This window comes from Neophocaena asiaeorientalis, unplaced genomic scaffold (genome assembly GCF_003031525.2).
Source record: "Neophocaena asiaeorientalis asiaeorientalis breed wild unplaced genomic scaffold, Neophocaena_asiaeorientalis_V1.1 scaffold1058, whole genome shotgun sequence".
Classification (NCBI taxonomy): domain Eukaryota; kingdom Metazoa; phylum Chordata; class Mammalia; order Artiodactyla; family Phocoenidae; genus Neophocaena; species Neophocaena asiaeorientalis.
The window spans coordinates 271,316-390,009 of NW_020175496.1; the positions used below are offsets into that span (position 1 = coordinate 271,316).

The window sequence follows — 118,694 nt, forward strand, 5'->3', positions numbered from 1 at the left end:
ATTATCAGGATGTCACTAGGACTGAAAATGTGGTTGGACATTTCATGGGTGGACTGTGAATGTGACCAAGCTGGTGCTGAGAAATAGTAACCAAGCGATTGGCACATCTGAGTGAAACTGTATTGTGCATGGTGCTGAGAGTGTGGTGAGGCTCTTTAGTTAGTGTAATGAGCAACCTAGCTGGCTTTAGCACTAGGGATATTGCTGGGGTCTCTATGCTAATGGGAATATGGAATTAATTGTCCCTGTTTTGAGGGATGTGGCCATATTAGTGAAGACTTAGAGCAGTCCCTAAAGTGTCAGCATTTTAGATAGTTGGTGATACTGATATGTGTCTATCTGAGCTGTCCATTGCCCTGAAATTTTTAATTGTTAGGCATCTGATTGGAGCAACAGGGAAACTGGACATGTGAGTAAGCTATCCAGAGAAGAGACAGAATTTGAAGTAGCGATGCCACTGGGAAAGTGCAATAAGCTGTTTCTGGTGATGAAGGTGAGACCACATTATCCATGCTCCTGCCCAGTAGTCAGAGATTGAGCCTCAGCTATCTGGGACAACAGAAAAATATCACTGAGTTGTCTTTGAAGTTGAATAGTCCTGAGTTGTCCCTGGTGCTAAAGGAATGGGGCTATGGGAATCTTTCCTGAGTATAATTTACCTCCGAATGATTCAGAGATAATAGCTAGCTGATCTGTTGTCCAGGTATGGAGTACAACAAAAAGTATTTACAGTGTGGTGAAAACGACATACACCATCAGTCGTTGGTGAAAGAGCAAGGCAATGCCTAGTATGCCCTTGAGCTGTCCATGGTGCTGAACAAGAACTGTGGGGATGGGTGAGAGAATTGAGTGGGAATGGCTTTCTACCAGGCTTGGTGAGTAACTGCTGTAGGGCTCAATGAGTGTGTCAGGCTATAGTGCTGAGAATAATCAAATTTCTGTGGGAGATAAAGTGGAAGAAAGGAGTAATTCAAGGAAGAAAGAAATGTGAAAGTTTGGGAGAAAGTGCCTAACAAGGATTTAATCAAAACATCTCTGCCCAACAGAACAGAGATCCAAATGAAGCTGAAGAGGAGAAAAATATTCTTTTCTTCAGGGTCTTTGTCTCACAACCCCAACCCATTGAAAACAGAATCAGAATGAAGGAAAATATTTTTGTCAGTAAGGAAGAAATCAAGTTCCTCATCACCTGATCTGGAGTGTTATGGACCCAGAAACTCAGGATGGTGGACTGAGTCAGTTCTAGAGACTTCAAGTTATAATTAGTCAAACAAAAACAAAACAGGGAGGTAGTGTGGTTTTGTTAAAATAGCACTGGAATTGGAGGGAGGAAGCTTGGGTTCTGACACTAGCTAGGTTTTTTTGAATTGTCTTACCCTCATTTCTATGATTTGTGAACTGGAGATGCTAATATCTGCCCTGCTAATCTGACACTGTTGTTGGGAGAATCGAGTAATGTATGTGAAAGCATTTTGTAAGCTAAATGTGGTGCAAAGGCACAATGTAACTTTAAAATTTCCCATTATACGTGTGATAAAATAGCCAATAGCCATTTAGCCTATTTCAATTCCATACCACTAGTTCTCAGCATACAAACTAAATAAACATTTGAGATCATTTATAATTAAACACAATATTAAAACCTCATAATGTTTCCACTTTATTTCTCCATCCCCCACCTTTAGTGTATGAATACTTTTTTTTTTTTTTTTTTTTTGCGGTACGCAGGCCTCTCACTGTTGTGGCCTCTCCCGTTGCAGGGCACAGGCTCTGGACGCGCAGGCTCAGCGGCCATGGCTCACGGGCCCAGCTGCTCCGCGGCATGTGGGATCTTCCTGGACCAGGGCACGAACCTGTGTCCCCTGCATCGGCAGGCGGACTCTCAACCACTGCGCCACCAGGGAAGCCCCTGAATACTTTTTAATATGGTTCAGCTGCCCCAAATAAAAGTGTTTATTTAATGAGATAATACAAATTACAGTATACTCAAAATGTGAAGGGAATTCATGCTGTGGATAAGAGTTTTTATTAAAAACATACAGAATCTTTCTTCTTTCTCCTACTTCTATTACCCTCCCCAACAGAATTCCTATCCTCTTCAACAGGTTCCTATCAGAGTATATCATTAACAGACCTTCAGAATTCTTCGGTGAGGGAGGCTGAGAAGCGCTGTGAGTTCTTATAGTTTTTAAAACATGACCAGGTATATTTAAGTAAGCTAGAGATTTCATGAGTGCTGGTGTCTTATGAATCTGGAAGTAATGCGATGGCTTTGACTCATTTTGAGGGTGATCTTGTGAGGAAACTAAGGTTTTGTCTAGTTAAGGACAGATTGACTTTGCAGTAGGAAACATCAGGATTGGGCTTGATCATGTACCTGGTAGAACTATTTCTCCCTGACATGATTGATGTGTTCAGTTTCCTTCTGGATGCAACTCCTGGAGGAATAAGAGGATTGCCTTTCATATTTATTTTGCTTCTTGACTCTCTAGGGAATGAGGCAACAGATCTGTGTTCTCTTGGCTACAGTCAAATATGAACATGGCCTTGTGCCTTTAAGGTTCAGAGGTTCTCTTCAAACTGCCATAGCGTGGAAGTGTTCAGCTGAGCTGCTAGATGTTGCAGGGTGAGTCAGGAAGACTTACCTCTTTCTCATTTTGTCAAATATTCAGAAATTCATCCATTCTCAGTAATTGCTAAAGGCTTAATGTGCATTTAGCTCTTTGAGGTGTTGTGGAAGATGAGGTGGTGCAGAGGAAAGAGCACTGGGCCAAAAGTTAGAAGACTGGAACCGCAGCCACAGGTCTATAATAAACCCTGCTCAGTCATTGTGTATTATCTTTCTCTGGATTTCAGTTTTCTCATCTGTACAATGAGGGAATTGGTCTAGGTATACACTGAGGCCCTTCCATCTTGACAAAAAGCCATGTTTCTTGCTCTGGGGGCCTTTCAGACTTCTCAGGGAGAAAAGAATCCTAACAATTAGGAAATAATTGGAAAAAAATAAGGGCTAAATTATGTGGTTCTGACCATGGAGTTTTTAAGCCATAAAGACAAGTGCCTGAAGGTTTTGAAGAAGAGCAGGACCAACCTAGATGAGAGAAACTGGTGAAGGCTTACTGTTTTTAGAATGTTTTTATGACTGTATGTATCGTAATATGAATGTCACATACTCTAGCTGGGAGAGGCACAAGTGCACTGTGGGCTAAGAGACCCTAAAGAATATGCAAATTCACACCCAGGCTGATGGCTCCCACTGGAGTATTTTCTCTCTCTGTCTGGCCTTGGCTGAACACCTCCTGAAAGCAGTGGCACCTATATGAGGCCTCTTTCCATGAGGCAATTCTATGGCTGTTAATCTTCTTCTTAAACATTAATTATTTTAGAGTCAAACATGCTTCTCATGAATAATAATCCCCCTTTTTCTTTGCTAGGTCTCTAAAGAAAATATATGCAAATTCTGACAGGTAGAAATGGGTTTTGGAAAAGTTTCTAAGGCAAGAGCACTGTGAATATTATGTAAATGCCAACCAATATAATGTAGCCCATCAGTTTATTCCAGGGAAGCAAAAGGTACTCAGAAAGTCTGGTGCTGCTGCGTGGCTCTTGGCATTGAAGGAATCTTTTTTCCACAAATCACATTCTGACTTGGTCCTCAAATCCTGCTTTCAATTGGCAAATTCTGACAAAAATAGTGTGTCTCCTTTTAGGCCACTGAGTAAATGTCCCTTCCTCAGGGAGGCCTTCCTTGATCTTGCCTTTCTAAATTAGGTACCTTCAAGATGATGTCCCAAAGAATCCTTTCCTTTCCTGACACTTATCACAGTTTATAATTAAATTTATTTGTGTGTTTGTTTAATACCTGTCTGCCTCAGTCAATTGTAAGTCCTGTGAGGGCAGAAACAAATTTATTCTGTCCACAGCTCTGTGGCCCCCAGTGCCTGGCACAGTGTAAAGCATGAAGGACTGTCCCTGGGTAAAAATGGGGTCTCAGTGAAATGGTCACATTTTAAAACCTATATGGTGCATACTTAGTGTTTCAGATCTTTAAAATGCACTATGTGGTTTCATCTAATATTTGATTTCTCTAAAATTTTTTAACACATTTTTACCTCTCCCTCAGTATAATGAAATATTTTCCATTGGTTAAGAAACCGGTATGTAGAGAGGCAACGTGTAATGGCTAAGTTCTTGGATTCTGGAGCCAGACTATCTGGGTTTAAATCCTTACTCTACAAAATTACTAACTGTGGGAGCTTGGGAAGTTTACTTAACTCCTCTGTCCTCAGTTTTCTCATCTATAAAGCAGGAATAATAAGAGCACTAAGAGATTATCACGAGAATTAAATAAGTGCTTAGAACAACACTTATCTATAGTGCTTAGAGCAATGACTAGAACATATATTATGTTTGCTGTTAACATTAGTATTCCCCAAGGGAACATAATTATTAAGTAGTTGACCCAGAACTGCTACATAATCCATCTGATTTCACATCAAAACATATAATCTCCCTGAAGGACAACTGTCTCTAGATGACAGGTAAAGACTCTGAGACCCAGGTGGATAATGGATCTTGCCCAAGTCCTCCAACTAGAAAGAGGAAGAGCTGGGACAACAACCCAGCTATCCATCAATCATGCTGTCAGTTTCCCCAGGATTCCCTTTATCCTGCCCTCATACTGATGTTCCACAGAGCCAGGACTGGAATAGATGGGAGCAGGAGATATAGTGCAGTGTCTGGATGAGCACTGAACCAGTGGGCCAACCAGGACATTCCAAGCTGACCCCATTATTAACCCACTTCTACAGATAAGGCAGTAAAGCCTTGAGGCTGACATAGCCAAGGTCAGAGCCTATTGGTGACTTAAGTCATTATTCTTATCTGTTCTGTCCAGAAGGTGAAGAATAAAAATATTAACACTGATTCTTTGGGGGGATTATTTTTGGTGATTTCTTTAAAATGGAGGGGTAATATATACATACACAAAGTAAATAAGAGGCACTCATTTTAACTCTACAGTTTGATGCTTTTTTTTTAACATATGCAAACACCTGTGTAACTAGTACCAAGACCAAGATATAGCACATTTCCTGCACCCCAGAAGACTCCCTCGTGTAACCACTACTCTGACTTTTGTCAACAGAGTTGGCACTTTCTAGGTTTCTCTGATTCTTTGCCTATGTCTCCTCACTGTACCCCTCCCTCCTCTGTGCACAGTAAACCCCCCTTCTCCATCTATCTAAAGCCCACCCACTATACAAGGCCTTCCTCTGCCTGAAGCATCCCTAATTTGTCCTGCCTGTCAGCTCTGTGAGCTCCTCAAACAATAATAATAGTAATAATAATAATAATAATGCCATGACTCACTCCATCTCCTTTTGCCTAGGACTGTGTCTAATGCAAGGTCAAGCTCACATCTGCTGTTGCATACATGCTGGGCTTTGAGTGCCTTGGCCCTTCCCTACAGAATGTGAACAAAGCATCTCCAAGAGGGCTCCCCTCTTGTCACCTCGAAGCCAGTCAGTGCCACGTGGCAGGGGGAATACCTCACAACATGGGTCCCTGCTTCTTGTGCCAGTAACCAGCTATGTGACCTTAAATAATGGGTGGGCTTTAAGAATAAGTCACTAAAACTGAAATTCCAGGTCTCAGTTTCTTTATAAAATGAGGGCATTGGACTAAATAATAATAGGAATAGTAGCTAATAGGCTGGGCTAAGTCCTTTATACATACCACTGTTTAAAATTTGCAATCATCTTGTGAAATAGGTATTATTATGGCCATTTCACAGTTGAGGAAACAAAAGGAAGGGGAAGAGTTGCCTGATGTGCTAATAAACAGCAAAGCTGGGACACTACCCAAGGTCCAGCTCCGTCTGTAGGCCTGTGCTCTTAGTCACTGTTCTCTCTACCCGCCTGTGGTCACTGTGACCTCTTCCTGCTCTTCTGATCCAGTTCACGAAACACGACTCTAGTCCTCTCTGGAGCACCAGGGGAAAGCACGATAATGAATAGCAAGGAAAGAAGAGTGACCACGGGGGTCTAACGAGCAAGATGGACCACAGTGACATCTTCCCCAAGGACAAAGAGTTCTAAGCTCCCAGAATTAATACCAGCAGGCAAGGGAGAGAACACATTTGCTTGAAGCAGGAAGGTGAGAAAAGGTGCTACTGTACTTGAATCTTCTTCCCATATGATCAGAACCCCAAGCCATGATTTTTATTCAGGAAGCACTTACTGAGCTGTTAGTGTGTACAAAGTTGTGATGGGGGTATACAAATCAAGGATGCTGAGATCCTGCCATTCAGAAACTCACACTCTGGTGGGAGCTGTAATAGGGGACATACACCATACAAAGAAACATAAATGAAACAGGGAGGCAGAAGCAGAGAAGAGGAAAGAGGGCCTTAGGGGAGAAAGAGGTCTATCCAGGACTTTGAAGGACAGGTAAGATCTGGGCAGGAAGTGATTATGCAGAAAGGGCAAGCCCTCTAATGAGCAATGTACCAGAAAGGGCACAGCAATTGCAGAGGAGGAAGGGAGATTGTTTCTTTCATGGGCCCAGGAGGCATGGACTCCAAGCTCATGGTATTGGTTTGTATGTGGGACCCAGGACAGGTCTGTTCTGGGGTGGAGCGGGTGCTAATGGGAACCATGGGGCTGCTGCTCATAAGAAAGCTGGTGTCTCAGGAGTCTTTTTGCGTGACTGGGCTCTGACACAAGGGAATGCACACCCAGAGTCAGTGATCAGTGTTTCTTCTCCTCCTAGAACAGCATTTCTTTGGCAATATTTGTTTGTGAAAGACTCTTTATCCACCATTTACCATTACAGACCCTTCTCCTTTTCCATTTCCTTCTGATGACGATTTTCTTAAAACCATCCTTGCAAAGATCCACTTTTATGCCTGGGGCAAAAAAAATTGCTGATGTTTCACATTAAATGCTTGTTCGTTACTATTATTATTATCATTATTATTATTATCACCATTATTTGATTGCTAAGTGAGTGGACAGGGAACCCGTAAATTACTTTTTAAGACCACTCTAAAATCCTCCTAACATTTGAAACCAACTTTCTGCTATTTCAAAACAAATTCTTCCATCAAACTGAAAGCAATTCATTTCGCACCATCATTTTCTCCTTCCTCCCATGTCATGTGGCTGGAAAGCTCAACCTTTAGGCTGCTGTTACTCAGGATACACACGTGGGATTGCTTCTGCCTGCTGCATTTTGCAAGTCCAGGAAAGCCAACTCAAACTACATTTTAAAATCATAGCAGACTTTTCTCTCTTTTTCTGGTACTGATCCAATCAGGTAATCTCGAAGAGCAAATCATGATCAAGAATCAAATGTACACTAAGTGCCCTTGAACTATGGGAGGAAAAAAAGCCAAAGAAAGCCAGAACCACAGAAACTTCTGAATGGGTCATTCTTCTGGATTGCAGATTCGGGGCTAAAAACGAAGTAGAGGTGGCTTTGGTTCGACCTGTTGTCAGCTTTCTGAACATGTATGAATTCTCCCTGAAGCTTGGAAAACACCCTTGGTCACCTGGGTTTGTCTTTTTTCACCACAATCTTAAAACAAGCATTCCTCAACCTTGTTGCCCATCAGAATGTTCTGGAGAGCATTGAAAAAATTATAGATTCTTAGCAGTCACTCCTAGACCTTCAGATTCAGTAGGCCTCGAGTGGGTCCCAGGAGTCTGCTTCTAAAAAGTTCTCCCGGTTATTCTGATTTGTGACCAAGAGTGGAAACCACTGCTTTTAACCTTACTCGTATTTCTCTAACAAGAGGACTTGTTGCCTAAAGTTTGAGGCAAAGCTTATCTCTGAAGGAGTGTATCACCTCCTACCCAAAGACCATGCATTCTCTGCTTTCTATGTCCATTCTTATTTAAAGTTTCATCAATACTACTAGGATATTTGTCCTCTGTTACCACAGCTTTGGTAAAATTTCTGAAATTACACTGGCTAATAAAATATCTCTTTATATCAATGTGACTCTTTGAAGAGCATAAGCTTGACATTAATGTGGCATATATATTTGATAGTTTTTGGATTTAGCCATATTTCTTCCCTGATTCTTCAGAGGAAGGGAAGCAGCCAGAGTCTTCTACACAAACAGATTAATTGTAACTATTTTCTAAGAACTATGGGTGTTTGCGGAAGGTCATGTATTCAAACAGCCTACAAAACATGCTTCATTTTTGGATCATGGACAAAGCCTATAATTCTTCCCATAACACCCCAAACAAATCTTTACACCATTAGCCATAGACAGGCCCCCGAGTCCCACAGTCATACCTTTGCTGCTCAATCTTGATTGTCTTCTAGATGAGAGGTCACCTCTTCTACCCCAGATCGCCTCCACTGGAAACCATGAGCTCCTGGAACATACGTTCAGCTTAACATCAAGCATGGTAAGACACTGACCGACGTCTGCTCTGCCAGGACGCTATGAGCGACTCTGGGAGGGGAGGCAAGTCCAGGACCCCCAGTTTTGCGAAGACTTACACTTGTTTGTCCTCAGGGAGGTGGTTCAGCCTGTCTGCTGGGAACCTCACCGTCGTTCAACTGGAAGTGCAAGGAATCCTGCTTTCTTGGGTGTCATTCCCTTTTCCCGTCACGAGATCCACCCTGGCTGCTGGTGCTCCAGAAAGTGTTCTCCTTGGATGGAAGCAGGGCGTGGGGAGGGGGTGGAGAAGCTTATGTGTGATTAGATGGTAAAGTAACAAATGTGATTTTAAATGATCTCATGGGAAATGCTGAAACCTGAGGAAGCAAAGAAGCTGCACTTTAGATCACAGTGCCTCTGGCGTCCACAATAGCCGCCCAGGCTGGAGCAAGGCTGCCTCGAATAGCCGGACAGGCAACTCCCCACCATTGACCCCAGAGAGCAGGGCTGCACGGATTCACAGGGTGTCTTCCTTGTCTCTACATTCTGCCTCCAGAACAAACACTCACATTTATTAAAATATTTTTGTTCCCGTTTCCCCAATTAAAACTTTAAAATTTTATTTTTTGTATTCTGAAAATATTTAACTGAAAAATGTATTTGAGTAATTTTCCTATTCTTCATGTATACTTAGAAATAGATCAGGTCTTATGAAAGAACAGTTTCAAATGAAATTACCAAAAAGGCCTAAGACCTCAGATTTGGTAAAAGAAAAGAGCAGGAGAAAGCAACCTGTCCACGTGGCCATGGACCAAGAGGGAGAGGGGAGTGAAGCCGAGGGGTCCCAGCCCATCTTGACTACTCTGAGGCTGCCTGGTTCACCCTGGGCTGGCGTGGGAGTCATTCCTCAAGGCCAGTTTATACCGCAAGAAACTGGCTGGATGTTTTATTGCATTATAACTTCATTTACACAAAATTTCCCAAATCAAACAAAAAACAGCTTTTTCAGGTCAGGATTCAGTTCTTATGAAATGCTGGTCTCCCCGTGCAGGAACCAAAACTTTCAAAGGGACAGGCCAAGAAGGGCCAACACCCCTGCTCTAAGGCATAGCTCGTAGAAAGGCTGGAGGCTAGAGGGTTTGGGCATCACAACAGCTCTGTGGGTGTAGGGAAGGAGGATGGCACTTCTTCTGCCCCTGGCAACCTCTTAAAGATGCTTCGCCTGTGGTCCACCCAGGCAATGGCATCTGAACTGCCTGAACTGCCTCAAAAGATGAAACTTCCAAAGTATTTATGGGTCGAATGACATGATGTCATTCGACCCATAAATGTCTGGGATTTACTGCAAAATAACTCAAGAGGGGAAGGGTGAAGATGAAACAAGATTGACCATGCGTAGATAACTGTGGAATTGGGGTAGGTAAGGATTTATTATACTATTCTCTCCAGTTTGGTGTATGCTTGAACCTCTGTGACAAAAAGTTTTTAAGAAGCAGACTCAAAGATATAGAGTAGCTACCAGTGGGAAGAGGGAAGGAGAGAGGGGCAATATAGGGGTAAGGGATTAGAAGTACAAACTATTTGTATAAAATAAGTTACAAGGATATAATGTACAACACAGGGAATATAGCCAACATTTTATAATAACTATAAATGGAGTATAACTTTAAAAATTGTGAGTCACTATAGTGTACATCAACTATACCTCAGTAAAAATTTTTTTTACATTTTAAAACATGTTCATACAAAGGCATTAACAACAGGCTGTTATATTTTATGAAAATATAAAACTATTCTAGCTATCTGCAGAGAATAATGTCTGGGAGGTAAGACACCAAAAGTTTATGTGTTTGTATGAATATTGTAGAATTATGAGTAATTTTTCTTTTTTCCTTTTTTTTTTTTAAACTCTCTTCGTATTAAAATTTTTTTTCTACAACAAACACGGTACTTTAAGACAATATTTGAGGACCATGGTTAGGGCTCCATCTCCCAGGATCTCTGTTTTGCAGGTCCTGGTCTGGTGAGTAAGAGGGAGTAGCTGGGAGTGCTGGCTGGGAGCAGGGAGTGCTGGCTGGGAGCAGGGAGTCCTTTCATTCAGGACTGAGTGCCATTATCACCACGTGACAGAATCTGCACAGCAAGAAAAGGGCTGCTCTCTGCTTTTAGAAATCACCCTTTTCCCACTTTCTTTCCTCCTCCCAGCTGATAGCCCAGGCTTCAGAATTCTCAGAAGCGGCATCGTCTGGGGAAACAGCTCTGGGTTGATATCAGGGAAGGTGGGCTCTGCTGCTGGTACGTTTGTGTCCTTGGGCAAGTCATCCAATTTCTCTGAACCTCGTTTTTCCCACTGCCACTCCACACAACACCTGGGATGTTCTTTATAATAGAATCTGATCAGAAAACACCTCTGCCGAAAACCCCTTGTCTGCCCATCGTTGTTACAAGGAAGTCCCAGATCCTAGAAGTAGCTCGTGAGCTCTCATGATCTCTTAGCCTCAGGGTGACAATCCCCCACCTCACCCCCATTTCCATGCCCCAGTGATACTGGGCCACTTAACAGATGCTTGAACACACCACACTGTCTTCCAACTCGGAGACTCTACAGATGTTCTTTCTTATTTTCTTATACATTTCTTCCCCTTCCCTTCACTTACTCATTTCTAGTGACTCTTCTTCCTCAGACTGAATATTACTCCCTTGAGAATAGATTCCCTGACTCTCCAAACCAAACTCATGTTATACCCTCATATAAAGTTTTCCATTCACTCAACACATATTTATTGAGTACCAACTAAGTGCCAAGGGCGCACAGTCTAATCGGGAGACAGACATCGAACAAATAATTCTGAAAATGACCACGATAATGTGCCTTGTGAGGAGGTATCCCATGAAAATACAAATTCAGACAGACAGCGATCAGTGATTGGCTCCCCTCCTTGGCGCCTGGCTTATCCTGGTCACTTGGTGAGACGTGATAATGCAACACACATTCTACATGACTGAACATTTTGGGACTCACTTAAGGCCTGATGACAGGATTTTACCCTGTGACCAATTTACATCACTGAGAATGTAAAGCATTTCTTCAAGTCATTTGTTCAATACCTATCTGCCCTCATCCTGTATTTACTTATTTCACTAGTGCTTCAAAAGAAACTATGATGTGTCTTTGTTGAGTGCTAAGCTTATAGAAATGAAAAGATGAAGTTCCGTTCCCATGGAGCTTACATTCTAAATTGGGGGGAGGGGGGCACAGAAAATAAGAAGCTAAGAAATTAGTGAATGCATTATGTGATGTGATTTTAAGATTTTTTAAATTGAAGTATAGTTAATTTACAATGTTGTGTTAGTTTCAAGTGCACAGAAAAGTGATTCCATTATACATATCTATTCTTTTTCAGATTCTTTTCCATTTTAGGTTATTACAAGATATTGAGTACAGTCCCCTGTGCTACACAGTAGGTCCTTGTTGTTTACCTATTTCATATATGGTAGTGTGTATACGTTATTCCCAAATTCCTAGTTTCTCCCCCCCCCCACCTTTCCCCTTTGGTAACCATAAGTTTGTTTTCTATGCCTGTGAGTCTGTTTCTGTTTTGCAAATAAGTTCATTTGTGTCATTTTTTTAGATTCCACATATAAGTGATATCATACGGTATTTGTTTTTCTCTGTCTGACTTACTTCACTTAATAGTTGCATCCATGTTGCTGCAAATAGAATTATTTCCTTCTTTTTTATGGCTAATATTCCATAGTATATATACATCATGTCTTTATCCATTCATCTGCCGATGGACATTTAGGTGGTTTCCATGTCTTGGCTATTGTAAACAGTGCTGCTTTGAACATTGTGGTGCATGTATGTGATGTGATTTATAATAGAAATATATATTTGATCTTCATCTCCCTGTTTCTGGCACAGAGCTCCTGAAACCCTTGAAATTTCCTAAGTGATGAGAGCCACAAAGGTGTCTCTTGCTATGTTAATGAGGTGACTTTTGGAGTGTACCTAAGGATGCGGCTGGTTGCAGGGAGAACCATCTATGTATGAGAGGATTGGAACTTTTGATCTCACCCCTTAACCTCTGGGGAGGGAAGCAGGCTGGAGATTGAATCAGTCCCCAGTGGCCAATGACTTAATCAATAGTGCCTCTGTAATGAAGCCTCCATAAAAATCCAAAAGGATGGGGTGAGTTTGGGGAGCTTCTTTGTTGGTGAACACATGGAGATTTGGGAGAGTGGGTCTGGGAGAGGGCATGGAATCTCCGTGCCCCTTCCCCATACCCTGCCTTGGGTATCTCTTCCATCTGGCTGTTCCTGAGTTATATTCTTCCATAATAAACCTGTGGTCTCATGAGCAAATGGCTTCCCTGAGTTCTGTGAGCCATTCTAGCAAATTAATCCAACCCAAGGAGAGGGTGGTGGGAACCCCTGCTCTATAGCCAGTTGGTCAGAAGGGCAAGTAACAACCTGGGCTTGCAATCGGCATCTAAAGGGGAGGGCAGTCTTGCAGGTCTGAGCCCTTAGCATGTGGAATCTGATGCTATCTCTGCATAGATGGTGTCAGAATTGAGTTGAACTGTAAGACACCCAGCTTGTTGGGTGTCAAACCAGATTTGCTTGTTGATGTGAGGGAAACCTATACACACACATGCTGGACCTGGGTGCTCACTTTTAGTGTATTAAAGGAGAATTATTTTCCAGAAAGTAACATATTTTGCAAAGATTTCTTTTGCTCTAGACAACCAGAGAATTATTTTTCACCCCCTCTAACTCAATCTCCATTTCATCCCAGGAACCTTCCTTTCCTCAGTAGACACCCAAGGAGGTCTTCTTCCCCAGTAAGTTACTACTTTCCTTCTGTGTTTCATATATCTTCTGTTCATCGCCCTAAGAAGTTTTATTTGTGCTCCTTGAGAAAAGTGTGGCTGTCTCTTCTGGCATGCTTCACAGTGCTGGCCACAAAGTAGGTCAACACAAACCCTTTCTGTGAGCCTGGGAGGCCCTCCAGGTCAGGGTCCAGGACTTATCCTGGGTCTCCAGCCCCTGGCACCACGCCTGTCTGGATAGAGAGGTACTAAGCTCAGGCTAATCGAAGGAATAAAGGAATTGTTCCTTTTAGTCCATTAGCGAGTTGTCATGCTTTCATTTATCTAATTGTTTTGAATACAGATGACGTTTTTAGCCTGCTATTGCACCAATTCCTTACATGGTTGAGGGCTTTGTAGCTTATACTATACTTTCAATAATGATACTTGATGGACATCTGGTGGATCAAATGGCCCTTGTTTTACATGTGGGGAGACTGGGCATGGAGAGGTTGACCCCCAGCTCTGAACACATGAGGACAAGGATGAGAACACAAGGTCTCCCACTCTAAGGCTCTTGACACCACAGGTTCCCCAGATGTGATTCTTGCCTCCTTTTGTTACTGCTCCTTGGACAAGCCAACTCTTTCAGGCAGTAACCATCCCCAGGAATCATGGCAGTGGGAGAGAGTCATTGCCACTTTCTTGGTCCCTCTGCTCTCCGTGCTCCTCCGAGCCCCAGCCTGTGATGTGCCCTGGACACAGACTGAGAGGGTGAGGAGGAGCCCAGGGGTGAGGGCGCTCTGTGGAGTCTGGCCTTCCTGTCAGAACTCCAAGTACCAGGGAAAGAAGAGCAGCTTGGTTTCCATGGCGACCTGCCCACCCGGTCCCTACAGCTGCAGCCCCTCTCTGGCCCCCTGAGGTGAGGGCTGCGGGTGACCCGAGCCAGTCCTGTGCCCATGTCGGCTCCCGCCAGGTTCAGGCCCGAGGCACGCTGTTCATTCTGAGCTGGAGCTTTGCCTGACACGGTTCCCATGGGGACGGCGGTGGGCACACGCTGCCTGCAGTCAGATCCCCAGATCAGAACTGCCCTGCAATTCAGGCAGCTCCTCTCGAGTTCACAGACTTTGGAAGAAAGATTGAGTTTCAGATGCCTTAGTCCTTTAACCCACCCCTCAGCCGAAGGTGGATTTAAGAACTTGGCCCGGTGGGGCTGTGTCATGTACAGGGCATTCCCTCTGTGCCAGGGCCTGGGGACACCAAGATGACTTGAGGCACAGTCCCCACCCTTAAGGGGAGCGAGCAAGACAGTCCGTCAAGCTAGCAATGACAGTGCATCGGGGCCAGCAATGTGGGACTAAGAACAAGAAGCCGGAGGGATGCTCAATTCTGGGAAACATTTCAGAAGGGGAGCAGGAGGCATTCCAAACAGAGGGAGGGGCTCCTGCAATAATGTAAGAGGAAAGAATATGCTGTATGAAATACCAAAGTTCCAGGTGTTGGGGAAAGAGCTCAGAGGAGGCTGCATGGCTGGGGTATGGGCAGGAGCCCGGCACTGAGCTCGGCACTGAGCCCAGCTCGGGCTGTATCTTACAGGGAAAGAGGAGTCATTTTACACAGGAAAGCAACAGGGCTGGACTTAGAAAGGTCACCAAGGATGCTGTGAAGGGACCGATTTAAGGAGGAGGAGATTAGCAGTGGGGAGGACAGTGAGGTGGCTGCAGAAATTCTGGTGAGGTCACGGAGGCTGTGACTAATCTTTCAGAGTCAGGGGCCTCCTACCCACCCGGTATGGCCAAAGGCGTCGATTCTGTACCTTTGCGTGGAGATGGCAGGAACCAGGAGCCGGGAGACATGGCCGTCCGCTGACAGATGCCTTGCCCACCTCCTGCCACAGGTCAGGAAGACTCTCAGGGAGGGAGGTCAGCCTACAGAGGAAAGCCCTGGGTCAGCACCTGTGAGGAAGGGGCGGTGGCAGGATTAGGCAGGAGGAAAGGTCAGCTGTGATCGACCCATGGGCAGCTCTGGAACTCAGATGCACGTCAGAGGCGTCCTACATCAGGCAGGTGGCCAGGTTTTTACACCCCCCCTTAGTGGGTCGCTAGAGGTGGGCCATCCCCAGAAGAGCAGGACCTGGAGGCAGCTGCCTGCCGCTGAGGTTGTCCCAAGAGGTGGGAGCTGCCTCTGCCTCCAGCACTGCCAGAGCTGGGCGGCGGGTCCTCAGTGCAGGGGACTTGTGCACAGTTCATACCTCACCCACATCTACAACTTCGTCCTGGGCAGCTCTCGCAGTTGGAAAATTGATGGGTCTGGAGTAAGAGGTCTGGAAAGCCCGCTCAGGCTTGGTGCCTCCCGAGTCAGGGAGATGATAATAACAGCAAAAAGAACTATCATTACTGAGTGCCTAGGACATGTGTGCAGACTCCAGACCTTCACACTCTACTTATATCATCTCGTTTCATCCTATGAGATAGGCACACCTATTATCCCACTTTGAAGAGGAGGTTGCAAACGTCAGAGAGGTGAAGCAAATGACCAGGTCCCCAGCACCTAAGTGGCAGAGTCTGGTCCCTGTGCAGAATGTCTCACCTCCAGGTGGAATGGCCTCCTTCTTCACTGCAGCTCCCACAACTGCGCTGGAAGATTGAGGGACGACGATGTGACAGTCATGCAAGGGCAGGCCCGTCCACGAGGTGTCGCTACCTGCCAGGAGCCCCAGGTACCAGGGTGAGGCTTACAGCACGCCTTCCCCAGCCACCTACTGCCTACTCAAGCATCCATGGCTAGGGCCTGGGACTGTCCTTGGGGTCTAGGGAGTGGAGCAGTGACACATAAAAGAAAAGATACCCTCACTGAGAAATGCACTTGTCGGGTTTATAAGCAGAATTCCATTCAGTCAAAGTGGAGGAGGAGTGGGGAGCCAAGCACTGAGGACCTGAAATGTAACTCACTTGGTAATCTTCCTCCAGTGCCTGCATCCCCTTCTCTTCCCTTGTAAGCACCATCTGTGAGGTGGACTCTGTTCTTCCTTCTCCACCTCCTGACAGCTAATTCTTTAGCAAGATGCTCACCCCCGTTTACTGAGCGGCCAGTACAGGCGAGGGCTTATGCCCGGACATCATCTCACTCTCACAACAGCCCTGGGAGACAGAGGCTGTCGCCTCCATTTCATAGAGCGGTAAATAGAGCCCCAAATGCATTAAGTCACTCGCCTGAGTCACACAGCCATTGCGGGACAGGACTTGAATCTAACTAGTCTGTCTGATCGACCGTGGTGTTGAGGGGATTGAGAGAGGGTTCAGGTAAAGGGGCCAGGATTAGAGAAGGATGTAGTCTTGTGGGCTTCAGCAGGAAGGAGAGGAAAGTCATGCAGAGCTACTGGGATGTGGGGCCTGGTTGTTCCGGAAGCCACGGCAAGACGAGCTTCGGAAGCAGAATCTTGAGAGGGGGAGTTTGAGTTGTGGGCAAAGGGCAGTTTAGATGAGCTGGCTTGGTGACCATTACAGGGGGTCTAAGAGCAGGTTTAGAAGGCAGTGCTGAATGGCACCCCACTGGGGACTACTCGGGACACCTGGTCTCCTGTGGCTGAGTCTCGGTGTTCCTTGGTGTAAAATGGCCAAGGAGGTGGCAGTAGGGGAAAGATGAGATGGGATGGTTTACAGCGTGTTTCTCAAATCTCAGTGTACATTAGAATCACTTGGAGGGCATGTTCAACTAGATTCCTGGGCTCCACCCCAGCGGTTCTGACTCTGGTGGGGAGGTCGGGGGTGGGTCATGTTCTCCGTTCCTAAAAAGCAGCAGGTCCTGGCCCTGCTGTGAGGAGCACTGGTTTGGTGGTTTCCACGGGCCCCTCCTCCCCAGCAACCGGCTTTCTGAGACTCTGAGATCGGCTTCCCAAGCAGGGCCCCTCTCCCAAGGCTGGCCGCTGTTGACTCAGGCAGGAGAGAAATGACCCTCTTACTCCAGGAGCTATGACTGGGAGTGGCTGCCATTTTCAATATGCTTTCTGTGCAGACTTTACAGATAATAAGCCTGGTATCAGAGAGGTAGTCCCAGAGTTTACACAGCTAAAAAGTGCTAAAGGCAAGATTAAATCCTGGAGCTTAGCTGAGACCCAAGGGGATAAGGCATAGGCACTAAGGACGCCCTTCAGGACCTGGAGTGCCCATTGCTCTATGGGAAGGTATAACAGGATATTTGTTTGGGAGGTTTGGGGTTCTGCAGGCCTGAGATTCATTGAACCACATCCCACCAAAACTCCTGATATAGGAAGGTGCCTGGGATGAAAGAGGGACAATTTGCATAGGGTCTAGGAGTCATCTGGGAGGAAATGGATTGATACCATGACTTTTCCCCTGGGGTTCCAAGTTGGCTGGATGAACTAAGTACAGTGAACTCACCATTGAGATTCTTGAAGTTTGCATGAGCCAGTGGCACTGGGGAAGAAAGACCCCCTCAAAGGGAACAGAACAGAGCTTGGAGTTACATGAATTTGAATACTAAAGGAGGTGTGATTTTATTTTGTACCCTGAGTTCCTTGCTACAATAGGATTGGATGGGGGCGGTGCTGGCAGGAGAAGTGCACTGTTGCTCACATTATCTCTGAAATAGATGCACATTCATTAAAATGACAATTGTTTTAGAGTCATAATTGATAACTACTTTCATAATTTCAAAGTAAGAGAAAAAAAATAGGTAGAAGAAAAGATGCCTAAATCAGCGATGGCAGTGAAATCAGAAAGCACCAGCCTGAGACAATGGCATTTCACTTTACAAAACACTGTTCAGAGGAGAATGCATTGCCTGATATGGATTCAGTAGAAGTTGGCCAAAGAAATTCTTATAAGAAGAGAAGACATTTGGGATCTCAAACCTCTTAAGCCCTCGGCTGGAGGAAAAACTCAGAGCTGGGCTGGAAGAAGCAGGGTGTGCTCTAAGAGCTATGCCAGGCCCTGGAGAATCGGGAGCTCTGAATATAACTTAATCTAAATGGACAAAGGAAATACAGAATGGATGTTAATGGATATTTCAATCCAAGATGAAATACGAGTCCAAGGAGCATTTCAGTATAATATATATTTAATTGAAATAAACTACATATCTTAAATCAAAAATGATGTTAGTGATTCCGTGCAGAAAGAGAATTGCTCTGTGACCTTCATTTTCTCCCTCTCTAATGCTTATTTGGGGAAAGAACTGTTAGCTCAAGTATTTGCTGAATGAATGATTGAACAAATGAAGTTGCATTGGTAGAGGAGGTTTCTGAAAATGTACTTTTAACAATGCAGTTAATTTCCTGTGCTTTCCAGGTTTTCTACGGTGAAAAGAAATTACTTCAATAGTCAGAATAAGATTAGAATTGGGTCGGGGACAGTTTCCTGTGAGGGGCAGTGAGATACCTACTCTCCCAGGCCAGAGATGGTGCCCTTCTGACCTGTGACCCAACCACTGGGAGAAAGATGAAGACAGGTGCTGGTCAGCAAGGCTGGGGTGGTGAACCAGCTGGGACTGAGTCTCTCTGTATCAGGAGTTGTGCATGGAGCTGGCATTCCAGGGGAGGCACTCAGATGACCTCTCCCTCAACAAACTCACAGTTTTGGCTGTGAAGGTTCATGCACTTGTCACATGTAACTCTAGAACAACCTGTCTGCATCTGTGGCCAATAAAACAGCAGAGCTGGAGCTGAGCTGAAGAAGGGCAGCTGGCAGATGGGTGGGAACTGTGTCTGTTGAGAAACAGCTGTTAATGCAAAGGAGAAAGGTGTACCCTGGCCCACAACCCCTCTCACTGGTCAGAAATGACTGGAACATGACAAACCATCTCAGATCTCCCTAGGGTATGCTTCCTGGCACTCAGAGCAGAAAATTCATTGAAGGATTTCACTGGAGTGGGGGTCACGGCAGGCTGGACAGGCTGGAGCTTTCCTGGAAGGGGCAGGGCTGTATCTGGGCTCCTCTGGATGGGGAGGGTAGAGAGCGAGGATGGATGGAGACCCAGCAATGGACCAGCAGAGGGGCAGCCAAATGTCATTCACAGGAGTATCCTGTCCAGCAGCCCCTGTCAAAATTGCCAGGGGTGATCCTAAAATGTATAGTCCAGAGCCCTATTTCTAGGGATTTCTTCTTCTTCTTTTTTTTTGTTTTAGGTTTGCAGTTGATTCCAAGAAACTGCATTTTTCACAAGTGCATCTCACTCTGGATGATTCTGATGCAGCGTGTCAAGCATTAGACTTTGGATACTGTATTAGCGTGGGCTGTCATGACAAAATACCACAGGCTGGGTGGCTTAAACAACAGAAGTTTATTTTCTCACAGTTCTGGAGGTTGGGAAGTTCCAGATCAAGCCTGGCAGGGTTGCGTTTCTGGTGAGAGCTCGCCTGCTGGCTGTCGACAGCCACCTTCCCACAGTGTTCTCACCCGGCCTTTCTTCTGTGCACTTGTGATCTCTGGTGTTTCTTCTTCTTCTTATAAGAAGTCCAGCACTCTCAGGTTAGGGCCTCATCCTTATGACCTCCTGTAACTTTGGTTATCTTCTTAATTATCTTCTATCTCCAAATACAGCCACATTGGGAGTTAGGGTTTCAAACTATGAATTTCGGGGGACACAAACCAGTCCACAGTGGGTGCCACTCCTGTGGAAGGGAACTGGGGCCTGGATACCTGGCCGAGGATGGTGGAGGATGTTCAGTGAGATGGACCAAGACTGGCAAAGGATCTTCTGCAGGGAGAGGACTGATGTCGGTTCTGCCTCCTGTTTCAGACCATTTGAGGATCAGCATGTAGTAAGCAGGGGTTTTACTGCACTATAACTCAAGTAATGCTATATGACTTTATTTTTCTAACATTAAATGACATATGTCCATCCGTCCGAGGAATGAGAACTTCATCTCAGTCATCCCTGGGGTGCTTCCTCTCTCTACCTCCTCCCAGGAGCGAGTGATCTCTCCAGGCCTTCCTTACAAGGTCTGGAGCATCTGGGAAGGTGCCCTGGCCTTGCACCTGCACCAGTCACCATGGTCATGCTCATTGTTTAAACCTGCATGGTCTCTTGAAGGTGGCAACTGACTGCTTGGTGCCCTGCTTGGTAAGACATCTTTTGCCAGGGCTGGGACACCTAGGGCCTGGAACGCAACTTCCCTTGAACATCACAAGGGTATTTTGCTCTGGTTCTGCCCTGACCCCTGAACACCCTCATTACCCCTAGCTCAAAATTTCTCCCCAGCCGAACTGAAGAGAGTGCACAAAGTACCGAGGTCTCTATCGTTCAAGAAAATTCCCTTCCTAGTTCCAGGGAATGTTCACTTCATTCTTAGACCCAGGCCATTGATCCTGCACCACTCCATGCCTTCTGCTCTGGGAGGGGAGGTCTTCCGTGATCTGTGCCCAGCAGGCCTGTGATGGGACGCTGCTGTGCCTCCTCCTTGGGTAGGGGCTTGGGAGGAACAGGTGAAAGCTGGTGATTTGGTGGAAGCTTTGAGTTTGTACTGCAGAGTTTAATGGTCTATCCCTACCAGCTCCCTTGGAGTATTTAGGTCTCTGGAACCTGAGGCACAATATGCAGGGTCACCCAGCCTTGGAAGGCAAGAAAGAGCCAGGGAGCATATTTCCTAACTGTCTGAAAAGTAACGGGACCAAAAGAGATCCAGAGTGTCTCCACCAGAATGAGAGGATCATAGAATGTCAACGCTAGAGAGAACCAAGAGCTTATCTAATCAGTTTCCTTGTTTCACAGATGAGGAAACAGAGGCCCAGAGAGGGGAAGGTACTTGCCCAAGGTCACACAGCAGGCAGGTTCCAGGGCAGGAACAGATCCCCCACACCCATGACTCCCACACTGGCCCTGCTCTTTTCATTCTCATCTGATGTGGGCCTGGTTCCTCTGTTCCAACTATATCTTATAATTTACTTGGTTCTACTAACCATAAAATTACCATGTACTTCATCAGAAAATGTGTGGTAGATCTGGAAGCCCTAGGGAAACATACGTACACACACATACATATGTGCACACATTCTCAGACACTGAGGTAACCCCTGTCAGCATTGGGAGGCCTGTTCTCCCTGGACATCGGGTAAAAAGCCCAGCCCAGAGCTCTGGTGCCTGGCCAGTGGGCAGCTTCACACGTCCTCCCCCCTCTAATGATAAGCGTGGACCACAGCATCCAGCTTTCACTATCAAGCTCAGAATGGGAATGGGTGGCCACCAGAGGCAGTGTCGGGGGAGAAGATCCAGAGACCGCTCCCTCAGCAGCATTAAAACTACAGTGCTTGACTGAGATTTATCCATGAGCCATTAGGAAAGTGGGGAGTGCTTTCCTGCATTTCTTTGAGACCCGGCAGCTGTGCACCCTGCCCTGGGCAGGGACATGGTCAGCACTGACTTGTCCAGTGAGCTGTTCTGACCCAAGGAGGAAGGCTGAGGCCATGACAGACGGTGAAAGCAGGGAGAATAGCACCAACACTAACAGTGATCCAGCCGACACTGCTTATTACATGCCAAGAGGCTTACATGGTTATTGCACTTAATTCCCAGAACGAAATGAGGACAAAGGTGGTGGAGCTGCGAGTGAGAAGGGAGCTGCCGAGTGACATCCGAGGGGCTGGGATGGCCAGGAGGACCAAGAGTGGCTCCCGGCTTCCTCTGATGAAATGTTCTAAGCAAGTTCTGGGTCGTCCCCTGAACTCACCCCCAAAACCCTTCAGCCATCACCTGGGAGCCTCCCTGGTTGGGAAAAGCAAGTGTGTGTATGTGTCCTTCTGGCCATGGCTAAACAACCAGGGTAGAGGGAGAGCACGGAAAGGAAGCTGGTCCTGGCCCCCAAACCATGCTCTCCCTCCTTCCCGTACCTGGGGGGCTCTTCCTGACCTGGCTGGTGCCGGGACAGCCCCAACCAGGCATTGGAGCAGAACGAGGCAGCTCTTGGAAAAGAGGGAAGGAAAGGTTCCCTTATGCAGGTATTTCTCTGGGGAGCAGTGCTGGGGTGGGCACAGATGGGCCTCAGACTGTCAGACATCAGAGGCAGCGCTGCCCTGACTGCCTTGCCAGGGAGTGACCCATTTACTTGGGTAAGTGTCAGTTTGCTGCAGTTATTCATGTGACTCCCCCTTCTTCCTGTTCCTCTAGGCCCAGCACCATGGGGGCTACTGCATTTCTCCATGACCAACCTTCTGGGCAGCTGCAGGGGGGCCTGGCAGGTGGACCCTCAGCCAGAGAGATGCAGACGAGGGCTGCATGGGGCCAGGACCCACAGGCAGACTCACCAGAAGGAGGACGGACACTGACTGTCCCCAGGTGATGGGCAGCACACCCAATCTCTCACCTACAAGCCTCTTTGAGCTCTCACAGCAGCCCTGAGTCACTAGTGGTTTTATCTTTCTCATTCTAATGCCAAGGAAACTGACTTAGGGACAAACTTTTCTAAGACAAAATGGAAAGGCCAGGCAAGACACTGAGGTGACCAGTTTCTTAAAGACCTCTGCACTGTCCAGAACACTAGAGAAACCCGTTCAGAACTCACCTTGCAGAGTCCCTAGGGACCCTGGGAAATGGACTCTCAGGAGAATGTCCATCCAGATGCTTGTGGGGCTGGGTCCCAGGATGCAGAGCTGTTTCTTTGGCAGCATCCAAATGATTTCCTAACAATCAAAGACAGGCAACAAGAGTCAAGGAATGAAGACTAAAGGAATGAGACTGGAGATTCCTTGGGGGAACCGGACTACTCTTTTGTCATCTTTGTATCCCCATCAAATCCCTTTGAAATCTAACAATATACATCAATAAATACTTAACACATAGTAATGTTAATACTAATTGAGCCATATCTCACTTAAGGATCATAACTGCCTCATGAAATAGGTATGGTCATTATTGTCTTCATTTTTAAAATGATTAAAGCTCAGAGAGACTGAGGACTGGGTCCAAGGTCACCCTGCTACTATTGGGTAGCGTGGATGTGAGACCCATGCAGCTGCCATTGTCTGCCATGTTTTTGGCCCAGAGACAGCAGCAGAGTCCTTGCAATAAGGATGGCACAGGGCTGGGAGAAGACTGCACTCACAGACCCAGCGGCACCCTCTCTGGTTCAAATTTATCTATTTCTGGTCATTTTAAATTCAATTTAAATTCTATTATTTCATTCTGGGAATGGAATACATAGGAAATGTTGTGTCACCCTTCAAAGTTGATGACAGAACCATTGTATCAGTTAGAAATTCCCCACAATCACTTGAAACAGAGACTCACTAAAGATTGGCTTAAAGAATCTGCATCTCTTTTTCTCTAACGTAATGTGATGTGCAGAAGTAGGTGGTTCAGAGCTAGTGCAGCAGAGCCATGATCCCCTCAGGTCTCACACTCTTTCTTTCTCCTCTGCCATCCTGAGGATGTGGCTTCTATTCTTTAGTTCGCCTCATGGTCACAATATGACTATTGAAGCCCCACCATCACATCTGTATTCCAGGCAGGTAGGAGGAGGAGGTGGTAAAGGATAAAAAGGCATATATCAACTGATTTAGCCCCCTCTTTTAAGGAGCTTATCTAGAAGCCTCATTCAGCAATGTCCCAATAACTCATTGGCCAGGACTTAGAGCAAGTCTACTCCTAGGTTCAAGGTAGAATTAAAACTGTGTTTTTTTAAGGTGGGCACTTAAAACCGTATTTTTTTTTTTTTTTTTTGTGGTATGCAGGCCTCTCACCACTGTGGCCTCTCTCGCTGTGGAGCACAGGCTCCGGACACACAGGCTCAGCGCCCACGGCCCACGGGACCAGCCGCTTCACGGCATGTGGGATCCTCCCGGACCGGGGCACGAACACGCGTCCCCTGCATCGGCAGGCAGACTCTCAACCACTGCGCCACCAGGGAAGCCCTAAAACCGTATTTTTTTTAAGGTAGGCACTTTGACACCTCTAATAAAATCAGATTTCTTTTACTAACGAAAGAGGAGAGTGGATATTGGGTAAGCCCCTCACCACCTCTGCCACAACTTTACTTTGCCTTGGCTACTTCAGTCCCAGTAGTTAAGGGTAGCCCTGGGGAACACTTTCATAGAGACTAAGCTGTAAGTGGCTTGACCATCAGAAACCTGAGGTGAGCCTGGCCCTGCTCTTAAACTCTTTCCAGCAGCAGCCTCAGTAGCACAGCCCGTCTCTGGGCTGGCCTCAGGTAGGAAAGCACCTATATTGAGGGAGAATAAATACCTTTGGCTCGACCATGTCCCATGGCTGCTGTGAGCCTCAGAGGAGCTAATGCGTGTAACAGCACTTCATAAAGTATGATGTCCATGGCCTCACCACTAAGAACCAGCAGCACTGGCATACCTGGGAGCTTGCTAGAAATGAAAATTCTCAGTCCCCCTGCAGCCTTACTGAATCTTTATTTTAACCAGGCCGCAGGTGATTCAGGTGCATTAAAGTTTCAGATGCACTTCCCTCTAGAGCCATGAGATTGAATCACAAGGCAGGCCAGGTGACAGGAGACAGGTGTGCTCACCTGAGACCCTTCCTCCAGCCTGATGAAGTATCTTGGGAAAGTCACTCTCCCCCTGTGGCCTCGGTCTTCCCAACCGTTTATAGGAAGGGTTTGCACCAGATCCTTGCTCCACAAAGTATGGTCTTGATCAACAGCATCAGCATCACCCTGGAAGAAATGCAGAAACTCAGCAGTCCCCCCAAACCCAGAGTGACTGAAGAAGAGTCTGCATTTTGGCAACCTCCCCAGGTGAGGCATCTGTATGCTAAAGTTTGAGAAACCCTGCACTAGACGCTCTGTGTGCTCTGAAATGAGAAATCAAAGTCATTTAGGCAACTGGTCCCAGGTCCCCAGCCTGTGATGTGGATGATGGGAGACCACTGATTCCTGGAGTTTCTTGGGTTGGGCTGAGTGGACATAAACTCCCTTTGAAAGCTCAGTGACTGGCAGAACACAGGGTGGTGAGCCACGCGGCTGGTACTGTGGGTGCCTGGGCTAGGTCTGGAGCCGGGATCAGACTTGGGGCTTCCTCATCAGGCACTTCTCTGGAGCTGGATGGGTACCTGGAGCCAGAAGCGCGGCTGCAGGCAGCGCTCCGGTGATGGCTCTGGACCACCCCTCCTTCCTGCCCTTCTCCCTCTCCAGGGCAGAGGTGGGCACACCTGAGATGCACAGGTGAACAGCAAATGCATCACGGAGTCAATGCTGCCGGCTTTCAGCTGAAGAAGGCGGCGGAGCCTACCTCACTAGTCTTCTTGCCCCTGAGCACTTCGTTATTTAAAAGAATCCTTTAAGACTGTTTGATGTTTTGGACTAAACAAAGCTGTGCTCCCACTCTGATTGAGCTTATAATGGAGTCTAATTTTATAAAGAAGCCAATTAATGGCTTTGTAAATATAAAAGAAAGTATCCCTGCTTCTTTTTTTGACAAAAAGGCCCCAGAAGTTAGTCCTGTAAAAATGTCAAATCTTGCTTTAAAGAATGGCAGGACTTCTCTGAGGAGAATAACAGGAAATGACTCACAGAGGGCACCCCGAGGCTGCTCAGCTGTACAAAGCGGGGGCCCCCAGGGATGGGGGGGCACCCGGGGGCCCACCCCCACCCCCACCCCCGCGCAGTAATATGAGGCTGCCGGCTGACTGCAGGGAGGAAGGTGCCCCGCCCACGGAGGGGACGCTGTCTTCTCTAGGCTGGAGCTCTCTGAGGGGCCCATGCTGGCTTGCAGAGACAGACATCACGGTGAGGCTGAGAGTCCAACACTGTCAGGATTGAGCGCCTTGAAGAAAACTCACCTAGAAATGCTAAATTAACCACACATAATTGCCAGTCCAGGGACTCTTACCTGTACTGGACTCTCTCTGGCTCTCATCTTGATCCCATTTGATGAGCCGGTGGAGACCGGGAAGATGTCTTCCTGGGTTCTTGTGGACTGACTCAGACCTGAATCTTCTATTCTGCCACTGAGCTCCCTATCTGTCTGCCTTTCACTTCCTTTCTCTCCCTTCCCGCCCCCCGCCGCCTTCCTCCGCTCCCCTGGCCCTATTCCCTCCTCAATCCATAGGCTCTCCCTGTCCAAGGCCCTCACTAAGGACAGCAGCTCTGCCCCAGAAGCCCAGATCTGATGAATGGGTCAGAAGATATTCATATGGAGCACATCAGTACAGCCACAGCAGCCAAGTCCTAGAGCAAATAAAGGTCCCATGTTATTTTTTTGTTCTTGGGGAGAAAAGCCATCAGATATGGAATATTTTCCATGCCAGTTGTGGAGTAGCTGCTGCCTTGAGCCCTTGTACTAGTCAGAAAGCAGAATCCACCTCAGGTGGTTCAGGAAACTTGAATGAAGGACTATTTACAGACTGTGGATGCAGTTGCTTTAGTTACCCATTGCTGTGTTACAGATTACCCCAACATTTTGCAACTTAATATACATTTATGATTTCACATAGTTTCCCCAGGATGAGAATCTGGGGGTGCCTTAGCTGGGTGCTTCTGACTCTCATGAGGTTGTCACCAAGCTGTTCATAGGGGCCACAGTCACCTCAAGACTTGGCTGGGGCTGCAGGGTGCACTTCAGAGCCCATTCAGGGTATCTTGGGCATTTCTGCTCCTGACCATTCCCCTTCAGGCCTCCAATCTTGATGTGTCCTCCTGTTCTTGCTCTTCTCACCCAGAGATGAGGGGCTGCAAGGGTGAGCAAGTTGAGCATACCCTCTCAGCTTCCTTTTTGTTAGTGTCAAAGTGAGGTCCAGAGAGGGCATGGGCGTTGCTCAAGGTCACACAGCAAGTTGGTGGCAAAGCAGAGCACAGGCCCCCGCTGCACTGTGAGGAAGGGCAGGGAAGTTTTCTCAGCATCTCATCAAGGGAGCAGGAAGGCAGCTACAGGCCCCAGTGGCTCTGAGAAAAGAGCCACTGAGCTGTGGGGCTCAGCAGAGCATTCTTAAGTGTAATTGACTTTAGGCATTAAACTTTTACCAGAATGAGCTCACAAGATCTGTAGGGAGAAGGAAAGTGCCTGGCATTTCCTGCCTCTTGGGGCAGCGTCTGGGGTGCAGAAAAGCCCATCTTCCAGGCTGCAGGATGGAGCCCTCCCCTGGGAGGCAAAGAAGGGTGAGGCCCTGGGAGAGACTGCGTGTCAGGATACTGAGTGTTCAGTGGCCACCTGGTTCTCACTAATTCTCGGGGGTGGGGAACGGGAGCTAAGACCACCCACTCAAAGGCATGATGGCCCTTGAGCAGTCACGACTATGCAATGAGTAACTACTGTGGGGGTGGGGAGAAGGACAGAGGGACTTAGTCCCTGCTCATAGGATGCAGCCCCCCAACCCCTGGCCATGTCCACTCATCTTTTTGTCCTTAAACCTGCCCTACTATCAATCATGGACCTGGTATAAATCACAACCAATCTCTGGGCATCAGTTTTCTTATCTGTATAATGAGGAGCTATACAAGATGATGTCTTGAAACGTTTTGAGCTTTGTCTTTCCCTAATGAAGGAGTTATCCCAATTCTTATCCCAAGGTTTCTTTCCAAATATTGAGGCAGCCACTCTACACATCCAGGCAAGATATCACCTTTGTTTGATGTGTCTCCCCAGCAGCCTCTCCCTTCAGATTTAGTGCTAAAATAAGAGCTCCAAGAGGCATATTGAGACTTCCATTTAGATTCAAAAAACTCAAGGGCTTTTTTTTAAAACAGGCTTATTGAAGTATAATTGACATACCACAAACTGCACATATTTGAAGAGTACAGTTTGATAAATTTTGGCATATATATATATATATATATATATTTGGCCATACCACACGGCATGCAGGATTTTAGTTCCCCAACCAGGGATTGAACCCGTGCCCCCTGCATTGGAAGCGCAGAGTCTTAACCACTGGACCACCAGGGAAGTCCCTAGACATATATTTTTCACTTGTAAAACTTGATGGTTTTACAAACGAAAACCACCACGATCAAGATAGTAAACAAATCCACCATCCCCCAAAGTTTCTTCATGTCCCTTTATCTGCCCTTTTTACCAACCCTTCCCCTATCCCCAGGTTACCATTGATTTACTTTCTGTCACTATAGTTTAGTTTACATGTTCTTCTTTCTAAAGGAAAAGGCAACCTACAGAATGGAAGAAAATATTTGCAAACCATGTATCAGATAAGGTGATAATATCCAAAATACGTAAAGAACTCATGCAACTTAATAGCAAAAACACAAACAACCCAATTAAAAAATGGACAAAGGACCTGAGTAGACATTTTTCCAAAGAAAACATATGTATGACCAACAGGTACCTGAAAAGGTGCTCGACATCACTAATCATCAGGGAAATGCAAATCAAAACCAAAATAAGATATCACCTCACACCTATTTGAATGACTATTGTAAAAAAGACAAGACATAACAAGTGTTGCTGAGGGTATGGAGCAAAGAGAACATTTGTACACTGTTGGTGGGAAGGTAAAATGGTACAGCTAATATGGAAACCTTTATGGAGGTTCCTCAAAAAATTCAAAACAGACAACCATGTGATCCAGCAAACCCTCTACTCAATATATATCCAAAGGAAATGAAATCACAATCTCGAAGAGATGTCTTCACTCCAGTGTTCACTGCAGCATTATGCACAATTGCCAAAGCAACGAAACAACCTAAATGTCCATAAATGGATGAATAAAGAAAATGTCCTGTATATATGTACAATAGAATATCATTTAGCCATGAAAAAGAAGGAAATCCTGCCATTTGCAATAACTTGAATGAACCTGGAGGACATTATGCTAAGTGAAATAAGCCAGACACAGAAAGATATATGCTGCATGATCTCACTTATATGTGGAATCTAAAAAAGTCAAACTCATAGAACCAGGGAGTATAACAGTGGTTACCAGGAGCTGGGGGTAGGGGGTGGGGAGGGAAAATTAGGGAAATGTTGGTCAAGGGGTACAACCTTTCAGTTATAAGATGAATAAGTTCTGTGGAGTCTAACACACACTAGAGTGACTGTAGGTAATGATATTGTATTGCATACTAGAAATTTGCTAAGAGAGTAGATCTTAAGTTTTCTCAGTATACCAAAAGGAAAAAAAGGGTAACTATGTGAGGTGATTGATGTGAGAATTAACTTGACCGTGGGAATCATTTCACAGTGTATACGTATTTCAAACCATCATGCTGTACACCTTAAATATATACAATTTTCATTTGTCAATTACACCTCAATAGAGCTGGGGGGAAAAGAAAAAGAGTATAAGCCATCATTGTATTTTGGCTCCAAAAGTGATATTAAAATATAGAAAGAGCTTAGAGTATGGGATGGAGGTAAGGAGACTTGAAGCTGTAATGGCACAGAGGATACAATGCTTTTAGTTAGACTGTATGCTCGTTCAGGGTGGCTTGGGTTGGGGGACTGATGGAGATTAAGGAAGACTAAATCAGCACCCTCACTGTCACCTCTTGATACCACCACTGTCTGACTAGCACACTTGAAGTCTACATTAATAGGGATATATTGTCCAAAGGGAGGGGATAGTCCCTCTCTTGCCCCCTGGGTGCCAGATGCTAGAGGATATAGATTAACCAGAGTTTGCCTAGAGAAGAAGGGAGAAAATGATAAAAGGATTGAAGCTACATCAAAGTATTAGAGAACAGAGTACATAGAATTGAGGCTGTTAAATTTAGAGAGGAAACATAGCACCTCCCACGTAGAGGATGTTTCCACAATGTAAGAACTTTGAAGACATGCATTGTCTCCAGAGGAGAAGAAATGGATAGTAAAAGATCTGTGGACATAACGAGAAAAACTCTGTACCTTCCCTTCAACTTGAATCACACCGTTTCTGTGCGCTACAGTGGTGATATAGCTTAAGCACTGGAGCCAGACTGCTTGGGTTTGAATTCTGTCAGGGCCACTTATTGGTTACGTCGCCTTGAACAAGCTTCTTATTCACTCTACATGCCTCAGTTTTCTCATCAGAATAATGAAGATTCAAAATAGTTTATCCCTACTAGAGCTGTTGTGAAGATTAAACAAGGTAATACTGGAAAGTGGCTACTAAGTCCAGAATAAGTGCTCAATAAATGTTTTTTTATTGCACTTGTCTTCTCACCGCCTCTTTGATGACTCCTGGGCAGTGAGGGACAGGATTGCCCACTGAATGACCCTGGAGGTTCCATCTGGGTTGTCAGGCAACAACCATCTGGGACCAGTGGCTCCCTCTCCTTGAGCAGGAGGAGCTGTACAGGATTGCAGCCTCTCTAAGGACACTGGGTGCTAGTAGCTGACATTCCAAGAGAGCTCTCCTGAACAGCTGGCTCCTGAGTCTGGATTATTTATAAGGCAAACTCTCACGCTTGCTCCATAAAAGCGTAGGGATCCCTTCCTGGAACACCACCGCGCTGTGCCCTGGCTTCTTGAATGCTTCTTGGGGGAAGGGATGAAAAGGTGGGATCATGTATCTCATCTTGTTGGCTATGACTTTCTTGTGAAGCCTGCTCTGTGCCCACGATGTGTGTTGTGGTGTTACCTTCACCTACCTCCCCACACCCTTCTCTGAACCGTCTCCTCACCTTTATTCTCTGAGAGCATGGCCCCCAGGGTGAGTCCTCTGGTATGCTCACCCCTCCACGATTTAGTCTGCTCCCGGGGTTTCAAATGTCACCCTTGTGCTGAGGACTCTTGTCCAAGCCATGTCCTCAAGTTCCAGGCCTAGCTGAACATTGTCACTTGGACCTGGCATCTTAAACCTTCAGAATGTTCAAAACTGAATTGATTTTTAGATTTTCTTCTTCCTTCATGAAAACAAACAAAAATAAATGAAAAAAACCTTATCCCTCCTAGGCTCATTAATTTGGTAACTTGTGCTGCCATTTATCTTGTCACCCTGGCCCTTAAGGTTCCTCCCTAGACACCTCCCCCATGGACAGGCATTTGGCACAGGTATCTGAGTCACACCGCATTGCCCCCTGCCTTCGTCCTCACTCAGTGCCTCTTCCACACCAGGATCCGCATTCTGATCTCTTTCTCCTCCATTCCACCTGAATACTCTGTCCAGTTAATTTCCTCCCCTGCTCAAACACCGACAATGCCTCCTTATTACCTAAATATGTTAGCACCCTTCGCTCTGGCATTCGAGGCTCTCCACAAAACTGTCCATTTCTAGATTCAGCTGCTGCTGCTCCACTGTCTATACTCTGAGCCCAGTCAGTTGAGGAGCTCGTGCTTCCTTCCACTGTTTACACTCCTTACACTCCAGGGTGCTGCCTATACGGTCTCCTCCCCTTCAAACACCCTCCCGAACCACCTCCATCCGTCACAATCCCACACATTACCCAGCTCATCTCAGATGCCCCTCTCTCTCTTGTGAAGCCTTCCTGTGAGCCTGTCTCCACTCACTTTGAGAGCAGAGCTGTGTCCTGGTTCATGCACTTGTTATTTTGCATTGTATTGTCATCACACAAACACCTGTCTAAATCTCCTACCAATTAGCATATATACTCTTGAGGTCAAGAGCCATTGGTTAGAAGCAGTTTGCACAAGGTGGTATTGCATTGGCCCTCCGCAACTTGTCTATTGACTGAATTGAGCAGGGGCTGATTTGCCTGGAGAAAAGAAGGCTCAGAAGACAGGGGACTGGCTTCATGTGCCTGTAGGGCTGTCTATGGTTGACATTCAGCACGGCCCCAGGAGGACAGAGCTCAGACCAACATCTCTGCCTCTTGGGGGTATCCTGGCTCCTTGCACAGTGAGAGCTGTCTCTGGGGAGTGTGAGTTCTCTAGCACCCATCCAAGGTAATTGAACACTTCCTTGCCTTGACTCTCTTCTCCCCCTTTAGCCCTCTGGCTCTTTGAGCTCTAGGCTCATATAGAGAGATGCTGTGCAGCTTTCAGAAAAGAACATGTTGGGCATTTGCTGCCATCTAGTGAAGGAAGCATGGCTCAGCCTCTTGCAGAAGCCAGAGGGAGGGATCCTGTGCTCTCCCCAGAAGCTGGCTCCAGGAATCCAGCACTGGCGAAATGGGACCATGTGGGGGTGGACAGGTGTGTGTGAGAAGGGCAGAAGCTATTGCACAGAACAGATTATATTCAAGCCCCTAAATTGTAATCTGGAATAGACAAGACCATGTCCTTCCAGATCCTCCCTTACCTCCAGCCAGGGGATATCCCTAGTAGAATCAGGGCCAGCCATCTTTTCCAGAAAACTTGGTAGGGATCCGTAAAACACCCAGAGTTCATAATTGGAGGCATCTTTTAGGGAAGACACAGGTAATCCCCAGGGCCTCAAGCAGAACTGGCCATGACTTTAGAACTGGTGATTTCCACAAGGCTCCTGCAGCCCTATATGGGAGCCCTGTGGCCCTGTCTCAAAAGTGCCCTTGTTCTGGCCACTCCCCTGCCTCAGCATGGCACAGAGGCTCAGGCTCCACCTGCTGAGTGACAGCACACTCACCGGGCTATTGTGAGGTACAGATGAGATTATGCGTGGCAAACACTTAGCCAGTGCCTGACACACAGCAAATGCTAAGTAAAAATTAGATATTGATAATAATTAGATAATGATATTACTACTTTTTGCCAATGCTCCAGAGCACAAGCCTGCCTACAAAACTCAGGCCCTGGACATGAATACATTGAGTCAGGGTTAGATCTTGTGCACATTGTAAATAAGCACCCCCTCCGTGCACCACAGTATCTGGCATTGGCCTTACCTCCACTGGACAGTGAAGGGCAGGGCAGAGGCTCAGGCCTCAGACTCCAGGCTGCTTACAGACACATCAGCTCCTCCAGTCTGTCTGAGATACAGGATTCCAGGACTATTTCTGTAGGGTTCTCCTCCAAGCCTAGATTATCACAGTGTAGTTCTTTGTCCCCAGTCCAGCTAATGTCTTGTTTGGCCTCTGGGCATCTCCAGGTTTTAGGGAGGTCCTGGGCTACTCCTGGGGCCAGGCCCTTCTGATCGACCTGGTTGTTCTCTGGGCTGTGTTTGATGCAGACATTCAGCCAGAACTGAATGTAGGGCTCATCAAATGCCTGAGGTCACCGGCTAACCAGTATGTCTTATGGCTCCCCCGCCCTGGGGTCCAGGTGTTGTTAAGGGGTTGCTCTCTCCATCCAAGTTGCGCATTGCAGATATTTTAACCAGAGGTAAGTGAGACTGTCTTACTGGTTCCAGCCAGTGGTGTGCTGAGCCAGCTCCGGGCAGCTCGCGAGAACTGATTGTGGACGTCTCTTCCCAGCTCTACGTTCAGAAACATGTTGGTAGCTTGAAATCAGTCATGCTGGGAGTATTCACCACAGAAATCAGTAAATGCTACAAATCGTGGCTTTTTTTTTCCTGAAGAGCAATTGTTATACACTTATCAGCACACCACTGGCTCCTGCCTTTAATTCCAAGCAAAGTACCACATTTAAACCACTACTCACACAACCACCAAACAAGAGGATTTTTAGTGTAGTGTCTGAATGAAATGCAAACTGAAAGTCTCATTTATTTATTTTTCCCTGGAAATATATAACAGAGATTACAGCTGGTGAAAGATACGGTGGTAACTGACAAGTCATGACCATGCTTTTAGGTTTGAAATAAACCCCAAAAGTTTAATGCTGGTTAAAAAAAAAATCTGCAATAAGTATTTATTGGCAGGTTTTGAATTTTCACTTAGCATGCAGAAGAGTTATGTGTGATAAGCCATATATTTTATAGGGGAAAACATCAAACAAAGGTATTGGATACTGTACTTAAGAACATTTGGAAAAACACAATTTAAAATGTTAATGTTTTCTGTTTCTTATTAGTTTCTTTTGATATAATTTGAACTGTGCTTCAATCCTCACATTAGTGTCCCCTACAGCAGCGGTCCCCAACCTTTCTGGCACCAGGGACCAATTTTGCAGAAGACAGTATTTCCACAGACTGGGGTGCGGAGGGGTGGTTTGGGTGGAATGCGAGTGATGTGGAGCGGCAGATGAAATCTTGCTGGCTCGCCCTCTGCTCACCTCTTGCTGTGCGGCCCAGTTTCTGACAGGCCACGGACCGGTAGTGTGGTCTGCAGCCCGGGGGTTGGAGACCCCTGCTCTACAGCCCATTCTGGTGTCTTTTTCCTGGTTAAAACAGTACCGGTGGTTATAGTCGGGCAGCCTTATCTTATATCTCTGTAAGAACCATTTGAAGTGAACTCAGAAACACCATTTCTTTTAGCAAGAAAAAGAAAAATGGAATGGCTAGTTCAGTGAGTCCACTGCTTGTTTGCACACTGAGCTGTGGACCCCTTGGAGCTCAGAGGCTGGAGGCAAGGCTCTGAGGCTGTGAGGTAGGGGTGGAGGTGAGGGGCTCAGTCATAGTGGACCTTGCACTCGGCCACCCCAGAGCCGGACAAGTCTCCATTGCAGAGTGTCTGGAGGGGTGAATGAGGCCTGTCTTCCAAGGTACACTTGGTCTTCGTCATGTACTTTCGAAAGGCCTTTTGAATAACAGCAGCACATCTTTCCTCTTCCTTCCTCTTGGTGGTGGTGACTATGGGTTCATATAACTTCTTGAAAGGGTTGGCTTCCATGAACTTCTCCTCCATCACTGCTTTCATGCTATCCAGGCCACTGGACTCACCAAGTACCCTAGCGGTGAAAGCGAACAGAATATCCAGGCAATGAAGGCGATCTCCGCTCACCATGGGCAAGTCCATGACTAAAAATTGGTATTTATTTGGCTTTGCCACACGCAGAGGCTCAGGAAGGGCATCAGCAAAGTCAGAAAGAGCAGAATATTCGATAAATTGTGTTGCTTCCGGGTCAAACTTTTCCCAGACTTCGTAGAATATTTCAAAGTCGTCTTCACCCAAAGGGTCCTCACTTTCTTCAGTGGCTATATTGAAGTTTTCTAAAATCACAGCAATATACATGTTGACCACGATGAGAAAGGAGATGATGATATAACTGACGAAGTAGGCTATGGCTATGGCAGAGAGGTGACAGTTCTCTGACTTGGGGTTACATGAGTCTTTTGATTGCAACATGGGGCTGAGGAGGGCATCCCAGCCTGCTGACGTGGTTATCTGGAAGAGGCAGAGCATGCTGCCTTTGAAAGTTTTGAAGTTGAATATGTCATCAATTCCAGACTCTTCCTTCACTTTGCAAAAACAGTTCATACCAAAAATGGCATAAATAAACATAACCAGAAAGAGTAGAAGACCAATGTTGAATAGAGAGGGAAGAGACATCATTAGCGCGAAAAGGAGAGTTCTGATTCCTCGTGCTGCCCGAACAAGTCTCAGGATTCGGCCAATCCGAGCCAAGCGGACAATTCTGAAGAATGTTGGAGGGAAAGGAATGTGTGCCTGGGTTTTCAAGGCAGAAACAACTGTACCTTAAGAGAAGGAGAAGGGTCAATCAATTTCCAGCAGGCAGACTGACATAGCCTCTCTCTGCTGCCTTGAATCTGAGTGGGAGCAACTTTCTATCATTACTTCTTAATTTATGTACAAAATTAAGACTTTTTTACCTATATCAGGGAAAATATATATCTGTGCCTTAAGTTGGAGAATAATTTCCAAGGTTCGTACAGTTTTAGATGGGACTTTAGATGGGATAGGACATCTAAAATACTGAAGACCCCCAAGGAAAAGAAATAAAATGCTGTTTATGACAGGTTATTTTATTAGTTATCGTATGCACTAGAAGTACCTTATCCATGTTGGGCATTTAAAGTTATTCATGGGGTAACAAATATAAGTTTTCCATATTTATTGTATATATAGAATGGAAAACTACGGATGGAGTTTAGATTAGAATGCAACGAGAAATTTCTGCTACTGAAGGTCAGCTTGAGCCTAAGTTATCAGTGGAAGTTGTACGATCCCAGCCCAAAACTTCTTAAACAAACAGGTTCTTATCATAGAGGAATTTGAACACAGCCTGCTACAGGCGAGGACAGGGCTGGAGAGAGAGGGTGGTGTTGGGATGTTCATTTTTGGGCTAAAGCTGCCATGGATCTTTCATCTTTTCAGTATGCTCATTCCAAGTTCTTCTGGAAGACCTAATTCAAAAAGCTTAAGGGACTAAATTGGAGACAGTTTCTCTGATGTTGTAGATACACCAGAAATGGCATCTCAAGCAAAGGTTTCTGCAGACTGCTAAATATTTGGCCTAAAATGTCACCCTGTTTTCTCATTGCCTGCTCTGCAATCAAGTGATACAAGAATTTAAAACAACTCACATTTTGGCCCAAATATTATAGAATGGCTGGAACATGCTTGCCTTGTATAAGACATGGCCTGGTTCTTGCTCTGGGGATCCTCTAAGGTCATTAGGGATGATGGGTGGCCAACACTACCTGCCATCGCCTAATGATTAAAGAGAACTAGTTGGTGATATACTTCACTGACTGTCTGATTGTATCAAGGAAGTTTAATTCATATGCTAATTGGGCAGGCAACTCTGGTGAGATGTGAAATTGACTACAAACCAATTCAGCAGCAACTGGAGGAGGTCCCTCCTTTAAGGCCCACCTCCTCCATGAATATTTCTTTGAGTAATCAAGCCCAGAGTAATCTGTCTTTTCTCTGAGCTCAGTTCTTTTGTGTACCATGTGATTTGGGGTTCAATCAATTTCTCTTTTTCTGATCCCTTAAGGTGGTAGGTCTTAATACCTCAATTGGATTGTAAACCCCATAGAGAGAATAACTTTGACTCACACTCATTTTGTATCTCTCTAAAAGCTCAGGGGAGAGCATGAGAAAATGTAGAGGCTAAGGATTGGATGGCAGATCAACTGGCAAAAACATAGAAAATACTGCCCACATTGGTGAGTAGGACTTGGTTCAATGTGTGGACCTTCTCATCCATTGGAACAAGATGCTATACAGTGCTATGCAGTGTAGCTGCAATCGCTTAGCAGTTGTTCATAGGACAGAAGTCAGAGATATTTCCATGAACTCTACAGTGCCTGGCACTGCCTGCAGAAGGTCAGTAAAGAGTGAAATGAATGAGCTGCTCTCTGCATATTGGAGGAAGAGCCCTTTAAGTGCTCACAGGGCTGCCCCAGACTCATCCTGTCATCATTTTCTAACTTTACTGCTGCTGTCGATTTCACCAGGAAATGACTAATAATGCTTGGAATTGACTAATAATGATTAACAGTCTATGTAACCGTAACCATGTGGAAAGATCTATTACTAAACCTTATCTACATAAACTTTATGGCTTAGAAACCAGAACAGACTATGAACTATGCCATTCATTTTCTTGGTCTCTGAAACATCTGCATTGCTGCTGTGGTGATAGGAACCAAAATATTTTGATCCAGCATATCTGTTTAATGCATCCTTTCTGAGATAGCACAAAAACTTCCACTTGTGAAATCAGTTTTCATTGTCTTCATTGCTCTTTGAACTATGAGAAGAGCCCCTGGGCAGTTTTACACAATTATAAAAAGTCAAATTATCAGTTTAGTTAAAATCAGACTTCAAAAACCCAGAGTGAAATCTTATAGCTTAGTCATGAAGAATTTAATTTCAAAGTTGATGTGTGTGTGTGTGTGTGTGTGTGTATGTTTTATAAAAAGGTATATGGCAATAACCCTCTTTTTTCCCTATTCTTCTTCCATAAATCTTATAGTTAATTTCTGCCTGTGGTTAAGAAAAATATGCTGATTATAGAGTGAGGCTGGTTGGTGAATGGGATCTAAGCAGTTGAGACAAGTGTAGTTCCCACTGTGGTTTAAGTTAACATGAGATACAGAATAAAGATAAAGCATTACTTGTCCTTATGACACACTCTTGCAAACCCCATCTAGGCTGGGCCATGGAGGCCCTGTATAAGGAGGAGGTACAGGAAGGCCTGGCAATGTCACGGGTGCACAGTAATTGTGATCTGACATCAACACGGATTTTGAACTAGGGAAAAACATGGAAACTAAATGCCACATCCTTAAAACAAGAAATGCTCTTTAGTTGCACAAGAAAGGTAGAACTTTGACTCAACTCCCTGGATAAAGCAGGTAGCCCCACAAAAACTTTGAAGTCATCTTAATTTTGCCTACCTCCGTTGAATAAATTATCCACATAATTATTTAACTCTATTTCAATTGTGTAGATAGTGAAGGGAATGGAAATTACTCTGTATCTCCTAGCAACTCCCCAAAGAGAATGGCATTAGTTCATCTATTTTTTCAGAAATCACATTAAGCTTAATTTTCTGCTTTGTGGACGCTCTGGACATAATTCCAAATGATAAGATTTATAAGTTTACTTCTGGCTCTTAGATTAAAGCCCCTCTGGCTGCCAATTTTACTTACTAACAATAGAAATGACCACGATCACACAATCAAATAAATTCCAGCCACTGGTGAAGTAGTATTGCCTCAAAGCAAAGATTTTGATGAGACACTCAGTTGTAAAGACGACCACAAAGGCCAGGTTGAGACGCTCAAGGAAGAGTTCCATGGCTTTGGACTGGCCATATGATTCAGCCATCATGCTAACCATGTTGAGGAAAATGAGGATGATGATGACGATGTCAAAGACCTGGTGTGTAACTAGGTCAAAAACAAAACCCTGGCATTTGTTCTGAGGAAAAAAAAAAAAAAGGAATCATAGATCATTTTGAGTTGTAGGAATGAAATCACATACATTAAAAGGCACATACAGCAGCATTTGTCCTCTCTTACAATTAAAGCAGTTTCTTGGAAAATGCACAGACCTTTTTTAAAGGGCAAGAAATTCTTCTATAGATATTTTTTCATTTAATTTCATTAAATTTAATTAGATAACTGATTTTAAGTTGTAGGCTTATAGCTTTAATTCCATTTTGAAACCAAATAAGTAAATTAATTAAATTTTTAGTAACAACATAACTTTGATGTGGTGGATGATTTGTTTTTGCTGAAATAAGATAGCTCATGTTGGATTTAATCATAAAAAATGAAGTTCGGTCTCTGTATTTCACCTGCTTCTGTATTTTGACTTCAATAATACTAATGCAGAGAATACCTGCTCACAAAATTATGTTGGACAAAAGAGAATTAACATCTCCAAGCCTCCATTTGTCAGTTCAGAATAATCAGATCTTATACTTAACCAAAACTCTGTATTCAAGCAATTCTTGAATGCCAATTTTTTAATTCTTGTTCACTTAAAGATAAGGCTAGATAAATGGGATTCTGATCCAACGATTACTAAAAATGGAAACAGAAAAACTGATTATTTCACGTTATTACTGATGGTGAACTTGCATATTGGTTTGTACATGGATGGCCTGCTCCAAAGTAAAAATGTGCTGATTGCTCTGGTACAGGTTCTAACTCAAGTTTGCATGTCTAATCTACCATGCGCAGTGAAATGACTCAATTATTCCACTATTTTCTTTAATTTAACATCTATAACGTACCACTTTGTTCTTTACTTAAGTGGAAACTTTTCTTAAACACAAACTCAGACACTGATATTGTATGGCATACTTGGCTATACACTGGTTGTTTTACATTATATGTATATATTAGATTATTTCATATTACATATCATCTAATCAAAGTACACATATAGTATTCTATTTAGAAACCTCATAGACCCCCTAAGAATTCATCTTTATAACCCCTGGCATCTGTTAAGGTAATCCAGGCAAGAGATGATGTTGGTCTGTGGTGGTAACAGTGGAGAAAGACATGAGCATTTAGGTTTAAAAACTAATATGGAAGTAGAAGCAGCAGGAGTCAGAGAATGTTTGAATGGAGTAGGTTATGGGAAAGTTAAGGCTGAGGCTATAATTTCTGCTTGGTGGAGCATTCAAACAACCAGAGAACAGGGGATGAGGAGTTCTGGGGGGAGATGATGAATGTGTCCTGAGCACATGGAGTTTGAGGTGCCAGTGGGGCATCCGAGGGACATGGGCAGGTAGAGGTATTGGTCTGGAGCTCAGGCAGAGAGCTGGAATGCAGATGTGGAGTACAACAGCACCAGTACTGATATGAACTAAAACCAAGAGAATGAATGATATCACTCAGGGAGAGCAAGGGCAATGAAAAGAAAGAGGGTCGGGACGGCAGTGGTAAGATACTACCTGTAAGTTTGTGTCTTTCAAACTTTGCTCCAGGAGCCCTAAAGCTCTTATCAAGGAGTCTGGAGAAGAAACTTGAATGTCAAATGCATTTCCTATGTGAGAATGCATCCGGGAAGTCAGAAAGGACCTGGAGAAAATATACTTTTAAGGGTGCTCTCCAGGGAAGCAGAACGAAGGCTGAGAATAAATGTAAGGAACGGTAAGCATTGGCCTTACAGTTCAACCCTAATATTTAGAAAATGGAGATTAAAAGTATAAGCTACCAAACGTGGTAGATGATCAAAACACATTCTATGTCATTTTAAGATGTACAGGGACTCCTATACCTCAGGATAATTTTTAACCCCACTAATGAAGCTACCTTGTGGGGGTACTACCTCAGGTAGAATCAGAAATGATTCCAGATTTCTTGCTCTTACTGCTAGAAAGAATATCCATCACTCCTCAGGTTAAAACAGCTGTATTTCCCCCTCTATGCAATTGCTATTCCTTTGTTCCAAAGGCCAAAAGATAATATGTAGACTTTAGAGATTTTAAAAAAATCCGTGGGGAGGTAAAGTTGTGAGTTAAGGGCTAACAGCTGATTTGAAGTCTTAGCTCAAACTCAGGGACACCAGGGGATATGCTTTTGGGTTTATCTCATGCAAAACTGCTCTGTGGAATACAGAGGTTAAGATAAACGTTCAGCATTAACTGGTGAGTTGTACGTGGCTGTCGGAATCACTCATTGTGAAATCTTGATTGGTGAGCCATGCAGGAAGGGCTTTGGGATAGCACCTACTCCCCGATAAGCCATGCAACAAACAAGCTATAAAAGATGGTTAAGGATGGAGATGGCAGCTTCCCTTCGTTAAAGCCGTCCATGCCCACTTCAAGCTCATCTCTCGCATCCTAGCATGTCCAGTGCAGTGGAGAGGCCTAGAAGCTGCATCCACGCCACTGCAAGTTCTGTTCGGCTGTGTGCTGCACTGCTGGCTTCATATCCTTCATGAAGTAAACTGGTAAATATGTGTCTCAAGAGTCTTTTAGTTAATTCCAAATCTGGGACCAACTGGTACTGAATCGGTTGTTGCACAGCGTGCACATGTAAATAAAAATTGTCTGTCTTTTTTGTTGGCTCAAGTTCAAATAAGAACTTCAAAGTGAAATTAGTACTAGAAAGTGAGTTTGGTACTTAAAAGCTAGATCTGACTTAGGTAAAATGAAGTTCCACATACTGTCATCAGATGAAAATTTCCCAAATATATTGATAATTTTATCATTAACCCTTTTGTAAAAATTCTTCATTGTATAAATTCTAAACACTTGGCCCTGACATTTGTAGACATTTTTAGTGCAACACAAATGTTTAATTCTAGCGGAATGGATTTTGTGTATGCCTGAAAACATGCTCTTTTATTCAACAAATAACTACTGAGAACACACTTTACTCTGTTCTGATTGCTGGGAATAGCAGGAAGTTAAACACACCTTTGATAATTTGTGGTCTCATGTTTGAATGAAAATCTCCAAATCCTCTACATGTATCAGATATCAAGCCCCTCTTCCATACTGCTTTCCCAGACTTCTCGGCCCCACTGACCCTCCCTGTCTTGAAAGCCGTCAAACTCACTTGTCAGAGCTACCAACTGTGCCTGTTGTATTACTTTATAATCTAATGCTCTCAAATTCCAGCTCCTCAATTAGACTGTAAGCACAGAGCAGTCCTGTTAGTATCTCGTAAGGCAGGATTCAGCAAAATATGGCCCACAGGCCAAATATGGCCCATCACTTCTTTTAGTGTAGCCCGTGAGCTCAGAATGGGTTTTACTCAGGATGACTTTTGGGAGAAAAACACAAAAGAATAAAATTTTGACACACGAAAATTATATGAAATTCAAATATTGGTGTTTATAAATCAAGTTATACTGGAACACAGCCAAGCACATTTGTTCTGTATCGCCGACGGCTGCTTTTGTGCTACAACATCAAAGCTGAGTAGTAGCAGCAGAGACCACATGGCCTGCAAAGCTTAAAATATTTACTGTCTGACCTTTTACAGAAAAGGTGTGCACGTTCCTGACATAGAAAGTTTATCATAAGTATTTGTGAAGTGGAAGTGAGTGTGCATGACCCCAACTTCATACCAGAAAAAGTTGGTAAAAGATATTATAAATACATTTTCAATTGGCCAAGAGTAAATTAAAACTAACTGCTAAATTCACATCATTGCAATGAGTATATACTAAGCAGCTATTGTGTGCTCACTAAAAGGTAAATTAAAGTTGTTGCCCAAGCTCTTACTATTGAATTTGAATGTTTAATCTTCCGAAGGACTTGAGCCGTACATCAGTGGTACCTGGGTTCATACTGACTTCTTAGGTAAAGTCTATACATTTAAAAATTAAAGGAGAATGGCACTACAGATATGAGTTCCTCATAACCACTTAATGCATCTATGTGTTTAGAATCAATCAACTGCTCTCACCAGAGGCCTTGGGATGGGCCTTTGAGGTTTTTTGGATCCTAATTTTTTCATTGCATTATAGTATTTCTTCTGTTCTTCTGTCAGAAAGATGTCTTGGCCACCTAAGTATATGGAGAAGATGAGAGCTAATTATCATTAATGGATTTTTGGAAACAAGTTCTGAATTTTCAGAAATAGTTTTAAAGTTATATTACATTTCCATCAACAATTCCTAAAATTCCAATGGGAAGCAGAAAGAGACTCTGGGGGAGGGCTGAAAGGAAATAGGGTTTATTAAATTAAGGAAGAAGGGAAAAATGTTACTTTTATCAGTTACATTTCTCTTTTTATAATATAAACAAAGATTACAAATTCTTTGCAAACAACCACAGAATCTTTACAAAAACTGAATATATTTCAAGTTGTATAAATCAAACCACAATGAAACAAAAATAGAAATTAGTAACAAAAATTTAAACAAAAAATCCTAAAAAGTGACAATTAAAATTCTCCTAAATATGTGAATGCATATATCACTACTAGTAAAATTTCAAAAAAATCTGTCCAGAGCCATTCTCAGAAAAAGAAAAAAAAAATTAGAGAGCTTTAAATGTTTTTACTTCTGGGGAAGAAAGAATAGAAAAATGAAGTCAGATTTTCATTTCTGGAAATTGGGGTTGGGGGAGTCGTAAAACATCTAGAAATGTGGGATAAAATGGAACAGAATTCCTTTAAAAGACATAGCTGACATAAAATGAAACGAAATTCAGTTATCTGTAGTGAGGTGGATGGACCTAGAGTCTGTCATACAGAGTGAAGTAAGTCAGAAAGAGAAAAACAAATACCGTATGCTAACACATACATATATGGAATCTAAAAAAAAAAAAAAAACAGTTCTGAAGAACTGAGGGGCAGGACAGGAATAAAGACGCAGACAAATAGAATGGACTTGAGGACACGAGGAGGGGGAAGGGTAAGCTGGGACGAAGTGAGAGAGTGGCATGGACATATATACACTACCAAATGGAAAACAGATAGCTAGTGGGAAACAGCCACATAGCACAGGGAGATCAGGTGCTTTGTGACCACCTAGAGGGGTGGGATAGGGAGGGTGCGAGGGAGACGCAAGAGGGAGGGGATATGGGTATAGATGTATATGTACAGCTGATTCACTTTGTTATACAGCAGAAGCTAACACAACAATGTAAAGCAATTATACTCCATTAAAGATGTTAAAAAAAAGAGAAATAGCTGAACTTGCACAAAAGTAAGGTACATCTCCATCGTCTGAAAATCAAGAGAGATCAAAAAGAAAGAGTAGTAAATTAGTCCTGAAGCCATGGCTGGCCTAACGGCATTTGCTAATCTCTGTAAAAACAGGAATCTTGGGATTTAATAACTACAAGGGGGTCATGGGGAGAAGGCAGTGGGGTTAGGCCAAGGACCCTGTGTGAATCTGGAGCTCTCCAAGTGCTGCCATTAAAGGGTGAAGAAGAAAACCAAACCTGTCTGTTGGCAATGGAAGACAACCAGAACACTGTCTCAGTCTGTACTATGGGTAAAAACCCAGTCTTCCCTGATAATTTGTGAATCCAAGCCTGCCTTGATGAGGGTGTGTGGTTTGAATTTACACCACCAGTATGGACCAAAAATATACAGCCCTAGGACAGTCTTTTCAACAAATGGTGCTAGGCAAACTGGATATCAACATGCAAAGGAATGAAGCTGAATCAGTGCCTAGCATCATATAAAAAAATTAACTCAAAATGGATCAAAGACATAAATGTAAGATCTAGAATAATAAAACTCTCAGAAGAAAACATAGAACAAAAGCTTCACAACACTGGATTTGGCAGTGATCTCTTGGATATGACACAAAGGCAAAAGGAAAAATAGACAAATTGGACTTCATAATAACTTAAAAATTTTGTGCATCCAAGACACTATCAATGAAGTAAAAAGGCAACCCACACAATGGGGAAAATACTTGCAAATCATGTATCTGATAAAAAATTAATATCCAGAATATATAGAGGACACCAAAAATATAACAACAGAAAGACAAACAACCTGATTCAAAAACAAGGGCTTGAACAGACGGTTCTCTAAAGAAGATATATGAATGGCCAGTAAGCACATGAAAAAAATGTTCAGTGTCACTAATCATTAGGGAAACGCAAATCAAAACCAAAATGAGATACCACCTCACATCTATTAGAATGGCCACTATCGAAAAAACAGAAACAAGTACTGGTGAGGATGTAGAGAAATTAGAACCTTTGTATACTGTACATATTACCATATGATCCAGCAATTCCACTTCTAGGTATAGACCTAAAAGAATCAAAAGTAGGGTCTCAAAGAGATGTTTGCACACCTATGTTCATAAGAGCTTTATTCACAATAGCTAAAATGTGGAAGCAACCCAACTGTTCATCAAAAGAAGGCTGAAAGAGCAAAACATGGTATATACATAGCCTTAAATAGGAAGGAAATTCTGCAATATGTTACAACACGCACGAACCTTAAGGACATTATGCTAAATGAAGTAAGCCAGTCACGAAAAGACAAACACTATACGATTCCACTTACATGAGATACTGAGAATGGTCAAAATCACGGAGACAGAAAGTAGAATGGTAGCCACCAGGGGCTGGGGGCGAGCATGGGGAGTTACTGTTTAATGCATGTAGAGTTTCAGTTTTACAAATGAAGAGTTATGGAGATGGACGGTGATGATGGTTGTACAACATTATGAATGTAACTAATACCACTGAACGTACCTAAAACTGGATAAGATGATAAATGTTATGTTATGAGTATTTTGCACAGTAAAAAAAAAAAAAAATTGAAAAAAAGAACAGCCCTAGAAGTTAACCAGGTTTTTTCAGGATGCCTGGCAGACACAAGTATCTTCAATAATCTTATGCATCATGATAGTATTAATACTATTATTATGAGACTGTCCTATGTGTGTGTTGTGAGATAAATAAAATGAGTAGTTATGGAAAATTTTAAGGTATCATCTTTTGTACCCATGAGAACCAGTTTTCTCAGTGCGGAAAAGAGGAGATATAGATGTACTGGTTAAGCGAAAACCTTGTAGTCATGAACTTGAATGATGAGTATTCATATTTCCACATATATATTTCCTTGTGGTCCTAAATATGAAGTAGCTCTGCCCACTGAAAAAGCCTCAAAATAATCACAATAAGCATTCCAGACTGTCTTGGAACACCACCTCCCAGCACAACTTAGAGAAATGGCTGATTCCAGATCTGGGGCAGGAAGGGTACAAACAAGGCCTAGAACATATTGTCATTCCAGAGAGCAAGGAACTCATCCAATGGGAGGACCTTATTTGAATCCTAATTTGAAAAGAAACAAACTTTAATATCAGTCAGTCAATCAATGAAAGAATGAACACAGATTTTGAGAAAATAAAAGACTGGAGGAAATTTGAACACTGACTGGGTTTTTGACGAGTTTAAAGAGCTCATATTAAACTTTTTAGATTTGATAATGGAATTGTAGTTATATTTTAAAAGAGATATGTTCTGAAATATCAGTGAATGAAATAATATGATATCTGTGATTTGCTCTATAAAAAATCCGGTGGAAGGATCGGGTAAGGGCATGGATGGCATAAGGATGTTCTTAAATCAATAAATGTTGTGCCGGGTGATGGATATTTTAGGTTCACTCTACCATACTCTTGTGCATGTTTGAAATTTTCTGTAATAAAAAGTAAAACAAAAAAGAACAAAAACGCTATGGACTGATCAAAACAGTGATTTCAAATGTAAACTTAAATCTAAAATCACAAGGCCTGACATTCAAATTGTAGGTGCATATTACAGAGATGACACCACATAGTACACTCCTGAATAACAGCAGCCATATAGTTGCCTGGGACCGTGAACGATTCTCCCAGCAGACACAAAGAAAGCTCAACAGTATCAGGATACACTGTGGATGAATTTAAAAAGTTCAACAGAAAAATAAAAGTGAGCCACAAAACAATTAGGAAAACCAAAGGTGAATATTTAGTTACCTGATTTTAGGACTGAGAAATGCCTTCAGTATATAAATGCAAGAAAAGAAGCCAAAAAGGACAAGATTGAGAGTTTGACTTCATAAATATGCTAAATGTCTATAAGTTAAAACTGTCATCACAAAAATGTAAGAAGCAAGTCACAAATTGGAGTTACTATATAAAAACATAAGAAAAAGATGATAATGTCAATTTTAAGAAGAGACAAAGACAGTAAACAGATAACTCAAGGAAGAAATACTTATGGCCATCAACCTGTGAAAAAGTGTATAACTTCATATATGGTCAAATGAATGAATGTAAAACTATGAGATAACACTTTTACCCATCGAGCTGGAAAAGATAATTAAAAATTACAAAAGTCAGAATGATTAGAACAGAGTAAACAGGCATCTTCATATCTTGCAAAAGGATGGGACCCAGAACAGCATTTCTGAAAGGTAATTTGACAATATATCTTTAATGCCTTAAATTCTAGGAACTTATCCTGAGGAAATAATCAGAGATACACAGACAGAATTTTAAGAATGTTCATGATTATTTTAGAAGAGCAAGAAATTTGGAAATGACCCTAAATGTCCTTAAAAAGGGGAGTGGGGGGAATGATTAGAACAAATTATGATCTATCCATAATATGGGATGAAATTCAGCCCTGAAAATTCTTATAACAAAGATGATCTCATGACATGAACTCATAACTAATGGAGAGGATAGTTAAAAGTATTACATAATTTCAATGGTGTAAAAGAAATATTTAGTTAAAAAGTAACAGGAAAAGATGGTACCAAAATGATGAGGCTTAATCTAAAATGGTTATTATTTGGCGGTCATCTTATGGGTGATTTAAATATTCTTTTTCTCTTCCTTTTTTTCCACATTTACTACAGTGCTCCTATAGATTGTAGAATCAAAAAAATAAATATCTGTTGTTACAATGCATGGGGAAAAAAACTCCCTAAAACAACCTGTCTCTTCCCCAACCATCTTCTTTCCAAGTAAGTTCAGTAAATCTGCTGAGATTTGGGTGTTGAGAGGCAAGACACAAGTTTACTGAAAAAGCGTTTACAGATTTTCCTCTACTTACAATGGTGTTACATCCTGATAAACCCATTGTAAGCTGAAAATATTGTAAGTTGAAATGCATTTAATACACTTAACCTACTGAACATCATAGCTTAGCCTTGCCTACCTTAAACATGTTCAGAACACTTACTTTAGCTTATAGTTGGGCAAAATCACGTAACACAAGCCCTGTTTTATAATAAAGTGTTGAATATCTCATGTAATTTATTGAATACTGTACTGAAAGTGAAAAACAGAATGGTTGTATGGGTACAGAATGTTGTAAGTATATATCGATTGTTCACCCTCAGTGAGTGCGTGGCTGACTGGGAGCTGTGGCTGCTGCTACCCAGTGTCACAAGAGAGTATTGTACTGCATATCTCTAGCCCAGGAAAAGATCACCATTCAAAATCTGAAGTAAAGTTTCTACTCAGTTGAGTACCACTTTTGCATCATCATAAAGCTAAAGTTGTGTAAATTGAACCATCCTCAGTCGGGAATCATTTGTACTCTTTTTATCCTGGATAACAAGGTACGCTTGAAAGGTTACTAAAATATGACATAAATACTAATCCTGGTAATTATTTTTCTATTAGAGTTCCTTTGTTTAAGAGGGTAGAGTGGAGAATAAAAACAATGATTTAATAAAACCCAGCTGTTTTAGTTCCTTTCCAGCCATATCCTCAAGACTCTTCTCCAGGAGGCTCCCTCTTTGTTCTCATGCAGATGATAAAGGCTACTTTGCACAACAATTTAGAACAGATTTATGCTCCATTCAAGCTCTTTGGAGAAGACAGGTAAAAACACCAAATCAGGACAACCCCCATACTTATCTTTTTCTGCTGTTGGTTGAAGTTGTCAATAATAACACCAATAAAGAGATTCAGAGTGAAGAATGAGCCAAAGATGATAAAAACTACGAAGTAAACATACATTAATGAGTTCTCCTCAAACCTTGGCTGTTGTCCTTCCTGTTAGGGATTTTTTAAATGAGAGAAGAAAACAATTACTGGAGAAAAACATGAGCCATCTTAACTGCCTGGTAGCAGCTGCATTAACCACTCAGCCTCCTCCAGTCAGCCGTGGCCCTGCAAGGAGCCCCTCTCTCCTCTTTCAGCTTCCCCCAGCACAGCTTGAGTGGTACCATACAGTGGGGAGGGGGTGTGGTGGAGGATTAGGCTTTTCCTTCTAAGCAAAGGAGAATCATTGAAGGGTTGTGAGGGAGGAGAGTGGCATGATCATATGTGTCCTTTGAAAAGGTCTCTAGGATGTCCATATGGACACATAATTGGAGGGAGCCAGATTGGAGATATCCACCAGAGAAGGGACATGTTCACTTCAGGAGATTGACTACCAACCCTTGTTGAAAGGCTGTATCCTTCAAACAGGGCTCACTACTGTATTTAGCCTGTGCTTGCATCCTGTCACTCTTGAATTCCTAGTGCCTGGCACAGCTTGTGACATGTAGGTTCTCCACACACATTGAATGAGTGGATGAATGATCAAGCTCTAGAATGGACAAGAATGGACTATAATCAAGCTCCCCTAGCTTAAGGCATGACCAAAAGCGTCCAAGATCTTCACATGGTCATTGGTATTATTTTGGGGATAGGTGGCAGGAGCATCTCTGTTTTCTTTCCCCTGATCACATTCAAACACAGAGATGAATGTTGATAGCTCTGTTATGTGTTGAATGTACTCATGATACTTGCTTTTCAAAACCCACCATACAGACTAGTGTATTAGAGGTAAATATTTGAAACAATTATTTTTCTCTTTTGCCTTGAAGAGTACCTGACCTTAGTCCCAGTTGGCTGGAAGCATCTACTTGTTTGAATTAAGGATAGGCATTAGTCTAGAAACAATGTAATGGAAAGAAGCATTAATATTCAGTATCTGACATTGAAAACAAGATTATGCAGCAGGCTAATCATCTTGCAGAGGGAGGTTCGGACAGAAAGAGGAACACGGAAAGGATCACCTCACTTGTACCCAGGGAACTGTCAGAAGGAGAAACAGAGAGAGAGAGAACATCAGAGCTGTGAGATGTGTGTCCTGATTTTCCCTTCTTTGGGTTTGGAGAGGGGGCTTGGGGCCCAGTAAATCGAGGGGAACATGGAGAGCAAAGAATGTGTGTTCTGGCTCAACTTTGGTATTTTTCAAAGGGAAAACTACTGCTGGGAAGGCCTGGGATACGTTGGGCAGGCAGGATGACTTAAGAGACTGGAGTAGCATAATTGGGCAGACAGCGGTCTCTTGAACCTTCTTTAGTTCTCGTGGCTTGGACGTGGGGTTGACAGCCATATGCCTGCCATTGTGGGCTTCATAGTAAGGGATGGGAGTAGACTGCTGAGCCAGGAGACCGTATGAAGGATATGGCAGAGAGTCAGTGTTTGAGGCTAGGAGGAGTTGAAGGAGGAGAAAGGCCCATGGTTTCACCAGTTGCAGCTTCAATATTTGAGAACAGTAGGATGCTCTGTGACTACACAGACAAAGGTCATTATACTAGCACACACCAGTTAGGATATCCCAGGACCACATCAGGACAGGCACACCTCCACACACCTCCACCCACCCATCATTCACTCAATTCACTTCTTCTGTCATACATAAGATCTCCTCCCTATCCCCTAGCTCCACCTCAAGGCAGATGGATGTCTAAGGTAAACTGAGGTGAAGTTCATATATTCATATAGACAAAAAAATAAGCACATTAATATTTTTAAATATTTCCTTTGTTATAAATTGCCTCTACTACTACTATAACACTATTCGTATCACCTCTACTGCTACTACCAGCTGTACTGAACATCTACTATGTGCCAGGCATCAACTCTGTATACTCTCAAACAATAACACATATGTGTGTGATGGTAGGAAAAAATAAACAATGCTGATTCCATTCTTGATTCAACCATCTGCTCTCACTATGACTTTGGGCAACACTCTTCCTTTCTATTCCTCAATTTTCCCAACTGGGAAATAGAAATGGACTATTTTGCTGAGTACTCTTCTAACCTTGGGAATCCATGATCACTTTTTATTTAACTATAATTTGACAGTTGGCAATTACTAGAAATCCCCTTATTCTCTGGGGAACCTGGAGCCATTGAAGGGTCTCTTGCTCAGACCTAGTCCAATCTTAAGGTTCTCTCTCCCACAGTCAAGAGCAGGTACCCTTTGAAATTTGGCTTCTGCCTTTCCACTCACTTGAAGAGGAGGTGAGAGAGGAAAATCAAGGCATCCTGTGATTCTGTTGCTTCTGGCTCCACCTCCTACATGAGTGGTCAGTATGGAGAAAGAGGACTTGACTTTGTAGCATGCTAGGATGTAATACTCATAGGAGGATGAATAAGAATCCTTTTAATCCCTGTTTCATAGTGTTTGTCCTAATGAAAACAAGGCAAAGAATCCTGGCCACTGGAATTATGATGCAGGAAGTTCTGGGCTGTCCATGTAGTCATGATATTCCTGATTTGATCCTAGCACTCTAGAACATGGTAGAACACAAGCTCACCCCTCTGGAATCAACAGCTGCATACATAATATCCATCCAGCCCTTAAATGTTGCCTGCAATGAAAGCAGAGAAACATGAACGTAATTATAGACTTGCCATCAACAGACAAGTGCCATACAAAAGCCAGCAAGTCCAGTGGGCAGATGTACCTAAGACAATGTCCCACCCTTCCAGGACAGAATGTCCGCATAAAAGAACAGCAGAAGGAAATTCAAGGATAGATGTCTTGGATTTTTTTTCTTCATTTTCACAAGACAAAAAGTTTAAAAACAAGAGAACATTTCTGCCTTAAAAATTGCTAAACAAGCTATGAACCAACTGCTGCAAAGAGCCTGATTAAGGCTCTTTCCTGATTCCACATCTGTTTGCACTATCTGTCCAAAACCTTGCAACCACGATTTAACCTGGGACTGACTTCCCACAGGGAATTGTTACTAATGGAGTGGCTTAGCATCTGAGGCTCTACGCCTCTCTGGCTGGAGCTCAGGAGAGCAAGGCACCATTTAGGACAGAGTGAGAGGTCCAGACCCTTATGGGATATCGCCTGGAGGTTGAGGCTCAGTAGAAAATAAGGTTGGAGGTGCTCGGTGCGGAACAATTCCAGAGGGCATTAGCTCCCATGTGAGAAACTGGGATTTGATTCTCTTATCTCAATAGAGTCTCTGTATTTTTATTAGCTGAGAAATGGTTTATGATTCTTTTAAGGTTTCTTTCCCCAGAGTGAAAAACAAACCCACAGCGCTTACCACTTGCAGCAGCGCGAGGTAAGCCATTCCCACATTGTCAAAGTTGACTTTCAGGGTGAACCAGGAGAAATTTCCACTTTCACATTGACTCCGGTTTGCAACAATGTTGTAATTTATAACTGAGTTTCCATCTGTTACGTTAACGCATCTTCCAAATTTTCCAGAAAACAAACTTACTCCCAGGATACAAAATATGAGCCAGAAAATGAGGCAGACAAGCAAAACATTCAGGATGGCAGGTATGGCACCTATGAGAGCGTTAACTACCACCTTAAGGAAGCAAAACAGAAGAAAAATATAATAGACGTGTGAGACTCAACAAGCTCTTGATCTTCCCAGGATGAGCCTAACGTGTGGGGCTGGATTTCTTGGAGCCCCGTCTTTACATTCCAGCCCCGAACCCACACCCCACAGCAAGCCCTGCTCTTAGCTCCATACATAATGGGTCCTTTCTGTTGCCACAGGATCACTTGAGAAGTGTCCTCTGATGATGGTGTTACGAGACTTATGGGACACCTACCCTAGGATTGAAGGGAAGCCAGAGCCCATCTCGGCTGTCACAGAAGCACTTCTAGGTGAAGACTGTATCTTAGACTTTTCTCCATCTCTGAAATTCTAAGCAGTGGGCTGGATGGGAAGGAGTCCAGGAAAAGCTTGGCAACTTAAGGGAAGCCCAGCCCAAGAAGAGCAGTTGGCTTCTCTGCCTTTCCCTGCTAGCTGACTTTCCTCCCATCCATCTAAAGAACATACCTTCATTCCTTCAAACTGGGACAGCGCTCGCAGAGGCCTCAGCGCTCGCAGAATCCGGAAGGACTTCAAGACCTTTAAGTCGATGAGACTGGTCACAGAGACCTCGTGGGAAAAGAAGCCACAGGTAGTGCACCTGACTTGGTGCCCAGAGAACCCAGTGGGGATTAAGAGCTGTCTTTCTGAGAGGCAAACTCATTGCGCCCACAGTGGATTATCCAGACACAGAAACCAGCCAGACCCTGCTGGAAGGGGAGGGCAGGTGAGAGGCTATTTTCCTCCTTGCCTGGCAAAGCTACAGCCCATATGGGTGAGAACAATGCACTTACATGATCTGCTTGATGAAAGACAAAGAAAAGCTGAGACATTGTTGTGAATTAAAGGAAACCAAAGAGACATGACAATGATAAGTCATGTGAGGTCCTGAGTTTGATCCTGGATTACAGTGCGGGGAAAGGTGATGGTGTGTGGGTAGGGTGAATTAGCCATAAAGAACCTTGTGACAATTGAGAAAATTTGAAAATGGATGTGGGTTTTAGTATTGGATCATGTTAAATTCCTAACCTTGATAACTGTATTGTGACTGTGTGAGATAATATCCTTGTTCTTAGGAAATACACACTGAAATGTTGAGGGCTAGTGGAGTGTGATGCCTGCAACTTAATCTCAAGCAGTTTAGGGGGAAAAAAATAGAAAAAATGATAAGGCAGATGGGCTGCAATGCTAACAACTGGTGAATCTGGGGGAAGAGTGTAAGGGATTCTTTACACTACTTCTTGCAATTTTTCCATATGTTTGAAATGATATCAAAATCAAGTTATGAAGAAATAATTCTTTGTTTGCTAATATTTCCCTCCATTCAAATAGCTCCCTTTTGGAGAATTAAATCCAATTTTCTCTCCTAACGTACTTCTTCCCAATGGGAGAGGACTGAGGATTGGAAAACTCCGTAAATACACTAACTTAAAACTCAACAAACCTGCTGAGCTTAAGTTGAAGGCCACTATTTGCAGATCTTCAGCCATTCTTATTGATTATGCAGACCCTTCAGAGGCTCAGCTTAGAAGGGGAGTGGCTCAGCATGACAGGAAGTGAATTATCCTGTCAATCACATTGTAAAAGTAAAATATTTGCAAATTGAGAGAAATTGAGTGAATATGACAGAATAACCAGATTTTAAAATTTGTAACCAACTTTAAAAAATCACCACCAATTCAAAATGTGTTTATTTATAATGGTTTTTTCAAGTAGGTGTTTTTGTTCTTTTGTTTGTGACAGCATTGCCTGTTGGGAGACCTATTTAATCAGCTTTTCCACAAATACACCTACTTTGTTCCTAGCCAGAGGGAAAAGGATGGCAAAGCTTAGCAGTTCTGGCTTTACTAAATGACTGTTACCATGGGTGGGGAAGATGTTCCTAGAGGGGCATTGTACACCCTTTCGCCTGGAACTTCACCCCCGGTCTCTGTTCCACCAATTGGGAGACATTGATGAGACACGCAAACATAAAAACATCCACATTCTTTCCCACTCTATGGCATTCTTCCAGGGGGGAAGTCTTCACTAGTTTTATTTTATTTCTACCTAATTTGCATTTATCACTCCACACTATGTTTTTGAGATTCCTATCATGTTGATATATATTCTCATGGTTTGCTCCTTTTAACTGTTATGAAATATTACAGCATATAAATATTCATATTTTATTAACTCATTCCCTCTTGGTGAATATATAAATTATTTCCATTTCTTTGCTACTATGAACAATAGCAAACTGGAGAGACGTGCATTTTTCCTGGGTACATACACAAAAGTTTTCCTTAAATGTATAACTAGAAGTGGTATTTCTGGGTTTGTAAATTGGGCTCATTTGTAATTTTACTTAAGAGTGCAAAATTTTCCACAAACTGACTGTACGATAGTTAGCAGTGACTAAAAATTCCATTTTCCTAAATTTTTCTCATATTAGATATTATCCAACTTAAAAACTTTTGTCTATCTGATGAGTAAAAAGAAGTGTCTCATTTTAATATGCACTTCTGTGCTAACTGGTGATATGACTAGTGTGTATTTCTTTATACATTTATTAGCAATTTGAGCTCCTTCTGTGAATTGCCTATTTTCATCCTTCTCCCATTCTTACACTGGGTTGTCTTTTTCTTGTTGATCTGTAGGGAGTATTTACATACTGTAGACAATAACTATCTGTTATGTATATGGCAAATACTGTCTCCAGGGTCTAGCCTGTCTTTAACTATAATTATGGTATTGTTGAACAAAAAAAAAAAGAAAGTTTTACATTTTGAAATAGGTAAACTTATGTCTATATGTATGTACGTATGTATTTGTGGTTGTGTTTGCATTTTCTTACTCCACAATTATAAAGATCATTTTATATAATCTTGAGTAACAAGCAACATAAAAGGAGTATTCACATACACTCTCTCTCATTTAATCCGCATGACAATGCCCTGAATTAGGCAGTGTTGTACATCACTACCATGTTACAGATAAGGAAGCCTGAAGCTCAGAGGATCAGCAACTTGTTTCACGTGGAATTGGGTCTGTATGATGCTAAGGCTGATAATAGTAATAGTGGACCACACTTATTGTTTTTTTGTTTTTGTTTTTGTTTTGTTTTGTTTTGTTTTTTGCGGTACGCGGGCCTCTCACTGTTGTGGCCTCTCCCGTTGCGGATCGCAGGCTCTGGACGCGCAGGCTCAGCGGCCATGGCTCACGGGCCCAGCCGCTCTGCGGCATGTGGGATCTTCCCGGACCGGGGCACGAACCCGTGTCCCCTGCATCGGCAGGCAGACTCTCAACCACTGCGCCACCAGGGAAGCCCCAGACCACACTTATTGAGTGCTTTCTCTGGGATTTATAGAGATATATATTTACAGGATTATTTCTTTTCTTGCTCTACTCATTTCTGTTCCATTCATTTCATTGTCAACTTTATGCTTGTCTCATTAAATAAGTTTGTGAGCCTCCCCTCTTTTTCTGTTCTTTGTAACAATTTAAACAAGGTTGGAGTTAACTGCTCGCCTTAGTCAGTTCAGGCTGCTATAACAGAATACCATACAATAGCCTGGATGTATAAACAATAGAAATTTCTCACAGTCTGGAGGCTGGGAAGTCCAAGATTAAGATGCTGGCAGTCAGTGTCTGGTTGAGGGCCCATTTCCTGGTTCATAGACAGCCATCTTCTCCCTGTCTTCACATGGCAGAAGGAGTGAGAAAACCCTGTGGGGGTCTCTTTTATAAGATCACTAATCCCACTCATGAGGGTTCAGGAATAAATGTCCTAGTCACCTCCCAAACACCAAAACACTGGAGATTAGGTTTCAACATACAAATTTGGAGTAGGGGTGGGACACAAACATTCAGTCTATAGCCACTGCTCCTTGGAAGTTTGCTAAACTTGTTTTCAAAACCACCTGGGCCTAATATCCTTTTTGAAAGTGTGGCATTCAACTACTGTTTTGATATTTAAATGGTTATTGTTAGATTTATGTTTTCAATTTTGTATCTGGTCAAATTTGGGCAATTTAGCATCTACACTCTCATTTTTACCCATATGAAAATTTATGTCAAAACTTCAAGCACTTTGCTTGAGGTTACACAGAAAGAGAGTAAACAAAGAAGATTTAGAATCAGTCTCCTAAGTTTAGGCCAGTAAACCACAGGTCCTAGATCAGAAATACCAATAATCTTTCCATTGTCTTACGCATTTTTCACTATAATCTAATAAGATAATGGGTATAGAGTGATTAGCATTCTGGAAACTCATAGGGATCGACATGATGATCATGGGGTTGCTTGTGTTGGAGCTCCAACGGCACTGATGCTTTTCTGAAATTCCTGAACCACACAGCTTATTTGTGCCCACCAACAAAACTATGGCTCTCCAGTGTGGTGTGCTGACCACACAGCTTATGCTATGCATTTGTCATATCTACTTCCTTAGATAGCAGGGACAAAGTCTAACAAATTAGGTCATGGTAGCAAGGATATAGATAGATGTTAAAATCAAGGGCTTTGGAGTGAGGCTTACTAGGTTTGAGTCTCACCTCTGTCACTTCTAGCTGGGCAACCTTGAACATGTTTCTTAGCCTCTCTATGACTTAGTTTACTCCTTTGTATCTGGGAAAAATAACAATAACCACACGGAAAGGCTGTGATAACTAAAAGATAGAATGCATATGAGGCATATGGCAAAATACTGCTTTCTCTGGTACAGAGAAAGCAGTGGAAAAATGTGATCTACTATTACTACTACTGGCCTTAGCATCATACAGACCAAAGTGTGAATTCCAATTTCACCTGAAACAAATTGCTAACCCTCTGAGCTTCAGGTTTCCTTGTCTGTAATGTGGTAGGTGATATATAGGTCTGCTTAACTTGGAACATTGTTGTTCAGATTAAATGAAAAAATGTATGTGAATAATCCTCTTTGTTGCTTGACAATCAAGATGGAGACCAGTCTAATCTGCTCGCTGCTGACCTGCTTTGAGAAGTTTTGAAAAGAAATGAAAAGTTGGAAGGAGAAATAAAAGTAGAGAATATGCAAAGTTATCCTAGATTTACATCAGACATAAGCAGTGCTTATGGAGAGAAGTGAATGAGTACTATCATGGAAAGGGTTGAGGTGGTGAGCGTATGAGATGCAGCGTATGAGGAATGGGAACAAGGAAAGGCTGGACTGCTGATGGATGAATGTGAAGAAAAATATTTTGGAGAGGCACTCATACAAGGCACACAGGAAAAGCAGCACCCACGTGATCCCCTCCTCCACCCCTACCCATCCACCCCTCAACCCCCACCTGCATGGGACACAGAGATGGTAAACTTACAATCACAATGATGAAATCGAGCCAGCACCAGGCACTGGTGAAATACTTCCTAAATCCAAAGGCCACCCATTTCAGACCCATCTCCAAGATAAAAATGTATGTGAAAATACTGTCAGTACAATTAAGTATTGTTTGGATTTTGGGTTGTGTACCAAGGTAAATATCTTCAAATACCTGAAATGATAAAGCACATCCATAGGCCAAGTTGAACACTTTGCTGACTGTACCTTTTATTTTTCTTCCTTATTTGAATAAACTAGTACCTCTCTTGGTGACAAGGTTTTGTACAAAAGGTATTAAGGCTGAACTTTTCCAATAGAAAAAATTCCTTGAGTAAGTAAAACCAGAAGAAGGAAAATCCTATTTCTAGATTTCTGTTGCCACTATAGTTCCCCAGGCTCTCATCACTGGCTCCTGGAATATTTTTTTTTAAAATCTTAAAAAAAAAAAAATATTCATCACATTATTTCCTGGTCTTCCTAATCCTTTCAACTCTTGCCAACAATATCTTGCCAACTTTTCCAGAACCTCCCAGTGGCATACACCATCTCTCTCATCCCCCTAGTTACCTGGATGGCTCTATTTCAGTGGCTCTTTGTTGCTTATAACATCAAGTCCAAATACCTTAGCCCACACTCTGGATCCTGCCAACCCTGAGGCTCGTCATCTTCCACCACAAACAGCATCAGCCGTTACGCCAGTGTTCCCTACAGATGTGATCATTTTGTATGTGAACCATGATTTGCAAAAGTTTGGGAAGCAGTGGGCTAGAGCTCCCAATGTAAATTACTTTGAATATTAAATTTCATTAAGTGTGATTTATGAAAATTAGATATCCAAGCTTTTGGAGAGACGCTTTTCCATGCTACATCCAAACTTCCTTCACCTGAAGTATGTGTGCGTGTGACTCTTCAGGGTCTATATTACTAGGGTATAAGCTGTCCTTTTGGTCTTTACAGTGTTAATGAGGATGAAAGAAAAGGGAGAAGAGGTACTAAACCTGCCAAGTTATTTGGCAGGCAATGCCAAATGAAGGCAAGAAAGAAATCAGCCCTGCTGTCAGGGACTAAGGTAATCCCACAGTCCCACAACCCTAGGGAAAAAGAATAAAGAATAAAACAGTCTCACTTCCAACCCCCAAGTGGGCTTTTGACTGAAGAAGGCCCTTCATCTCCTCCTCTGCCCCACTGGCTCCTGGTCAGCATTTAAGATCTCAGCTTAGCTTATATCTTCTATAGGAAACTGTCCTTCTTCCAAAGGAATAGGTTAGGTGCCATCCTACATGGCCCCATGTCACCCACTGCTTCTCTGACTGTATCACTATGGCCCTGGTCTATAATTTTCTGGACTCCATCTGTCTTCGCTACTAGCCTCCAAGCTCCTGAAGGTCAGGGATTGTCTGTTTGCCTCTTGAGGAGAGACATATCTGAGTGGTGTTGGAAGCTCATTTCCTCTCTCATTTTGAAAACTTAGCAACAAGCTGGCTCAGCAGGTCTGAGTTTGCCCAATGGAAGAGCAGGCCGATATCAGCAACTGAGCTTTAGAAGCTCCCATAATATAACTAGGCCATTTCCTAATCCAGGAAGCTCCCATTATTAAGTAGTTGCCCAAATCAGAGCTTCTCAAACTCTAATGAGCCCCAAATCACTTAGATTCTGATTCAGCCGGTCTGGGGTGGGCCCAAGACTCTGCATTTTTAATAAGCTGCCAGGTGATATGAGGCTGCTGGTTCATATGCCACATACGGTGGTGAGGGACTAGATGTTTCTTGTCTCCATTTCTCTATAAATACGTGTAGTTAAACAGGGCCTGGGTCCCTCTCCTGGAACCCTCTGCATTGTGTGCTCAGTATCACTCTGCCCAGCCTACGTTTGCCTCATCTGAAGGCAGATGAGAACTAGGAGGACTGTGTGCCCTCTGCTACTTTTCTGATTATAAGTTTTCTCACACGGTGCATGGGGTGTGTGTCTGTGACCTTGTGACAACACCACTGCTTTTCTACTGACTAACACAGGGCGTGGCAGACAACAATGACCATTTGTGGAATAAATGCAAGAATGCTGTCTTTTGGAAGTGTAGACAGCTGGTGAGATGTAATCACCAGAAGATTACAGGGAACCCTACAGGGTGAGCGATAAAAATTAATCAAGGGAGTTCTCTGGGATGGTCTTAGGGAAATTTTCTTTTTTGTTTCAGGGACAATTTATATTGCAGTAAGCAGGTAAATGGGGACGTCTGTTGATCACAGGCTCTGGTGGGCCCCCATGTGTGCTCTTCTCCTTTCACCTAGAGATTACACAGGTGTAAAGCGCTAACCAGGAAGGCAGGAGTGTAGGAACAAGACATGTCCTTGTCCCTCCTAGCAACTTGTGAAATGTTCTGTGACTCTAAATCCATAAGGGATAGCTCAGTACTCCATTCACTTGACATGACAAATAATAAGAGAATTTAGTTTTATATTATGGCCATTTTAAGAGGAGACACAGAACACAATGGGAGGGAAAGAGAGAAACATGTAGGTGATAAGAGAGAGCATACTGTTGCCCAAGGTGAGGATATATGTGCAGAGGAGGAAAGATGGACTACAAGGTGAGAAGAGAGAGCAGAAAGGAATTTATGACTATATGGCTAGGGAGGCTGATGGATTTAGTTATTCCCAAACCTCACTGGAAATCACACCATACCTCAATTTAGAAGGATAAAGTGGTATCTCTTTGTCTCTCCTCTCAAGGGATCATGAGTGGTGAAAAATACCAAGGTAACTTATATCCTAATCTGGTCCCTGTTGACTTCTCCTCCTAATGTTTTACCTTTTAGAAAGCAGCACTATGGTCTTCAGAAAAAAAGAGAATAGGAGCATTGCCGTCTAGAGGAGGAAACGTGTAGGATACAGTGAAAATGTCTAGAAATCCACCATGAATGATGGACAGACTTGGAGCCAAGAGTAAGACTCCAATAGCCACTTTAAAGTGCCTATTTGGGGACTTCCCTGACGGTCCAATGGTTAAGACTACACACTTCCATTGCAGGGTGCACGGGTTCAATCCCTGGTAGGAAAGGGGGGGCGAAGGAAGGAAGGAAGGAAGGAAAGGAGGGAGGGAGGGAGGGAGGAAGGAAGGAAGGAAGGAAGAAAAAGAAAAAGTGCCAATTTGGGTCATCCTTCCCACAGGTAAAGCATCTTCGGCTTGGGGATTTCCCAGTTGTAGCATTCCTCCAGAACCTGTTGTGCAAAACCCTGTCCCCTAAGGGGATACAACAGCAGAGATCCCACTTCTTCTTGGCCTCCCCACATTCACAGCCCCATGAGGGGCCAAGTCAGAATGAAGCCACCCAGCTGCCTTGATCCCCAATGTCCCCAACAAGACCATGATAATTTACCAGTGCCCCACTGCTCAGCAGAATCACAAAGATAATAAAGCTCTCAAACCAGCTGTGTTTCACTATTTGGTAGCAGGTTTTCCGCAGGTTCCACCAAATGATCCAGGGGGACTTCCTCTTGTCCATAGTACAGCATGGAGAACAGTAATTCAGGCCTGCAAGGAATTAGCATCACTATCATTAGTGTCTATAATACATGTGCATTAATAGCCCAACTCTTCACCCCTCCTTGTACACACCATGTGACTTTGAAAATCCTCCAACTAAAGAGGTGGAGTCTTTTTCCAACCCCTTGAATCTGGGCTCAGCCATGTGACAACATTTGGCCAACAGAGCAGAAAAGGAGTCATAATGTGCCAGTTCTGACTCAGTGAGAAATTCAACAAAGATACAGAACTATAGGAAATATAAAAAGGAACCAATCAGAACTGAAGAATACAATAACTAAAATGAAAAATGCACTGGAGGGAATTAACAGATTAGAGGATGCAGAAGAATGAAATCAGTGATCCGGAAGACAGGGGAGTGGAAATCACCCAATCAGAACAGCAAAAAGAAGAATTTTTTTAAATGTGAAGAGTTTAAGGGATCCCTGAGACAACATCAAGCATACTAACATTAGCATTATAGGGGCCTCAGAAGGAGAAAAGGGACAAAAGTCTTATTTGAAGAAATAATGGCTGAAAACTTCCCTAACCTGGGGAAGGAAACAGACATCCAAGTTTGGAGATTGGGAACACAGAGGTTCCCAAACAAGATGAACCCAAAGAGATCCATGCCAAGATACATTATAATGAAAATGTCAAAAAATTAAAGATAAAGAGAGACTCTTAAAAGCAGCAAGAGAAAAAGAACTAGCTTTACACAAGAGAACCTCCATAAGACTGTCAGATGATTTTTCAGCAGAAACTTTACAGAGCAAAGGGAATGGCACAATAGATTCAAATTTTTGACATTTTAATTATAATGTGTCTTGGTGTAGATTGTATTATTATTGTATTATTCAATTCTTTCCTACATTTTCTAAGTCTTCGTTGAAGTTCTTACTGGGATGAAGTTCATTTTCCTCCCTAGTTTGGTCAGAATTCTTATGATCATCTCTTTGAATTCTTTATTAGGTCAATTACTTACCTCTGTTTCTTTAGGGTTTTTCCTGGGGCTCTATTTTGCTCTTTCATTTGGAATACATTTCTCTATCTCCTCATTACGACTTTCAGTTTTTGTTTCTATGAACTAGGTTAAACAGCTACCTATCTTGGTCTCGAAGGAGTGGACTCGTGTGTGAGTATCCTGTGTAGATGGCTTGCACCTGGCAGCTTTAGCAGGGCAACTGGGGCTGGAGCTTGCCAGGGGCAATCTCTGGGGAGCACTCCTCCTAAGTCCACCCAGGCGGGGCAGCTGGGGTTAGAGAGGGCTTGGGCTGGAGTCAGTCCCTGGGGAGTGCTGAGGCCAAGGCTGTCTTGGTCGGGTAGCTAGAGCTGGAGTGAGTGAGGGCTAGGGGGAGTTCTAGGGGTAACTCAAAGGCCCTCTCTGGTGCCTCTGACCCCACAGAGGGCTCCAGTACTTCCCTGCTCATTTGGGAGAAGCTCTAGGGTTAGTACATGGATTTCCTTCCAGTATAGTCTAGATGCCCTTTAAACTGCTGTTTTCTTGCTGCATCCCAAGGTAGGTGAGTCTGTGCTCTGGCCCCGTAGCCATATTCCTTCCTACTGTAGGTCACTAAGTTGGGGTGGGATTCCCATGGATACCATGTCTCCGTCTTTCCTACCTGTTTCTATGTGGTCTTTCTATGTGCAGTAGCTGTTCAATCAACCCTCAGGTCTTTTTCAGGAGGAACTGCTCTATAAGTAGGTGTACAGTTGGTGTGTCCATGGAAGGAGGTGAGCTCAGGGACTTCCTACGCCACTATCTTGGACCCTTGCTCCCAGAGAAAAATCTTGAGAGATGAGTTGAGGGCCTGTCAAGGGCTCTAGTCAACCCCAGACTTATGGTCAAGTTCTCTTGGTCTATGACCTCTAGTACATCCTGACAATTGATGTACTGGGAACTCTACCAAGTGGCAAAAATACCGGCCCAGTGGGCTTTCTGGGAAAGTTTTCTAGATTTTCTGCCCTGGTACTTGGGCTGTACAAGTTGACCCCACCTAAATCAAGAATTTCCTGAGAGCTTCCCTGGTGGCGCAGTGGTTGAGAGTCCGCTTGCCGATGCAGGGGACACGGGTTCGTGCCCTGGTCCGGGAAGATCCCACATGCCGCGGAGCGTCTAGGCCCGTGAGCCATGGTCGCTGAGCCTGCGCGTCTGGAGCCTGTGCTCCACAACGAGAGAGGCCACAACGGTGAGAGGCCCGCGTGGCGCAAAAAAAAAAAAAAAAAAAAAAAAAAAAATTTCCTGAAATGGTCCCAAGAATCCAGGGAAGACGCCTCACTTTTGTCTCCAGTAGAAGCAGAAAGAAGGCATCTATCAAAACCATAGATCTTCAAAAAATAACAGAATCCCATCCAAAAATTCCATGAACTGAATGTAGGAATACTGCCACTTACCTTTGGGCAAACATCTCTCTGGTTCCTTTTTGGGAACCATTTCAAGTACCCGCCTAAAGGGATCCTGTGGACCAGTGGTGCTACATTCTGAGAGCACACTCGTAGCATCAGACTTCTGTACATCAGAACAAAGAAAGGGGGAATCACTTTCCAACACCCTCTGTCACCATGGTTAATACCTAATACCTTATTTTATGACTTTTTATGCATGAAATTAGCTAGGCAAAGGTATGAGGGGTGTCTAGAAAGTATACCTCTTGTTGTGTTCTTTCCTAAATGTTCTGACCAGCCCTGACTTCAGGAAAGAATTCTCTAACTGCTCTCCCTTGGTTGATGAAAGATAAGGCACATGAAGACACAGTGCCTCAACCTTTTCCTCCCTCCAAATCTTACCTGATCTGCTGACTAACCCCAAATATGGAAGCCAGGTGATGAGAAGGATGCTACTTTACTGAGACTGAAACTGTCAGCTACCTCAACTCCCAGAATAATAGGCCTAGAACAGTGTTGCTCGTTGATTTTACCCTCCAGTAGACATTTTGGCAATGTCATTGATTTTACCCTTTAGGAGACATTTTGTCAATGTCTAAAGACATTTTTTATTTTTACAATGGGGGGATGCTATGGGCATCTAGTGGGTAGAGGCCAGAGTACTGCTGAACACCCTACAATACACAGAATAGTCCACATAACACAGAATTATCCTGTCCCAAATGTCATAGTGGAGAGGTTGAGAAACCCTGGCCTAGACCTTTGCTTAAGATCTAATTCTGGCAGTTTGCCTTGTACTAATCTTGATATTTTTCCACAGCGGCTATCTTGGAGAAGGTGTATGGATGAGCCATGTTTCTTCTGGGAACACCCTGGGAAAATTACCTTTCGGGGATTCTGTACCGACAGATAAGGATCACCTTCAGAGAATATGTCCATTTCCACAATCTGAGCTCCTGGACTGGTGGGCTCCTTGGTCTTCTGATGGAGTTCACTGGCCTGACACTGAGAAACCCCAAGTAGAATTAATATTCCTCCTGGACATCTCACTTGAGATGAAACAAGTTTGAATTCTATTTGGTTTTCTGTTTGTCATGAAAATTATTACATTATTAACATTTTTCGCTTTACTTTTGAAAACTGATCCTGGAAAAAGTCAACATAAAATAATTCTGGAACACTACTATAGGAAACAGATAACAAAACTTACTCATAAGTAATGTAATCAAAACAATATGGTCTGGATACAAAATTCACCAAATAATTAAGAGGTGAAACTTACTGTAGCCTTTCAATTCAATGGCAAAATAATAAATTGTTTAATAAATGGTACTGGCATAATTAGTTATGCCTGAAAAAATATTACAATGTCAGAATATAGTAAAAATTAAAATCCATAATCATCTGATATTCTGATGTAAAAATAGATGTATAAAATATTAGAAGAATAACTTGGAAAATAATATTTTACTCTGTTGGGTACAGAGGGTTGGCTTAGCTAAATAGGTAACTGAAAGGCATAAAGAAAATATGAAAATATATCACAACATAAAAATAAAAACTAAATTTTGTCTTATGACCTGCAGCTAAATCCAAGAAGGATATATGCAAAGTCACACCTTAAGTGAAGGTTTCATCCTAAAATCTATGTGAGGGTTCCTGTGAATCTGACACTGTAAGGTCATGATTTAAGAACACTTTTCCCCTTTGAACATATACACACAATAAACAGGTACACATTATCTATGGACCAGACACAGAACAAAAATATAAAGTAATAACAATTTAAAGCATGTAGCAGGTAATGGTGAATAAAAGTGCCCCGTGTGAGGAAGGAAACCACAGTTATGTCCAAAGCTTGAAACTATGGGCTGGGTTGAAGTTCTTGCACTTAAGAGAGAAAGTCAAAAGAAGCTGTGGTTTTGTGACCACCTAGAGGGGTGGGATAAGGAGGGTGGGAGAGAGGGAGACGCAAGAGGGAAGAGATATGGGGATATATGTATATGTATAGCTGATTCACTTTGTTATAAAGCAGAAACTAACACACCATTGTAAAGTAATTATACTCCAATAAAGATGTTAAAAATAAATAAATAAATAAAAGAAGCTGTGGCCAATGCTTGGGATTACAATTATACAAAGCTGCAAACCTAGAGAGGAAGGAGGAAGCACAGCCTCAGAAACAAGACCCGGGCAAAGGGAGCCACTGGTTCAGTGACTGGATCTGCAAAATGCCTAGTATCACTATTAGACAAGAATCCCAAGTTGGCAATACAAGACTTAGTTCTGAAATGGATCCTCTAGGAGGGTCGATTAAAGATACCACAGAACTTAGACTGCAAAAAGGGGGACAGATCCGCCCACAAAGATGAGTTTTCAAATTCACACTCCAAAATGTATGAGACAAACATAAAACCAGTATCCCTCAAAAATTAGCTACAAGGAGGTGAATTTATTTGAGAAAAAAGTGAAATTAGTATAGTAATCTGAAAGCATCATTAAAATTAACAAGTTTAGAATTTAATTTAAAAAAGATATACAGAATTTCGCTTCCTGGATAGTAAAGTAAGAAGCTCTGCAGACATGCTCCACAGGAAAATTAACATAAGTGGTGGAAAATATTCATAAAAAATCATTTAAGTTTCTGGAAATTGTCCTAAGGGCATACAGCAAATGAAGAAATATTTACTAAAAAAAGTACACATTTCAGTAATAACAGCAGGAGTCTATGTCACTTGAGCCATGATCTGCTCTCTTCCTTCCCACCCCCAGCTCAGTTTGACAGAAGCTCCACTCTAGGCAGATGTGACCAAGAAGATGGGGCTCCCTTTACCCTCAGCTCCCAATCAAGAGATATGTATCTCACCAGAAGGTGCAGGTTACCAACTTTTCTCATCTCCTCCAACTCTGAGTTGAAGAGGCTAAATTTCTGGTGAATGTGGCCAAGAAGTTGGATTTCCTTTTTCAATTCAGTTTCTACTCATAGGACACAGACTCTATTCCAGGTTCAAAAGTTTGAGAATACTGGGGCCCTTATCACCCTTACTCCAGCTAGTTTGCAGGGCAGAGGTTCCATGAAGGAAGAGGGAGGCTGAGAGATGAGAGACTACTGCCCCTCCGAGTACCAGGGGTAGCGGCTATGGCTAAGTGATCCTTCCCAGGGTGGTAGGCAATACATAAGAAACAAAGTCTCCTTTTGTGCTATTCACTTCACCTTCCACACTCCCTTTCTCACCTTTCAGCCAATTCAAAGTCTATACTTCTTTTAGGGCTAAACCAAAGGCACTTGATTCCCCTGTTGCCCCAGCCCACTCTGATCGTGTTCCCCTCTGAACTCCTCTGACACCACCCACCTGTGCCACATGTGCAGGACCATGATCAGAACCAGTCCCGGATGTGCAGCTGCCACATTTTATACCCTTATCATCTCTGCATAGTGCTCAGAACAGGGCAGGCAACCAGTGCCCTATGGCAACTCTAGCTTTGTACAACCTCTAAGTCTACGTGTGAACCTTCATACCTGTTTTCCAGGCTCAGGTTGTGTGATAGGCTGTGCCTTATCTTCACCAGGGGATTCAGCATCATCTTCTTCCTCTGCTAGTGGGGCCAACCAAGTCCGATCATGCCCGACACTCAAGGTCTTTGGTGCGGAAGTCAGTACACCAAACTCCTCCCAGGTCTCTGGGCCCTTTCTCATCTCTATGACCAGGGGAATGACACCTTTGCTCTCTGCCTCAGGGCCTTCTGTCACCTCTTTTTCCTTTGGTAAATGTTGTCTCCTGCACCACTTGGTACAAAAATGCTCAAGAGTATATATGACAAAACAAAACGCCCGGCAGAACCGGTCCAGGGCTAACTGGACTTTGGTTTTCCTGACCTCTCCTTCCAAGTGTCCATCTCTCTCCTCATTGCTGAAGGAATTGAGCAGCAAGGCAATGAAGAGGTTGAGTACCTGGGAAGGGGCAAAGGGAGGGGGGACATAAGGAGAATGAAAAATTTAGCAAAGGAAAGAATACAGTAGGTTTCCACAACAACTTTTCCCCAAGACCCAAAACAAAATCAAATGAGAGTTCTATGTCCTTCTGCCTCCCAAGAAAGTTCATCTGTAAAATAAATAAAAGGAGAGAAGATTGACGAAGTAATAGGGGCATCAAGATAAGACCAAAGAAAAACTGAAGTTAAAGGGTGCAGACAGACATATCCAGTCCGTCTGTGTGTAAGCAGCACGTATTGTAGACCCTGGCCAGGGTAAGGCTGAATGGTGAAACCGTGTGGCAAAATCAAACGTGGATATTCCTTGGGGATCAGCCAGAATCATGAGGTTGGACTTTTTCTGGAACTGCCCACAGGGATATGGGTCTGATGTCTAAGACTGCTGTGCTAGGAGGTCCTCTCCTGTCTGTGCAATTTGAGAGATGGTATACTTGTGCAGGCTTTTTAAAATCTCTTTTGTTTGTGGCTCTCGCCAGCTCAAACATATACAGCTCTCTGGGAGAAGTGTCTTGTGGGTGTTAACGGGTCTAGTCACTCTTCCTCAGCTTCACCAGGAGAATTCCCAGGTCCGAATCTTTGCTCAAGCTCTCCTCTATTTGCTAAGTCCTCTTTGCCTCTTAAGTGCCCTTCTCAAGTACTGTGTCTCCCACAAAGCCTTTCTTAGTGCTCCCTTCCCACTCCCTTGGGTGATACCCTGCCCTTCTGATCTTTCGTATCTCTTACTGTCTATCAACATCACTTATTTGGTATTTAGGAGAGTTAATTTTATTTCTATGCGGATTGTTAATTATATTTGCATGATAGCCCCAACTCAGTTCTGAAGAACTTATGCTCAGGTATCCCTGTCTGTCTCCTGTCTCTTCATACCCTCACTGGTATACACCTAATTAGCCTCTCCATAAATAGCCATGTTTCCAGCTGCAAGTAACAGACTCAGGGCAGCTTACACAGTAAGAAAATGTCACATGACAAGATATTTGAAACGTTTTAAACAGGGGACCAATTATGACTCGACAATAGGTTTGTCCCACCTTCCCTTTATCTTCCTCAGTGCTTACTTTGTCTTAGTTTAGTTCTTCTCATGGTTGTATAATGTTTGCAGTTCTACCAAGAGTCACGGTCATAAAAGGTCCAGAGGAAGAAAAAGGACTACTTTTTTTTCCTCATCCCTCCTTCCTCCTCCCCCTCCTCTTCCTTCTCCTCCTTCTTCTTCTTTTAAACAACAAGAAACCTTCCTCAGTGGACATCTCTTTGCATCTATTGAACAAATTAAGTCAAAAACCCCTACCTCGGCCAATCAATGGCGATCTGAATAACCACCTGGAGTAGGATAGACATTGGGACATCTTTATGAGCACTACGTGACAAGGTTTTCTTTCATGCTTACCGTACTGTCTTCAAACAAAATTCAAATGCAGATTTTAAAATATTGTATAACATTACATTTATAATACTATACTTAGAGTAACAATTTTCACTAGTGAAGTGTTACAAAAGAAGCCAATGCATTTGTTTAGTCCATGTATTTAATACAATGACAACAACAACAAAACTAAGACACTCACCACGAGTTTTCCTATCACCATGATCAACAGAAACACAATAACGCACAGTGCTTGGTTAGCTTCTTGCATACATTCCCACATGTTTTCGATCCATTCCCCACAGAGGATGCGGAATACCACCAGAAAGGAGTGGTAGAAATCCCCCATGTGCCAGCGTCGTAAACATGGGACTGCAGGGTCATGGGACTTTGAATTACTCTTTATGCAATTGAATTTAGAGCCAAAAAGCTGCATGCCAACTACTGAGAAAATAAAGACCACAACGGCCAAGACCACAGTCAGGTTTCCAAGGGCTCCAACGGAATGGCCAATTATCTTAAGCAGTGTGTTTAAAGTTGGCCAGGATTTGGCTAACTTGAAGACCCTCAGCTGTAAAAACAGACAATAAACAAAAACGGAAGAAAAGCCAGTTAAGAACAAATTCCATCTGCTCAGCTATAATTTAAATGGCATGTTCCCAAACCACAGCATTTATAACTTTCAAAAATCTTTTCAAAGCCAGATCCATCCTAAACATGGTCACCAACTCCATGTCCCAATCTAATATTCACCTGTATCTACTTTTTGTTTTAAAAATGGAATATTTTGGTCTAAGATTTTAAATGATAAAGACTTTGGGATCATGATGGTGGAATTGAGCATACATGCTTATTAAATATAATGAATGTATTGGAACCCTATATAATATACCAAGGGTCAAAAACTTTGGCCCCAGGGCCAAATCCATCCCATTGCCTGCTTTTATATGGCCTGAGAGGTAAGAATGTTTTTTTATATCTTTAAATGGTTGGAAATAATTTTTTAAAATATTTCATTACACATGAAAATTGCATGAAGTTCAAATTTCCATGTCCATAAATAAAGTTTTATCGGAACACAGCCACACACATGCGTTCTCTACTGTCTACAGCTACTTTTGTACTACGATAGCAAAGCTGAGTGGTTTCGACAGAAACCATGTGGCCTGTAAGGCTGAAAATATTTACCATCTGGCCTTTTACAGATAAAGTTTGCTAACTCCTGTATTATATATTTGAGGTCACAAGTTTGAATCTAAACGTCATAAGGATGACAAGAGTAACATGATGTTTTGTACCTAGGAGAGAAAAGGCAATCAGCCAGTCAAGACACACTCTCTTTTTCCACGAGAAATTTTCTCCATGGAAACTTACAGACCTTATAGGAGACAATAACCTTAGAAAAAACACAGCAACTAGTTTCATAGATTATTTCTTATATTAACTTTCAATGTAAACCAGTGGTTTCACTCCAAAGTACAATCCTGTTAAGTATCAACTATTTGGGGGGTTGGGCGATACTGCAGATCAGTAAGACTTATATCACAAGAGAAGGACCACAACTGTCTACTTAGAGGGGAGCTGAGGGCATCTCAGGGAGAAACTGTGGTTCTGTTCTTATCCACAGGCAATGCCACAGAGCTCCTTGCCTCATAGCATGGCTGTAATAAGCCTAAACAATAGTAAAGCAAATGTAATTTTGCTCACCCAAGCACCAATAAAACTTTAGGGAGCAGCCTAATAACGCCTGACTTTAAGCAGTGTGATTTTCTAACATATGCCAAGTATAAAATGTATGCTTAAGTAACTGAATCAAATGTCTGATTCTACAGGCTTAGAAATCCTATCCATGCCAAAAAGAAAAGTAAATCTCTGAAAGTGGACAAGAGGTCACCTTTTGTGGTTTCCCTATTACCCTCCCACATGTGATTTCTCTGTGATTTCTGTCCATACCTCTTGTGGGGTCTGTCACACTCCACTTTACCTCATGGTCATTTCTGGGCCTGTCTTGTATTTTCCCTAGACTGCAAACTCCTTGTAGGCAGTGTTTTCCTCACCTTTGAACCTTCCCTCATGTACATATCAGATGCTTGGCAAAGGGTGCCAGGATGCCTCCAATGGTTCGTGAATGGAGGGCAAAGACTACAGAAAAGGAATGTGGTACTGGCAGCAATGAGGAGGGACCCTGTGAGATAACACCTGCAGGCAGCACCCGACCCCCGTCCTGGGCTATGTAGTCTACACCCACTTGGTGAGCCCAGCTGTGAGGATGCCTGGCTCAGAGCTCTGTGGGGGAAGAGATCATTGGAGGGGTTGTACACGAAGCAAGGAGCAGAGTCCTGATACCAGAAGACACAATTTTGCATCTGGTTGCCTGAAGGATCATCTTGTGGAGGGAGACGGAGGAAAGTAGGGGTTCACCTGAGAGAAGACGCCTTGGGACTCACAAAGGTATTAAAGACCTGGGTGGGAGGAGGAGTGCAGTTTTGGTTCTCAGGTTAAGGTAAGATGGTAAAGTTTAATCCAAACTAGCTACTGAACTCACTCAAGACTCTTCAATTCTGTCAGATAAGTTATTCAGTATAGGGCTTCCCTGGTGGAGCAGTGGATAAGACTCTGCGCTCCCAATGCAGGGGGCCCAGGTTCGATCCCTGGTCAGGGAACTAGATCCCACATACATGCCACAACTAAGGAGCCTGCCTGCTGCAACTAAGGAGCCCGTCTGCCACAGCTAAGACCCGGTGCAACCAAATAAATAAATAAAGAGCTGGTTAAATTGGATTATCATCCTGACAGCCCCTTCAAAAAAAAAAGAAGGAAAGAAAGTGCCTTACCACTCTTAAGGAACGAAGTGACATACAACTTTGTTTTCCTGGACACATACTGTTTATTATCACCTCTGCAAAACTCAGAAGAGCAACAATGCTGTCAAAAATGTTCCAGCCTCCACGAAAGTAGTGGTAGGGATCCAGCGCAATGATTTTTAGGCACATTTCAGCCATGAAAATGCCAGTGAAAACCTACAGCGAGACAAAGAAAAATGAGAAAAGGAAGCTACCTCTTCTTGGAGATACACTTTTAAGAATGGTCCAAGGGAATTACAGAGGTTACAAAGAACTAAAATGTATTTTCATGCTTGATACAATATGCCCTGCAATCCACAAAAAAAGAAAACATTTACCACTGTAGTGTGAACCTCACTCTACCTTTGCCCCTCTCTCTGCCCTCCTCCATGGCCTCCACTCCAGTGTCACCAAGCTAAGAGACATCAGGATGGAGAATAAATATCATTTTCCATTCTGTTAAAAAATAAAGCAAAATTGACTTCTTGGTAGATGGCAGAGTAATAGGAAGTGTCAAGCAATTCCTCCTCTGAATTCTCTTTAAGATATTCATAACTCCGAAGTGGGGGGAGTACACAACAGCTCTGAAAACTAAAGATAAATATCGTTCATAAACCAGAATGCAGGAGGAGTTCACCTAACCATTCAATCTCAACACCTTGATCAGAAAAAAAAAAAAAAAAAAAAATTAAAAGGGCCCAGAGCAGAGAACTGAAAAATACTACCAGGCACAGAAAAATGTCTTTGAGCAACCTGATATAGAGGATAAACCCTAGATTGGTTATGGTTGAAAGGAAGATTAGTGAGTCAGAATATAATCCTAAAGACTCACTAGAATGCAGGGTGCATCATTCCAGAACAAAATATCAAAGAATTAAAAGGAGGGGCAAGAGCTTAAAAAGCACTAAACTATGTCTTTTCCGAGGGGAAAATAATTCTCTGTCTTTAACAATTAGATAATACAGGCTTAAGAAATTTGCAAAATGTAGCCTAGTAGCCAAACTCAAAACTAAATCTATCTTCTATTCTTTGCAGAAGATAAAGCAAAGCATTCCTTCACAGCAAATAGCACTTTCTCTATCACACACACACACACATTAAATAGAAATGAGAAAAACAAGAGTATGAAAATAATACAGTAAAATGAAAATGGTTAAAGTCTTTTAAAATGTCCTTTTTGTTGTTGTTGTTGTTGTTTTGTTTTGTTTTGTTTTTTGCGGTTCGCGGGCCTCTCACTGTTGTGGCCTCTCCCACTGCAGAGCACAGGCTCCGGACGCGCAGGCTCAGTGGCCATGGCTCACGGGTCCAGCCGCTCTGCGGCATGTGGGATCTTCCCGGACCGGGGCACGAACCCGTGTCCCCTGCATCGGCAGGCGGACTCTCAACCACTGCACCACCAGGGAAGCCCCTAAAATGTCCGTATTAACAGAGGTCCCCAACCTCCGGGCCGCAGACCAGTACTGGTCTGTGGCCTGTTAGGAACCAGGCAGGAGGTGAGCGGCAGGCGAGCGAGCGAAGCTTCATCTACCGCTCCCCATCGCTCGCACTACCACCTGAACCATCTCTCCGCTCCACAGTCTGTGGAAAACCTGTCTTCCACGAAACCGGTCCCTGGTGCCAAAAAGGTTGGGGACCGCTGGGGCTTCCCTGGTGGCACAGTGGTTGAGAATCTGCCTGCTAATGCAGGGAACACGGGTTCGAGTCCTGGTCTGGGAGGATCCCACATGCCGCGGAGCAACGAGGCCCGTGAGCCACAACTACTGAGCCTGCACGTCTGGAGCCTGTGCTCCACAACAAGAGAGGCCGCGATAGTGAGAGGCCCGTGCATTGCGATGAAGAGTGGCCCCCGCTTGCCACAACTAGTGAAAGCCCTCGCACAGAAACGAAGACCCAACACAGCAAAAATAAATTAATTAATTAATAAACTCCTATCTCCAACATCTTAAAAAAAAAAAAAAGGTTGGGGGCCGCTGTGTTATAAGACTCTCCTCTTTAGTTCTGGAAACAGCAAAAACAACCCCTAAATGATTAAATTTCCTTATTAAAAAGTACAACGTGATCTATTTTTATAAATAATTCAATGACTTACTATTTATAAAATCCATCCCTAAGATAAAAAGACACAAGTTAAAATAAAAGGATAGGCATAAATAAACACAGAATAGACAAATAAAAAGAAATCAAGGGTGGCAAAGAAAAATCAAAGTTTATACCTATCTTCTCCCTTTAAACATTGCTGCCTGTTCCTGCCCAGTGCCATAACCAGCGCCTAAAAGCAGGCAGTGTTGCGCATTCCGGTTAATTGTGCTGGACTAATCTCCATCCCCTTTTGACCCACTCTTCCTCCTCCTGTCTCCTTCAGGCTTTAGGTGTCTGAGCCCAACAGCATGCATCGGCAGGCGGACTCTCAACCACTGCACCACCAGGGAAGCCCCTAAAATGTCCGTATTAACAGAGGTCCCCAACCTCCGGGCCGCAGACCAGTACTGGTCTGTGGCCTGTTAGGAACCAGGCAGGAGGTGAGCGGCAGGCGAGCGAGCGAAGCTTCATCTACCGCTCCCCATCGCTCGCACTACCACCTGAACCATCTCTCCGCTCCACAGTCTGTGGAAAACCTGTCTTCCACGAAACCGGTCCCTGGTGCCAAAAAGGTTGGGGACCGCTGGGGCTTCCCTGGTGGCACAGTGGTTGAGAATCTGCCTGCTAATGCAGGGAACACGGGTTCGAGTCCTGGTCTGGGAGGATCCCACATGCCGCGGAGCAACGAGGCCCGTGAGCCACAACTACTGAGCCTGCACGTCTGGAGCCTGTGCTCCACAACAAGAGAGGCCGCGATAGTGAGAGGCCCGTGCATTGCGATGAAGAGTGGCCCCCGCTTGCCACAACTAGTGAAAGCCCTCGCACAGAAACGAAGACCCAACACAGCAAAAATAAATTAATTAATTAATAAACTCCTATCTCCAACATCTTAAAAAAAAAAAAAGGTTGGGGGCCGCTGTGTTATAAGACTCTCCTCTTTAGTTCTGGAAACAGCAAAAACAACCCCTAAATGATTAAATTTCCTTATTAAAAAGTACAACGTGATCTATTTTTATAAATAATTCAATGACTTACTATTTATAAAATCCATCCCTAAGATAAAAAGACACAAGTTAAAATAAAAGGATAGGCATAAATAAACACAGAATAGACAAATAAAAAGAAATCAATGTGGCAAAGAAAAATCAAAGTTTATACCTATCTTCTCCCTTTAAACATTGCTGCCTGTTCCTGCCCAGTGCCATAACCAGCGCCTAAAAGCAGGCAGTGTTGCGCATTCCGGTTAATTGTGCTGGACTAATCTCCATCCCCTTTTGACCCACTCTTCCTCCTCCTGTCTCCTTCAGGCTTTAGGTGTCTGAGCCCAACAGCGTCCCTAGATGCTTTGGGACCATTGGTTTTGCAATCCAATTCAATTGCTAGTTATGACTTCTTGGGAGCTCAATGTACTCGCTTGATTCAAGCAATTCTGAAGCCTAGAGAGTCCATTTCTAAGTCTAGTCCACAGAGAACTCCACAGGCCAGCTTAATCCTGGTCCATCCATCAGACAGGAGAGGTCTGAATGTGTTCTTTCAAGCTCAGGGCTCCAAGGCCTCCCTGCACCACCATCACGAGGGCACAAGAGGTGAGGTGGCTGCCCCTTTTTTTGCATGTCTAGGGAATGGGGCACATGGAATAGATGCACAGGCTACAAAACCAGCTCTGCATGTTTCTCTTCCATTTTCAGGATCCAGGGTCCAGCTGCTGCCTGTGTTCTCAGACACCAACAATGTCCCTGTGTTCTTTTTGCCTCTGGAGAGAGTGAAGAAGAATGTCACTTAATTTGCCAGCTTCCAACTGTAAAATGTAACTTCACCTCAGCACCCAGGATACCTGGTCAGTGGGAAATGTGAGAGGCGGGCTTTGGCTATTTCCCACAGTTGGACCAGCAGATGAAGTGATGGACAGACCACCTTTGCAACTGAGAAGCCCTGTCCAAGGGGATGACTCTGGGTTCTTTGAGTATTCTCTGGAATTTATCCAATAACTCCATCTACCAGGAGATGCTGAAAGATGGGTCCTGCTAACTCTGTCGAGGTAGGGACTGTGGCCCTGAGGGCACAGCATTCTGCCTCCAAGTGAAACTAAACCGTCGGGCCATTCTGGGACACCTCAACAGGAGAGAGCTAAACACCCTGGCCTGGAGCCCAGAAGATGCCAGCCTGTTAGAAGGTATTGTGTGTGTTAGCTTTATTGTGCAACATGGAATCTAATCTGACCTATGCACACCCACAGGGCACTTCTTCACAAAGGCGGTATGGGAAAAGGAACTTAAATGCAGACTGTCTGTAAGGAGATCCACCTGCTCTTATACTGCAGTTCCCTACTCTTCCTGCATGCGATGTGGAACCAAGGGTAACAGGCACCTGTCTACAGTTCTACACCATCCTAAACCTGATGCATGGAAGCAGCTCTGTGGACCAACTCCTGATTCAATACGTACTGTGGGTTCTTGTCAAAGTAAAAAAAAAGGAAAATTTAAAAATACCTACATACATACATACTGCCTGGAAATACTCTGCAATGCTAAAAATGATCATCTTTGCTACTAAGACCATAGGAAATGAGTTTCTTCTTTGTATTTCCCTTCTTTGTATTGTTACTTATTTTTAAAATTTAAAAAAACATACATTGCTTTTTAAATTAGAAAAATAACATAAAACTGTAAGAAGAAAAGGCTAGACATTCTGGTAAGATTTTTAGCTAATTAACTCATTAGCAAATTAGGGTAGAACATTCACTAGGTACTTACTTATTATTTCTGATATTTGGGAAACTAATTTTCCCTTGGGCCTTCTGCAGGAGCTATGAATTAAAGTGAACAGTTCTTGAAAAATCTGCTCCCCTATCTTAATGTTCCAAATTTAACTGAGAGTAGCTTCATCCAATAACAAACACACTGAAACAAGCTCAAGTCTGGAACCCCACACCCACCCCACCCCACAAGCCTCTCACACCTACTCCTAGGAAAGAACCTCCTACAGCTTCCACGCTCTGACTCACCTTTCCAGGGAAAATAACACTTAGTAATGGCAGTCACACTGTTTTGTGACAAATGATGTCATCAATATCACTGGGGACCATGGTACTCATTACCATGGATCTCTGGATGTGGTTAATGTTTTCTTGATTATCCAAAATAGTTGACCGTTTAAGATGTCTCCTTGCTTCTGTCTTACCACTGAATGACCCTTTAGTCATCCATTAGATGACTAAAGAAACACCTCAACGTACTAGAGAGCAAACAGGGGCCCATGGAAAATTACTGAAATGGGTAAAAATAAAATCCTAACGGTCACCTTTTCCCTCTACTCCACCTAGGAGGACCAAAGACCTACGTTAGGTTAGGCCACTCACAAAATGTTTAGACTTTGAAAGAGTTATAATTCAAAGTTTGAAATATGTTTTATATTTTAAAAAGCCTAGAGTTACCAAATTCCCTGTGTACAACATGTTCTCAAAACTCTGGTCCATTTTGTAATGCTCCATGGCCAAGAAGAGAGTGTTGATTATGATGCAGATGGTGATGGCCAGCTCAGTAAAGGGGTCAGTCATCATGGTTCTCAGGGCCTTCTTAATGCACAGCCACCGGGGGCTACAGTCCCACACGAGGTATTTGGATGCCAGGTTTTCCCCACATGGGAGGCAAGGTTCCTGTGATTTTTCTTGTTCTGGAGAAGGAGAATTGAAAGAGCACTTGAGGAGTTAGGTCTGAGCCAGTCTGGCTGTTCTTTGCCTGGGTGCATTCCTTCCTCCCTCTTCCCTAGCATCTCCTGTGCTACAACATGATCAGTCAAGAAAGGTACTGACGCATAGCTAGGAAGGTTTCCCACACTCAACTTCCGTGTGGTATAGTCAAGCACTTCAATCAAGTCTTTATACTTATATTGAGAATCTGGGAGCAGGGCCACACTGTGGGAGATACAGATGGGGAAGTCAACACTGACTGGCTATGAACCCATGAGAGAGAAAGACACAAGCCCAAGTTATGTTCACTCAAGGAAGACCATGGTGACGGCTGTACCAGAGCACAGGAAGCTACCAGGGCTCAGGGGAAGGGGAGATGTTCAAGCAGGGACATCTATAAGCACTGAAACAAAAGGCATGCTATCAGTTGGTTGAAATCAGACCAGAAAGCTGCTGCACCCTGATTTCCACACAATTTCAAGGCCTCATGAGATGATGCAATAGGCTCAAAAGTGCTAAGAACCCATTTGATCCCATTCTTGCTGGGACTTGAGTCCTGCCCTTGAACACGAACCCCTCAGTTTGGTCCCTGTTGCCTCCTGTTAATCAGGTCCATCAGATGGTTCCAGCCTGCATACGCAAGTCTTCTATTATTCGTGTCAGATCCCTATTCTAACTTCAATGACAACTGTAACCTCCTGGAAACTTCTATGTCTTCTCTTCTTTGGCTGGCTATCATTTTCACTGAAACTTCCTGTGACTGCCTGGCCTGAACGAGAAGTCCCGTTGGTGCGCTTGGTCCCACCACTACCCAAGTGGCAGCTCAGGGTGGGCCCAAAAGGAAGGCCTGCTTCTTCCAAACCATTTTGCTCACATGCTCCAAAGAAGCATGGGGAGTCACTCTGCAGGAAGTACAGTGGGTTGCAAAGGGCTTCTGGGGGGCTGGAGAGAGGGAGAAGGGAAGGGCATCCTTGAAGTTAGGCTCCCCCTTGGTCTTGGAACAGAACTTACCGTGCACGGTGATGGTGAGGATGCTCACAGCGCTCAGCGCTCTCTGCCTTTGGAAGGGGTCTCTGTGCTCATCACAGTGGTCCACTGACAGATTCTGGGACAGTCGTTTGGTTTGTTCAAGTAGGTGTGGCTATAAGAGAAGGCATGGTGGACTGTCTAAGGGAAGGGGCGACCTCTCCTCAAAACTTGACAAACTGGTTCAATGCCACATGCAGCGAAGATGCTCAACTCACTTCAACTTCATGGCATGCCAAAGGTGCAGTTTTCTTAATTCACATTTAATAGATAAGAGAAATATGGTTTGAACGTTCATACTTCTTACGTATGCCCATTTCTAGAGTCTAGAGTTGTACCTACAGAAACATTTCTTTCTCTGTGTTTTATTCATTGTCAACAAAGAGCAAAAAATATTTTACGAAAACGAATGCGCAATGGTTCAGGGTATGAAAACAATAAAAAGTGCGATTTAGAAACAATGTTTGCGAGGGGCAGAAGTGGTGTATAAATTTAGAAAGGTGGATTGAGGCCACATAGTGAAGTGCCTTGACTGGCTGCCTAAATAGATTTTGAAATAGTCAGTAACTAAAAAGAACAGTCAAATTCAATATCACAAAATCCATATACTAAACTTCAAGCACTCAGGCTATGTCTAAGAGCTTATTGATTCTCACCTTATCTACAACTCTAAAGTATCTAGAGATTAAAGGACATAAACCTTCAGCTATCCAGAAAACTCAGGTATCCGTAATTACTTATTCCCCCAAAGTTCTGACCAACCATGGCCCCAGAGGGAACTATCCCTTTCTGAAAAGCTATTCTAAAGGGAGCCTGTAGTCTTTCTATAGCTATTTCCTATTCTAGCTAAAGGGAAAAGACACTTTATGTTAGGTGTCTGGGTCTTTGTCTATTGCTTTGTGAAATGAGGAAAAACTTGAAAAATATTAAAAAATATATGCAGTCTCTTGAATATGCTGTGATCTGACAGCAAAGAAGCCTCTAAATCATGAGATCTTGCCCTGTCACTCCATCAGAGAACTGCTCAGAGCAGTGGGTGAGGTCCGTGCATCTACTTCTACAAAGGCCCTTGAACTCCCTTTCCCCACCCCGGGCTCAAGCACACACACCCACCTCTTGCCTGCTTCATCCTCCCCCTACCTCAGTAAAGAGGCTCTAGCCATTATTCCCTGGCCTGTATCACCAACATCTTCCTCTCTTTTGACTTCTCTTCTCCAGAATTAAAACATGTTCAAAGATTCCCCCACCTTAAATGATAAGAATAAGCTTTCTTTTTCTACAGTACATCCTCCCGTAGCTTCTTTTCTGCATATCCTGCTGCCTACTCAATAGCCTGACTTGAATGCCCCATAGGCACCTCAAAATTGGCACATGCAAAACTTAGCTTGCTATCTTCCCCGCCCCCAGAACATGCTCTTTGCCCATCTCAGTAGATTACCCACCAACAAGTCAGCTACCCAAGCCATAAACCCCACCCTCTACATCTAGTCAATTGCCAAATCCTTTCCTCTGCAGATCACTGTAACCTGTTCATCTCTCTTTATCCTCACTGCCCTAACCATAGTTTAAGCCATTGTCACCTCTTACTTGGATCACTGCAACAACTTCTTAATTGGCTGCCTCCAGTCTCGCACTCCTCCAATCCCCTCTCTTCAATGCATCCAGGATTTCCACAATGTAAATCTACTCATATCACTCTTCTGCTTAAAACCTTTCCATACTGCTTACCACTTGCTCTCAGTGTAAAGAATGAACTCCTTAGCTTGGCTTCAAGGCCTTTTATTATGGTCCATATCTTACCACTAAAGCCTCTTGCCACCCCCCCAACCTCATCTCACACACACACACGCGTGCGCACACACACTTGCACATTTTCTACTGGGTCATGTTCTGCTCTCCTTTGTTTCCAGGCCTATGCGTGTGCTGTTCTCTCTATGTGTAGTGCTTCATTCTTCCTTTTACCCGGTTAATTCATCCTTTCAGCTTACACACTGATTCCTCTGGGAACTCTTTTCTGATCCACTGCTCTTTTCCCAGCCCCCACCAAGTCTGGGGTTGGTTGTCTGAAGCAGACACTATTGTTGGCCCCATCCATATGTCCTCAGGCTTCCTTTGGCAACCCAAACACTTTTGCCCTAACACATAACACGTCAGAAATACAGAAAAATTATTGTTTCCTGACCACAGAAGTCTTGAACCAATGATGGACCAAAGCTGATGTATAAATACTCTAGTGCCCTCACTCCAGGGAGATTAAACTGGTTTAATAATGCACATTAATTGGCCACCTTCTCTTCCATGTATCACTTCTCCCCTCCCCTCTTAGTGCTTCCTGAGATCACTTCCCAAATAGTCTACTTGCACTCTAACGTCTCAGGGTTTGCCTTGCAGGGAACAAACATTGCCCCTAAGACGATGCTCCTGCTCTGCTCTCCCTCAGTGATCATCGTGTCGGTCATCACACTGAACAGTAACTGCCTCTTTGTCAGTGTGCCTTCACCATTACCTGCCTGTGTTATATATCCCACGTATCCCCAGTGCCTACCCCAGTGCCAAATAAACACTGTCAACATTTTAAATAGACATCTGTAAATAAATGGATAATTGAATAGACACATGGATGCAGGGAAGTATGTGCAAATGGATGAATGGATAAATGACTGAGTGAATGAATGAGTCCTTTCAATTAGATTGACAACTTGACCTGTCCTCCTGAAGAGTGCTAAAGTATCATCAATCCCTTGGCCCAAACTTGCCTTTTTTGAAGAATCTTCATCAGAATCTAATCCTGGAACCTGGTCTTTCCCAGACTTTCTCAAAAAGAAGGATTTTCCTTTCTTATTACCAAATAGCTTTCTCTTCTTCAGGGAAAAAGATGATGCTTCAAGGGAATTAAGTGAACTTCTGTCAATACCCATGGCAACCAGAGCCTTAGAGAGTGAAAAAAAGCAATTAATGACCAGATCACACTCCCCACAGAACACTGTAAATGACTTCGACCTCAGTAAGCATTCTCTCCTCTCTTCTGGTAGCACTGGACCATTTTGATTCCTCATTGCCCAACTGTAATATGCTAGCTTTGTCATTGTTTATGTGGGGAACATGTCCTGTTTGTCCACAAGATTGCAGCCCTCGAAGGCAGGGTTAACTCTTAGATACCTCTGTGTCACTAACCCTTAGCACAGTGCCCTGTATGTGCTAAGCATTCAGTAAATGTTTGCGCTTAATGCTGCAGACATCAAGCACTTAAGATGGGCTTCCTCCTGACAAATCTCTGTGGAGGATGAGAAAAAGCATAAAACATGGCCCTGCTCTGAAATCTTAGAATCGAATCTTAGAATCTTAGAGCTGAAAAAATGTAAAGATGTCACGGAAACAATAAGAATGGTCTGTAAATATAACAAGGATTATAAGAAAGGATCATGACTGCTATCTCTACAGCCACCATGACTGATTTTCCAAACTCTCGCAAGCAAAGTCCCTGGACACAAACATCTCCAGCTTCCCACAAGAAAGCCTGGAGCAGAGCCTTAATTTACATACACATACATTTTATCCTCTAGCCAGCAATTTGGGATCTATCTTTGAAGGCTCAGGTTTCAGAAGGTCAAAGATCATCAAAACCAAGGGTTCCCTTCCTCAAGAGCCCTGCGCCTGGACATCTTAGTGGGAGACTGTAGCAGAGCCAGCTGCAAAGGGCTTAAAAATTCTCAGAAAAGCACCAGTTAGGAAAGCACTGAGACTAGGCCTTATACAGAAACCTTGAGTGTCAGACCCCACAGCCTCTGGGGTCCTCCCAAGCAGACCCCACTGTCTCACACCACGTGCCCCTACCTCCTTCTCCTCCTTTAACAGCTGCTGGGCTTCCTGGAACATCTTCTCCTTGGCTTCTGTCTCAGCAGCTACATTCTTGTTCTGTTCCTCGTAAGCCATGGTGACAACAGCCAGGGTTAAGTTAATCAAGTAGAAAGAGCCCAGGAAGATGACCACCACAAAGAAGAAGACTGAGTAGAGCCCTGAGGTGCGCAAAGTCTGCAAGGGACACAGCACATGCTGGCGTCTGAATCCTTCCTCCGCAGAGGGGTGACTTGACCTCGAGTGGAGATTACACTGTAGCAATTGGTCTCTCCCCAGCCCTGGTTGGCTCAGCTACCTGCAGCATCATCTACTGCCTCCCCCATCACCTAGAGCTCCTGATGCCCTATCTCTCAGCAAGGAAATGCCATCTGTACATTCACACAGAAGTCAGAGTGACTTTACTGTGACTTTCTCAAGGGTATTTGCATTTTTTAAATTAAAAAGGCAAGAGAGAGAGCAATGCTGCATGAAAGCTGAAGCACTAGTGGTGGAACTTCTGTCAGTGGGGAATCTGGAGAGGGGTGATATTTCTAGGAAGAGGAGTTTTTTTGTACTCTTCTTCCAAATGTCACATTTATAGTCTTTTTTTTGATGTTTCTAATAGAATTTCTAAAACACAATTTAACAGTACAACTGTTAAGGATAAGAAATAGATGACAAAGGTGAAGGAGAGATGGTAGGTTATAAATAAATGATGAAGAGATAGATAAGTGATGGAAAGGGAGAGAGGAGGCAAGGAGGCAGAGGGGCAGGGAAGAGAGGGGGAGAGAGAGAGAGGGAAATAAAGAGAGAATGAATAAATAGATAACCTGTTGATAAAGCTTCTCCCAGGAATCTTGGGTCATAAGCCGGAACACGGCAAGAAAAGACCAGCCAAAGCTGTCAAAATTCGTGTAATTATAGTCAGGATTTTTATTGGTATGTTTGCATTCAAATTGTTCAGAACAAGCCCTAGATATTGGAAACAAAGGAACAGAGAAAGAATTACATACCCTGTAGCCCACCTCCCCTCGACACCCTGCCCAGGGCACTGATTCTTCCAGGAACCATGGGCTCACACTCAAAAGTCCTAGGTGAAGAGAATATTTATAGAGTTGGCCATCCTCCACCTTCCAAGCCTCCCATTCTGTATCTAAACATGGGCACTCATAGACTTTTCTCAAATGGATTGATTAGGAAGTTCATACCGGCAGTTTTTCATTGAAAAATTAAGTGCAGTGACATAGTGAACACTTTACAGTAAAAAAAGGACATACAAAGAATATGATGTCTCCCTCTCTCCCCACTCAGCCCCACTTCCTAGAGGCACAGTTTAACAGTTACTTTAGTAAATTTCCAGAAGTCCTCTATGAATATAAAAGCACATATTATCAATATACATTTTCTATAATATATGGATGGGAGCATTCTTTGAACACTCTCTTGCACTTTGCTTTTTTCATGGAATGGTATTGATTGGAGGTCTTTTCCACCAGCATACAAGGAAATATCTCATTTCTTTTCATGTCCTACAGTTCTGGGATTTATATAAGTGCTTTGCTAATGCTAAATATTTAGATATCAATTGTTATCAGTCCTCTATTCTTACAAACATTTGGGTTTTACTTTAAAAACAGTAGATATCTTGCATATAGGTCTTTGTCCACATCACCAAAAACACATCATTGAGTGCATCTATCGAATATACTATGAGTATGTACTTTCTTAATTTGTAATAAACATAGTATTTTTATCAAAGTAACACATGCATGTGGTTTAAAAAAAGTCACATGGCACCAAAAGGCTTGTAATGAAAACCATTCCATCATTCTTCATCTGTCATTTATACACCCCAAATTCAACAACTTCTAGCTCTTTTAGGTCTGTTATCTCTAAATATAGTGCTTTTACTGGGAGAAGGTCAAGGTGGCGGAGTAGGAGGATGCTGAGCTCACCTCCCCCAATGAATACACCAAAAATACATCTACATGGGACTTCCCTGGTAGCGCAGTGGTTAAGAATGGGCCTGCCAATGCAGGGGACACGGGTTTGAACCCTGGTCCAGGAAGATCCCACATGCCATGGAGCAACTAAGCCCATGCGCCACAACTACTGAGCCTGCGCTCTAGAGCCCATGAGCCACAACTACTGAGCCTGAGTGCCACAACTACTGAAGACCACACGCCTAGAGCCCATGCTCCACAACAAGAGAAGCCACTGAAATGAGAAGCCCATGCACCACAACTAGAGAAAGCCCGCGCACAGCAACAAAGACCCAATGCAGCCAGAAATAAAGAAACAAATAAATTTATATTAAAAAAAACATCTACATGTGGAGCAATTCTCAATGAAAACAAACTGGACACAAGACTGTAAAGAAAGATCCACACAGAGTCAGAAAGGAAGGAAGGAGAAGCAATCAGGTTGGGACTCCCTAGTTAGGGGCACAGAAGAGAGGGATATCATGGGCTTGGAGATCCTCCCTGGGGAGTGAGGGGTTTGAATCACATATTGGGCACCCCAGTCCTGGGGTCCAACACCAGGAAGACAAGTTCTCTTAGCTGGTTTGAAAACCAGTGGGACTTACAGGAGGGCTGTAACAAACTGAGACTCTGCTCATGAAGAACATATGCACATGCTTGCTTAATCTCAGGAATAAGGTGGATGCCCACTCTCACCACTTCTATTTAACATAGCATTGGAAGTCTTAGCCACAGCAATCAGCCAACAAAAAAAAACCTAAAGTCATCCAAATTGGAAGGGAAGAAGTAAAACTATCACTATTTGCAAATGACATGATACTACAGATAGAAAACTAAAGTCTCCATCAAAAAAACTATTTGAGCTAATAAATGCATTCAGTAAAATTTCAGGATACAAGATTAATATTCAGAAATCTGTTGCTTTTTATATACTAATAATAAACTATCAGAAAGAGAAAGCAAGAAGACAATCCCATATAAAATTACATTGAAAAGAATAAAATACCTAGGAATAAACTTAACCAAGGAGGTAAAAGACCTATACTCTGAAAACTATAAAACACTGATGAAGGAAACTGAAAATGATATAAAGAAATGGAAAGATATACTGTGTTCATGGATTGGAAGAATTAATGTTGTTAAAATGTCCATCCTACCGCAAAGCAATCTGCAGATTTAATGCAATCCCTATCAAAATAACCATGACATTTTTCATAGAACTAGAACAAATAATCCTAAAATTTATATGGAACCACAAAAGACCCTGAAGAGCAAAAGCAATCTTGAGAAAAAAGAACAAAGCTGGGAATATCATGTTCCCTGACCTCAGACTACACTACAAAGCTACAGTAACCAAAACAGCATGGTATTGGCACAAAAATAGACACAGATCAATGGAATAGAATACAGAGCTCAGAAATAAACTCACGTACTTATGGTCAATTAATCTACAATAAAGGAGGAAAGAATATACAATGGGAAAAGGACAGTCTCTTCAATAAATGTGATGGGAAAACTGGACAGCTACATGGAAAAGAATGAAATTAAAACATTTTCTCAAACCATATACAAAATTAAACTCAAAACAGATTAAAGACCTAAATGTAAGACCAGAAACCATAAAACTCCTAGAAGAAAACATAGGCAGAACACTCTTTGACATAAATCATAGCAATATTTTTTTGATCTTTCTTCTAAGGCATAGGAAGCAAAAGCAAAAATAAACAAACTAATTAATCTTAAAAAGTTTTGCACAGCAAAGGAAATCACTGACAAAATGAAAAGACAACCTACTAGATGAGTGAAAATATTTGCAAATGATATGACCGATAAGGGGTTAATATCCAAAATATATAAACAGCTCACACAACTCTATCAAAAAAAACAAACAACCTGATTAAAAAATGGCAGAAGACCTGAATAGACATTTTTCAAAGAAGACATACAGATGGCTAACGGGCACATGGAAAGATGCAGAACAATGCTGTTAGAGAAATGCAAATCAAAACCACAATGAGATACGACCTCAAACCTGTCAGAATGGCTACGATCAAAAAGTCTACAAATAACAAATGTTGGCAGGAATGTGGAGAAAAAGGAAGACTCGTACACTGTTGGTGGGAATGTAAATTAGTGCAGCCACTGTGGAAAACAATATGGGGTTCCTCAAAAAATTAAAAATAGGGCTTCCCTGGTGGCGCAGTGGTTCAGAGTCCGCCTGCCGATGCAGGGGACACAGGTTCATGCCCCGGTCTGGGAAGATCCCACATGCCGCAGAGCGGCTGGGCCCGTGAGACATGGCCGCTGAGCCTGCACATCTGGAGTGCTCCGCAACAGGAGAGGCCACAACAGTGAGAGGCCCGCGTATCACACAAAAAAAATAGAATTACCATATGATCCAGCAATTCCACTGCTGGGTATATAGCTGAAGAAAATGAAAACACTATTCAAAAAGATACATGCACCCTAATGTTCATAGAAGCATTATTAACAATAGCCAAGATATGGATGCAACCAAAGTGTCCACCAACAGATGAATGGATAAAAAAGATGTGGTATAAAAAAGAATGAAATAATGTCATTTGCAGCAACATGGATGGACCTAGAGATTATCATACTAAGTGAAATAAGTCAGACAGAGTAAGACAAATATCGTATGATATCACTTATGTGGAATCTAAAAAAATGATACAAATGAACTTATTTACAAAACAGAAACAGACTCACAGACTTAGAAAACAAACATGGCTACCAAAGGGGAAGAGGTCGGGGGGAGGGATAAGTTAGGAGGTTGGGATTAACATATACACACTACCGTACATAAAATAGATATTCAAAAAGGACCTGCTGTAGAGCACAGGGAACTATACTCAATACTCTTTAATAACCTATATGGGAAAAGAAACTGAAAAAGATTAGATGTATGAATATGTATAATTAAATCACTTTGCTTTACACCTGAAACTAACACAACATTGTGAATAAACTATACTCCTATATAAAAAATAGAAAAGATGTGGTGTATATACATACAATGGAATATTACTCAGCCATAAAAAAGAATGAAATTTTGCCATTTGCAACAGTGTGGATGGACCTAGAGGGTGTTATGCTAAGTGAAATAAGTCAAACAGAGAAAGACATATACTGAATGTTATCACTTATGCATGGAATCTAAAAAATGAAACAAATGAATATAACAAAACAGAAACAGAATTAAATATATAGAGAATAAACTAGTGGTTTCCAGTAGGGAAGGGGGGAGGAGCAAAATAGAGGTAGGGGATTAAGAGGTACAAACTACTATGTATAGAATAAATAGGGGACTTCCCTGGTGGCGCAGTGGTTGAGAGTCCGCCTGCCGATGCAGTGGACACGGGTTCGTGCCCTGGTCCAGGAGGATCCCACGTGCCGCAGAGCGGCTGGGCCCGTGAGCCATGGCCGCTGAGCCTGCGCGTCCGGAGCCTGTGCTCCACAACGGGAGAGGCCACAACAGTGAGAGGCCCGCGTACCACAAAAAATAATAATAAATAAATAAATAGGCTACAAGGATATATTACACAGCACAGGAATATAGCCAATATTTTACAATAACTTTAGAGTATAATTTATGAAAATATTGAATCACCATATTGTACACCTGAAACTAATATGATATTGAGATTCAACTATACTATAATTTTTTAAAATGCTTATCCTGGTATTTGATTTATCAGTTTTAGTCTTTGTTGACTAGCTTTCTGCTGTGGTAGATAAGGGTTTTCCAACATCCCACCCTACCTCACCACTACTTATATCACTCTTCATGGAAAATATCATGGCCTGTGTCATTGGGTCTCCTGCGTCAGATACATTTTTTCTTGGCTCTTTCGTATTGCTCTTTCTAAGTTTTACTCCCTCATTTTTCTGGACCAAACCTCAAGTAGCTTTTTAGGAAGACTGGGTGATCTTTGCACATATGGGTATATCTTTACTCTGCCTTCACAGGAGAGTTACAGTTTGACCAGAAATAGAATTTGGGGTTGAACATAGTTTTTCTTCAGAAACATAAAATCACTGCTCAGCTATTAACCCTATGTTGTTGTTGAGGATTCTGATACTGTTCCTTTGTGGGTAACCTTTTTCTCTTTGGTTTTCAGATCTTTTTCCCCAAAGGTTCTGAAATGCCATGATAATGCACCTGAGATGGTCCTTTTTCATTCATTGTGTTGGCTACTTTATGGGCCACTGAGGTATTTGCATCTTTAATCCCAGGGAAATTCTCTGTATTATCTTTGCTAATTTCCTCCCTTTTGCTTTTTCTGTGCTCCATTTCTGGAATTCCTACTTAGTCAAAAGCTGAAACTTCTGGATTGATATTTATTCTCATATTTTCTGTCTCTTTCATTGCTTTATCTTTTAATTCTATATTGATTTTTTTCTATTCTCCCCTTTGCACTTCTCACCACTATCCTACACGTGCATTTGCACAGACATATACATGCCAACACCCCTCTTCAATCCACAAGTCTTGTTCTTTCTGTCTCCTAAACGTCTTTGGGATTCATCCATCCATTTCTCTTCATCTCCACTGAACAGCTTCGTGACTCTCATCTGTATTAACATAGCCTCCTAAGTGGCTGCTTCATCTACTCTATCCATCCATTCTCCATGTAGCAGACATAAGTGAGTTTTAAAAGTATCTAATCTGATCAGGTCTTGTTTCCTTTGTGATTGAGGTCAAAATCCTCAGCAGTGATGGGCTACCAGGTCCTGCATGGTTGGCTCCTGTCTCCTGCCACTCTGCCTAACAAGCTTCTGGGCTTCTTACTATCCCCGCATGTCCTCATGTCCTGAGGCTTTCATCCTTGCTATTTGTACCATCAGGAATCGTTTGCTCTATCTTCTCATCCACCAGAACTTCCCACTCATGCTTCAGATCCATGTTGTAGTCACCACTCAGTCAGTCCTCAGAGGAGGCAGTGAGTAAAGGCTGAAAACCAGGCCTGGGCCCTGAACAGAGGCCTGTCTGGGAAGGTGACCTCAGATCTGCCATCTCCTTGGAAACTACCACGTTATGATCAGTGTCGAAGGTCATGTACTAGGAGTTCGCTTACTGTAAAACTCCTGAGCTTTGAGACTATACCTAGACTGAGAGAGCTGTGACTGGCACACAGTTGGAAACTAAGGCTTCTGCATCTGTATGTTTAGATGGCCCACCCCACCTTGGATTTTGCTTATAGTTACCATACCTGCCCTGCATGGATGATGGATCAAAGAAGCACTGTTGTGACAGCTGTTGGGCTCCTCATTGAATGAAAACGATGTAGGTGCAGTATGTCCTGCCGAGGATCATTCTAGAGAGCTCAATAAACCCTGTATTAAAACCTAATAAGTCTGTGAGTTTGACCTAATCAGAATCTGTGACCACCACGAGAAGACGTCCTTAATTTTACAGGCAGGGTTACATCTCTGTTATCTCTCTCAGCATCTACAGGTCTTTCTTACAACATTCATCACACTTTCAAGAATTTACTGTACATCTCTGTTGCCTGAAAGATGTCAATTTCAAGAGGGCAGCACTCCTTTGTTTGTACTTGGATTCCTAGGGCCTAACACAGAGCTTGGCACAACGTTGGCCCTTGATACCTATTTGTTATTGGGAGATAAATGTCGTCTATTTCATCAAAGTGCCTAGCATATTATCTTAATTTGAAATACACTCAATAAACCTTCACTGAATGAATCTCTCACCACAGAGAGTACTAATATCCTGGAAGAAGGAACAGTATCCCCAAAGGGTCAGAGGGCTACTAACTGTTGAAGTGAATGTGTATGAACACACATACAACAGTGTGTGCAATTAGAGGCAGTGGGGGTCACAGATCAACAAACAGAAGACGTGTGCTGAGATGTCTTCCATCAGGGCCATGTCATTGAACAGGAAATACGTCTAGATGGGGCTTTCAGTCACAACATCCTTTCTTACCTTTGATGGCCTTGAATATCCGCTCCATAATGTCAAAATATCCCTATGTTTTCAGTAGGTTTCTCATCAGATACAAATTCAATATAATTTAGGAGAGAGAACTGCTTTAAACACTTGGAAATAATTTTTAATTTAGTAATGCACATCTAAACCTGTTTAGAGGGACTTCTCTGGTGGCGCAGTGGATAAAACTCTGTGCTCCCAGTGCAGGGGCCTCGGGTTCATTCTCTGATCGGGGAACCAATCCCACATGCATGCCGCAACTAAGATTTCGCACGCCACAACTAAGGAGCCCACGTGCTGCGACTAACGAGCTAGAGAGCCACAACTAAGGAGCCCGCCTGCTGCAACTAAGACCCAGCACAACCAAATAAATAAATATGTTAAAAAAACCAAATAAAATAAACTTTCTTAGACACATGAAATAGTAGTGTTTGAGAACTACCACCACTGCTTCTACAAGTCATTAGATAAAGACTGTCTGCCACATCACTTCAAGAAGATAGAATGAAGAGTATAAACATCTTACCCGCTCTCCATCCATGTGCCACATATTCTGAATTCAGTGGAATCTTTCTTTTCAAAGCAATCGTCTGAGAAGGAAATAATTATAAATTCAGATTTGAAAAAACAACATTGAAAGGAAAAAGAATAGCAAATATGCCAGATTATGCTTGAAACAGATGGTTCAGAATCCTCCAAAATGACCAAAGTGATCAAAGTGATCTCAATGAAATGATCCAGAGAGGAACTAGCGCCTAAGCCCTCAGGAAGATGCAAGAGAAAAAGAGGGAAAAGGAGAAGGAAGGAGAAATAAGAGGAGTAAGCAGTAACACCACCACCACTTTGCCTCTCAGTACATAGAACTGAACCAGAGACCACCCCTAGGAGAAGCTGGACACAGGGTCAGCCCATGAGAAGCTCATAAACCAGGACAGTCATGGAGAAAGTATGGCCACATAAAATTCAGGACACATGAAATTGATATAGGGTTGACCTCAGAGTGGAGAGGGTGCAACATAAAAGGAGCAATATCATTGAAGAAAATACTTGGGTGGGGGCAGGCATTGTGGGAAGTTGCTGGTCCCCTTTGGCCAAAGCCAGGCACTCTGAAGACTTCTGCAAAACATGACAAGGAAGTGGGCAGAGATGGAAGATGACACCACTCCTGTAGATGTGGCTTCAGGATTTTACTTCTTCATGGAAACCCAAAGAATGAGTCAGTTCTCTAAGAAATGCATCTGCCCACTTGAGAACCCTAGAGGGACAAGTCATCCCTTGATCCTAAGACACTCTGTAATGCAGATCAGCAGACATATGAGTGGGGATAAATAAAAGCTAACCATGCACAAACCAAGGAGTGAAAGGTGGGGTGTTTACCTTTATAGTCAGAGCCACAGTCTTTCCTCACACATTTCTGGTTCAGATTTCCCATGAAGAGCTGCTGACCTACCAGGGTGAAGATGCTGAGGCAAAAGAGAGTCAGGATCATCACATCGACAAGCCTCTTCACAGAGCGCAGCAAGGCCCCAACAATGACCTTCAGACCTGAGGAAGCGTACAGATGTGGGGAGAAGCCCCCCACTCACACACACACACCAGACACAGGCAAGGAACAGAGAGGGAGCAACAAGGCCTCAAAAGTTGTCTGACTGCATGCTGGTATCAGAAACTGGCCTGACCTAGGATTCTGAGGCCATAACGCTGTGCCTTAGAAGCTATGGGTCATCAGAGTGGTCCACTGGTCTAGGACTCGGCCTCTTTATCCTGCTCTACAGATGCCACAGGGTTGCTCTGAAGGGCAAGTGAGAAGACTTTGAGCAGAAACATGCCACAGAGACACAAGACATAACTTGAGGACAGTTGTGCAGGCACCTCCACGGCTGGGGGTCACAGGCAGCATTAAGGCCAAAGTGAGGCCTCCTGAGAGAAGGAGCAGAGCTGTGTTTCACATTTGGTAGCTATTACCTACTATAAGGTACAGGAGGTGCCATGAGATATAGCTAAATTGGGGGGTCAGGGAGCTGGAAGAAGGAGCTTTGTCTGGACCCAAATAATAAGGATGTCTTAGGAAAAGAAACTCAGATTACTACTTATTATAAGGGTTTTAAAAAATTCATTCAAGAAATATATTTACCAAGCACGTACTATGTCCATGGTACACTGTCAGGCTGCCAAAGTTACAAAATAAAAAGGACATAGTCTTGCAGTCTGTTGGTAAATGTTTAAAATCAGCTCTTGCGGGGAGGGGAGACAGAGAAAGTCTTCATGTGCAGCATTTACAGATGTCCTTGTTTGCTGAATTCCGGAGTGTAGATCCCTCTTCTCCCTCCATACACCCTTCTCCCCCAGCTGTTTTCAAGCTACCAACATGACGTCCCTGGATGCAGAGTTGGAAAAAGATGTGCACAGTCTGCTGGGGAGTTGGAACAAGTCAGTCCCAGCACAACACTGAGTCACAGGCTCTGCTCTCAGCACAGCTGGAGAGATAAACCAGCAGATGGCATCGGTAATGTGTGGGATGACACTAAGTGACAAAGTTTCGGTTGATCAGCATAAACCATGAATGGCAGACTTGAGAACACAAAGCAGCATCTGATGGGAGGCCAAGCCCACAGCAGATGACCTTCCACCAAGGATGATGCCACATGAGGAGGAGACTTCAGGCCAAGCTGGGACATCCACTGGATTCACCAGTGCACTTATGTTCACGCCAAGATCACGTTTCCCCTGCATGGTCAGGGGCACCAAACACGAAAATAGTGTAACCTCATCTACGCCTGATTTTTCATCTGTAACAAGAGGCTCGAGTCTTCTCCAAAGCAAGATGATTTGGATGAAAGATAGCTGTGATTCCTGAATTATTCTTACATAGTCCCATAAAAGATTGTATCTCATACTCTTCCTTCCAAAAAGCATCCAGGGATCTCACGCGTTTCATGAGTCAAAATGGAGAGTATGTTCACCTGCTTAGAGATGAGGAAGGGAATATGAAAGCTGCTAAGTGTCTCCCTGAATGTATATTTTACCCAAGCGAAGTATGAGGGACTCAGCTCAGGCATAAAGCCCCTAAATCTACCTGGGAAACCAAGGTCCACCTTGCAAAAGAGGAAGAGAAAGAGTGGCATGTTCTACGTAAAGTGTCCTCTGACTGCCAGCTGCTTATCACTATGCAGTTGTTCTTCTGGAGTTTCCAAAAATAACCCACTGCCTCTGTATGAAAAAGATCCAAATTGCCTGGAGTTTTGATAGAAGAGACTAGAAGAAGAAGGGAAGAAGAAGGGGGGAAGGAAGGAGTCCAGAGGGAGAATATTTTTTAATAAAGTTTTTTTTGGTAAAGGAAAGAGAGGAAAGGGGAAGGAGAAGACTGTGCCATAATAACCTCATTTCTGATAAACTGGAATTCATATTTACAACACCGTCCTTGGCTTCATCCTGATCCACAGAGCTCCTTCCTTGCCTCGCTTCCAAGAGACCACTTTTGCTCTCTTTCCTCCTTTACTGGTGGCTCTTGCTCATCTCCTTTGCTGGTTTCTCCTCTCTCCCCTCCCCTTTAAGGTCTACAGTGCCTGGGACTCAGTCCTTTGTCCTCTTCTACTTTCCGTCTATGCTCATTTTCTTGGTAATCTCATCAGATTCCATGGCTCTAAATATCATCTACAGGCTCATAATCTCCAAAATTATATCTGTGGCCCTGGAACTCCAGCCTCACATATCTAATTGCCTACTTGGTACTTTGACTTGGATGTCTCACAGCCATCTCAAACAGAACACATGCAAAGCTGATTCCTAATCTGACCCCCAAGGCCTGCTTCTCTCACAGACTTCCTTTTCTCATTCAGTGATGATTCCATCTTTCCAGTCCCTCAGACAAAAAACCTTGACTCATCCTTTACTCTTCTTTTGCTCATATCATGTATACAATCAACCTGTCAGGAAGTTCTGTTTCCACCTTCAAATTTACACAGAATCTGACCACCATTCACCAACTCCTCTTCCACTGCCTGATCTGAGAGCACCACCACCTCTTGCTTGGATTATGGCAGTGGCCCCCTGTGTCAGTTTGGGCCCTCTGAGAAGCAGACACTTTGAGACCAGATTGCAAGAGATTTCTTGGGGAAATGCTTGTGAGGAATAATCTGGAGGGAGTGAGTGGAGGGACAAAGAGAGCCTCAGACTGTGACACAGGGCTGACACCTGGGAAAGGAGATCAGGAAGGAAGCAGGATAGACAGGAAGTGCCTCAGACTGCAGTGCTGCTGTGAGACAGTCTCACCCTGGTTGCTGAGGAGCCGCTGAGCCAAAGTCCCACATAGAGGAGTCCCATACCCTTCAGGGGTGGGCCTGCACTAGCGGCCCCCACATGCAGGGAAAGCGTGATCTTGGCATGAACATGAATGCAGTGGTGAATCCAGAGAGGGGGCAGCGGGGACCATTAGTCAACTGCACTCCCTGCAGCAGGAGATCTGAGCAGCACATTTCCATGGTGACCAACATGCCTCCTATCTGGTCTTCCTGCTTTGCTTTGCTCCCGCACATTCTGTTCCCCACACAACAGCCAGAGTAATCCTTTTAAAGCCTGGGTCAGGTCATGGCTCCTCTGCTCAAAGCCCCTGCATGGCTCCCATTTCTCTCAGAGCAAAGCCCAAGTCTTCCCGGTACTTAGGTGCCTCCCCTTCACCTCTGTGGTCCCTCCTCCACCACCTGGCCCCTCATTCTGTCTGCTCCAGCCCCACCCACATGTTTTATAGTCCTCGGTCTGTAGACTGGCTGCTTCCTATGCTCAGAACACTCTTTCCCATATATCTGCTTGTGAAACTCCCTCACCACCTTCAAATCTGCTCACATCTCACCTTCTCAATGACACCTATCCTAACCACCCCACTAAAATTGCAACCTGCTTCCATGAACCCCCGTGACTTCCAAGAGCCACCACATCGCCTACTTTTCCATTTTATTTTTCCATGGCATATGTCACTTTCCAGCACGCTATATAATTTACTCATTTATTATAGTTACTGCTTAAGTCTGTCTCCCAACCCCCCACCTAGAATGTAAACTCCATGAGGGCAGGGACCTTTGCCTGTTTGCTCATTGATATATCCCAAGCAGCTAGCACAGTGGATATTAGGTGCTCAATACATATTTGTTGAATGATCAAATAAATGAATAAAGCAGAGTTTGTTAGTTTGTGGTTTACATGACATATTGAGAAATTTTAACTATTCTCTTCCGCTAAGAGCCAGTGTTGAAAGTTAGAGTGACTTACCTGAAATTACTGAAATTGCTTTCAAAGCTCTGAACACTCGGAAGGTACGCAGGGATGACAGACTGATGCTGCTGTCCTTGATATATGGTGAATATGATACAAACCTACAAGACAAAGCACAAGGAAAGTCCAGGCTTGTTCAGGCATGCGTCTGCCCTGCACATCTCCACAAAGGTCACAAGTAGGCACAGCCTGAGGTGTGTGTCCACCAGAATGAAATCTGCAACCTCCCCTTCCAATCCCACCTTCACGTCAGGACCTGGCAATACCACTAGTGCTCTATTGCTATGGACCCTATGGACCACAGATTGCACAGGAGGCTGCTCTCAGCTAACCTTTACACTTGGACATAGATGAGAATTCCTTGAAATAGTCACTGCAGTTGTGGCTACATCCATGGATAACAGAAATCAACTTAAACATTTACTGACTTGCTATCAAGTTCCAGGCCCCAGTACACTTCCATAAGGTCTCACCAGGTGGCCAAGCCCAGAAGGAACCTAGGCGGTCTGGCTCCAGAGCCCACATACTACACCATCTCTCAATAACCAGGAGCACCTGACCATTGACCTTCAAATGTAAAACTCTGAAATTAATACTAACTACTTCAAAGGGCTTTCATGAATATTAAACAGAAAAATATATGCAAAGTGCTTAAGACAATGGCTGGCACAAATTAAATAAGGTTGGGTTTATTATTATTGTGCTGGCAATGGGCCATTGCCCCTCTTGCTTTTTATTTTGCTGACTCATGAATTTGGAATCTCATCATTCGGATGCCAAATTGATGCCCTCTCCTTCAGGAAGAACTTCAACTCTAACCTCATGCCATATACAATAACTAACTCAAAATGGACCACAAACTTAATTAAACATAAGAGCCAAAACAATAACACTTCTAGGAGAAAACATGAGAGAAACTCTTTGTGACCGTTCAGTAGACAAAGATGTTCTAGACCCCTTAATTCCTCCTCCATGCTCTAACAGCTGGAATCATGCACAGCTCCTATGCTAGCACTCACTGTTGCAGGTTATAATGGTCATTAAATGCCTCACTTCCCCTCTGACCTGCGAGCTCCAACAGGGTGAGAACCATGCATGATATTTTTTTTTTCATTATCACAAGCCCTATATCTGGCACAGAGCCTGGCCCCATAACAGGTCAGTGTTTGGTAAATAAATGGCTGAAAAAGTAAGATCATGAGTGTTGGCCTAGAAATGGATTTGTGAGGAATTCCCTGGCAGTCCAGTGGTTAGCACTTGGTGCTTTCATGGCCATGAGCCTGGGTTCAACATCTGGTTGGGGAACTAAGATCCCACAAGCCTCACGGTGCGGCCAGAAATGGATTTGTGTGTGTGAAGGCCTCTGGTCAGTTGGCTACATGGTGCAGTTCAGTGTCAACCAGCACTGCACTCACAGTTCTAGGCTTTACTTGGCTGCACTCAGCCAGTCATGTGGATCTACACAGGGCCCTGCTGGAAGCCAAGGGGCTTCTTTCCCACCCCTAGTCTCTTTGGTAAAAATCTTAACACTCTTACGCTGTTGCAATGACAATGGAGTCCAGCCAGTTCCACGGATCTCGAAGGAAAGAAAACTCATCCAGAATAAAACCTCTTGCCAATATTTTAACTAATGCTTCAAATATATAAATCCCAGTGAAGATATACCTACAAAGCAAATCATTCAGAACAAGAAGAAATATGATAAGCTATGTGAAAAAGAGAGAGCCCATTTGTCTGATATGACCTTCATGAGGTCAGATTCCATTTTAATGTGACATTTAACATTCTTGTCTTAGCAAATCAGAGTTCAGAAAGGTAAGGTCCTCAAGCAAGTTCTGGTATTTGGGATTTCTGAGAAAGAGGCCCATGGATAAAGTTGTAAAGCTGCTTTTAAACACCTAGCTTCACAGCCATATTCTTGAGAGAAGCTTCAGCCAACATGGACAGTCTTTTCAACAAACGGTGTTGGGAAAGCACAATATCCACATGCAAAAGAATGAAGCTGGACCGTTACCTTATACCATGTACAAAAATTAATTCTAAATGGATTAGAGCTAAATGTAAGACCTGAAACTAGGGACTTCCCTGGTGGTGCAGTGGTTAAGAATCAGCCTGCCAATGCAGGGGACACCAGTTCGAGCCCTGGTCTGGGAAGATCCCACATGCCGCAGAGCAGCTAAGCCCGTGCGCCACAACTATTGAGCCTGCGCTCTAAAGCCAGCGAGCCACAACTACTGACCCCACATGCCACAGCTACTGAAGCCCACGTGCCTAGAGCCCCTGCTCAACAACAAGGGAAGCCACTGCAATGAGAAGCCCGTGCATCGCAACGAAGAGTAGCCCCTGTTTGCCGTGACTAGAGAAAGCCCGTGCACAGCAATGAAGACCCAATAAATAAATAAATAAACAAATAAATAAATAAAAATGTTGTGAATATTTAAAAAAGACCTGAAACTATAAGACTCCTAGAAGAAAATATCTGCAAATCATATATCTGATGAGGTTAATATTTGGAATATATGAAGAACTCCTACAAACTCAACAACAAAAAATTAAATAATCCACTTAAAAATGGCCAAATGACTTGAATAGACATTTTTCCAAAGATTACATACAAATTGCCAACAAGCATATGAAAAGACATATGAAAAGATGTTCAATATCACTAATCATCAGAGAAATGCAAATCAAAACCACAATGAGATATCACCTCGTACTCATTAGGCTGGCTACTTTTTTAAAAAAAGCAGAAAAGAACAAGTGTTGGTGAGGATGTGGCGAGATTAAAACCCTTGTGCACTAGTGGTGGGATTGTAAAATGGTGCAACCACCATGGAAAATAATATGGAGATTCTTCAAAAGATTAAAAATCTAATTACCATATGATCCAGCAATCCCACTTCTGGGTACATATACAAAATAACTGAAAGCAGAGTCTTGAAGAGATATTTGCACACCCATGTTCACAGCAGCACTATTCACAATAGCCAAGAGGTAGAAGCAACCCAAATGTCCATTGACAGATGAATAGATTAATAAAATGTGGTATATATATATATGCAATGGAATATTATTGAGCCTAGGAAAACAAAGAAATCCTGTCACATGTGACAACATGGATGAACCTTGAGGTCATATACTAAGGGAAATAAACTAGTTTAAAAAGACAAATATGGTATGATTCCACTTACAGGAAGCACCTAGAGTAATCAAATACACAGAGACATAAAGTATAATGGTGGTTTCCAGGGGACTGGAGGGGAGGGCAGAATGGGGAGTTATTGTTTTATGAGTACAGAGTTTCAGTTTCGCAAAATTAAAAGAGTTGTGGAGATGGAGAGTGGTAATGGTTGAACGTCTGTGCGAATGTACTTAATACCATTGATCTGTACACCTAAAAGTGATTAAGATGGCAAATGTGATGTAATGTGTATTTTACCACAATTTTTAAAAAAACTATTTCCATTTTATTCCTTTAGTCCTTCATCATGTTCTGCCTTCTAATTTATTTCCCTTCTTCCCCTTCCTCCTCCTCCAAAAGACAATACTCTAGCTCTCTTGCTATAATCCCAATAAAAATATGCTTGGTTGGCGCACACGCAAAAAAAACTGGTCCCACATCTGGGACAGAAACAATGATTTTGAACACTCTGCTGGTTCAGAGTAAAAGAAGTGGACCCGGGCTTCCCTGGTGGCGCAGTGGTTGAGAGTCCGCCTGCCGATGCAGGGGACACGGGTTCGTGCCCCGGTCCGGGAAGATCCCACGTGCCGCAGAGCGGCTGGGCCCGTGAGCCATGGCCGCTGAGCCTGCGCGTCCGGAGCCTGTGCTCCGCAACGGGAGAGGCCACAACAGTGAGAGGCCCGCCTACCGCAAAAAAAAAAAAAAAAAAAAGGGGACCTTTTCTGGTAGAATGTCCAACCATTGTTAGCCCTCAAAGCTAAAGAACTAAGGTCTTGGGAACGCGAAGAATCCCAAAGCAGCTAAGTCCAAGAGCAGAAATGGTCATGAGGCTGCCTTGGGCAAGAGCTACTTCTGCTTCAGCTTTTTTCTAAACTGCTCACCTTTTAGGTGACAAATAAACACAGAAGGTTAATTAATGTCTGCCCTTAAATGCCATCTTTTAAACTCAGGTATAATTTATAAAATTATAGGTATTTTGAAAAAAAGGCTATAATTGCAGATGTGTGGGATTCTGCAAGTCTTCATCTAGATCTCAAGCAAATGAGACAGCCACCTCTGACTGCTATTTCTGCCTAGCCATTTAGCCTTCCACCTCCCACCCTGCCATTCTCTCTTTTCCAGCAGAAGCCTGCCAGTGGTGGGATATGTGGACCAAAATGACATCTGCTATGGAGTACAGCCATGCCCACCAGCAGGAAGCAGGGCTTGAGATCTCCATGATAGGGAGACCTCAACCCACCAGGCAAATCAGGCCCTCTGGGGTGTGTCACTGTCAGTTCAACCATAGTTAGGGTGTCCAGTCAGGGCCATGGTTGTCTAGCTAGTAAACCCATTTCTAAGACTCTATTCTAAGAAAATAATGATTTTTTTAAAGTAGCTTTATACCAAAAGATGCTTGTTGCAATGCTATTTATAGTAGTAAAATACGAGAGTAGTTAAGTAAATTATGGTATAGTCACCTGATGAAATATTGTATAGGCATCAAAATGGGCTCCTATTAAGCCTACATAAGGACAAAGAAGACCACTTAAAACTAGACATAAAATCTGTATGTGTGCTGTTTATTACAAATGTAAGTTTAAAAGGCCTTTAAAGACAATTGTAAGTGTACACATACAAAAATGAAACTGACTCTGCCAGCATTTGTGCTGGGGATCTGGGATTATGGGTGACTTTTTCTTCTCTCCACAGCTAAAATCTGAGGTAATCATAATTCTTTTAGGTTTATTTGCTTAAAAACATAGGACAAATGCACGCAGGACAAACACTTACTCCGCACTCTCAGTATCTACGTTAACGCTGTCCTTCCCACGAGTCATGGCCATGAACACGCAGTTGATGATGACGGTGCAGATGATGAACATGCTGAACAATGTGACTAGGGCCGTTAAGGCAGCTACCCTGCAGGATGGCATGTGTCATTAGTTATTGTAGTTGAGGCTGTGGGGGTCCCTGCAGGGCCCCTTTTCTGCAGGAGCATCTGTCCTCTAACTGTGAGCGTTGGCTGAGAACAACCCACAGCTGTCCCCTCCCTTGAAGAACTGTCCTCAGCCTGAATGGCAGCCTCTTCACCCTGGAAGGCTACACTCCCTTTCCACATGTCTGACCGACAGATTTACAGAAACCGGGCCTCTGGCTTTCAGACGGGGCAGCTCTGTGATAGATTCATGCTCTGGAGATCCCCGTGGCTCCGGCTGATGTCTGATGTGGGCTCAGCTGAGACCCTGTCCTTGCTTGGCTTCTCCTTTTGCTCCATGCTGTTTCCCTTTTTCCTTTTCCAGAGAGCACTCCCCCACTAAATCACTTAAATAAGAATCCCATCTCAGGCTCTGCTTCTAGGGAACCCAACTTAAATAGATATTCCTTCCCGTTTTCCTGAGTACTTCCGTCTACCAACCCACGTCTTTTTCACACACCCCTTCCCCCCATCTAAAACGGCCTGGTGTCTCCTCACCCCCTGAAAATCTGGACTTTTAACACTAGAAAGTGTTTCTAAAAAAGCTTTAAACACTGTAGTTCTAGCACGACTCATTTATCAGCTAAACACAGTGCACAGGTTGCCAGTTTACCCTTTATTTGGGTCTCAACTTAGATGTTCCTTTCTTCAGGAGGCCATTCTTGATACCTCCAAAGCACAACAGAGCCTCTCCACACTCCCACTTCCAGACTGCCCATCTCACTAAGAAATTGCCTGCCTTTTGACCTGTCTCCTCTGAGGCCACAGGATCCCAGACAGGTGCCAGTCCCAACACAGCCCTGCCATACAGCAGGGCCACTCACCCAGTATTTCTTAAAAGAATAAGCTATTTCCACTCAACAAACATGTGAACCCCTAGGGCTTCTGCACACTTCACATGACCTGCACTTGGTAAAAGAAGCAACAAAAGGATATGAATGGACTGAAATTCTAATGGCTAAACTTCTGATTGAATTGAAAGGCCCAAAAATGAACAAGGCACGTTTGGCACTGAAGCGGTAGATTGTTCTCTTTTTGTTCAACACCATAAATGTCTGCAAAAAAAACAAACACAACAGGAATTACATGCAGTGACCAAACAATTTTTATCATGAGTTCATTCAGAGAGAATTCGGTGGAACCACAGGTTGAGTCATGGCTTGTCTTATTATGATGACTGTAGCTTCTGATTGGAGACCTGTCTTTTGAAGCCAGAGGTACTTTCTGACCAGCCTACACTGTCACTCTGGAAGCCAAGAGATCTCCCCATGTGGCTTGGGTCTCACTCAGAGTCCCAAGACTCTGATCTATTGAAAGTCATCCCTCACTCCCAAAATAACTGTTGAGCTGTGGACTGTCCACCCAGTGAAATACTCTGGAAGCCCCAGAAATGAAGCGCATGGGCCCTGCAAGTAAAGAAAAAAGGGGTGAAGAGTAATAACTGGGTCAAACAAAACCCTCTGTATTGTACTCCATGGTATACATTTATGGAGATAAGAACTAGAAGAAAACTTGAAGAGACAGAAATAGAATTGAACATTCACACTCGGCAGATTATTTTAAATTATTTTGATTACTAATGAAAACTTTGTTGGCACAACATTGTAAATCCACTATACTTCAATAAAAGATAAAACTAAATAAAAACTTTGTAATGAATCTTAGAATAGTCAGGCACCTAGAGAGTTTATATTGTTATGCCTGAGCTGTGCTACATGAAAGAGTCTGCCATTCACTTCTAACCTTGAGGATTTTCAATAAAAAATCATCACGGTTCCCAGACTTGCTCTCCCATTCCCCGCACCTCCCTGGACATAGGCAAATCTGCCTGAGGTTCTCGACTGGCAGGGGAGGGCCTACAGAAGGCAATGGAAATGTGTGTGGTTGTTTTTGGTTATCTGTCACAATCACTGGAGGCTCTACTGGCCTGTACTGGGTACGTCCTGGGATGCCAAATCCAGGACAGACACACCAAATGGTGCACTGTTCACCCAAAGTGTCTAGTTGGGCCCCAATGAAAAACACCAAACCTGCACCTGTTTCCTCCTTGCATGTCTTCCTGGGCTCTGGGCCTGAACCCACACCTGGACAACAACCAATGACTCACAGGCTTCTAACATCAACCCTCAGACCTCTCCCTTTCCATTTAACTGTCATCTGGCTGTCCCCTTATATGTCCTGAAGGCTGTTACAAAAGCCTTCATAGAACTAGGGTCATTCCTGTCTTCTGTGTCATTGCTCCTTTCATACTTGCAGAAAAGTACTACTTGACATGTAATCCAGCATATTCTCAGACAGGAAAGACAGGTCTTGTCACCCAGGCCCAGAAACAGTGGGGTAGCTGCCGCCTTGGTTGAGATACCAGAACTTCAGCCACTGCCAAACATCAGCTTCCTTCACTGAGTTGCTGGAACTTACTTGTCTGCTGGCCATCTGGCTGCAGGGAAAATGTGGACTAGGATATTTTCTGTTTCCTCCGTAACAAAATGAAATGGGCCACAGGGTTCTTTAAAAGCTATGAGCCCAGGAGTCTAAGACTCACTTTGGGGATTCTGTGCCCTTCCTTTGGACAGAAAGACGATTTTAGGGCAGAGAGCAAACCTCTTCCTAAGGTGGGTCACCCAGATTTATAGGTGGCATGATATGGCTCTACTTCTATGCCCTTTGATTTTTTTTGAATTTAATTTATTTTTTTTATATAGCAGGTTCTTATTAGTTATCCATTTTATGTCCTTTGATTTTGATATTTTATTAATGCCTCCTCTGACTGCTTTAAATATTTCAACTAATGGTGTATTTAACTACACTTGCCAGGGTTTTAATGATTTAAACCTGTCTGCTTGCTGACACATCTCCACGCTTTTCCTTGTAGCTCTTCAAAAATGGAAGCTTTGAAAAGAGAGGAAGTGACCTGCGACTACAGAAAGAGCCCTTGGGTTTGAGTCCCAGCTCCACCACTAACTAGCTGTTTGACCTGGTGTAAGCCACTTCCCCATCAAGGCTTTGTCTCCTCATCTGTAAGGTGAAGTGCAAATGACACCACACATAGCTCACATGACTGCTGAGAGCACTGACGTGTTAGGTCATGGGTATGCAGAGCTCTGAACAAGTATCATGTCTCCTGATTTAAAGGGAGGACCCAGGCTGAGAAGAGATGGTCCTAGAACATCCACCCCAGCTGTATCAGAGCCTGTCCTCCCAGGACTGTCTGCAAAACACCAAATTGCTGCCTGCCTCCTGGATCTCCTACCTAGCCTAGAGGCAGAAGGAGGCCTCCAGGAGTTATCTCACCTCCAACTACTCTGCCTCCTAGAAGCCCCTGGAATTCTGGGGCATTAGGAGAAGGAGAAATATTGGAGTGTTTTTGTTCCTTCGTCTCTTTTCCCCTTTTTTGTCCTTCCCACTCATACCCAGCTTTCTTCCATCACACAATCCCCATTCGGCCTGGTAACCCCAAGTCTGTCCAATTCAAGGACATACAAATCAGGCAATCTTTCTTTGGAGAAGTCAGTTTCTCATGGGTGCCAAAAAAGGATGCTCTCAGCATCCCATATTTTCCAGGACTTGCCCCAAACTCCCCAGCTTCCTTCCTTCCTGTCTTCAGTCTGGCAAAGTGGGTTTTCCATTCTCTGCTGGATCACACAGTGAGATGATGATGGCAAGGTCTTCTGAGTCTTTCCTGAAAGGGGATGGTCTGTAGAGGACTTTCCTCACTGCCCCAGGCTTTCAAACAGCCATGAGAAGAGCCTGAGCTCACGTTTCCTCATCCAGGAACCCCTTTGAGGAACTTTTACTAGAATTTCCCTACATCTAGGTAGATAAAACAGCAAGCTTATCACATATTGGCATGGAGTTTACATGTAATCTGCATGTGCCTACTTGATTACAATATTCTTAAACTTCATTTATTGAGCTCCTCTTATGTGCCAAGTGTTGGTCTAGGGCTTTGACCTTCATAAATCTCATTTAATAGCCTAAAAAGCCTATTGCCTAAGAGTTTTTCAAGGTAAACTCTAGTTGCTGAAATGGACATTCATGGACAGTGATATTAATTCTTCATATCAGTATAATGCCTTACAGTTTATAAAGTTTTACAGTTTTTAAAGGCTCCATAGCATGCCTATGTTGTAATGTAGGGAGAGCAGGCATTATTCCCATTTTACTGATTAGAAAAGTGAGAATAAGTGAAGTGATTTACCCAAAGTTATAAATCCAATTACTTGAAATGGCCTACACCCAACTTTTCTGACTGCTAGTCCAGTCCTCTTTCCTGACACCATCTTATGTTTTCTCTGTTCTCCTTTTACCCTTCTGCTGCTCCTCGTCCTCATTCATCTTCTTTTCCAAGACATGCATTATTACAGAGAGAAACTTAGTACTGAAAGCCATTCTCAGGACTGTGAAAGCAATGACAGCGAGTGACAGCAAAGGAGAAGTGGGGTCTGGCCTCTTTATACCCTGAGATCAATATTTGGAGATCCATGCAATGCCAATTACAGCTGGTGGTTAGAATATGGTTAGAACACCCCAGCCTCCCCACAGAGGGTACCTTATGATTTCTGTAGAATGGGTCCAAGTCTTCCAGGGGCTTCCCTATCAGCTCATGGGGAATGTCACCATAGAGCATGGGCAACTTTCTGGACACCTTTAGGTCAAGCTGAGGTCGAGGCTGGGGTTCTGCTGCTGTCCGGTCTTTGGACTTTTTTTTCTCCTTTTGGATGGCGATCCGCTTCTTGATTGCAGCCAAAGAGTCAGGAGTGAAGGGGCGGAAATTCCTCGCATCTGGGAAGATCACCGGGTAGCACCTGTCATCCATCTTCACCCTCAGGGCAGAGACAAGCAGCAGATCCTCAGAGAGCTCTGGGAGGTAGAAAATTACACTGTCTGCCCTGAGATTCCAGTCTCCAAGCACCATATCATGGGGTCTACAAGAGTTGAGACTGAGGTGAGGGGGCCTGGGAACTCACTAGCTGTGGAGAATGTCAGAAGAGGTGACCACTATTGTAGATATAAAAAGAATTTGGGGCATAGGCGAGACCAAAACAGGACATCATTCCTGGAGGACCTGGAAATAGGTGGGAAGCTGAGTTCAGGGTCAATGAGCAGAAGAAGCTCAGCCTCTAAAAATGAGACCCAAGCATCAAGGAAGACAGTAAGACTGAACCAGCTGAACTGCTGAAATGGGACCTGCAGATGGTAGACAAGTGGACGCAGTGTGAACAGGAGAGGAAGGAATAGGGAATCAAGTGGGCCATAGTTGGGGGTTGTAAAATCAAAACTATGAGTGCATGAGTCTTCACCTTTGGTCGGCAAATTTCTCGAAATGTGACAGGATGGAAACAAAAGAGACATAAACACAGGCATGAACATTTACACTAACATCTATGATCCTTTGCCAGCTCCCTAACTTCTGAGACCCAGACCTGGCAGAAGTGAGACCCCAAGAAAGCAAAAAGCATTTGCCAAAGCTAATAGGTCACTCTATCATGGGAAAATAGCTCTCCCAGCCCCTATCCCTGACAGCCCTTTCTACACGGACTTTCTCTACAGCTTCAGGCTTAAAACTAGACTCTGAGAAAAAGCAGTAGTGTTTAAGTTAAATGCATTTACTCCCCATGCCAGGCATCTTCTTCCTTTCTAATTTACTGAATGCCAATCTAGGATTGACTCCCACACCACTCCAAGGAATTACAATGGGGAACCCAACATAGGATTGGTTTATTCATTCAACAACCATGTGCTCAGAGCCTGTTCCAGGCACAGTGCTAGGCACTAATGGTGAAAAAACCTCAGTCTCTCCTCCAGGCCCTACAGCTACACTGCCTGCTGTAGTGGAGAAGACAGATAAAAGACATGAAATTACAGTAGAGTAAGACAAATGCTACTATAGGAAATAAATAGAGGGTGCTATGTCTGTTCATAGGATAAGCATCTAAGCAGTTTTGCAGAATCAGGGATGGCTTACCGAAGCTTTAATGTCTCAGCTGAGACCTGAAGGAGATGTAAGTCTCAGAGAAGAAAAAAACGGACATTAGAGTGTTGCGGGGGGGAGGAAAGAGCATGTACGAGGACACTTGGTTGAAAAAGAACATGGTGCCCATCAACAGGTTTTGTTTGCCCAGAATGGAGATTGTGCGGAGTGGAATGGTCAGTCAGCATTGGAGAGCATGTGGGGGCCTGTAATCCTTAGTAAAGATCATGGACTTCACCCTGAGGGTAGCGGAGTGTTACTGAAGGGTGGGTTATTGCTATTATTATTATTCCAGAGGAGCAACACTATCATTTTTTTAATATCCCTCCTCCTGGTGAGAATGGATAGGCTTGGGATAGGGGAATGAAGGAGTTGGGAAGGCCAGAATAGGAGAAATGAGCCTGGAAACTGTTGCAACAGGTCATAACCACTGAGGATGACCTAATGGAGTGCATGGATTTGAGAGTCACTTAAAAAATAGCCTTGACAAGTGACTCATGGGAAGAGAGGGATTTAAGGCACAGGAAGGAGCCAAGGCTCCTGGCTTCAGCAAGTGAGTCAACAGTGCCACTCGCTCAGATAGAGAGCACTAGGGAAGGAAAAAGCTTTGGGGGAATAGATTCAGATTAAAACACATGGAGTTGAAGCCACTGATGGGACCTGCAAGTGGAGAGAACCGGGAAGCACTTGAATACAGAGAAATCACAGCTTACACGTGTTAGCCTCTGAAAAAAAGCACATAAGAAAAAACAAAAACAAAAAACAGTCAAAACTTCCCTTGCCAATCCCTTAGGGAGGTACCATATTGAAGAGGCATCCCAACTCACTGGTCAACAAATTCAATAGAACCTCTTTCTTCAGTGAAGAAAGTAGTTGGATTCTGTTTAAAGGCCACGATAAGGGCAACATATGTGTCTTTAAACACACTTAAGGGTAATGCAGTACTAACAAGGTGTGAGCCATATGTCAACAGAAACCAAATATGGGACCATAGATTCAGTGCATTCTGTCCTGCATTCATTCAGGGTCAAGATCTTTATGGATGCTCCTAGATAATGGAATTGGCCATACTATTTAAATTACTCTCTCTCCTCTCCTCTCCCCTCCATTCCTCTTCCCTTCTATTTCTTCCCTCACCGCTCTCTCATAAACATATGTAATTGAATTTGTATAAATGAAGTGAGCATATAATGAGACTCTACTGAATTTGGCTCTAGGGCTCATAAAAGATATTTAAGACAAGCATGAAGTCTTTTGCAGTACACAGCATATGAATGCTAGTTGATCCTATAAAATGGATGAGCCAGGAAAGACCCTGGATGGCAAAAACTGGACCTTATGCTAAGTTGCAGCAAGAAATCCAGTGGAGGGCTGCTGCCATAATAATGAGACTATTAAAGAAGAAACTGGACATTCTGGCCCTGCTGTTCTGACCCTGGGGTATTTTGACTGGATCCTTGAGGAAAAGAGACTTAATAAAAATAAATAACACAAAATAAAACTGACAACCCCTGAAACTGCACATGTCAAAATTTGTTATTGATGGGGACTTCCCTGGTGGTCCAGTGGTTAAGAATCTGCCTTCCAATGCAGGGGACACGGGTTTGATCCCTGGTCGGGGAACTAAGCCTCGGGGAACCTAAGCCTGTGCACTGCAACTACTGAGCCCGTGCCAGTAGAGCCCGAGTGCCACAACTAGAGAGAAGCCCACGTGGCCGCAACGAAGAGCCCGCATGCTGCAAAGAAAGATCCCGCATGCTACAACTAAGACCCGACACAGCCAAAAAAATTAAAATTAAAAAAAAAAAACTGGTTTATTAACAGGTAAAAAAGAAAGGTAATTAGAAATTCCATGGAAACAAAATGTTCTTCAGAAAGTCACGTTTTACATATGAAGCCAGCTAAATGATCTGAGCAGCCGACAGAATATAATAACAGGAAAAAAAGAGAGTCCACTTGACCCTGACACTTAGAATGTTCTCTTTCATGCAGCAGAAGGTCAGTGACATCAGAGTCCATCCCCTTCTTTATGGGTCCCAATACAGTACTTGGTTTTAGAGACTAGTAGCTACAAAATCTTTATATCATAAAGGTTATATATTAGTTTTTGATTTTTAACAATCTGATACATAAAGCAAAATTAATTATAATTACAGAATAGACTTCAAATATTATCAATGTTATAAAATTTTGCTGCAAGCTGGAGTTGGAGAGAAAAGGTGAGGGGAAGCTCAGAGGCACCAATTTCCTCATCCTAAACACGTGGAGAATTAAGACGTTCTATGGAAGGTCAACGGATCAAGCTATACAAGTATAAGTCTATCCCTTAAAATTACACAGGTAATCAAGTGCAAAACCAAATTAGAAATATCAGGAACAAAAACTGGAAGGAATCATGAGAAAGGCAGAAGGATTACTGTCAATAAGCTAAATCCCTCATCGCACGTAGGGGCAATTCAATATTTTTTACTTAAACTTGATAAATCAAGAAATAGAAGAATAAGAGAATTATTTAGAGTTAAGTGGGACAATGACCAGAAGACTGAAAAACTGAAATGGTTAACAGTGTGACTGGATATATAGGTGATGGTGGAGACATTTTATTTTTCATGTTATATCCTTCCCAACATTTTTTCCTCCTGAGCTATTTGAATTATATGCATGTATGTTACGCCCAAAGGATTGCGAAAGGATTGTAAAAATCCTTCAAGGGCCCCAAACATCCCCTAATTCAAAAAAGAGAGTTAAAATAGAGAATCAAAATAGAGAGTCAATATCAGGTATGAAGACAGGCTCTAAATCTCCTTGAGTCAGAAAGGAAGCAAGCTTAATCTCAAATTGCAGTCCTAAACCAGGAGGCCAGCAACATGTGAATTATAACTTGACACAGGGCAATCATGGGAGACAGGGAGGCCTGCTAGGAGGCTCTGCCAAACCTCCATCAGGTGATGGGCTAGACTGGCAAGGGAGGTGGGGAGCCATCTGTCAGGGCCTCTGAGGACCAGCCTGTGTTCAGCAGGCTCATGGGCCCACTCCCACTAAATAGAAAGTAAACAAACACTCATCTAGGAAAGAAAGCCAAAGCCTCACTTCCTTAAGCAGAGGCCCTAAATTCTTTGGGAATTCACTCTGTTAAGATTAGGTAGCTCTGAACCTTAGTTCAAATCTATAGCTTTATAGAGGTATTTAGATCTGAACTCCAATCATTCATTCACTCATGTGCTGGGTGCTGGAAATGCAAAGTGATATAAAACACCATCCCAGCCTCAAGGGTCTTACAATGGTGTGGGGAATCAGGTAAGTTAAGGACAAAGGATGAAACACACAATGAGTGTGGCCTCACTAGGGGAAGCACCGGGTGCTGTGGGAGCCCAGAGGAGGGCATTGTTACAGAGATGAAGTCATGGAGCTGAAAGGAAAGAGGGAAGAGTATGCATGTGTGAAAGCACTGAGGGTAGCAAAAGGCTTTTGTTTCTTATTTATGACTTTACCTATAATTACAAAAGCTACATAATCTTACTGTGCTGGCCATCTTCGATTTGCCCTACAGGTCTCTCCCCATCCTTCTCCACCCTGCTCAGTGCCCATGAAGCTGATCCACATGGACCCCTCACTAGGGTCCCCTGAACTCTGGCTTCTGGTTGAGTTTGGCCAATGGGAGGCACCAGCAAGAGATCCAGAAAATAGGGGAGAATGAGGTTGGAGACTTCTTTCCCAACTCTCTCCCTGATGGCTGCACGCACCACAGCTCCGATCAGATGGCCCATCCACACAGCTTCTCCTCCAGTTATACAGCACCTCCCCCTGCCCCTTCAGATGCAGGGTGTAATGGCTCCCCACTCTCAGCACACCTGAGAACGGCACTGTCACTTGTTTCTGTTACTGTAACTCTGCCTAAACTTTTGTAAAATGTCCCTTCAATAAAACATCCTCAAAATGCCCAGTTTGAATGTGCCATCTGTTTCCTGCCAGGGCTTGGGCTGATAGAATCATCCATTAAATAAAATTTAGAAAACAAGACAAGGAAATGATCACTCACCAAAGCTACCTAACACATGTAAATTTTAACATTTTGGTGTATTTCTTTTCCCCAGTCTTTCTGTGGATATATTTACATAGCTGTCATTATGATGGGTATGCAATTTTACCCTATGAACTTTTCAATTAACGTGATATCACAAACATTTTCACAATGACAGATATCATTTAAGGATGTCTACCTTGTTCCAGGCAAAATTATTATCTCATTTAATCCTCAGAGCAACCTCATGAGATAAATATTATCCTTGGGGGATTTCTGAAAGGAAATATTCATCTGGTGAATTCTTCTCCTAAGAGGCAGAGATTTTAACCTTACATCTTCCTTTGACTAGTGTTTCTCTCTAACTTTCTCTCCAGGTAAGGAGCCAAACTGGACAACCTGACCCTTAAACTTTACCCTAACCAGTAAGGAGAAGTCACAAAAGGATTGCAGCTGCACAACCAGAACCTTTTGGCATGGATCTGGTCCACACAACCTAAAATGCCAAAGGTCCATACTGAGGTTAATAAGAGTTCTGAGCCATAGGCTGAGCACTGTTAAACACTTTAAATGGATTATCTCTCACAATTTCCCAAGAGAGCTACAGCGTAGATATTATTATATCATCCACATTTTACAGAAGAAAACATTAGGGCTTAGAGAAATGGAGACACTTGCCTATGATCGCGTAAGTGCTGGAAAATCTCAGTCCCAAACAGTCACTACCATGCAATTCCACCTACCTGCCTAGTTCTTCATACTCAAACTAAGACACCCCTTCCTGAGAGAAGGGAGTCAGGAGGAGAAAGCCACACAGCTTCCAGCTGGGCTGCACTGGGTCGACGGCACCCTCACTGTGTGTGACATTCTTCCCTGGACATCAGCCTCACCACCACCGCTCCATTCACGTCACTCCCACAGGCATTCCACTGGCCCCACCATGACACCCTCCCACTCATCCAAGCCAGACAACCCAATGGTGGATATATCCTACAGGATGCCCCTTCATCCATTTTGGGTGGTGGTCTGCGTAACAAGTTCCTAACTTTGGTGATTCATAAGCTATGTACGTTAATGTGGATTACAAGAATATATATTCTTCCTCCTTCATAAATCCCATAAGAAAATCAGAAAGAAAGCGAACTTGAACAGATTTTAACACAGTTTGATCTCAGTCCAAAGCCAATCCCAAGATTAAGTTGCTAGCTCTTCAGCAAAAAACAAAAACAAAAAAACAAAAACAAAACCCCTCATGTACATCAATTTCTGATTAAGTTCATTGGCCACAGGGAATTCAGAAAATATTTGGAGGATTTGCACCATAGCCTCAGATGGACACAAGACTTGAGCACATCATTTCCAGAAAAGTCCAATTCCTGACACAAAGTCCAGGGTTGCAAGCACCTACCAGGCCAGCCAGCCAGCCATCTCCTGTCCCCATGCCCTCATGCCCTCTCAGAGCATTTGAAAGGAGGAGAACCACCTGATGGACCCCATCACCTGAGCCATGTATCCTATACCTGGTCTCTGCCTCTGATTTGAGCAGGAAAAGGTTACAAAAGGCCTGTACTCTGTCTTGATGAAAAAAACAGAGCAAGTTCCATAGTGGCAGGTCCAGCCCTGAACGGACCGAAGAACAGGGCTGCCCCCAGCCCAGAGGACTTACCTGCCTCCTGGTAAGGTGGCTCCAGGCAGCAGCCTCTGTGGTGCCTCTTGAAGCTCTCCGCAGAGCAAGTCTCTCGCAGAGTCCAAGCTCCTGCTCCTGGCAGTTGAAGCCTTTCTGGGAGGGGCAGCTCCAAAGCTGGGTGGAGAGCATAGAGGAAGGGAAATGGGAAGAGAGCCAAAGTGATTTTAAAGAATCGTGTAGGAAACCCTGTAACCGGAGAGTGACTGAGACGGTACTTACATTTATACTTTGGAAGCATCTGCCTTTAATCAGTGCTTAATCTAACTCTGCAGAAAGCATCATTAATAAAGAAACAGGTTGTTTTTTTCTTTGGCCTCATCCAAGTGGGTGAGAAAATATGGAAAAGTCTATCTGAAAAGCCATGCTGTTTCTGCATTCAGCTTAGCCTGCAGGCCAACTAACTTGGGGGCTCTAAGGTCTCATCCCCCAGGACCTACCAAGGTCCACAACGTGAAACTGTTCACAAGACACCCATTCAGCTCCTCCTTCTTTCTCTTCTCTTGTGCCATCAACACTGGGGTTCAGACCTATGAAAATACATGCTTGCTTATATGTTTGTCATAAGGGACACCAAGAAGACCCCTTGGCTACCAAAGCAACCCCACAATGGACCTGTCACCAAACCCAAACTCTCCCATGTAGGCTTCTGTTTTGTTAATTCTTGGGGAAAAATGCAATCTTGCTGGGCAATGTCATACCATAAGCTATTTTCAGCCATTGTCACCTTACAGAGGCCGGCTGACAGCCAACTGAGGTAAAGGATACAAGATGTGTGTTTATAAGGAAGCATGAAGTAGGAAGTAGGAAGTAGGTGTTGAAAGGAGTGCTGGATTGGAATCACAGGCAGATTTGGGTCCTGCCAGAAGGGGCATTGAATACTGGTCAAAAGAACTGGGCTCTACCACTCTAAGCTGTGTGATATTGGATGGATCACTCCATTTCTCTGAGCCCTTATTTTCTCCCTATAAAATGGGATAATCTTCCAAATCTCCTTAGTCTTAGGAAGCAAATGTGATAATAGCTGTGAAAACACTTTGCAAACACTAGATATAAGCATCTTAATTTAAGAGAGAAAAGGCCTGGTTGCTTTTCTACCTCTACTGACTCAACACCTAGACCCCATGGAGAGGATGAAATCACAGACATGGGATGGGATTAGTACCAGGCCTGGCACAGTGTATATGACCTGACTTTTTAAGGCAGTGATCAGAAATTCTAAACCCTTGTCTGATTTTAGGGTGACTCTCAGAATGAGAGAAGATCAAAGAATAAAGGAAGTGCTTAGAGTTAATAAGCATTTTTTACGTGGATAAAAACGTGTGCATTTGAAGAGGTAAAGGAGGCCTCTACATCCATTATCTTAAGAGGCCTTGGCCTTTTTTAATATAAACTCTTTGCAAATATTATTTTCCTAAGCTATTAAGTCAGATTCAGACTCCCCAATCTGAAGTTTCAAAGAATCTTTCTAGCTCCATCTTCAAGGAAGTGAAAATGATTCCAAATGTAAGGACTTAAGTGACTAAGAGTAACAGAAACACAGGCCGCCTGAGCACTATGGGGCTTTGCATTCAGGACTTTCCCTAGATTCATGTCTCTTGTGGAGAACTTAGGGAAGGCAAACATGCGTCTGAAAAATGGAGCAGAGCACCTGTGCTGGGACTTCATAATGTAAGATGCCAATGCCAGAGCACCCACATTTGCATCCCTCGAGTCATATAGCATCATCACCTCCCTCAAGTGCTAGCAGGCAGCAAGACCTTGCCAGTCTCAGTCCCACCATCTGATAAGCTGATCAGTTTCAGCATCAGTGGTCAAGGTGGTGCATCAGCTTTAGCAGCAGTCATGCCTTCCATCTGTTGATTTAGCAAAGATGACACAATCTCCACTACTGCAGAGCACCTGGAAATACCAAAATAAGACCTGGGCCCTTGAGCAGCCTGCAGTCTCTTTATGAGAAAGAAACCTGTCCAAAGAACTATAAAACAAGAAAGGGAGCATCAAGGGGCTGCAAGCAAGATGCAAACAGAGGCCTTCGCAGCAGAGAGCAGAGAGCAACTCATTCCAAGAAGAGATGGGATTTGAGCTGAGGCTCAGAAAATGAGTAAGAACTCTATGTATAGAGAAAGTAGGGCTTTCCAGGAAAAGCACGAGCCAGGACACACAGGCCTGGAAGGATAGGACATGTGTAGAGAATCTCAAGTGGTTCCATGGGGATAGAAGAGGAGGAGGCTAAGATGAAGGGATGATTTGCATGGCCTTGCATACCACTTGGATACTGATGAGTATGAACTTGAACTTGTATTGAGTCACAGGCGTGGCACTAGCACTGTCTTAGGCTTCTGATTATTTTATGAATAACCACCAAGTCCTGTTTCCCTAATATGCACCATGGCTGTAATCACACTGACAATCAGACATCCATGCAAATGAACAGATGTTAATGAGTGATGCTGAAGGTGTGATGTACACCACAGCAGAAGGTGAGAGCAGCCAAAGGCAACAGGACATTTTGTGGGGAAACTTGGAATGAGCAAACCAAGGAGAACTAGCTGTGACTGATGCTGAGGACACAGCTCTGAGGAAGTCCAGATTCCATTTCCTAGCATGCACTTGCCTTTAGGATCCTAAGGGAGGTTCCTAGATAGTTCCTTACAGAAAACATGCTTGTTGAGGACACAGTTTCATGATCTCGTTCACTGCTATGCTTAAAAGAGTACATATTTAATAAGTGTTTAATAATTATTTATGGATGAATAAAAGAACTGCTAACCTCACAGTCCTTTCTGAAACCCAATGCAGGCTCCTCAATCCTGTCTGTCTGGTTCTGGGAAGGAAGCCCTGGAGTGTCCTGCTCTGTAAGATCTTGCTCTTCACTTCCATCCTTCATTTCCAGATGTACAAGCCCTTCTAACCGCTCACTGGACTGTCACAATGGCCTTCCCAACGGACAGTCTGCCCCAGCCCCTTCCTGGTAGACTGTCCCACGCACTGACCACTCCTCTCCCAGCCACATCCCTCTTCTCTGTTCCCTGCCTCGCTCAGGGTACAGAGGTATAGGTATATACAGAGGTACAGGTATTGCTAAAGCTGCCTTCCTCTTGCCTTTCTTCTTGCCCCTTCCCCCAATCCCTCCATCTCTCAATTCCTGATGCTTCCACAAAGCTTTCATGACCATGCTATCCCTCTGTGAGCTTCCTCTACATGGTTAACCATCAATATTCCAACAGCGCAGTATATCACATACCTTCGTGATCAGCTCCACACCATTTCAAAACTATTTTAATCTATACTCGTACTTTCATAATTCATAATCGAATGAATCTTTTGCCTTTTACTAAAGATTCATGTGGAGAGGGACAAGTATGACTGTTGCTTCCATTTTTTGAGGGCTTGTGGGAATAAGCAAGCCTGATATTCCTGTGTATAAAAATAGACCTAGCGAGGGACTTTCCTGCTGGCCCAGTTTGCAAGGCTCGGTGCTCCCAATGCAGGAGGCCCGGGTTCAATCCCTGGTCAGGGAACTAGATCCCACATGCATGCCGCAACTGGGAGTTCACATGCCACAAGTAAGGAGCCCTCCTGCCGCAACTAAGGAGCCCACGTGCCACAACTAAGACCTGCTGCAACCAAATAAATAAATATTAAAACAAACGAAATTATTTTACATACTACCTTTGTGTTTTGGGTTAGGTTCCTCCAAAAGCATTAGACAAGTACTTCAGTGAAAGAGTTTGTTTGGGAGGTGAATCACAGGAAACGGGAGTGAGGGAGAGAGGAATAGAAAGCTAAGAAGGAGGAGAAGCCAACAAAGGGTGTGCACTTCAGATGATTACAGATATGACAGACTGGGGCTCAGCCTCTCTGGGGAGCTTCTGAGGAGATATGCAGAATTTACTTCAGAATTAGGAGGCTGGGCATTTGTCCTCTAGCTTACATCCCCTATTGGCTGAGGGTTGTCCACAGGGGCATTATGGTAATCAGCCTCTAAAATAGCCCCAGTGACCCTTACCTCTGATACAGTATTCATGTTCTTGTGTGGTCCTATCCCAAATTGAACAGGTATAACCAACATGATATTGCAGAAGTGACAGGGTGTAATTTCTGAGGCTTGGTCACAAAAGGCAACGTGCCTTCTCCCTGGATTGCCCCGCTGGAGAGAGCTAGCCACCATGCTGTGAGGACACTCAATCAGCCCTGGGGAGATTCTGCATGGGGAGGAACGGAGGCCTCTTGCCAAGAGCTGGCACCAACTCATCAGCCATGAGAGTAAGCCATCTTGGAAGCAGATCCTCCAATCTCAGTTGGGGGTAACTTCTCTCCATCCTCCAAATCTCTGGGCTATGCTTGCTCATGGGCTGAGAGAGCTCCCGTGGCTTTGGAGAAAGCACTGAGACAGAAAAGCCAAGAGAAGCAAGACAGAGCCTTGAGGTGGGATGCTGTTAGTACACAAGAGCTGTCCAGCACAGCTTTAGCTGAAATCAGAGGTAGTCTGACGGAATGTGTCAGGAGTACCGAAAGCATCTGCTATGCTCGGAAACTTCCTAAAAGATGGTTCCTGTGTATTCTTCTTTCCCCTCCACAGGGTTTGCCAAACGGTTACATACATGTAGGTTGTGAGCAAGGCTTCAAAGCCCAGCTCATGCGATCTCCTGCAACGCAACAGCAAAAACTGCTCCATCCTCTAACTCCTATCGTTCACTTCTTGTACCTATATTTAGTGCTTAGTTCACTGCTTCCATTTTCTGATATGTATTTTTCAGGATTCTTTTGGTTGCAAGTAAGAAAATCCTAACCCTAGTATACAGTATAAGCAAAAAAGATTTTATTGGCAGGGAACAGGAGTGTCATACAGAATCCAAGGGAAGAGAAGCTGCTGACTCTCATGGAATAGAACCAAAGATTGAAGACCTGCAGGACGTTCAGGAAGTTCTGCTTCTCCTCATCTCTTGGTTCTGTTGCTGTTCCCCAGCCTCTTTGCTCTCCTGTCTTACTGTACACTGGCTTTCTCTGGTCCTAGCTGACCTGACAGAAAATGGGCACTCTCAACCACTGTGTTTACATGCTGACCTTTTTCATTCTCAAAATTCCCGGGGAAGGGGCTGAGTGACCTCACCTGGCTCGGGGGCCTGAATCTAAACCAATAAACAGAGGATCAGGAAGCTAGAGGTCAGGGAGCTCCCAATGCCAACCTGGGGATAGATCCGGGAGGAGAACTCCTAAAGAACCCAAATGGGGACAGCACCAACATCATAATGTTTTAATGATTAAATAAGGCAATATGAATGAACTTCCTTTTGTACTCTTAAATGTTATACAAAGGTACAACTCTATTGTTATTTGAGAACAAGTGTAGTGTAGAGAGGAAACACATACACACACACACACACACAACTTAGAACTGAACACCTGGTCTTGAATCCCATCTTGTTCTGCCACCTAATAGCTGTGCGATCAATCCCTTTGTAAAATTTCTCTGAGCCTCAGTTTCTTCATCCATAAACACCTGGATGTACAGTGATAACACCTACTTGTACAAAGGATTCATGAGATTTAAATGACCAGGGGATAACACTTTGTAAGGTACAAGCTAAAATAAATGTTTGTGGCTGAGGTAAGAGAAAACGTTTATATACGTGATCTTCCACTATCTACCATGTCCCTGCCCCTCACAGGGATACAAATACACACACACTTCAAATTCTTTATACACACTACAGCCCTGACCACATTTAAGCTCCAGGAGGTAGTAGCTACAGAGGATTGCTACTTAATTGTGCAGGAGGGAGGGGGGAAGAGGTGGTGGGAAGGAGGGAGGGAAGGAATGAGGCAGACAGATAGGCATGCCGCCAGCCTGAGGCTGGGATAGGTGGCCAAGTCTATATGGAAGCCCAGTGAGGGACTGGCTGGAAGTCAAAAAGGATATAATTAACTTAAGAATTGCAATAAACTTGTAGCCACACTTAATAGGTTTCAAATATTTTTTCTCAATTTACCCTGGCTTCGTTCTTCTCGGTTTGGTCTTGGGCTTGTTAGGGACGAAGGGAAGAGGTAAAGCCAAGGAAAAGTCTTAAAGGGGCAGCACCACCAAGCTTGTAAAAGGGAAGAATGGGTCTAGGCTTTCAGCAAAAACTCAGTGGCCTGCGTGACATCAGATATCTGCACAGTCAGTCCTTGGGGAACGCAAAAGAAGGGAGTTGAGCTGCAGCAACAGGAAGAAACACATCTGACCTGACTGTGAAGCTGCCTGCCTGACCTCCCCCGCTTCCCATCC

The 118,694-nt window shown here is 43.5% G+C and overlaps 1 protein-coding gene and 1 pseudogene across 3 annotated transcripts; one reads left to right on the forward strand and one right to left on the reverse strand.

Moving 5' to 3' along the window:
- Nucleotides 1–33,650: 33,650 nt before the first annotated feature.
- Nucleotides 33,651–105,560, reverse strand: SCN11A (sodium voltage-gated channel alpha subunit 11). Of its 3 annotated transcripts, XM_024768951.1 has the most exons (26): nt 105,294–105,560; nt 101,681–101,799; nt 100,561–100,662; nt 97,143–97,271; nt 95,604–95,707; nt 91,716–91,883; nt 90,865–90,928; nt 83,216–83,357; nt 82,383–82,580; nt 81,305–81,478; nt 78,534–78,663; nt 77,268–77,506; nt 71,747–71,932; nt 69,115–69,483; nt 67,077–67,508; nt 64,442–64,561; nt 63,566–63,680; nt 61,026–61,180; nt 57,648–57,821; nt 52,798–52,899; nt 52,048–52,317; nt 51,301–51,354; nt 48,617–48,754; nt 42,688–42,792; nt 38,461–38,731; nt 33,651–35,532 (listed from the first exon to the last, which is right to left on the reverse strand). In XM_024768951.1, exons 1-26 carry the CDS (start codon nt 105,558–105,560, stop codon nt 34,505–34,507), a joined length of 5,355 nt encoding a protein of 1,784 aa, XP_024624719.1. In that variant the 3' UTR covers nt 33,651–34,504. The 3 variants fall into 3 exon arrangements, with proteins under 3 accessions (XP_024624719.1, XP_024624717.1, XP_024624718.1); XM_024768949.1 differs by lacking the exons at nt 97,143–97,271; nt 101,681–101,799; nt 105,294–105,560 and having other exon boundaries at nt 100,561–100,655; XM_024768950.1 differs by lacking the exons at nt 95,604–95,707; nt 97,143–97,271; nt 100,561–100,662; nt 101,681–101,799; nt 105,294–105,560 and adding an exon at nt 92,473–92,631.
- Nucleotides 105,561–115,709: 10,149 nt separating this feature from the next.
- On the forward strand, nt 115,710–115,832 carry LOC112415793 (uncharacterized; annotated as a pseudogene).
- The last annotated feature ends 2,862 nt before the right edge of the window (nt 115,833–118,694 follow it).

Excerpts from the sequence above, each read along its gene's own strand:
- SCN11A (XM_024768951.1), bottom strand. The coding sequence starts at position 105,560 with ATGGATGACAGGTGCTACCCGGTGATCTTCCCAGATGCGAGGAATTTC. Across the intron at positions 83,358-90,864 it reads GGCACATGGATGGAGAGCGG|GGCTTGTTCTGAACAATTTG; the intron begins GTAAGATGTTTA and ends TCCAATATCTAG. Across the intron at positions 57,822-61,025 it reads TGCTGAGCAGTGGGGCACTG|GTATTTGAAGATATTTACCT; the intron begins GTAAATTATCAT and ends TTATCATTTCAG.